The sequence below is a fragment of the Rattus rattus genome, chromosome 11, assembly GCF_011064425.1.
Source record: "Rattus rattus isolate New Zealand chromosome 11, Rrattus_CSIRO_v1, whole genome shotgun sequence".
Lineage (NCBI taxonomy): Eukaryota > Metazoa > Chordata > Mammalia > Rodentia > Muridae > Rattus > Rattus rattus.
This window is the reverse complement of record NC_046164.1, coordinates 93,902,521-94,046,699: the sequence shown is the minus strand read 5'-3', so window position 1 is coordinate 94,046,699 and position 144,179 is coordinate 93,902,521. Positions and strand designations below refer to the sequence as shown.

Sequence of the window (144,179 nt, the reverse complement as noted above, 5' to 3'; positions counted from 1 at the left end):
TGGAGGCGAATGCCTAGGAGTGAGTGTTAATACCAAGGCCGAGCCGTTAAGTGTCAGGTTCATGGATAGGCCACGGTGTGACTGAAGCAATCTGGGATGTGGGCAGGAATCAGGAGCTCAATTTCTCAGAGTACTGCCCTGGAGATCAGATGGGGAGCACCAGAAAGGGGAAGGGAATATGGCTGGATGTCAGTCTTCTCAAGGGAGTATGTGCAGGAGGCAAAGGATAGTGATGACATCACGTAGAAGGTTCATCCAGCCCCTGGGCCTTTGGAGAACCTGGGTGAGAGCCAGCGGCATCACCTCCCAGTCCTGCTGGAGAAGCAAAAATAGATGTTTGTGATTGTGAGTGGCAGTTACCGTTGGGGATGGGTGCCTGGTCTCAGGCACAGACCAGGGCTTGGACTGATGAGACAGCCTTTTATTCACTTCCCTTGCTGAAGCCTGCAGTTTCCCAGGGACCATGCGGAAGGATGTGAGCTCAGCTACTCAGTAGGAGGGATAAGTCAGGCACAGGAAGAGCGGAGCACATCATGACCCAACCGCTGGAGTGATAAGTAATCCTTGAAGGAATGGAGAGAACAAGAGGCACAGTGGGTTCTGTCTCCGTTGTTTCTTTTTGAATCTCTGCAAACAGGACCATGTCCCTGTTACTTTCTTTTCCTTTCCAAGGTTTTCCATCAGGGCAAGATATCTGTGAGCCTCCTCCTCCAGATAAACCTCTGTGGGCTCTATATTGCACAGAACCTTGAATACTGAGCTTATCCTACAATCTGTCACCTCTCTTCCAGACACGTTAACTGCTTGGTCTTTGTTTCAGTCTATGAAACGGAGCTGTTAAAATGCACCTGTCTCTGGTTACAAGAAACAGCTCACAAGCAAGCGCTTTCCAAATTTTGAAACTTTGTATACATGTGAAGAGTTTCCTTGTTCATATCCCCCAATCTGCCTCCAGATACACCCACAGCTCTCTCATAGCCTTTTAAAGGACTGAGTCTCTGCCCCAGAGGAGGTTATAATTTTGCTTCAGAGACAGACAAACACGTCCAAAACAATTAGAGAGGAATGCGCAGCTGGGCCCGATTAAGTGCTAAATTGTTAGGTGCTTACAATAGGAACGCAGAGAGCAGAAAAGGAGCAATTAGCCAGGGTTGGGGGAGCCTGGGAGGCTTCCTGGAGAGGATAGTGCAGAAGATGCTCAGGTTGCTTACTTAGCCTGAAGAGAACACTTACAGATAAGGCCTGTTCCATCTGTGTGGCCACACTGTGACAAGGGTCTGGGAAAAGACTTTAGGTCCTAAGTTTCATTCTTTAGACCCTATTTGTTCAGCCTATTGCTACTTTGTGGATCCCTGGCTCCTCTGGGGACTTACGGCTTGGCCCAGAGTAAACTGACACATCATACACTGAGCCTCTCATATTTGGCTCTTGTGTCAGTCAGGTGTTGGTAAGGAAACCAAAGATGATTTTGCACACAGTTCCTGTGCACTCTAGTGACCACTTAGTAGTTTTGACTGTACAGACCAAACACCCCTGAGCAAGTAGGTCCAGATGTCTCTCTCCCTAGTTTTTGAGCTCTGCGTTTTGCCTCAGTACCTGTGGCTAGCCTACAGCATACCTACAGAACCAACGCCCTGGGCTGCATATACCTCCTTTCCTCTTGACTGCCCTTGCCTCACTAGCCAGGACCCCCCACAAACCGACCAGCTCAGAGCCGCTTTCTACTTCCTTGATTGTGTCAGACCTAGCTCATGTGATCCTTTGTGTAATGAAGACCTCCTTCCTCAGTGGCTTGCCTCATATCCCTGTGGCCTGGTTGGTATGCCTCCTTAACATCTGCAGGCATATCAAGGGGCCCAGCATGACTAAGGGACACACATAGCCAGCATCAATACTACAAATTCCCAAACTCGCATATGCTGTGAATTTAGGTGGTTTTAGATCAGTGGTTCTCTGGGGGGTTGAATGACCTTTTCACAGGGTCTTAGGGTCACTAAGGCCACTGGAAAACACAGATATTTACATCCCAATTCATAATGGTAGTAAAATTATAGTTATGAAGTAGCAACAAAAATAATTTTTGACAAGAAAAAACAATGGCAAAAAAAAAAAAAAACAATGACAAAAATAATTTTATGCTTGGGGGGTCACCCGAGCATGAGGAACTGTGTTAAAGGATTCGGCATCAGTAAGGCTCAGAGATGCTGTTGTAGAAGGATAGCAGTGTTTCTAAAGTCTGTTACTCAGTCTGGGGGCAGGGCACTGTAGGCACACTCGTATCGGGTTCAGTAATCACTGATTGAACCTGTAGAATCTTGACGGTGGAATTCTGGGAAATCTATTTCAAGTCCTTTGAAAGTGGCAAGTGAGGAAAAGTACCCTCTAAAGGTGGGACTTTTCAGGGACCATAAACCTTAGCCCCACAGATGCTATCTTGAATGGCGGAAAAGCAAGTCACCGGGGCTCTAAAAAAGATGACTTTGTTCCCGGGGTGACTTGCAGAAGAGGAAAACAGAGTCTCATCACCAGGGGCAGATGCTGGAAACAAATGCAACGACCCCCAGGGGACCCCAGAGCGCACAGTTCTGGCGGCGTGATAACTCAAAATCCCCAGGTCTGTGAAGTCTAGCCTGCACACGATATCGTGACCTTGGTGCACAAGGTCAGCCATGGGAAGGGGCATGACCAACTGGCTGCCCCTATTAAGAACATCGTATTTGGGAAAGGGAACACTCAGTAGGAAGAGGTCTTAATTATCATCCAGCCGAAACATTATGTTCAAGGGGAGAGGCCTAAATTGCAGTGTGGAGCATGAGACGGCACCGTTAATGTGATTATCGGAGCACAAGCCTATTAGAGAGCTTAATGCCTGATTCTGGCATCATCTCATGCAAAGCTCCCAGGGTCTAGAAACCATTTCAATTGTAAACACAACTGTTACAAAACCTCCATTTCCAAGGGGGATAGCAAAAAATCTGCTAACCTTCACCCAAGGCCAAAGCTGCCTGGCTAAGAGGAAAGAAAGTGCTTTAGGAAAGATACCAGCTGGTCAGCAACTCTAGTCGGCCCCTTTCGGAGAAAGTTCGTCTGGCTGCAAATCTTACATAACAGAAGAACAATACGTCTGTGGATTGAGGTCTAACCATCATATGCGTGAAATGACTCAGTTGCTATTGGCAAAAAGTTGTGATTCCAAGCTCAGATCCCAAGTTGGGGAGTTGAGTATGTTTCTAATGATGACTTATCTCAAAGAGTTCCTAGGAAGGAGAGACGTTATTTACAACTAAGCCTCACTGGGGCTTAGTGAGCATTTCTCTCCGTTGCCTCTGGCCGTGGGACCGTCCTCGAAGGGTGAAGAACGGACCAAATCTTCCAATCAAGTGAGAAGCAGTCTCAACATCCCTAAGAGGAACTGCACATCCGTCATCAGGATCCCATGACTCATGAAATTCACATGGCAGGTTCGTCTCACAGCAAACCGTCACAGGGGGCAGGGCAGAGATCCCTCAAACACGACAGTGGTCAGGGGAGGAGAAAGCGGCGGACCCTCAGACAGTCTTCAAGGAGGTAGGATTATGCACACGTTCAAGTCACAGAGTGACACAGTGAGAGAAGCCAAACAGAAGAATCCCACTGAGTTCAAGAACAGGTACAGTCCCTCTGTGTTGGTAGGGAATCGGAACACTAGTTGCCTCTGGAATAAGGACAGAATTAGCTGGAAAGAAGCCAAGGGCAGTGTTCTCCCCACCGCACCGGACAACGGTTGCCACGTTTTACACACAGGCTTCCTAGTCATGCTTTTGTATTTCTCATTAATAACAGTGGCCCTTTAAATTAGTTAACTGCGTGCATGACAACACATTTCGCTGTTTGTAAACTACACTTCAGAATTGGAAAAGGAAAAAAAAAAGTAGTGTTTAGGGGGATGGGACAGGGGAGGGGGTGACCCTCACCCACTGATCCCACATGTCTGTTTAGGTGATTTAGTGCCAAATCCAGGCAACCACGGACTAACAGGCCAAAATCAGCTGTGCGTAGGAGGGCACAGACATTCTATCTGTGCCAAACAGTTAAACTTGAGCCCCCATTCCTCTACGTGCAGAAAACCTTCATCACCATTGCCTTCCTCGCCTAAGTTCATCTTGGGAAATGGGTTTTCAGAGTCTGTCCCTCCCAGCCAGCTCAGTATGTGCGTTTATTGTGCAAGTTTGGGTCTTCAGACTCCATACCATAATTTTATAGAAAAGGAAGAAAAAAAACAGGAAAGGAGAGTTTGGGTCCTCAGGAAACATAACAGAAAGTCACTGGCAGGCTTTCAGGGGGACAGAAAACAAGGCTGGAGCTAGAACATGGGTTACAAACCGTAGCGGAAATTCCATCTTAAGTATTTGTGTGGCGAATCACTTCTGCACTGTCTAGAGGACTTTATCCCACAGGACTGAAGCTCACGGGCAGGGTAGGCCCTGGCCTGGCATTTGGTGGCTTCAGTTCAGTTTCTAGGCAGTTCCCTTAGCTTCGTTTTCTGCCCACACTGCTTGCTTCCTGCAGCCTACCTCAGGTATGTCCTTCAGAGCCAACGCCCAGCAGAATAGGGTGTCCTTCTTCCTGAACTTTCTTATAATATAAGAAACCTATCCACAGTTCCTTATCGTTTCTTCCCATGTCTTTGGCTGGCGTGGAATCATATGACTCTCCTACGACCATCTCCGCCACAAGGGACGAGAAGGAAGAGCCTACCTCTGCAAACACAGCCAGAGTTCTGCTGACCCAGAAAACTGGAGCCTTGCAAGTAAATTCCCGGCACACAGCAAGCCGAAATAGGTAGAGAGAAACTGGACTTCAGTGCTGTGGTGGCCGTGGCCTTAGCAGATCTTCCAGAGAGCTCTGGGACTGGGATGGTTCAGAGTTGGTCCAAGTTGGATGAGGGAATAAGCCCTTTTTAATCCTACACCAGCCAGCTATTAGATATGGCTGCCCTTGGTAATGCACGCCTGACCTTAAGCAAATTGGCTCTCTTCAAGAAAAGAAGATTTGTCTCAGAGAGTGGCTTAGATGACAGTTGTGGCCACCAACCCTGAAGAATGATGGGGAAATAGAACTCTATTAACGCCATACCCTGCCCCAACTTCCTAAGAAAACACGTACCTCCAGATGTCAGCTGTTACTCTGGCTTTAAAGGACGGAGGGGAGGTGGCTGTGTCAATTGAGTTTGGAACAGAATTCAAACCCGCAGACACAGGGGCAGGATGCCCACAAGAATGAAAATCTACCGTATTAGCCTTGAGCGAGCTTAGGGTTTGCTAAGTCCTGGCCTCCGCTGTACCTTCTAAATCACACACATCCGACTGCTCAGTTCTGCATCTCCAGGGTATGCGTCCTGCAAGCTTCCCAACGCAGCTGACAGGGCAGGAGACCCAAAGCAGTTAAAGTCAAAGACGCTTTACCTCCGGTTGCTGACTTCACCAACAAGGCTATAATCCAAGACTTAAACTGGAACAAAGAATTCACAAGACAAAAGGGAAAACATTTACATGGAATTTTTTTTTTCTGTATCACTGGAAAGCCTAAAATAGCATGTTACCCAGCCTCTCTTGGCTGCCTTGACCCCTGACTCCCATACACCACTTATATTCAAGCCCATGAATATTCCAGTTCTATTAAAACACTGGCTTCAGGGCCAGCTCAGACAGTGTTATACTAGAGTGTGAGTGGTCGGCCTTGAAGGGAACCAGAGAAATCGGTTTTGTACACTAATGTTTCCTTCACTGAATACCTGAGTACCTTTTTAACACCACACAAGAGTTTGTGTGCACGTGCGGGAACACAGATTATGTGTTGCTGAAACCTCACATGTTTCTTTCATGAGTTCGTTTGCCGATTTTTTTTTTTCTTTTTACCTCAAACATCTCAATCATATTGTGGTGTAGGACTTCGATCCTTGGAAATCCAGCTGTGCCCACATGCAAAAAGGCTCCCATCCCTGCTGGGTTCCTTGTCTGTTGACCTCTTGGAACAAAAGGTGGGTGGGTGGGGAAGGGTTCCCAGGACCCTCACCTGAGCATTCAGTCTCTCCATATAGTTGTATGCAATTCTGCGATGATTGCAGAAGGCCTCTGAGAGGGGCTAGAACATGTAGGTGGGGGGTAAGGGGTGTGTGTGAACTCCATCTATGGCTGTGGGAAAACCTGCTGGGTAAAGACTTTGCAGCATAGCCTTTAGGTGTGGGGAACACGCCTACTCCTGTAAGTAACCCATCATCTGTGCAAACCCAATAAACTCATTGGCATCCAGTAGGAACTTTGGTGACACACTATCTCGGCTAGTGGTTGGGACCTTAGGGAGGCAGGAAGGTGTTATTTATGTCCTCCCAGGGAAGGGACTGTAGCCACACATGTGACTTGGTAACTGGAGGGGCTTGAATTCAGTACTCCAGCTGCTATGCCACCAGGGGTGCTAGATCAGAAGTTCTCAACTGGAAATTATATCCCCTTCACGGGTCGCCCAAGACCATCAAAAAAACAAGTATTTTCATTATGATTCATAACAGTAGAAAATTAGTTATGAAGTAGCCACAAAAATAACTTTATGGTTGTTGGCGGGGGGAGGGGGGGTCACCACAACATAAGGAACCGTATAAAGGATTACAGCATTAGGGAAGCTGAACCACTGGTCACGACCTTCATTCTTGCATTTGGTTTACTTTCTTCTTTGTGGTGTTGGGGATGGAACCGGGGGCCTCCGGTATATTTAGGCAAGTGTCGGACCCCACAGGACCTCAGCTGGGGTTCCAGTGCTGTTTGCTCAGGAAAAGCTACTTTTGACACCGTGATCTAGCAATAAGGACGCAGGGTCTCCTCAGAAGGGAGAGGCAAAGGCCCTCTGATGTGTAGCCTAACAATTTATTGCTCAAGAAAAAAAAAAATGGGGTTGGGGATTTAGCTCAGTGGTAGAGCGCTTGCCTAGGAAGCGCAAGGCCCTGGGTTCGGTCCCGCTGCAAAAAAAAAGAACCAAAAAAAAAAAAAAAAAAAAAAAAAAAGAAAAAATGAAAAATGGTCATTTCCTTCCTTCCTTCCTTCCTTCCTTCCTTCCTTCCTTCCTTCTTCTTTTCCAGCTCTAGCCTGACAGAGATCCACCCTAGTCCATACAAATCCAGAACCGTCTCTGTAAGGTTTTTTGGCTGCTTCTTGCTGTCGTCATCATCGTCGTCGTCATTGTCGTTGTTGTCATCGTCGTCTTCCTTCGAAGCCCAGGCTGTCCTCAAACCATGATCCTCTGGCCTCCGTCTCCAGAGCGCTGGACTTGCAAGTGTGCACCACCATATTCAGGTCCTCTATGCAATTCTTCTTATTTCCACTCTAACGTCCACATTCCTGCAGATCCGACGGGAGGGTCCTTGCACGTGACCCATGAGCCTGCTCTTAGCATTGAGCTGCATTCCAAGCCCTCTTGTGATTCTAAAGTCCACAGAACACTGGAATATTACATTTTTTTTCACAAGATGAAATTTGCTACAAAATTCCACAGTTATCTATGGACTGGTAGCTATGGTTTATCAACCCCATTTTATTTCCACCGTGTTCCATTACATATGCGTTATGTGTTTGATCAAAGGCATTTGCCGAAATACATTAATATAACTATAGTAAAAACTGAGAGCGTTAGAGTAGTATATGACTACTTCTCTAAAACTGGGGACACTGTAAATCTTGAATGAGGATTATGGACCAGCATTGGAATCCAAGGGAAGGAGATATAACCCCAGTTGAGGTCAGAATCGTAGGTCTTCTGGAAGGGAAAAGCATTTACACCTCCTACTATGAGCAGTGAATGCATAATGGGGAACCACCTCACATCCAGCCCCTGCATGTAGGGCCTAAAAAAATAAATCAATCAAAATAAAAACTCAGAGCCCCAACCTGTCGAATCTTTTGGTGGCCAGAAGATTCTGTTTTGTGTGTATATGTACATATACACAATACATATCCACATGCATATACACATATGTATTTATGATGAGAGCACAGAGCCCTTGGAAATTAAACCCAGTTAGTGAACGGGTCAAGAAGGCAAATCTAGCAAAAAGAAGAAGGAAGAAACCTTAGAGTGTGGCTAACAGCTGTCAGAGAGCTCACCTCACAGAGGGAGATGAGCGAGAAGCAAAGAGAGTTCAGAGAGGCCTGGGGACGTGCTGAAGTCCATTTTACCTTTTTAAAGCAAAACAGAAAAGGGAGCGTCCAGTGTGGGTTCCCAATAAAGGCACCTTCATTTGCTGCATCAGTGACAGCCATTAGAGGAGGGGCGGACTGGGTGGCGAAAAGCTGGGAGAGCAACAGGAAGCACACTAGGGGGGGATTTGCTTGCTCCCTGACTAGTTGTAAAGAACTTCCTGCCAAATGGAAGAGTGAGAGGTCTGGGTACTGGGACCAGGGGAAGCCAGTGAGCTGGGCGGAAAGAGGAAGGGCGTGGCAGACGAGAAAGGAGATTAACGGAACGAACTCTTATCCCGGCTTTATAGATAAACCGATTTATAGAATTTCAAAAATAAGAGAAAGAAGAGAAGGCGGAGCCATCAACGAGAGAATCTCTTCAGAGAACAGCTCAGTACTAGCAAAGCTGGGACTCACACCGAGGCCGAGGGTCAGTCCCAGTCTGGTGCCGTTTCCACTATAAATATAACCGTTCGCTACTGACCTCTTCCTCATTTCCTTCCTTGTATGAGAATGAGAATTGGCAGCTGTCGCCATGTGCGTGTGAACTCACAGCTGCTGAGACTGAAACCTTCTCCTTGGCCAACGGTGCCTGAAGCGGGTGGGGGATCAAGGTCGAGGGTTTCCTCACACTCTGCGGGGGAAGGGCAGACAGTGTCCGACAGCGCGTTGGTGGAGTGTAATGGTTGAGAGGACAGTGTGCTCCGTTTTCCAAACGGTAATTATTATTTTCATAATCAGCGTTTATTGTTTTTAAATGACAGCATGGGCAGCTGAGAATAATGATTAAAGAGAAACAAGCTCTGTCCGTGGGACCAGAAATCAGCAGGATGTGCCACTGGAAAACCAGGCAAGGCTCCACAAGGAACCTGCTTCTGTTTCCTTCAGGCCTGGCTCTGTCTGAGGGTAAATTTCTGAATAAGGCCATAACTTGGTGAAGGAAGACACTGCACTAACCAAGGATAAAAAATAGACCCTAGAAGATGGCATGGAGTCCACATCTGCAATCCTAGCGTTTCAAGAGGCTGAGGCAGGGGGACCAAGACTCTGAGGACAGCTGGGGCTGCATGGTGAGGATGAGGCCGTTTACTATCCAGAGAAAGACCCTGTCTGGAGACAGAAAAGCATTTGAGAACGAGCGGAAGCTGCATTCCTTTGGGGTAACGCTCAATGAAATAGCGCCCGGTTACTTCATATGAGCAAGAAGAATGAAGCTGGTCCTTTCCCTTCACACATGGCGTTGTTTGGTCTCTGCTCTATTCTTCTGCCGTAGACGTGCCACTTGATAAACAGTAAGACAATGGGATGTCCGGCCTTTTGAGATACGGCGCATCCTTCCCCCAGACATCTTCAGATATATTAGTCTCAGTGGGTGCTCTGTATTCCAAGATGTCACAGCTCATGTGTTGAAAGCCACCCTTCCTTCAGCCAGCGCTGCACAGTTGACATTACAGAGACCAGGCACACGTAGTCATCAGTGGAGCAACCATTTGCCTCCGGACTGGGCTCTAGACTGGGGAGTTCTCGGGCCTGAAGTTAAAGTGTGCTGCTCTGGATAGATAGGGACCTCAGCTACAGTTTCTCCCTTATTCCGTGGGAAGTGCCTTGCTACTATGTTATGTCAGAAGCAGGGAGCTACTATAATTTGTTTCCAAAAGGCACTTTTAGGTCTCAAAAAGGAACATACAATGTCTATAGCTTAGAAGGCACTTCTCGGTAGCTAAAGTGAATGGCCTTGGGAAGGTCTCAGCTATGAGTTCAAACCCCTCCCTTCCCGCAAGGGTCTGAAAGGAAGCTTCCACTGCGCGTCCTGCTGAAGCTCTTAGAGAATGACTCATCCTAGAACTTCAGCTTTGGCTTGGGAAACTGTCGTGTTGAAAGTGCCAACGGTCCTACTGGGAAAGTGATCTTTTCTGCTTTAGAAAGTAAGCCACAATTGTAGGACACCCAGAGGTATTTCTGCTGGAAGCTTTTCCTACAGGCCATAGCTCCAGTTTACATCAACGGAAGTCTGTCCCAGGTCAACCCAGGAAGAACCTCTCTGGCATGCAGCCGGGAAGCATTCGGCTCACCACCAGGAGAGCTGGCTTGCTCTGAGCAGACTCCATGGTGTCCGTGGTGTCCATTCCCTCCATCCAGTGTCAATAAACTCATGTCACTGTCACAAAATCAGAGTCCCCATAGCACTGTGACTACTTCTTAGGTCACGGAATTGAAACCAGCCCTGGTTCAGCTCCCAAGTGCTACGAGGCACTTCAGGAAACAGGGAGCCATTGTGGCCAAGAGGATGCACAACTGGATAGCCTGTCCCATCAGCCTGTGTGTAGATCAATGACGTCCTCAACAAATGCCAAAGAGCCTTGTATTTTAAGTGATTCTTATGAATAATTGTGCTGAGGTATCTAATTGTAATATAGGAGGAATTTCATTCAGTCTTATTCAATAAGTATTCCCTGGGTGGCTGGCTGTTGTGCTATTCACTATTATTATACTATTAGACCAGAGCCCGGGCATGTAAGCCATGGTCCTGCCGTGTCTTATAACCCATGTTCTAGGCAGTGACTATCTGTTTTTCCTGTGTTCTAATACCTTCTGTTCAACTCCATCAGCCAGTGTTCATCACTTCACAGGCAAGTTGGAAGGACATTTTCACAAACTGGCCTACTAGGAGTTGAGGGTGAGGGGAATTACTTCCTCAAAGCCAACATTGTGGTCCACACCAGGAACCCAGGAAGAGTCCAATTCAAGGCCAACTGGAACTGCCTAGTTAGTCCAAGCCTGCTCGTGCCTGATGTCATGCACACGAGTGTGCGTGCCTACACACACACACACACACACACACACACACAAACACACAAACACACACACACACACACCCCAAAAGCCAATAAGTCAATAAATGCATCGCATAAGAGCTAAGTGAGGAAAGTTTAACTTGGGGGCTTTCTTCCTCAGAATGAAAGTCCGGCTCCAACTGGTTTTAGGCAAGGTAGCTTTCCATCTGAAATAAAACTAGTTTCTTCGGGTACCAAGGCATTATTTTCAGTGTTTTCTTACATAATCACGAAATACTGATCTAAAAGTTTCTCTGGGTAAGGAGTCCTTGGCCTGATCTAACCACCAGCAATTTACTGGAATTAGCGTGGCCTCTGCCGGACAGGAGAATGGCCTTCCTTCCATTCCATTTTCTCTTTTTAATGCTGATGAGCTCTCAGACCCAGGCTGTGGGTACATCACGCTGTGCCCTTCAGCCCTGGTGTGATGCTGAGGAGTAAATGAACGCAGCAGGATGGTTTTACAGTGCTTTGCCCTCTCTGAACTAATGGGAAGAAGCACATTTTAGATCCGCCGAGAAGGCCAGTAAGTGGTCTCAGACGGTCCCAAGCTTTCTGCCTCCCGGGGTAAAACCTTTTCTCGGCAATGTGGGCCATATTATCTGGCTTGCCTGAGACTCTGCCAGGCAGATCCCTCTCTATGACAGAAACACCAGATTCCCTACCTACAAGATGGGAAAAGACAAAGCCTGGATTCACGGGTGCTCTCCTTTCTCAACGCCGCCATGATAGCGTTCACAAAGACTCTGTTTCTTTAGTCCTGGCTTCTGACAGCAACCATTTAAAGAAAGAGACATCCAGCAATTATTAATTTTGCATGGGATCAACTCAGCTATCATTGGAGATGCAGTTACATGAAAACAGCCTGTGTTAATTTCATCCCTCTGGGGTTGCCTGGCAACAAGGCCTCGTTCCAGACCAGCTCTTCTTGGCCTAGGGTGATCTCTTTGGGGTGTCACTCAAGCTAAGGCAATCATCACCCTATTGCTGCCACTTTTGAATGCGTCTCTGTGGGTCAGGTAGTCCAGGGCACCGGAAGCTCGGCTTCAGTCATGCTGGCTGAAGTCTGCGTAAGTCCTGGCTGTGTCAGTACAGAGAGTGAACTGGGCCTGGGGCATTTGGAATCTCTGCAGTGCCCATTGGATAGGAAAGTGACAGAGAGCCTGAGGAACGGCAAAGGGAAATGGGGCTTATAAGAAATAAAATTAGAATAAAATAAGATACATTGCTACTTTCTTATGTGAACGTGCTTTAAGTAAGTGCTATGTTTCCAGCAGGATATACTTCTAAATAATCAACAGAAAGTCCAGTAGGCACAACACACAAGATGCTGGCTTCCAAATGTGTGCAGGAAGGGGATTAAAACTTAACAAACAAACAAACAAACAAACACCAAAACTGGATGTGGTGGTGCATGCCTTGAGCCACATAGTGACTCAGGGGTCAGGGCAGGCAGATCTCTGGGAGTTCAAACCCAGTCCCGGCTACGTACCTAAGGCTGGGAGCAGCTTAGAGCACTCGTTGCCCTGGCAGAAGACCCTGGTTCAAATCTCACCACCCACATTATCGCTCACAACCCTCTGTAACTCCAGTTCCGGGGGATCCGATGCCCTCCTCTGAACTTGATGGGCCCTGGGCACACACGTAGTGCACATATACACACGCAGGCAAAACATTCCTACACATAAAAATAAAAACTTTTTTAAAAATCTGTTTTAAAATAAGACCAAAATGTTTTGTTTATGTTTATATAAAGTCCAGGTGGCCAGCTGTGACTGTGAGGACAGAGGGCAGAGGCTAGAACAAGAACTGTTTTGTCTTATAAGGCAATAGAAAAGTTACATAATATGAAGACGTTTAAAATAGACATTAAAAAAGTTTGCAAGCCAATGCAAGTTCTTAGCATTTGGGGGTTAACAAAGCTCACCTGAAGACCACACAGGAGCTCTTTGTTCTCGCTTCACTCTTCCCCCACACTCAGTTCCTCTGTGTATCCCTGGCAGTCCTGGACTCAGTCTGTAGACCAGGCTGGTCTTGAACTCACAGAGATCTGACTGCCTTGGCTTCTGCCTTCAGAGTGCTGGCACTAAAGACGTGCCATGCCTGGCCTCACTAGTTTCACTCTTTTTTTTTTTCCTTTTTCTTTTTTTTTGAGCTGAGGACCTAACCCAGGGCCTTGCGCTTGCTAGGCAAGTGCTCTACCACTGAGCTAAATCCCCAACCCTACTAGTTTCACTCTTGATGGTGTTGTTATTGTTGTTGTTGTTGGTGGTGGTGGTGGTGGTGGTGGTGGTAGGTGTGTGTGTGTGTGTGTGTGTGTGTGTGTGTGTGTGTGCATGTGCACACACATTCACACATATGTTGAATTATTACAAAATTAAAAGTTAAAAAAAAAAGATAGTTTCAGTATTAACAACCCAAATGGTGTTTGTACAAATTCCCCGTGCTGTTTAAACCTTCCTGCCATTGTTGGTGAAGGAGGTCAGTTTGGCTGTTTTGAACGTTTCTAGTGACTGGATAAATGAACTTCAGAGAAAGCCTTGGGCTAAGAATGTTTTTCTATGGAACTAAAGTGTGGTTTCGTTCTGTCCCACACAGCTTCAGCTGTGATTCCCAAAGATAAAAAGTAAGTGGCAGCCTCCCCAGGGAACACCGTGAGTGTAGAACTCTGATAAAAGCAGCGCCACTTCTGATAAGCCTGGCTGTGCCTTTCTGGTCATCTCAGTGCCCTTCAGTCCCTGACGCACGGTTCTTCCTCTTTAGACTTAGCTCCGGGAGAGTCGCTATCACCACATACGGCTCCTCTGGTACACTCTTTGTTCTTAGGTCTTATTTGAAAATAATTGTATATACACACCTAGCTGCAAACAAATGTTCTTGGGTCACATTGTGCATTCCAGACTTTGAATTTGCATCTATTGAGATTTTCTTAACTGAGCATGGTCATGAAAGCCTTTAAACCCAGCACTTGGGAGGCAGAGGCAGGCAGATCTCTGTGAGTTCAAGGCCAGCCTGGTCTACATAGCAAGAGCCAAATGCTTGCAAAGTATAAGGACTCACGTGAGAGAAGAGACTCCCCAGAGTTTATGGGCCAGCTAGCATAGTGGTTGGTGTACGCTGTGGGGAGCGAGACCCTGCCTACAACAACATGGAAAGGAAGACACACACTTGAGGCTGACCCTCTCTCTCTCTCTCTCCCTCTCTCTCTCTTTCTCTGTCTGTCTGTCTGTCTGTCTGTCTGTCTCTCTCTCTCTCTCTCTCTCTCTCTCTCTCACACACACACACACACACACACACAAATACACGTTTTTCAAAAATACTTTTAAAAAGAAGGTATTTTTTGACTGGGCATGGTGATGGATGCCTTTATTCCCAGAATTTGAAACCCTGTCTCAAAAAAATAAAAATAAAAACTAACAAAAATTTAAAAATAAAAAAAAAATCTAAAAATCTGCATATACATATAATATGACTTTGAGAACGACTTAACATGTTAACCTTAAAATTAAAACTGTATTCTAAGATTATTTTAAATTCAAAGAAACAAATCCTTGTGAGGCCAGAAGAACCTACAAGCTATGAAGTTGGTTTATCCCTGTTTTGTTTAAGCAAATGCTTGCCACAATGTTTCAATAAGAAAGGCGAGTACCGTGAATGTGAGAACTGGCGTTTGCATGGAACCATTTACAATGAATGAATTTGACAGAAGTGGCAGTCATTCTAGTTAAACCACCAGCTAGCCAACATCTTGACAAGTTGGTTTGCAGCCTCGAAAATGGTGGGGGTTTGTTTTGTTTCCTGTTTTGGATTTTTTTTTTTTCTGTTTTGTTTTATTTTTGTCCTTCAAGACAGGGTTTCTCTGTGTAGCCCTGGCTATCCTAGAACTCATTCCGTAGACCAGGTTAGCCCCTCAAGCTCAGAGATCTCTGAGTGCCTCTGCTTCTCTGAGTACTAAGATTCGAGGCGTCTACCGCTGCTGTCACCAGGAACACCCAGCTCTCTGTCCTGTTTTGTGAATGACAGCCTTGGCACCTCCAACCACTGCAGTGCACATCTCTTACTCTGGAGGCCTCTGTTGGGGGTATATGCTGCACTGTTCTTCCTGTATGTGATGGTTTTCCACAGTGGTTCCTGTGATGATCTCCAAGAGAATTTTGCGTCAGCTGAATAGCAGGCAGCACTGTCCCAGCTGCAGCAGTGTGGTACCTGGTCGCAGTATGGCTGGACGGATCCTCACTTTCAAGGCCTGTGCACTAAGCACCAAGCGTAAACAGGCACATGAGACTTACAGTAGAAGTAACCTAGGGACACCATCTCTGGGTTGCTGCCTTTGAACTTTACCTTTTCTTTTTCTCCCTCCCTGAGATCCATCTGCGTCATTTTCTGCAGCCTTCATTTTCCCCTTGTTACAGAAGTTTATGATGTGTGAGCACCAGAATTTATGTATCCGTTCTCTTATAGGAAAGACACTTGGGCTGTTTCTTCATTTTAGCAACTATGGAAGGGAACACAGCTATAAAATTCATATGCAAGTTTTTGTCTAAGTACAGGGTTTTAGGAGTGCAATCGCTTGGTCGTATATGGTAGTGAATGTTTAGGTTTGTAAGAAATTAGTTTGCAGAGTAGCCATAACTTGTGGAACACTCAGCTTAAGTGATACAGTTTTGTTTATCCTGCCTACTACGTGGGTTCATCACCAATTCTGTTTTTACTTCCTTTCTGGAAACCTATGCACATTTTAAAAGCAATGGAGACCTGTTATGTTAATTTGAGTTTTATTTAAGTAAATCTGCTTCAACAAGGAAAGCCAAGGCCAGGAATTAAAGAGCCAGAGACAATTATCTCAAAGAGAGACATTAGAGCAGAAGCCACTGCAAGGTAAAATGGCTCACCTAGAGGCCAGACATCAAAAGAGAGGAAGAGGAGGCCAGCCCCCCCCCACTCCCACCCCCGGACCTAAAGCTTCCCAGTAGGCTCTACTGCTTATGAGTTTCAACTCCCTCCTTAGACCTCCAACACACAGGCCTTCTGAGAGGTCGGGAGAGCAAAACATGTGTAAAGTACAGAAAACCAGTAACTGCTTGCATCTACTAGACACTTGGCCAAATTCTGCTCTTAGAATGTGGGGGAGCCTCTCTCCTGCTTACGAAGGACTGGGGAGGCAAGCATGTGACAGAAAGCCAGTTCTTCCAGTGTCAGCCCCAGAACTCTAATTTAAACTCACCAGCAGTGGTGTGAATTGGATGAGCCCTCAATACCCAACAGGAGCTTATATCAGGGACAACTTTGGCATGGACGACCCAGCTCAGAGGAGGAACTGGACCCTCTGAAAAGGTAAAGAAGGAAACTGGCCTTCTGGATCAGCTGTTCTGAGGGAAACAGAACAACATTTGTTTACTGTTTGAGTCTCCAATAAGTTCATACCAGACCTGTGTTTCACAAATGAGGCTGCAGGAGTTCTGCCCAAGGGGGCAAAACTAGATTGAGTTTGAACCTTCAAAAGTGCCTTACTGCTTCCTAGTCAATTCTGGTAACAGAGACCCCTGAGTTACACAGCCCAGTTCAACTATAGCCTCATGTTTCCTGTATCTCGGTCTATTTTAAGTCTAGGGTGAAAAGTTCCATTTGCTGACAGTTGTGAATATGGGAAAAATTACATTTCTGTGAAATTAATGGGAATGCATTTCCATCTCTAAGGAGCAGAAGGGCTCAAAAGAATTCAGCTTTAAAAAAAAAGTAAAGAAAAGAAAAGAAAAACCTCAACTCTTTCCACAGAGGTCAGTTTTGTCTGGAGCAGCACAGAACCCTTCTCAGGACTTCACAGAGCAACTTGCTCTCAGGGAACTCTCTGTCCTCCAAATACTCTTCTCCGCCCAGCTCTTCCTGACCTTCATCCCAGGGGATAACTATTGTCCTTATTCCAATTGGACTTTTAAAAAGTATTTATTTATACCGCAGCCTACTTTGAAAAAGCTTTGAAGAAATTTAAAAACTCAAATATCTTCCTTGTTAAGCAGGACAACAAGACCAAAGAGTTGTTTAAAAGAAACAGAAAAATAGACGGGCGGGAATAAACATCTGCCCTCAGGAGTGCTTCCAGCAAGCATACAGAAAGACACAATGTGGCAACATTTGACTTTTCCCACGTGACGTTGTCAAAGCTCAGTGAGGACTCCTGTGTTTCCGGTTCACTTGAAATTACTGGCTTATCCACTTAACAAATATTTGAAAAGGGCCTTTCCAGTCAGTCGTCTGGCTCCAAGTGGGCTGGACTTTATCTGAGGTGAAGCTCTAATCCACAGTATGGTGGTGTTTGAAGGTGGGGCCCATGGAAAGTAATGTTGAGAAGAGGGAGGGACAGAGGAACCCCTCCTCCCAAGTGAGGAACCTGCAAACCAGGAAGAGCCTTCCCAGAATTGAAAAGCTGATACTTTCTAGATAACAAAACTGTGAGAAATAAATATGTACTGGGTAAGCTACTTAGTTTATGGCACATGGTTGCAACATCTGCAGCTAAGATGGCAGGACCCATTAAGGAATAGACATACTTTGAATCGCTCTTGTTAACACTGTCTGGGGGCTTTGTCTCTTGTGGGCTGCCATGGCGATATAGTGGAGGCTGAAATATTGACCTATCTTTGCTGTGTGTTGTGCGTTTGACCACATAGGCTCATATATCTGAGTGCTTAGTCATCAGGGAGTGAGTGGAACCCTTGACAGGATTAGAAGGATTTGGAGGGGTGGCCTTGTTGGAGGAAGTGTGTCCTGAAGGGCTGGGGGCACTTTGAGGTTTCAAAAGCACATGTCAGGCCCAGCTTCTGTCTCTGTCTCTCCTCTCCTCTCCCTCTCTCTCTCCCCACAGATCAGGATGTAGCAGCTCTCAGCTACTGTTCCAGCACCACGCACAATGCCATGATCCTATCCATAATGATAATGGACTAAACTTCTGAAAACTGTAAGCCAGCCCTCAATAAAGAATTGCCTTGGTCATGGTGTCTCCTCATATCAGCAGAACAGTGATCAAGACAAAAGACCTGACCATGCTACCTGTTGGCAGAATGTAGATTTGGGGACTTTGGACTAGAAACGCAGTTCAGTGCTTGAAGTGGAGCTTAATGGGCTCTCCTAGCAGAAGCTTGGAAGCCAGGGGTGTGGAGAGTATACAGATTATGACTTCCTGGCTTGAGAGGTTTAGAGGGGAAGAACACCAGTAAGTGGCTTGGAGACTGTTCTTGTGATATTTTAGTAAAAATTGTGGCTACTTTCTGCCCTTGTCCAGAAAAATATGCCTAAGGCTAAATTGAAGAAATTTTTTTTGGATTAATGGTGTTGGCAGAGAGATTTCAAGACAGCCTAGTGTTGGTCGAATTATGTGATTATCAATAATTACTTTTCTTCTTAACAGATTTGGATTTTATTTATTTGGGGTGAGGAGCACATGTCCAGTGGTACTCTTGTGGAGATTAGAAGACAACTTAGAGAGAGCCGTTTCTTTCCTTCTACCAAAAGAGTCCTAGGGATGGAACTCAAGTTGTTAGGCTTAGTGGCAAACACCTTTACCTGCTGAATCATCTCCCTAGCCCAGTAATCACTCCTATGCAGATCTATAATGAAAAGGAGAAAGCCAGACAAAGAAATACAAAAATGTACATCTTGAGAAGAAAAGGAGCATCAAGAATATAATTCCTGGTGACCTAAGGGCAAGACCCCAACCAGCTAAACTTCTAACTGTGAAGAAGATTTAAAGGACAGTTTAAGCAATGAAGGAACCCAACAATAGAAAGCTGATGCAGATGTAACTGAACGAGAAGGCCATGTTCCAGCCCCAGCAGACAGCAGAACTTGGCAACTTCAGCTTTGTCTTTCTGACTTTAGAGTTAAGGATAGAAGAAAAGAGTTGTGGAATCTCCCCCTGCAGCCAAGGAAAGCCCCTGTCCCTGCATGGGAGCACTGTGTGAAGCTGTGAAGGTGAAGCCTGGATTTTCTCCCAAGATGCTGGAGATGCCAGAGTCATTGGATACCTGATATGGAGAACTGCTAACAGGTTATAGAACCAGTCCAAGAGAGAGAAGTATGTTGTAGTCAACAAAGCTGAAACAAGTTGACAATCTGAACAGAGCTTTGACATCAAACATGGAGATGCAGAGTTTGGAGTTTGTCCTATTGGGGTTTGGTCTTGCTTTCCCCAGTATTTTCTCACTATGCTTCCTTTCTTCCCTTTTGGAACCATGATGTATCTATCCTGTGCCTTTATACACCGGGAGTCTGCGCTTTCATTTTACAAGAGTTGTGGTTATGCCCTGAGTCACAGAGACTTTGAGCTTTGGACTTTTTTTCTTTTTCTTTTTTCTTTTTTTCGGAGTTGGGGACCGAACCCAGGGCCTTGCGCTTGCTAGGCAAGCGCTCTACCACTGAGCTAAATCCCCAACCCCGAGCTTTGGACTTTTAAACAGTGTTAAGACTGTGATAAACTATGGGGACTTTTCAGATGGACTTAATGAATTTCTGCATTATGGGATGGCTACAACCCATGAAAGCCAGAGAATGTAGAATCCCTGTAGAATGTGTGGTTTGAATGGGAATGTCTCCACAGTCTCATAGATTTGAACGCTTAGTCATCAGGGAGTGGAACTCTTTGATAGGGTGAGATGGTGATTCTTGGTGGTCAATTTGACTACATCTGGAATGAACTATAAACCAGATATGGAGGGCACACCTGTGAGAGATTATTTTTGCTTGGTTTGAAGAGAGTGAGCCCACTTCTAGTCCAGACCTTTGAGGTAGGAAGACATACACTTTTGACTCAGGAAGAACCTGAGTCAGGAAGACAACCCTTTAACCTGCACCAGGAAGCCCATATAAGAACACGGAAGAAGGAAGGTTTCGCTCTTTGCCTGCTTGTCCCTGATTTGCTAGCACATCCACTCCTTCCCTGCATCAGAGCCTACTTCTTTGAGATTCCATCATATACAGAAGAGCAACTGAGACGCCACCGAGCCCGTGGACTGAGCCACCACTGGATGCTTGGCCTTTCTGTTCACAGCTGCCCATTGGTGGAGTAGCTGGCCTGCAGCCTGTAGTCATTCCAATAAACCCCATATATAACACATGTATATACACATGGGGTGTATATATATATATATATATATATATATATATGTGTGTGTGTGTGTGTGTACACACACACACACACACACACACACACACACACACACACACACATAAGTTCACAGTCCATGGTCCTTCAGCTGGGTTGCTGTTAGGCCTATGACAAGGCAGTTGTATGAGGAGTGTCTGCAGAGGAAACTGCTTACTTCATAGTGACTGGAAAGTAAAAGGGGGCAAAGTGCAGAGGTCAAAGACCAATGACCTACTTCCTCTAAGTAGGCCTATCTCATAAGGTTCCTGCTGTCTCCCAGAAGCGCTGTCAGCTGATGAGCCTTGTGGGGACATTTCAAATTATAACGCCAAGTCATATGGGAATAAAGTAGTCAGCCCTTCATCCAGCCTGCCTGGTGTCCTTATGCAGCAGTGATTCTCACCCTTCCTAATGCCCGTGGCCCTTTAATACAGTTCTTCAGGCTGTGGTGACTCCAGCCGTAAAATTACTTCCGTTAGGACTTCATAATTGTGATTTTGCTACTGTTGAGAATCAGAATGTAAACATCTGACGTGCAACCCCTGTGAGAGGTTCATTCCTCCCCAAAGGGGTCCCAACTGCTGTATGAAGGGCCAGAGAATTCCTCGTAGAGATGGGGAGGGGGAGCGGGTGTCAGAGTTCCACCACTGTGTGCTGAGAAACGTCAAGTTGGCAACACCAAAAGCTCAGAGTTCTCCCCCAAACTTTGCAGATAGCGTGGCCCTCCCCACAGCCTGATAATTATGAGACAACGAATGTCTGTCGTCTCAAGGTGCCAATTCGAGGTCGTCTGTTGCGGCAGCCCAAGCGAAATAGAACACAAAGATGCCAGACTCAAGAGGCGGTAGCTTGTAAGCGGCATCTCCACCAGAGGCAGAGCGGGAACAGCAGGGGGTACCTGCAGCAGGAGGAGGAAGATTCGGGTCCTGTAGCCTGTACCGGGAGGGGCTGGCTGTGGAGACGCAGCTGGCTGTGATAACCACTTATAAAATCAGACTCACATGATCGAGGCCTGGCTTCAATCCCTAACACTAGCCAAGGCTATGAATAAATAGATAAGCTGACAAAGGGTGGAGTTTTATTCTATATAGATTATATGTCAGGAAATCTGGTCCTTCTTCCAAATCCAAAAAGCAAAACCAAAGACATGCTCTCTTACTTAACATCCAGACGCAAAGGCAGCTGACCTCACACCGTTTGCTTAAATGTACACTGTACATAAGCGACTATGACTGGGTCACTTAAAATAATTTGTAGACATCAGGGCAGTTTAACGCCTAAGCATTTCAATATGCATCTCTTAAGAATAATATCTTATGGACTTGAGAGGTATCTTAGCAGTTGGGAGCACTGGCTGCTCTTCCAGAGGTCCTGAGTTCAATTCCAGCAACCACATGGTGACTCACAACCGTCTGTAATGGGATCTGATGTCCTTTTTGGCATGCAGACATGAGCAGGCAGAGCACTCACGCATAAAAAATATTTTTCTTCATGTCTAAGAAAAGCAGTAATAATACCAATTATTAATTCTACCTTTTCAGTTAAAATCAAAATGTTTTGGGTTTGCTTTTTTTTTTTTTTTTTTTTTTTAGCCTCTTTCTAATCAGGTTTTAGTCAAGGATCGTAAGATGCATTTGAATCTGGCAGTGGTGTTTGACTTGACTTGGAAGGTGACGGTGATTATAATGAGTCTGTGTAGGGAGACATTATCTCAGAACCACAAAAGCAAGTAAAAAACATATTTGGTCGTTAGGTCTCTTCAGTCTCTTATTCTAGAGCAGTGGTTCTCAACCTTCCTAAGGCTGCAACCCTTTAATACAGTGCCTCATGTTGTGCTGACCCCCAGCCATAAAATTATTCTCTTTGCTGCTCCATAACTGTCATTTTGCTCGTGTTATGAATCACAATGTAAATATCTGTGCTTTCTGATCATCTTAGGTGAGCGCTGTGAAAGGCTCGTGACCCACAGGTTAAGAACTGCTGATCTAGAAAGATCGTTGTATTTTCTTTTCTTTATATCATGGTTGGTCTAAAACAGTTGTTTTAATGCCCATCTACCCTTGTCTGAAGTTCTTCCTGGTGTTATCAAATGTTTTCTTCTACCCTTGGGTTCCCTATAAGATAAGTTTTAGGACTAAAGGCTTGATTAAATTCAAGGTAAACTTTGGGCAAGAATTATTCACAAGTACTAGAGACTTTTTTGTAGTCTAATATCATCATTATTATTACCACCACCATCACCATCACCACCACCACCTCCACCATCACCATCACCACCAACATCATCACCATCACCACCACCACCACCACCATCATCACCATCTTTTGCCTTCCTAAGAACAATTTTCCCACCCTTTCTTCTCTCATTGCATAAAGGCTTTATCTGTGCAAAAAAGCCTTATAGGCAGCCTGGTATATCACCTAGAGACGGAGGCCTTAAACATCAGTATGATAGCTCCTGCCCTAGAGAAGGTGGGTGGATAAAATCCTACCTTTCATCTCCCAATAAACACTCAGCGACTGCTATAAGGAGTCAGTCAAGACAAAATGGCCCTGCAGTCAGTGAATTTAGACACAGTCATTAAAATAAGAACGTCTAGAAATGTGGTACGTTGACCTAGTTACTTTCATACCAACGTGACACAAGCTAGAGTCACCTGAGAGGAGGGAACTCAACTGAGAAATTGCCTCAGTAAGACCCAGTATAGGCAAACCTGTAGGACATTTTGTTAATTAGTAATTAATGTGGAAAAGCCTCTGAGTTCTGGGTTCTATAAGCCAGCAGGCTGAGCAAGCCACGAAGAACAAGCCGGTAAGCAGCACCCTCCATGGCTTCTACATCAGCTCTTGCCTCCAAGTTCCTGTTTGGTTTGTGATCCTGCCTTGGCTGCCCGAGGTGGATTCATGATCACCCTTTCTCCCCAGGTTGTTTTTGGTCTTGGTGTTTCATCACAGCAAAACAGTAACCTAAACTAAGACATGCTTGTTATTTAAAAAAAGAAAAATAGCTTGACTGATTGCGTACAGGGAAGCCAGAACTGAAGGCTTTGCTTTGAGGACTGAACTGTGGGCGGGGCGGGGCGGGGCGGGCGGGGCGGGCGGGGCGGGGTCATAGACTAAAAGCTGACCGGAAGAGCAGTGGAAGACAGAGCAGTTGGAGAGTGGGACCCAGGAGGAAGCAGCCCTGTGGGCTGGGCCTGGAAGGGGAGAGAGGCCCCTTCCCTGAGAACCATGGCAAAGCAGAAGACTAAGGAGTGATCAAACCAGCGGGGGTGGACTCAGGGAGGGTGGGGACACCCACAGCCAAGGAGAGAGTTGCCAGAATTAAATCAGTGTAGGAATTATGTCTGATAAAACGATGACATGTTCTTGACAGCAATTTTAATAGCACATCTAGTTCTGGTTTCCTGAGGATAGAGGAATTTTAAATCATTCTGAAATGATGAAGAGCCAACTGCCAGAGGCTCACAATATATAGCTCAAAGGGAGAGTACTTGCCTGGCGTGCAAAGGCCCTGGGGCTTGGCACACGATCCCAAGCTCCACTAGAGAATTTGCTGAGAAGTATTGTCTGCCAAAATCAGGGGCCAGGCATGGAGGTACATGCTGTTAATCTCAGGTAGGCAGAGGCAAGAGGATTCCAGGGAGTTCAAGGCCCATTAGGTTTACATAGCAAGTTCCAGGACAGCCAGGAGTACATATAGAGACCTCTCTCAACTCCCTCTCCTGCCCCCAACCCCCTAAAAAAAGAACTATGGGTCCTTAAGAAAAGTGTCTCTCTGTCCCACTTTCCCAAATATTCAGGTTAGACTAAGTGGTTCAAACCATTTTCCACTAAAATAAATAGTCAGATCATTTGTTACTTGTAAGAGTCATTATTAGAATAAAAGACAAAACAAACAAACAAAAAAACCTTTCCCTAAGCCTTAAGAGACAGAGTCAGAACCAGTCCCAACTTTCTGACTTGGAGGAATAACTGTAGGTCACAGCACAGTCAAGTGAGTTCCACCCCAACAGCCATGGTGGTGCTGTGCAGTCAAAAGAAGAAACAATATTTGGTAACGAAGTCAAAAGGAGAAACAGCATATTCTTTAATCTCAGTAAGGCACAAAGAGAGGCGACCCAGGAGGCTAACTGCCCGAGTCTGAGTGGTCTGGTTATTTTTAGATACTTAAAGAAGGCCTTAGTGGCCACAGTGTTTCCAACTTTGTCTGGAAAATGGTTGCTCTAGAGGCAAGAAACCTAGGACCTCTGAGAGAAGGCACGGGGCAGGGAGCACAAGAGAAAGGGTCCATGGGACAGAGAGCTTGAGAGGAGGCAGGAGAGGTTTGTGGGAGGTTGTTGGCCAAAGATTGGTGATTGTGGTTAGTGCCATGGCCTCCATCCTGGTTGCACGTGACCTTGAGGCTGAAGAGCTTAGAGAGCTATCAAATGTCTAGGGGTGGTTGGACATTTGGTGTCCAGGGGTGATTAGAACGCTTCCAAGGTTCTGATTTTCAATAGCTAGCTGGGAGCTAGTGTTGTTAAAAACTGTTCCCTGGTGGACTTCCAGCACCTTCTATTAAAGACAAGCACGTTACAAGCGGCTCTGGGAAATACATTATCTCTAATCCTCTCAACAACCCCCAGAATGAGGTCATTGAGGGTTTGGGAGGTGTCCACTGGGATCACAGAGCTAACAAACCAAGGCTAAGAGATCAACTTTGGCACACTGAAATTTTAAAGGGTTTGTGTGAACACAAAACTCACAGAGTTTGGAAAGCTTTCTAAAATGGCCACAGAAGCAAGACAAAACCCTAGTTAGGGTTATCTGGCAGTTTCTGGCTGCTGGGTCTCTACGTAGGCCCAGTTACTGGGTTTTAAGTTTTGATGTTTTTTTACAGAGTGAGGTGTCCTCCCTTCGGTCTCAGACTACCTTTCTGTTATTCTAAACACTGTTTTCCTTTGTTCCCTGTTGTCCTGATACAGCAAAGTCAACACAACACTTGTCAGACCCTGTGAAGGATGCTTTGTAATTTCCATTCTATCGCAGATTGGTAACTTTGTAAATTACAAGATGAAGTGAAAGACACAGAGAATCCAAGTTAGCATTCTGAGTTATTCAACCTTTCTTCTAAATGTGGATGCTTGTAGGAATCTTATACCCAGCACTAGAGCTCACATGCTAGTCAGGAAGGGAGCTTCATCTGACTCATTTCCACATTTTTTCCTCCAAACTTATGTGCCTGCCTTTTGCCCCGGATGACTCAGCGGGATTACAGACTATCCTCAGGGGGTTCTGGTATCCACCCATGGTTAAGAACCGCTTGCTCACTGGGTGCTGAAGACGTGGATCGGCAGCTAAGGACACGTGGGCTCCCAGCAATCACTCTGGGTGGCTCCAGCTCTGAAGGGATCCGGCACCTCTGCCTCTGTGGGCCCTGCATTCACATACACACACATGCACAGACACAAGGACACACGTACACACCATTAAAGTCTTTAAAAAGAACTATTCCTATCACAAATAAAAGTATACCACTTAAAAAAAAAAAAAAGAACTATTCGCTGCTCTACCACGTTTCCAAAGCTCTTGTTTCCATCTTGGTGTCCGAAGACTCTAGGACTTCCTTAAAGTCAGTAATGGACAAAGGAGGGGAACCAGGAGGCTGGGGCAGAACTGCTAGGGAATTGGGGGGTTTTGAAGTCATTCTCCCTCACCTCTGCACTATTGCCTGGTGCTATTGTAATATCTTTTCAGCTTAAACGTTTCTGATGTCTGGGGCTCAGCAGGTAAAGGTGCACTGACCTGAGTTGGATCCCTAGGACCCACAGAGCGGGAGCCAAAACCAAACTCCTGCAAGTTGTCCCCTGACTTACACATGTGCACACACCAACACGAGTGAGTGTTACAAAAATTCCATGTATATGTGAATGTATGTATGTATGTATGTATGTATGCATGTATATATGTACATATGCATGCATGTATGTATGTATGTATCTGGAAAGGTTCTAGGAACAGTCGATGCCACAGAAAAAAATCCACAACTCCTCCTAAAAGATGACAGGTGGACTCGGCAGCTGGTCCTGTTCAGAAAGCGACAGCTTGGAGAAGCAGCACTCCACCCTTTCAGAGCAGGGCCAGCAAAGCAAGGATCTCAGGATGTGGGCTGGAGACAGGTCAATGATACAGCACTTGCCTGGCTGGACCTACCAACCTCGGATGTGTCCCCCAAGAAAAAGATCTGAGGTGATCTGAGTCACCCCAACAGATGAAGAGGACTTTGGTTTAAAAAGAGAGAGAAATATACTGTCTGAACCAAAACACTCCCTGTTCTCTTCACTGCTTCCAGTCATGACCTCTTTATTGGTGTCAGCACTGGTGGCTGAGTTCGGCTCACCCTGTCATGTTAGATGAGTGCTATGCACACAGTATGCCCTTTTCTCTTTCTCTACCAGGGTTTTTTCTCTTGGTTTGAGATGGGGTCTCAGGCCACCAAACCTTGTATGTAGCAGAGGACAATCTTACGTAAGATCCTCTAAAGGTGACAAGCCCCGGCTGCCACAGCTAGTTCGATTTATTCCCTGTCCTCTCCTCTCCTCACTTTTTCAGAGTAAAGGTTTCTCTCACTTTTTTTTTTTCCAGGCAAGGTATAGTACACACACCTTTAGCCCCAGCACTTGAGAGGCACAAACAGGCTGATCTCTGAGTTCAAGGCCACCCTAATCTATACAGTGAGTTCCAGGACAGCCAGAATTGCACAGAAATCCTGTCTCAAAAACAATAAAACAAAACAAAACCATTTTTATTTATTATTTTATGTGTATGAGTGTTTTGCCTGAATTGGTGTTTCTGCACCAGGAATCTGCCTGGTGAGTGCAAAGGCCAGAAGAAGGCAAAAGAGGGTGTCAGGTGCCCTGAACCAGGAGTTATCGCTTGGGTGCTGGGAATCGAACCAGGGGCCTCTGAAGAGCAGCCAGGGCTGTTAAATGCTGAGCCATCTCTGAAACCCTAGTTCAAGACTTCGTGATGAACAACTGTCTCCAGGCTACAACAAAAGGAAAGGGCAAGTTTGCAAAGAAGAAATAGAAAAACTGAACAGATATCCAACACCACTGACTGGAGAAACACAAAGAAACTTTTGCCTCAAAATGGCAAAAAATGTGCATGATCAGACACTGTCAGGAGTAAAGGGGAACCCTATTAACTACTTCTGAAAGTATGAACTGACGGGTTATTTTGTAGTGCTTTAGGTGGTCTCTGTCTGCACCTCCGGTTGCAGGGTTCCTGTGCACTTGTTTCTGATTCCTGACTTTACATCGATGTCACATGTGCAGCTTGCAGTCAGCCGTGGAGGAAGAGCTTCACACCAAGGTGATTAACAAGAGCTACAGCCTCCCCCACTGATTTGCGGAAGACAGGTGTTAGCATCTGTCAGCATCTCGGGGCAGGAAAAGTTCGTAATCCATGCTCTACTCTGTCTCTGAGATATCATCTAAAGTTTCATGCATTCAAACTTGGTCCACAGCTGGCTGGGCACCCCAGGAAGGGGGTAGAACCTTTAAGGGGCCCCTGGGAAAGTGCTCCTAAAGTGGATTGTGCGACCCCAGAGTACTCGCCAGCTTCCTGTCACTGCGACAAAATGCCCAAGACAATCAACACGTAAGGAGGAGAGGCTTAGCTTAGCTTGTGGTTCCACAAGCTGATAGCTGCTTGGTTCTGTTGCCCGTTGTGAGGAAGCCAGACGTGGAGGGGGTTATTTACTTCATAGAATCGGAGGAGCAGAGAGAGAGGAAGGGGCCAGGGTCCAATATCACAGGCATGTTCTGTCACAGTTAGCCTCCTCATGAAGCACTTAGAACCGTGCACAGTTAATTGGCTAGACTTCCAGGTGCAAAATAGGTGTGGCATTTGAGCCACAAGGAATGGCACAGCTGTGGTTCGCGTGGTAACCACTTCTCTCTGAGGGCTTACTCAAGGCAACAGGGACTTGCTGGGTCTTGCCTATCCACAGGTTCCTGTGTTTCACCCCAAGGGATTGAAAGTTGATTCTCTAAGGATTGGGTTGAAGACTTCTCCAGCTCTTGAGGGATCTTAGAACCGAATCCCTTGGCTTTTTGCTCACTTCTTCTCGGCGTGTGCAGGGAAAGAAGGTGCTGTTTGCTGGCGCTTGCACTCCCTCTCCTCGTTTTGAAATGGTGTACACAAGCATTGCTCAAAGGGTAGCATCCTGAATCTCTGGAAGGGACGGAATGGCCCTGCAGGCTTTCTCAGGTGGCCAGATTAGCTGGCGGTCTTTAACTCCTGATACTGCAGAAGGCGTTCTCCCTAAATTTCCTCTTCATCTCAGGTGTGGTACAACATTCAGAAAATAGCCACATCTGTGGTTTAGATTGATCCTAGATTAACCTGTGAGACGGTTGGCTCATAGGGGTCAAAGGGTATTCAGGAAAGATCTCCCCTTTGCTTTCCCTCCATAGCCACTGAGCTAAATCCCCACCTGCTTCAGTGACCTTCTTGGTCGGTGTGGGCCATCTGCTCTGGGAAAGTTTGGGGGCTTCATCTGACCCAAAAGCCGGAGTCAGTTAGCTCCAGGGAAAGAAGCAATGTTACACAGCCTGATTGCCTCTCTGTACCGTTACTGCTGCTATTGGTAAGTGTCAACCGACTGAGGGAAGGTCCGTTTTACACGGAGTGGCGACCTTCACAACTGAGTTCCACTTTGAGGCAAGGATCAGGAAGGAGTTTGTCTTTGGAGTCAGGGTCTCCCATGAACCCAGGCTGGCCCGGAACTTCCTACAGAGCTGTAGAACGTTTGGACGTCAGACTCTCCCACCTAAACATCCTGATTGTAATTCGATAACAGTGTGAGCCACCATGACTCATGGACGTGGGTTTTTTTGTTTTTTAAGATCAATTACTCCTTCCAGAAATTGGCATGAGAGTTTTAGACACGAATCCCTCACCAGCTAGCATTAGTTCCATTCTGTGCGATCCCTCCTTTTGGAGGCAGGCCTTGGCAGTTCTCTTCAGGAAGGAGGTAAGAACTTACTGGAAGAATACCTTCCTTGCCAGGCAGGCTGAAAAGATCACATAGCTCCATGAAGGCAGCCATAGAGTTGCCTCAGGTCTCCTCCCCAGAGAGGACTCAAGCCCCGGGGGTTCACTCAGGTGCGTAGCTCCACTGTTAGCGGCTGCGTATTCTCTTAGCCCGTTCTGTTTAGCTTTGTTTGGCTTCCATGGGAACACAACTTTTTCTTTTCTCAGACCTCCCCTTATAACAGCTTGTCCCCGACCCCCGAGCCTCATGCTGAGCTGAATTTGATGCACACAGATCTGTAAACATCCATCAGGGGCAAAGGAGCCCTTTTCATGAAGATGGTGACCCCACTCACTGCAGGGAATGCACGCCTTTCTCACCTCAAGACCCAAAGACATCATTTCCACTTGAAGTCGGCTTCTTCGCCCCAGCTGTCCTCAGATGTCCTACTGTTAAAACTTTGGTTAAAGTCTTTCCTGAAGACTGGATAAGGGTGTGGCTAGCTCTTCATTAGGGTTGCCTAACCTAGGTATGCGCAAGCTCTTAGCTCTGATTCCCAGAACAGAAAAACAGTCAAGCCATCCATCAGTCATCAGTCAGCCTGTCTACCTCCCTGGCTTCTGAATCAAGCGTGATGGTGTGTGCTTGTTTTCCCAGACTTGGGAGGCAGATGGCCAGCCCAAGACCCGGGTTACGTAGTGAGACCCTTTCGAAATCCATTACAGCCTCTCCGGGTGTCGTCTCTGAAGCTCGAGCAGCGGCTGTAGCTTTCACTACACGGTCCACCATGTCTGTGAATGCTTCATGTTACGGTTCAGCTCCCCGAAGACGGTTCCTACCAGGCCCAGCAGCAGCAGCAGCAAACACACGTACTGACTCAGAGAGAGAGAGAGAGAGAGAGAGAGAGAGAGGAGAGAGAGAGAGAGAGAGAGAGAGAGAGAGAGAGAGAGAGAGAGAGATAGCGCAGAGAGAGAGAGAGATTGCTCAAGAACGGAAGTATGTTCCCTCACGGAGACCTCAGTACACGTAAGGGGGGCCCCGCTGTGTAACCACTTGATTTTCTTATTCTTTATTTTTTTATTTTTCACGAATGAAGCAAAGGAGTCACGGGGCCGTTGAGCTGACCAAAGTCATGTAGCAGTGAGTAAGAAGCCAGAACTTGACTCAGTTAATCCGCCCTTGATTCTCTATATGATATGTCCTTTCAGTTGTTGACATTTTCCTTTTTTGAGACTGGGTCCCCCAGCTCCCACTCATGCCACATTGCCTGTAAATCAATCTTGTCATCCCACCTCAGATGAACAGGGTGACCTTGCCTGAGAAGCCTGTACGGTGCCGTGACAGATCCAGGTCTACTGGATGCTGGGCTTTCTTTGCCTTACCGAATAGAAACCATGGATTTAGTTAATGCTCGACTCAGCTAGTCGATCTCCTGAGGAGTATGTTTGCAGATCCTCTCAGGATTTTAGTATGCGTACAGGGAATTCTGGTGCTCAGTGCATGGGGAGAAGGTTTTTAATATCAAGATATGTAAGAAGTGTTCCCTGCCCTTATGACTCTAGGGTAAACATGTGACCAGAAAGAGGTGCATTGATGTTGGGAGAGTTCGGCAAGCAAAGGGATGAAGTTGTATTTCAACGTTGCTTCACACGATCCACACATGAAAACTCAGAGAGAGACTCAACATTCAGAGAGCTGGGGAGAGGGCTCAGCACGTTGGCATGAGAACTGGTCTTCCAGAAAAACACCCCCGTCAGGTGGTTCACAACCGCCTGTAGCTCTAACCCTAGAGGAGGCCAACGCTTCTGGCCTCTTCAGGAGCCAGCAAACACCTCCACACACCCACACATGGATGCACACATATTCACAGAACTAAAAATAATAAACCCTTTATAAATGTATATAGCTTAGCTTGTGTGTGTGTGTGTGTGTGTGTGTGTGTGTGTGTGTGTGTGTGGTATATGAGTCCATGTGTGTAGGTGTGCACACCTGTGCATGTATACATAGAACACAGACTCGGGGTGCTCTGGTCTATTACTCTTCTCCCTTACGCTTATTTCTCCCAGACAGGGTTTCTCAGTGAACCTAGAGCTGGGCTGGTGTCGAGCAAACTCCACTGACGTCTTATCTCTCTCCTCCAGGCATACATGGGCACACTCAGCTTTTTATACAGTTGTTCAGAACCAAGCCCAGGGCCTCAGTGCTTACATTAATTTGTGAAGGTTAATGTGTGTGTGTGTGGGGGGTAATGTGTGTATGCTGGGGGGTAATGTGTGTGTGGGGTTAATGTGTGTGTGGGGGTTTAATGTGTGTGTGGGGGGTTAAGGTGTGTGTGTGGGGGGTTAGTGTGTGTGTGGGGGGGTTTAATGTGTGTGTGGGGGTTAAGGTGTGTGTGGGGGTTTAATGTGTGTGTGTGTGTGGGGTTAATGTGTGTGGGGGGTTAATGTGTGTGTGGGGGTTTAATGTGTGTGTGTGGGGGTTAATGTGTGTGTGGGGGTTAATGTGTGTGTGGGGTTTAATGTGTGTGTGTGTGTGTGGTTGGTGTGTGTGTGGGGTTAATGTGTGTGTGTGGGGGGTTAATGTGTGTGGGGGGTTAATGTGTGTGTGGGGGTTAATGTGTGTGTGTGGGTAATGTGTGTGTGTGTGGGGCTAATGTGTGTGTGGGGTTAATGTGTGTGTGTGGGTTAATGTGTGTGTGTGGGGTAATGTGTGTGTGTGGGGTTAATGTGTGTGTAGGGGTTTAATGTGTGTGTGTGGGGGTTAATGTGTGTGTGGGGTTAATGTGTGTGTGGGGGGTTAATGTGTGTGTGTGGGGTTAATGTGTGTGTGTGGGTTTCCATAGAAGAGAATTTGTAGGTTTCACCACATTTTTTAGAAATTTAAAACTGCCTATCTGCCTGCCTGCCTGCCTGTCTGTCTCTCTCTCTGTCTGTCTGTCTATGTATCCATCTGTCCATCCATATATGTATGTATGTATGTATGTATCTATCTATCTATCCTTCTATCCATCCATCCATCTATCCTTCTATCCACCTCACCATCTATTTATCTGTCTATTGTGTGCATGTGGAAGTTGGAGGATAAGTCTTGGAGTTGGTGATTCTCCTTCCATCCTGTGGGTCCTGGCGGCAAGCACCTTTATCCGCTGAGCCTTCTCCCTGGATCTTACTGGATTCTTAGATTTCAATTGCATCTGTAAGTTAAGAACCACTAAAGTAATGCCTTGGAACTGTATCCACACATATAGCTATATAAATGTAACTGCAAACTAAAATATGTACACACATATTCCGAAAGACACACACACACACACACACACACACACACACACACACACACACACACACACACACACACGTTATGTTCTCATGGACACAGCTCTCACATGGACCAGAAGTATTCAGGAGGAAGCTTACCAGTTGTTAAGAATAACTACTGGGGGAAAAACTTTCTTTTAACCTAAAAATATTTGTCTTTATTTTATGTGGATATGTACCTGCACATATGTATGCGTACCATGTACATACTGAGGCCAGAGGAGGGTGTTAGGGAACTGGTGTTACCAACAGTTGTAGGCTACCATGTGGGTGCTGGGAACTGAACCTAGGCCCTCTGGAAGAGCATCCAGTGCTCTTAGCAGCTGGGCAATCTTTATAACACCACCCCCCTTTTTTTTAATAAAAGAAATTTTGTTTTTGCTCCATACAATTCTGTGCTGACTTAAAACTTTAAATCCTGTTGTTTGAGGAACATGTTCAACTTGATAATTAAAGCTTCAGAAAACCTGGTCATTCTACTTCCTCACAGGTAAGTAAGTCTCTCTCTAAGATGCTGCTAGGAGAGTTAAACTCTGCTGGGAAGCCTGGGAGGACAAGGACAACCCACTCGCCTGGTACCATGGAAGATCCGTTCATGCTGTACATTCTCCTCAGAGATGAGCTGTGGGTCTCCCTTCTCCCGGGGGTCATTGGCCCACGAAGATGAAGGGTGTATTGGTGAATAACAGGGTGCAGACGGCCCATTAGCACCAACGGTAATAACGACACACCAGAAGCCGCTTCAGGGAGACACATCAACTTTACTTGGGGTGATTCACGGGTTATATAGTTTTGGGGAAGGGGAATAGAAATATCCCCTTGGGTAAAGATCGTTGGCTGAAAGCTATGGCTGAAAGCTAAGATCTCGGGGTGCTTGCGGTACCTCATTAGCATGGGGAAGCATTTCAGGACTCCCAGGTGCTAGCTGAACCGGTTCTTATTGGGAGAAAGGAAGCTGACTCTGTAATGTAACCAAGGCCAGGGGACATTCTGCAGGTGTAGGTGTTGGGCCTGGGGTCCTCCAGGGTGAGAAGAGGAAAGCCCACTGCCAAAGGGAGTCCACCTCAGCTCCAAGCTCAGGAGGCTATCTGGACAGTGGATCAGCAGCAGCAGGGTAACCGTGGGTGACTGAGTGGGAAGTAAGACCCAGGCCATCACAAATAGAACCAGGCTGTGTACAAATCAAAGAGCCTCAAGCACAGTCAGATCTGATATGGACACAGCATGCAAATGCAGTGGGCTCATGCCAGGCCCTGGGTGTCAGGAGACATGTTGTGCTCACATGGGAATTTGCAGGTCCCTGGCAACAGTTGGTTTTTTGACTGGTCAATAAAGAGCCAGTGGCTGCCCAGGGGGACACAAGCAGGACTTGGAGGATTCCCAGAGAGGAAATGCAGGACAGGGAGAAAGAGAATCACCAGGGCAGAAGGAAGGAAGAAAATACAAACATGAGAGTTGTGGAAGACAGAGAAGCAACCGTGTAAAAATCAAGGAAGAGCAGCCCCAGGGGCCACTCCCTCAATTGGGTCTGGGGTAGCAGAGATAAAGTATAGATTTTAGAAACTCTCAATTAGTATAAGTATAATAATAGATATATATATAAGTATAGATATATATAAGTATAGATATATATATAAGTATATAAGTATAAGTATAGATTTTAGAAACTCAGGAATACCAGAGGGGAATGTGTGCTAGCCTCAGGAGGTTTGGAAGTGTTCAGTCATTGAGCTAGTTAAGATGTGTGTGTGTGTGTGTGTGTGTGTGTTTGTTTGTGAGTGTATGTATGTGAGTGTGAATGTGTGAGTGTGTGTGTGTGAATGTGTGTGTGTGAATGTGTATGTGTGAGTGTGAGTGTGCGTGTGTGTGTGTGAGTGTGTGTGAGTGTGTGTGAGTGTGAGTATGTGTGTGTGAGTGTGAGTATGTGTGAGTGTGTGTGAGTGTGTGAGTATGAGTATGTGTGTGTGTTTGTGAGTGTATGTATGTGAGTGTGAGTGTGTGAATGTGTGTGATGTGTGTGAGTGTGTGTGTATGAGAGTGTGTGAATGTGTGTATGAGTGTGTGTGTGAGTGTGTGTGTGAGTGTGAGTATGTGTGAGTGTGAGTGTGTGAGTATGAGTATGTGTGTGTGTGTGTGTGTGTGTGTGTGTGTGTGTGTGTGTGTGTGCCTTCCATTGGAGAATCCAGAGCTCTTGGGTGGGAACAGAGATATGAGTGCATCCACTGGGAGCACAGTATCTGGACACAGTGAGCAAGGACACGGTTTTGTTTTATAATCACGTTTTTGCCAAGGCCCTGACACAGAAAGAGACGGAAGGCAGCAGCCGTGAATGCCTTCCTGGTCACCCTGCGTGCCCTTGTACAAGTCTGTTGCCCTGTCTATCCAGATGTTTCCTCATTTTTGACAGGATGTTAAAATAGCTTCTGTCGGTTTCAACATCAGTCACTCTGAGATCTGTGCCAATTCATAGCCCTGGCTATAGATAGAATACAAATCACACAAAACCTTCTGATGTCTTTAATATAAAAGCAGTTGCCTGATAGTGGTGTACACCTTTAGTCCCAGCGATCAGGAGGCAGAGGCAGGCAGATATGAATTTGAGGCCACTTTGGTCTACAGAGCGAGTTCCAGAACAGCCAGGGCTACACAGAGAACCCTTGAAGGAGGAGGAGGAGGAGGAGGAGGAGGAAGTGATAGCTATATAGCATGGAGGACCTGAGTTTGGTTCTGAACAACTGCATAAAAAGTTGAGTATACACATATAGCTGGAGGGTAGAAACAAGAAGGTCAGTGGAGTTTGCTCACCACCAGCCCAGCTCTAGGTTCACTGAGAAACCCTGTCTGGGAGAAATAAGCGTTAGGGAGAAGAGTAATAGACCAGAGCAGTCCGAGTCTGTGTTCTATGTATACATGCACAGGTGTGCACACGTACACACATGGACTCATATATCACACACACACACACACACACAATAAATTATAAAGATTTATTAATTATGTGTAAGTTTCATATTTAATCATCTGGTCATGCGCTGCCTTGTAACTTATTCTGATACTTCTGTGCCGGGCTTGTAAACAGTGTCAGTTGGCACCCTTATCTTACAGGAAACAGACGAGGGCGGTTCCTTTGCACAAAAGCTAGCTTGGAGTTTCATACAGCTGTGATGCAGTTAGGGACAACAATGGCACCTCCATATGAGCGGGAATCAGTTAAACTCTGAGGAAACGGCTATTTCTCAAATTCGGGGGTTGACTAGAGTCAGCGTAAGCTAGCAGTTAGTTCTGTTTAGATTCACGTTTCTGTTGCAAAACCCCATCTAAAACTTCTCGTCTGTAGTGATGGGCAGCTAAGACTTAAGGTGGCACCCATCCTGCCTTAAGGCACAGCATCCCTTGGGAGGGGTCCGACTATTCCTCAGCTAACCCTGGGTCCCTTCTCACTAGTCCAGATATTAACTATGCACGCCACAAGACATTTTCTCTCTGTCAACATTCGTGTTCCATTAACTTCTATTTATATTCCATTCTCCATCTTCCAGCCCGTTCTAAAGAAAGAACTCAAGGATGAACAGCTTGACATGATGTCAGCTGTTTAAGGCTGTAGGTGCTCACACCAAGCCTCTGAGACAGTTTTTAAAAGGCGGCTGCGATTTTAAGAGACATTAGAGAAAGGGAAGGCTACAGTGACGGAATTTGGTCCTTAGCTGATAAAACTGGTATGAACCAGAGCTTCCAAGAACAGTCAGACCTGTAAGGGTAGGGTCCCACAAGCCTTCATTCACCTCCATACGGAACTACCAAAGCCTTGCAAGACAGGGCTTTCTGACTTGATTCTGGAGGCTAACTGCCTGGGATTCTAATAGATAGGTGTTCCGATGACTATTATCAAAGCGGGGATGATTCCACGAACTCTGGTTCTGGCTACAGTCATTTTTATTTTATCTCCCAGGTCCTAATCTCCAGATGGTTTTAGAATTTCTGGTGTAGAAAACCTAGTAGGCTCTCTGAGACCTCCTGCTACTGTTCTTGGCCTGTTCCTCATTGGGAATGAGTGCCCCTTACAAAACAACCGTTCTAGAAAATACACAAAGAGGATAATAAGCAGTTATCCAGAAGGGAGTGGATCCCTTATGCTGTCTGGAGAAAGCTGCAGGCTGCCTTTCAAAAAGGCTCTAGCAAAGCCCTACAACTACACACTGTGCTTCCAAAAAATGAAGAATCACATTTTCTGGATTCTTCTTGCTATCCTTGTATGTTTGGCTGACAGGTCATTTAACTGTTTTTTGTTTGTTTGTTTAGTATGCATCTATATTTTTATAGAATTTTATAAAATAATATAGTTTATGATGGCTTATGTTTAAAAATCAGTAATTATAAGATATACCTTATCCAAAACATTTTTATTCAGAAATAAATGTAATATGAGATATGGAGACCATCTTCACAAACCAGTTTTCTTTCCTAAAAAATGGATTTTAGAAAACTCGATATGCATTAACAGCAGTTTTCCTGACGACCCAGAGTTTGGAGAACTCATTTTTAAAAGCCCACACCGCTTGCATGGTTCTTACTTGCAATGGCGTGACTCAGCAAAACAGTACGCAGGTGTGAACGGTTCTTTCTTGCTTCCACAGACCTTCATGGCCTGCGAGTCAGCACTAGTGAGGCAGCTATGGTCCTGCCTCAGCCCAGCCTCGAGCAACATTCTTACCCTCCTTTCACAGCAGGACACATTGTCCAAATTCTCGACCATGAGGGAGTGCCTAGGAAGAGAAGGTGCCTCCATAGCTTTCTCTTCCAAACCACTCCCTTTATCTGGATGTACTCCATGATTTCAGGATGTTTTCTGGGGGGGGCTCTTGGGGGCTTCATCTAAAGTCTTCTGGACGTTGTTTCCAAAAAGCCAGTGTTTTTAGATGGGCTGTCGGAAGCTTTGAAAGCATCTCCAAGTTGATTTAGAAGGAAGAATTTCCAGAAGACCTGGGGTAGACTCACGAGAGCCGGAGTGCTATTACCACAGGCAAGAGAACAGCATTTCAAAAGCATAACGCAAAGGAAACTAAGATCTCATTAGGATCACATGACAAACACATTTGACAAGGACTAAAGCCTTCTGCTGCAATATCCTTGCCGTGTGGTAACTGCCTGCACTGGTGGTCCTAGATATGCCCCCAAAAGGCTGTGGGTTGAAGGTTTGATCTTCTGCCTGTGGTGCTGATGGGAGACAGTACTGTTAGGAAGTGGCAGAAGGAATTTAGGTCAGTAGGGACACACCCTTGAAGGAGCCAGGAAGTCTGTTTCTTTCCAATCTCTCGGAACTTCCTGCCTGCAGGAGGTGTGTAATTTGGATTCACTGCTCTGCCTCTCCTTGGGGTCCAAAACAAGGGAACCAAGTAACCATGGACTGAACCCTCCAAAAACGGTGAGCCAAGATGAACCTTTCTCCTGAACTAGTGATGCCTCAAGCATTTTGCCTCAATAAAGGAAAGTCCATTAAGATACTCCTACTAGAACAGTGGTCGGCATAATAGTCCCTTTCTTTCTCTGAATATACATGCACATTTGCAAGTTCTTGGGTGCATCTATGGTCTAGTATGTGTGCACACACATGTGGAGGCCAGGAGTTGATGTTGGGTGTCTTTCTCGTGTGTGTGTGTGTGTGTATGCCCTGTGAGAAAGGCACTTGCTGCCATGTATGACAGTCTGAGTTCAAACCCTAGAATCCACAGTATGGAAGGAGAGAACTAAATTTCCTTGTTTTCTGCCCTCTACAGGTATTCTGCAGCATGTGCTTTAACACACACACACACACACACACACACACACACACAGAATATGAATGTAATTTTTAAAAAGCGGTGTATCCCTACTTAGATCAACCCCAACCTCTAGATTTACACCACACCTATCCGACTACATCAGTCAGCCCCAGAAGAGTCTCACTAGGTTCACGTTTAATCATGTCCAGGTAGACAGGTTCAACTTCACTGAAGCTTAGAACACACACTGGCGAGCACCACCTGCACGACTGGAATGCTCCCCTCATTTTCTGAGGGGAGATATCAAGTACATTATATAATACACCACGTGTCATGTGTGGATTACTAACAGCTCTCCCACAAACAAACAGCAGACAGCAGTTGGAAAGAATGCCAAAGTGTCAATTCTATTGACTCTGAGGTAACCCCGCCCCACCTCTTCGCACACTAAATGAGTGCTTTACCAAAGAGCTGTGTGTGAAGGACCCTAGGGGGCTTTCGCCAGCCTTATACCCACCCACCTCAGGTCAAGGCTAGGCCAAGTTCCACTCTTCACCCACAGGAACCCTCTTGAGTAGAAAGTTCTCAGAATGTATTGACTGACGCTTGCTAGACAATAGATTCAAAGGTCAATATGCTTAGTCGAAGTTTAAACTGTAACCTTGTTGGTGTAACCTGTACCCCCTAAAAAAATATAAAAACTGCTTGTTATAGCCATTCAGGGTTGCCTTCTACTCACTCTCCTCGAGGGACTGATTGAGGGTTGACCCCGATGCACCAGAAAATAAAGCTCTTGTGTTTGCATCGAACTCTGTTCTCATGTCTCACTTGGGGGGTCTCCCGGTAGTTAAGACTCACTTCGAGTCTTACATTTGATGCATTGGCCAGGAAGCCAGACCCCTTATGAGGTGGCTGGGAATGGTGGTCGGTCTGAGGAACAGCTTGAGCTTGATGGCAGGTACCATGGTTGTCAGTATCTGTGTTGTCTGTAGCCATGCTGTCTGTCTTGCTTTCAGCTTGCTTGAGAGCATCTGTGAGGCTTAGATAGCCTCTGGTCTGGTGCAGTCACTTGCAACAGGCAGACAGCAGATGTGCCTTAATGTTGTGACCTCTGGGAATCTGGAGGACTCTTCAGGTCCCATGGAGGGAGTCAGGAGGACTCTGCTTCTTTTGGAACCTGTTAGACTCAATACTGGTGGGAGCCGGTTGAGTCACCCGATTACCTGGTTTCTGTTGTCTTCCTCTGTGTTCTTGGACTTAGAAGTCAACTGACTGCTATTTTTGGACATGGGACAGACTGAATCTACCCAGTTAAACATCCTAGTGAACCACTGGAGGGAAGTTAGGGAAAGAGGAGAAAACTTGTCAGTAGTAGTAAAGAAGGGCAGGTTAGTTACTCTCTGCTCCTCCGAATGGCCCACCTTTGGAGTAGGGTGGCCACCCTTAGGGACCCTTGATTTGCAGGTGATCAAGGCAGTTAAGGAAAGAGTCTTTAGGCCAGGATCCCTCAGGCACCCAGACCAAGTTCCCTATATAGTTACCTGGAAGGGTCTAGTGGAAGACTCCCCTCTACTGCCTTGGATAAAAGACTTTTTGTCTCTGAGACTCTCGTAGGTCCTGGCTATGAAGGAGAAGAACCCTGTATAGACCAATGAGTCTGTAAAGAACATCCTCCAGGACCTCCACAGCAGATCTGATACTGATGGACCCTCTACCTCCTTATCCCCTTACCATGGCCCCAGTTCCCATGGCCTCTCCTCAATGATCTCCCTTGAGCCTTGTCCAGTGTCCCTATACCCGCCACCCGCTTCCTCCAGCCCCAGCAAGGGTGAGGGTAGAGAGGGACCCTGTGAACCAGGACTGACTATGGGGACCTGAAGCAAAAGGGCCACTTCACCTGATACAACAGTGGTTGTTCTCCCCCTCCGAGCCTGCAGGCCCATAGATGAGGATGGCAATCAGGTTATGCAATATTGACCTTTCTCTCCGGCCCAACACCACCCTCTTCAGGTAACCCCAAGGGGCTGACTAATCTCTTTGAGACTGTTTCATTTACTCAACATCCCACCTGGGGTGATATCCAACAATTCACGTGCTCTTTATGACCAAAGAGCAAGAGAGGATAATTCAGGAAGAATGTTCCCTCAGACACAGGGGCACCATCGATTGACCAGGATGTCATGGACAGTGGATTTCCCCTGACTAGACCTGACTGGGACTTTACTATGGCAGGAGGTAAGGAGTCTATCACCAAGTTCCATTGGCAGGTCTCTAGGGGACTGCACAATGACCCACCAATTTGACCAAGGTAGGTGAAGTTAATCAGGTACCAGATGAGTCACCTTCAGCCTTTCTAGAGTGGCTCGTGGTGGCATTCTGCCAATATACACACTATGACCCCAGCAGTGAGGAGCACAGAGCTACTGTGACTTTGGCTTTTATAGACCAGGTCAGTAGAGACATCGGGAAAAAGCTTCAGAGGGTAGAGGGATGACAGGATAAGTTGTTGAGGGATTTAGTGCAGGTTGCTGAGAAAGTCTACTATAACAGGGAGACAGAGGAAGAGAAGGGGCAGAGAAAGAGAAAGGAAGATGAAAGGGAGATGAAAAAGAAAAGCAATAGGAAAGGAATTTGCAGAGAACCTTGGCTACAGCAGTTAGGGAAAGCAGAGAGCAGAGACTCCAACTGAAGAAAGAGAGAGAGAAAAAAAAAAAAACCCTTCGAAAAGGAGCAGTGCCCATTTTGCAAGCAGAGGGGTCACTGGGCCTGAGAGTGCCTCAACGAATGGAAGCCGGGGTGGGAAATCCCAGGCCATGGGAAAAGCACCCCCAAATGGTGAAGGTGTTAGCCCTGGGGAGGAAGACAGCATTTCCTCTATCTCCTAGGGAGGACGAGGTTCAGACCCCCTCCTGGAGCCCAAGGTAACCTTGAAAGTGGAGGGGAAACCCAACCAATCCTTGGTGGATACTAGGGCCCAACACTCGGTCTTCCTCCAAGCTGATAGGTCATTCTTCAGCAAATAATAATAATAATAATAATAATAATAATAATAATAAATTAAAAAAATGTGGGTCCAAGGGGCCACTGGGACTAAACAATATTCATGGACTACCCGAAGAATTGTGGACCTGGGCATGGGCCGGGTGTCATGGTCATCCCTGACTGCCCTTATCCCTTTCTCAGGAGATATTTGCTCTCCAAGATGGGGGCTCAGATCCACTTCCTTCCCAAGGGCCCTCAATTGAGGGGGCCTGCTGAAGAACCTGTACAGGTCCTTACTATTAGGCTGGAGGACAAATACAAACTGTTTGAGACCAATATCCAAAAGACAAAGGATATTGCTTGGTGCCTGGAAACGTTTCCTTTTGCTTGGGCTGAAACAGCTGGGTTAGGTCATGTGCGTCTGCAGGCTGTGTATGTGGAGCTTAAGACCCAGGCTGATCCTGTCATGGTGCGCTAGTACAGTATCAGGAGAGGCACGAGAAGGAATTAAGCCACACATCTCCCGGCTCCTCCAGCTTGGGGTGTTGTTTAGTGCTGTTCGGCCTGAAACACACCACTCCTGCCAGTTAAGAAGCCGGGCACTAACGATTATCACCCAGTCCAGGACTTAAGAGAGGTAAACCGTGGTGGAGTGGCTCAATCCACCCTACTGTGCCTAACCCCTACACTCTGTTGAGTTCTTTGCCACCTTTCAGAATTTGGTACACGGTCTTAGACTTGAAAGATGCTTTCTTCTGCTTGAACTTGGCACCCCAAAGTCAAGAATGCACCTTTGAATGGAAAGACCCAGGGGATGGGACCACCGGTTGGATGACATGGAATAGATTCTCCACCGGTTGGGCTCAATCCAGTTACCTTGCTGCCCAATTCCAGCCTGGAGCCACTACAGCACAAGTGCCAAATACTGGCTGAAGCCCATGGGTAGAGGAAAGACCTCTCTGACAGGCGCCTGCCGGGAGCCGAGGCTACCTGGTTTACAGGCAAGAACGGTTTTCTCCATGAAGGTCAGAGATGAGCAGGTGCTGCCATGGTGGATGGCACAAATGTCATCTAGGCGGAACCTCTATTCCCCGGCACGCTGGCACAGAAAGCAGAGCTAAATGCTCTCACCAAAGCCTTGGAACAAGAAAATTAACATCTACACATATAGCAGGTGTGCCTTTGCCACAGCCCACGTACACAGGGCTATATATAAAGAGAGGGGACTGCTCGTATAAGAGGGAAAAGAAATAAATTAAAAAAAAAAAAAAAAAAACAGGAAATCTTGGATATTTTGGATGCCCTGATGAAGCCAGTAACTATATTACTCATTGCCCAGGACATCAGATGGGAAGAGACTCAGTGACTGGGGGCAATAACCAGGCAGATCAAGTGGCTTGAGAAGTGGCTATGCAAGGGCCTACCCGGTTATGGGCCTGCAAGAGACACCTGCTGGGAAATGGGATTGGATTAAGGGATGGCCTCACTTAGAATATACAGCAGAAGAAAGGACTCAGATTGTTAGCCACCCCACCAACTGTTAGAGGTGGGAGGACAATGGTGGCACTCAAGAGGGGAAAACTATACTCCCCAGACAATAAGCAAAAGACTCACTTGGCCAAATGCACACAAATGGACTCATTTAGAGGATAAGAAGCTCATCCAAGCAGTCAAGGTGTATGTAATGGACCTTAGGTTTTTAGCCAGAGAGACAGTAGAACAGTGTAAGGTATGTCAGCAAGTGAGTGCTTATGCAGCCAAGAGCAAACAGGACAAGAGACCTAGGGGAGTGCGGCCTGGGGTTTATGGGGAGGTCGATTTCACAGAAGTCAAGTCAGGAAAATATGGTTACAAATACCTCCTAGTGTTTGTAGATACTTTCTCTGGATGGGTTGAGGCTTTCCTCACCAAGCAGGAAACAGCTACCATGGTAGCCAAGAAGATATTAGAAGAAATCTTCCCAAGGTCTGGAGTGCCCAAGGTAATTGGTTCAGACAACAGTCTTGCTTTTATTTCTAAGGTAAGTCAGGGATTTGCAAAGATATTGGGGACTAATTGGAAGCTCCATTGTGCATACCGTCCCCAGAGCTCAGGGCAGGCAGAGAGAATGAACAGAACCCTAAAATAGACCTTAACTAAATTGACCTTGGAGACTGGCGCTGACTGGGTAGTGCCCCTTCCCCCTAGCCCTGTTCCGAGCCTGGAACACCCCCTACCATTTTAACCTGACTCCTTTTGAGATCCTGTTTGGTTCCCCAACTCCCTTGGTGTCCACTGGGCCCTCCCTGGAGGTATCCAACTCACTGATAGGAACCTCTTCTTGAGACTCTAAGCCCTTCTTCAGTCAGTACAATGTGAGATTTGGCCCAAACTGTCTGCCTTATGCTCCAAGAACACCAGAGACCCCCTTACCATTTCCAGATTGGTGACTGGGTCTACAGTGGAGTCCCCGGGCACAGTTGCTGGGACCCTGGTGGAAGGGACCCTTCCTGGTACTGTTAACTGCTCCCACAGTCCTCAAGGTGGACAGTATTGCTGCCTGTGTGCCTGTGTCCCATGTGAAACCTGCAAATGCTGCCCCACTCCCTGGAGACCCCCGCTGCCCCCAGGTGCCCGTCCACCAAACCTGAACTGTGGTTTCCACTGGAACTGGAGATGATATTGCCTCCCTGACGGCCTCCAAACCCCTCAACTCCTGGTGGCCCGACCTCTCTTTTGACCTGTGCCAGCTGGCGGCAGGACTTGACTCGTGGGACATCCCCACCCATGACGGGAGCACTGGCGGAAGCAAACTGCCCATATGGAAGAAAGAAGGCTCTGGGCTGGGGTGGGGCAGTAGGATGTGCATTTCCTGCATGGAGGTATCACCTGTGGGAGACGCCCATTTATGTTTGCCCCCGAGTGGAAGAAACAGGGCAGAAGTTCACAGATGCAGGGATCGAGACCAGTTTTATGGAGTTGTCTGGGGATGCAAGACTACAAGACATACCTACTAGAACCCCTCTTCCTCTTGGGACTTGATCACAGTAAATGGGCCCTAGCAGGGGGACCAAGGGACCAAGGGACACCCCCTGCACAAATGCTACCTATATATAATCAGATTCACTCAGAAAGACAAAGAACCAATGGGATAGCTAAAGAGAAAAACTTGGAGACTCAGGTTGTACAAATTGGGGTCTGATGATGGCCAAGGTGAACTCCTCCCCTCGACTAACCACCCTCAGATCCACCTTGTTAGGACCCCTAATTGCTCTCCTGCTATTGTTGACCTTTGGACCCTGCATACTGAACAAGCTTAGAGCCTTCATAAAAGAGAGAATATGTGCAGTACAGCTGACGGTCCTGTGCCAACAATGAGACCCTTCAGGACAGGACCTGAAGAATACGAGTTAGTTACCCAAGACCCCTGAGGGTAGCTCCAAGATTGGAGCTTGTACAAGAAAAAGGGGGAATGAAGGACCCTAGGGGCTTTCGCCAGCCTTATACCCACCTGCCTCGAGGCAAAGCAATGCCAGGTTCCATTCTCCACCCATAGGAACGTTCTTGTAGAAAATTCTCAGAATGTACTGACTGAGGCTTGATTTAAAGATTTATATGCTTAGCCAATAAGTTTGAACTGTAACCTTGCTGATGTAACCTGTGCCCCTAAGAAGTATTAAAAACTGCTTGTTATAGCCATCCGGGGTCGCGTTCTAGTCACTCACCACGAGGGGCTGCTTGAGGGTTGACCCTGATGCACCAGAAAATAAACCTCTTGGTTTGCATCAGATTCCGTTCTTGTGTCTCACTTGGGGAGGGGGTCTCCAGGTAGTTCAGACTCACTTCCAGTCTTACATTTGTCCTCCAGCCTCCTGTTTAATTTTGCTTTTTGTTTGTTTGTTTTATTCAAGACAAGGTTTCTTTGTGTAGCTCTGGCTGAAGTGGAACTCACAGAGCCCTGCCTGCCTTTGCCTCCCCAGGGCTGGGCTGTGTAAAGCCATGTGCCGCCGCCACCACCCGGCACACTTCAGTGTGTTTTTATACGTGTCCCTCACAGTCTTTATGCGAGCTAAAATATGGGGACCTCTCCAATGGAACAGATGTGAAAGTAAAAGAACTGAGCAAGCAGAGACAGGCAGTATTTGAATTTGAGGGTTTTCCTCTTTTTTACCCACTTTTTAAAATATATTTTTATTTATTCTTGAGGACTTTCATACATGTATACAATGTTTTTTTTTTTTGTAACACCAACCGGCAAGCAGAACTTTAAAAAGGTCAGTGGAGAAAGTCTGTGAGCACTTTCACTTCAACGCTCCTCCCTCCCTCAGTTAGGCTGCCTGCATCAGCCCGCTGATACTCTCTTCCACCTCTGACAGCTTCTTCAAGATCTGCTTGACCTTAGCTTCATCAAACTCCAGACACAGAAACTCAGATTCCTGTAAAACACAAAAGGAAGTCTCAGAAGAAACAGGTAAGAGAACTGTAGTGGTTTGAATGAAAATGGCCTCACAGACACAGCCCTTTGCATACATTTGCATGCTGTAGGGAAGGGTTAGGAGTGGCCTTGTTGGAAGAGGTATGGGGGAGCCTCAGAAAGGGCTCCCCCTCCCCCCCCCCCCCCTCCCTCCCTCCCTCCCCTCCCTCTCCCTCTTCCTCCCTCCTCCCTTCCCCTGTCTGCAGATGAGGATGTAAAGCCCTCAGCTACTGCACCAAGCCTGCCTGCTTCCTGGCTTGATGATTATGGACTAAACATCTAAAAGTGTAATTAAGCCCCCAAATTAAATGCTTTCTTTTATAAGTTGCCTTGGTAATGGTGTCTCCTCACAGTCACAGATAGTGACTAAGACGCTAGCTGAAGCTCTTCATCTGGCATGAGCACTCTGCAGAGGCTCAGGGCCCAGCACAGCACGGCGGACTCCGGGTCTTTAAGCCTATGTGAAGTCTTACCGCACAGCATATCCACAGAGTGTCCACAATGAGACACAAGTGTAAACACAGACGGAAGCCCTTGTTCCCATGGAGAGGCTCTTCTGTCTGGCAACTCAAGTGACAAGGCACAGTTTAAGGTAGGTACTCAGTACTGCTGCTTTGTGGACAAGAACTCTAAGGGCAGGAAAGGTTAACTTCCATCTAAAAATGTTTTAAATGACACAAGTCAGATATTGAATTCCCAGCTCCGGCTGACTTCAAAGCCTGAGCTGTCTCCGCCTTATATAATAATGAAAGAATTGTGGTTTGTTCTGAATTAGCCGGGGCCAACTGCAACTCTGGCTGAAAAGGAATTGTGATAGGTTCACTGGGAAGTCTTAGCTAGACAGCTAAAACGGATGGCCAGATTTCGAAATCGTAACGGATATTCTCAGGTCCTTCTCCACGCGATAAGACTTCCCTCACAAGAGCTCCCTCCAATACAGTCCCTCAGTCACTCAGGATTGGTGGCAATCTAGATAGTATCAAAAAAAAAAAAGGTCTTTGACGTGTGTGGTGGAAATCTCGCATGGCCCAGGTAACCCTAACTCTTCATGGTCTTGAACGAGAGGGGCAGGTTACAGGTATCCAAGAGTATCAGTCTTTCCTACCTCATGGACAGTAACTTTAGACTAGTATACATGATTGCAGGTTATACACTCCAACTGTCTTGCTTTCTAGAATATGAAATTGAGGTTCTAGATATATCAAGGGACATGCCTAATGGCCTTGTCCGTTCCGGGCACAACCACAGGGTTAATACTCTTTTTTTTTTTTTTTTTTTGTTCTTTTTTTTTTTTCGGAGCTGGGGACCGAACAGGGCCTTAAGCTTCCTAGGCAGCGCTCTACCACTGAGCTAAATCCCCAACCCCAGGGTTAATACTCTTATCTGTACATTTTTCTCTCTAAACTTAATTAAAAGGGATCAAAGTATCCTACCCCAAGAGTCTACTCTGACGAACAGATTGTTCTGAATTGAAGGTGACTGAGAATCATCGGATCCCTTCTTGGAGCTCCTTCCATCTGATTGAAACCTTCTGAGAAACAAGGACGGTGGGAGAAGACAAAGGCTAGTCTAAGGCTCACTGGTTAACAGTGTCTAGCACCGTTCTTCCTGTCACCAGCTGCCCCTGGGAACCTCGTTTATTAGCCTTTTAGTAACTTTCCAAGTCTGTGAGTTTTCAGGGGTTTGTTTTGTTTTGTTTTGGGGGCTACATGTACATACACATGTGGAAGCCAGAGGTCAACCTCTCCTGTTGGTCCTCAGACTTTCACCTTGGCTTTTGAGACATTAATCTCTTAGTGGCGAGAGCTCACTGAGAGCGTGGTGGGCCATCTGTCTCTCCAGCCCTGTGATCACAAGCTCATGCCACACACTTGGCTTTCTCAATTCCTCAGGTGGGTCCTTCCCATTGAACTCAAGTCTTCCCATGTACTACTGGCTAAACCATCCCCTAAGCCCGTAACTGTGACCTTTTTTTCAGACAGGGCTTCACTGTAAGGCTCTGGCTCACCCAGAACGTGTCATATAGACTAGGCTAGCCTCAGACTTACAAGAGATCTGAGTGCCTCTGCCTCCTGAATGATGGGGGGAGGTGTACATCACCACATCTGGTCTTCAAACGACTTTAACTGACAATGGAGACACTAAAAAGTTTATATTTATAGAGTACCATGGGATATTTTGAAACTTGTATTCACTGTGTAATGAATCAAGTCAAACATTTCTATCTCATCTTTAAGTGGTGAAAACACCAGGTCTTCCTTCTAGCCTTTGGGAATATAGACATTCAATTGTGGGACATCTCACTCCTACCTGTAACTTGAGACCCATCATTAAACTCTCCGTCACCTCCTTTCTTCCAGCCTCTCCAGCCTCTGGGTCACCGACACCCTGCTCTCACTTTCTGTGAAATCAACTGTTTGGGTGCTAAGGACTGAATCCAGGGCCTTGTGCGAGCCAAGCAGTACTACCACTGAGCTTCAGCGACAGTGAGATGGATGTGTGCGTGTGCGTGTGCGTGTGTGTGTGTGTGTGTGTTGCACATGCCATGTCACATGTGTGGAGGACAGAGAGTAACCTCTCCCGTCAGTCCTCCTCCCCTTGTTTTAAATATGTTTTACATGTTTGGGGTGGGGGACAGGGCACATGCTACATTGGGCCTTGAACTCAAGTCCCCAGGCTGGAGCCATCTCCACAGCCTGAGCATTAGCAGCTAACAGGGACTGAACTAGGGCCTTAGAGCCCACGACCTCCATCTTGTTTTGCGATGGTGTCTCTCTGCTATTTTCCTGACTGTGTATGCCAGGCTGGCTGGCCTGAAAGCTTCCAGGGATTCTTCTGTGCTTTCCAGGGATGCTGGGGGTACAAATGCTCATGCTACGTGTCTGGCTTTTACGTGGGTTCTGGGGATTTGAACTCGAGTCCTCATACTTGCATAGCATGCACTTTTACTCACTGAACCATTTCCCTAGCCTGAGATGAATGTTCTGGGTTTCGTTTCATTTTGAGACACAGGGTTTCTTCTCTGTGTAGCCCTGGCTGACCTGGAACTCACAGATCTGCCTGCCTGCCTCTGTCTCCTGAGCACGAGGGTCAGACGTGTGGGTCCCCAGGCCTCACTGAGATGGACGTTTTCATAAAGCACTGAGTGACAGGCAGTGTCTTCTCCCAGTCCTGACTTGCTCTACCTAATTAGCATTGTGCACCCAGGCCTGGGGATGCCTCAGTGCTAGGCCTCTGCTCTTCTTCTCTTTACGGCTGCCTCACAGTCCACGGGGATGTGTATCTCCCTCAGCCACTCCTCTGTCAAAGAGTCCTTAGGTTGCTTCCACACTTGGCTATGGTGACTAACCCTGCAGTAAACTCGGGAGCACAGGCGTCTCGCTGACAAACTGATGTCATTTCCTTTGGATCACATGGTAGAGCTGCTTACTTTTTTTTTTTAAAGTGGGTACATCAGAAATCGTTATTTTGAGGTACAGGATGGGCTTAAATACAGAATTTGGAGGGAGCACAATTTAGTTAATAACAATGTCCAGTGATAAGAGGTCTAGGCTTATCCAGGGTCTGTTATTTGTGGACAGTATGATAATGTCAACAACCTCATACTTAATTCTTAGTTTCCTGAACACACTATGCAAACAAGAACTTCTAGTAGTTAAACCAAGAATAAGAAAACAAGCTCAGAACACACACATGCACGCACACACAGTGACTGGCCGGTCTACCACAGTCTTCCTGACCTTTATTTTGAAACGTTATTTACTGTGAGTCCTGTCAGAATAAAAGCTCCAGGAAGAAGATTAGAAAAAGGCACAGAAGGGTTCTCTACCCCACGCTTCCATCTTGTTAAGCCTTGCGAGCGTGCTGTGTCCCTAGTCTAGACTCACATTCTTGCATGCCATTCTGAGAGAAAATGTGAGTGTGAGGGAAGGAGAGGGAGGTCCGACGGTTCGCCAGCTCTGCCTGTGGCAAGCGTTTGGAGGCAGTGGGTGGAAGGTGGGCAGAGAGGAAATGGTATCTCTGTTTAAGGGTGTGCTCTGACATCAGCTGGTACTGGGCCTCTGTTCAATGATCAGCTCTCACACTGATGTGATATTTATAGACTGGAAACCCTTTCACATGCATGGTCTCACTTGATCCTTTAACAGTCCCTGGGAGGAGACAAAGTCAGAAGCAAGCTACTCTGAACAATTGTAGAATTAGCAGAATCTCCCCCTCTAACACAAAGCAGATGGTTTGAGCCAAGTCTAGCAAGCTTTGTCAGAAAATACAATGGATTTTATGAGTTTGATATTATAATCCCAATGATAGAAAATGGAAACAAGACTAAGCAACCAAATGCTGTAAACCTTACTTGTCCCGTTTCACAGCTGTCCTAAGGTTAACTGGGTTGCGGCTTCTGAGCCTGTAAATCAGGACGTTAACTAGATCTAAGGTTTCTGAGCCTCCACAGTGACTCCTACAGTGACTCAGCTCCCGAGAAGTACGTATGGGCCTCACACCTGCCTTATTTTTCCATAGCAGCTCTTACCCAGCAAGGTAAAAATTATATCAGGTACTGGCACACTGTTTCTGATTTGTCAAAGGAAGAAGCTAAGTACTTTATGCTGGCACGCATGGCCTCTCTGATAGATATACTCTGGCCATGGCCTTTGGGGCAGCCTGAAGTCAGCCTCATCTGGTACCCTACCCTGGGGCTGCCAGTCAGGAAGCACACATCCATCATCCAGTGGAAGAATACAGAGGTGCAGCAGCTGGCTGTGACAGTAGCTAGGGCAGCGCAGGACAGGAGCCTGACAGGGCAGAAACAAAGGAGGCTCCAGGCTAGGGTTGCCAATGACCTGCTAATGGAACTCAGGTCCTAATTCTGTTCTTGTCTGCCCATCACTGCCAGTCCCTAGAAAGGGAAGAACCCCAATCTAAGCATTTTCCTTATAATCAAATTGGGAAATAGTTCTAATACCCAACAGTCCACAGAAAGACCAGGCGTGATGGGCTAGAGGGCATTCACCCTCCTCACCTGAGCAGGCGTGCACAGCCACCTCAATCCCTTGCCCTGCCATGAAGTTATCCAGTTCACGCTAGATCGTCCTCTGTGTCCTTTGTCTCTGCCTTTTAATCTAGGCTAACAGGATGCTGTCACGCCTGCCCAGCCTTCATGTGGGACAAGCCAATGCCCAGGCATCGGTATCATTACCCTGTATGAGAGCCTCTGCCCTTTAAAAGAGGCTCTCTGCTCTTAATAGTGAGAAATAGTCACGTGAAAGCCTCCTGCAGCTAGACTGTCATCCATAACAACAGAAACAGACAAACAAAAAGCTGTTCTCACTGAGGAGAGGCACCGGCTACTGTGTCGTTCGGCAACAGCAGAGGCCAAACAACAAACTCCTTTGTTTTTACAGATCTAATTCCCAAGAGCATGTGGAGCTTGTAATAGTCGTTCTCCCTGCAAGGATCAGACATACTGTGTGCTCTCTTTTCCCACCATAATAGAGGTGTTTATTTAATTAGACCACCCACCGGATTAAAATATTAAGAAGTGGGAAAGGCCAGATTCAACCATAAGGACACTGGCAAGGTCTCAGGACTAAACAGTAAGACCTTCTTACCCTTGGGAACCTGTATTTCCATGTTTTCTGTTCTGAAAAGGAGCAAAATGTGGTGGTTTGAATAACACAGGTCCCCGACAGGTCCACAAGGTGTGGCCTTGTTGGAGGAAGTGTGTTTCGGTTCCCTTCCTGCTGCCTGCTGATCCCGATGTAGAACTCTTAGCTCTTCTCCCTCACCATGTCTCCCTGAACACTGCCATGCTTCCCGTCAGGACAATAAGGGACTGCACCGCTGAAGTGTAAGCCAGCCCCAGGTAAATGCTTTCCGTTAGGAGAGTTGCCGTGGTCACGGTGTCTCTTCACAGCAGTAGAAACTCTAAGACAGAGTTTCTATTTACAACTTAATTCCCTCACTTCTGTCTTCTTACCACGTAGAAGACATAACGGAAGTCCGCAGCCGCAGCCAGTTATTACAAGTTAGTAAGGGAGCACTCCCACCGGCGGCACAGGCTGACCCGGTACCTCTGTAAGGCTCTGAGCTAAAGAGAATTGAGAGCAAAGGTACTACTGCGGGGCCGTGCACTATGCCACCCCCTAACTGACGGTAAGGCCCAGCGTATGACATTCCCGCATGGCCTGTACCTGCCGGCCCTGAAAGATGATGCTTTTATGAGAACAGTTTATATTTACAAAGGAAATCTCTTTTTGTGAGGATGGAAGGACAATGATAAAATCACCACAGATCTCGGTTTAAATCTGCATAGTAAATCTAACATTTGCTCTATGTACTTTTCCTTGGCTGCATTTACAAAGACCTTTTCCCACTTCCTCCTTTGCTTCTGAGAATAAAATGGGTTTTAGACCTTGTTAAGATCAGGCTGTGCCCTGCCCTAAGTTACTCCATAAAACTGACTTTTCTTTTAAGATTGTGCCTTGTTGTAAGAGACTCCATTTTATAAGCAGCGTTTTGAATTGATTCTGAATTCAAAAGCACCTTGATGAACAGGTATCCAGGACCACCCATAAGGCCCTGACATAAATAACTCATTCATAACAATACAGCACAAGGGATGCCACTCTATAAATTTACTGATGTAAACTGGGTCCACAGGAGAACACGGGCATAGGAAATCCTATCAGGAAACAGGCCTGAGAACGTCTGGACACCAAGGAAAGGGTGCAATTCCTCCCTTGGACCCCACAGAGAAGAGGACGAATACCACTGCAGTGCAGTGTTCCCAGAACGCAGTCCTGCCATCTGACCACCCCAGTGTGTGTCAAAGGACTGAGGATGTGGCCTGCCTAAATGTTGTCTGTCCGTCCACCCACTTAACCTTTGCATCTAGCCAGCTCTGCCCTTTGTTTCTGAAGCCGCCAACATTTTTAACTCAATTCCAACTCTTCAGCCTGACTCTGAGGTGGCAACCTCCTGCCTCTACCTAGCGCTCCAAGGGGTGGGGTTGTAAGCATGTGCACTCTGCCTGCTTTTGCACGGTGCTGAGGAACCAGCCCACCATCTGGACATGCTAGGCAAGCATCCTACAAGGGGGGTACAGGCTGGGGTACAGTCCTGGCCCAGACATGGGCATTTTACCGATTGCTTTCTTTTCATATTTTTCTTAAGTTCTTTAAAAATGAGACTTGGTGCCTATGGAGGCCAGAGGAGTTAACAGATGGTTGTTGCTTTCGTATGTGTACACAACCCAGGTCCTCTGCAAGGGCAGACACAGAATTTAGCTCCTGATCCCTAGCCCCCTTCCTACTTCTTTTCAATCTGTTCTGTTACACAACTTCCTCGTCCTCCTCCTCCTTGTTAAAATAATGACCAGAGTAAGACTTCTGACCTTCAGTGGAGACATGGTATTCTAAACTCCACCCCTCCCCAAAGTACAAGATCAATATTACAAGGCTAAATGTTACTGCCCTTTCCTGCAACTTAATCTAGGGCCTGTCGGCCGCCTGGACAGGAAACCAATGCCCACAATTTTTAAGAAGTAGCATCATGCCTTAAAAAGAAAAAGGAAAGAAAAGAGAAGAAAAGAAAAAGAAAGTAAATCAGGCCAATGGCATCTTCGTCCAGTGCACATCTTCACCTCTGAGAGTATCCCAGGTTTTAGTCTGTCTTCTACACTGCACACTAATTCACGTGACAGAACACAAGGACTAAGGGGCCAAGAGGAGAGCCTAGAGCAGATCGGAAAGATCTCTGCAGAAGGGGGACAGCAGAGCCACGCTCATCAGTACAAGTCATGCTATGCTCTCAGCTCCTTCAGAATGGCTGTCGTTCTACAGACTCGGCGGCTGAGGAGGAAGAGGTCCTCCCATAAGGTGCCATGGGCCAGTCAACGGCTCAGCTCCACACAGCCAGGGCCGCTGCTCACACACTCTTTGAAGACCGATTATTCCTACAGCCCTAAAGAGAAAGCAGACCCCAGACAGGCCTCAACATTCGACCTGGGGCCGTCACTCTGAATGTTAGGACCACAAAACCCCAAGTCAGCTGGGAAAGGGGACATAATCTATGGCAATCTGCTCCAGACACTGGAGAGTCAGCTTTAAACAAGGCCGTCTCTGTCCTTTTCCCACTTTAATGGGGGGAAGAAAACAAGAAGACTTTAAAAGCAGTTTGAATGCACCACGTTCAGATTGTTCATCAACAGTAGAACACTTTTTTTTATTTCATGAGGAAACTGTTAGCCCCCTCCTATGTAGTTTACTTAGGGAGTAAAGGAGGTTGACTGAATTACATTACAGCGAGAAGCTGACCCAGATACGAAATTCACATCACTGTCTATCCTCCAGAGTCAGCGTCCTTTGCTAACACACAAAAGCAAGATGACATCATTTGTTGGGAGATAATAAAGACCCAGTATAAAATTACACGACACAAGACAAGAAACCAGAGATCCAGGCTCTGTGTCCAGCTCTCCCTCTTAATCACACTCACGGGAACTCAGGGGTCACTTCAACTTTTTGGAGCCTGACATTCTTCATCTATCACATTTCAAAGGCTTTTTTTTTTTTTTTTAGAAAGTTTTAATGGAACAATAAAAGAACATGAAAATATTTAAGACACCGACAAAGGTAACTGTGATACCCATAATCAAATGTTGACAAGAAGACTCAACGAGCAAATACAGGGTAAGTCACTACATACATACCCCGTCTCCCAAAGCTTACCTTTTGGAGGAAACAAACCCCTTCAAAGAGCCCTTTCTAGTGATAACCCTCTACATTGCTGAGCCCAAACCTCACTTTTTGACAAATATTTTATTGGGATTAAGGAGATTGTTCAGCCAGGAAAGTGCTCGATGCTCAAACATGAAGACCTTTGTTCCCCAGCAGCCCAGTAAAACCCAGGTGTGGCCAGGTGGTGGCACCCAGGGCTACACAGAGAAGAGACCCTGTCCTGGGGTTGGGGCTGGGGATGTGGGAAAGCCAGATGTGATGTCAACTTCTACTTACATATACACATGCATACATAATACATACATACATACATACATACATACATACATACATACATACATACACAACTTAAAAACAAACAAAATGTTTCCTCTTGTTGTAAAACTATATGCTATGAAGTTTCGTACACGTGTGTGACATTCTGTCACGTGTATACTCTCTCCCTCTCTCTCCCTCTCTCATTCCTCCAACCACTCCCTGGCTCCTCCCCCGACCAAGTCCTTATCCCACTTTGAAATCTTTTTTTGGTTTTTAAAATCTTTCATCTTAAAAATAAAATTCTTTATTGACATTCCATGCCACAATTAAAAATCCTTACTTTAGGAGTTACTCCTGATGATTTGTATCTGTGAGGGAGAAGTCAGTGGAAGGCCCCTTAACTACTGAGAAGCTGATTACCAAGCACATAGATAATGTCTCTTCTTACAAGTCGGCCCCTGTCTTCTTGGAGGTCTCTACAGCCGCCATCTTTAATGCCTGTGGGTCAGGAGTGCCCAGGAGTATTACGGTTGGGCAGTGAGGGAGAAGGCAATGGCGCACTGAGGGAGGGAATGAGCAGTCGTATTTAAAGGGATGGCCATGTTTCACTTCATCTGATAATTTATAGAAAAGTGAGCTTGATGAGGAATGAGAGCCGGGAGACAGGGGTTTCTGCTGCTAGCTGTTTGCCATGACCACTTAGGGCGTATGAGCACCTCGGCCCATGGCCAGGACCATCCCTTCCAGGTCGGACAGAGGCAGCTGTCGTGCCACAGACCCCTTAGGGCTGTATGAGCACCAGTGTGCTGACAGTCTCTGGTTCGACTGTGTGGCTGATGGTCTGTGCCGCTCTTAACCACTTGGTCAGTGTCTGGTAACATCCTCTGATGGAGACAGAAGGTACTCGTCTTGCATAAACAAGTCTAGGCCTTCCTGGGATTTACAAACCCAGATCCATCGGCCTGAAGCCAGAAGAACGGAACACACATGGCTCCATATAAGGGAGTGGGTGAGAATAGGAGTCACTCGTTTAACCAGATGGGCACTTAAATGCCCCAGAAACCTCTCATCTGCAGACCTCTCCAGCCAGGCCTGTCGGAACATGGCTTTCCTCTCCCTCCCCTGCTCGCTGACCGCCTGTCTGGGCAGACACACGCTGAGACTCTCAGCCCACTGCCCAACTCCTCCTCCGCAGTGTTGCCGTGCTCTCTGAAGATGCTCACACAGGGCCAGCAGCTGGCACTTGTACTGATGAGCTCGTTCCTTCTTCCAGAGAGGCGGGAACGCAACTCTCCTTCACTTTTCCTGGCTGATCCTAAGAACTCCAGCTTATCTGGCCTGTGGCGCTCTTGTAAACCCCAATAAGACTGTCTCTGGAATTTCCTTCTTTTAAAAAACATCTTTTGTTAATGAGATTGCAAAAGGGGACTAGGAGACCGATCAGTAGTTAGAGCACTTGCTGCTCTTCACTCTTGTGGAGGACCCCGGGTTGGTTCTCAGCACACTCACGGCAGCTCACAACTGCGTGCAACACCAGTTCCAGGGGGACAGCGCTCTCTTCTGGCTTCCCTGGGTGTTACACACACACACACACACACACACACACACACACACACACACCCACACACACACACACTCACACACACACACTCAGGCAAAACCCTAATACACAGAGGAAGGCTGAATTGCTTATTTTAAAGGATACTTATTGACACTGACACATAATTTGTCAGTTTGTGCTATGGGAAGTAAGTATTAACCTGGGCCTTGCAACCTAGAGATGGGAAATAGGACACATTAGGCTGAATAATGAACAAGGAACTGGAGTAGAACGACGCCTGGTGCTGGTCTCAGGAACCAGCTTTATGGTTACGGTTGCCTCTGAATCCAGTGATGACGATGATATCACCCACAGGCAACAGGGACCCATGCACCTGTTGCCATGGCAATTGCCGTACATTCCCAGCATCCACCTGGCTTACCTCCCATCTTAGGCAGACCCTCCTGACCTTGTTCTCCCTTCTCTCTCTTTAACCCCTTCATCTCCATTGCCCCCTTGGCCCCTTTCCCCACAGCCCTCTCACATGGACCTGTACTGACCTGGTGCGGTCTGTTGGGACATGAGCTGCACTTCTAACACGACACCTGAAAAGTTGTGGGGAGGAAGCAGGGTAGGCACCCTAATTTACTGAAAGACTAGATCCATTAAGAGAAGTGGACCATAGATGGGAGAACTGTCAAAGACAATGAATTCTAGTGAGAAGCTTGTGATTTTCTTTAATCCCTCTCCCTCTCCCGCATGTGTGCATGCGTGTGTGTGTGTGTGTGTGTGTGTGTGTGTGTGTGCGCGCGTGCGTGCACAAATACTCATGCACTCATATCAAGGACAACCTCAGCTCTGACTGCTTATTTTGTTGGTTATATTCTTTGCATTTTGGGCATGGCTACACGTTAAGCACAGAGCTCTGTGAGTCCCCCATTGAATGCTAGTTTAAGCAAACACAAAGTCAATCCTGCTGGCTCCCTGGTAGTTAAGGCTTTCAAAGCAAATGTTAAATAAATTCTACGAGGTTATTTCATGCCCATCAATTCACACACAGAATGGCCCATTGTCAGGCTGGCTGCCACGTGGCAAGAGGTTGACTGGGGAAGGCTAAGCTCAAACAGTCTACAGGCAGAAGAAAATCCCAGAATCCCCTCCATCGTATTTATCGAGACATGCTCCTGTGACTCGTGTTTCAACCCCGAAGTCATTTCCATTGTCTTCTGCAACACAGGATTCCAAAGCGACCAGGCTTTGATAATAGAGACGTTCCTGGAGACAAGCGGCATGGTGAACGGAGGTAGGGACGATTCCCTAAGACCAACAAAACCTAGTTATTAAATTAACCAGAGTTTACTTTTCAGAGAAAATATCCTCGAGAACAAAGTTAAAGAGCCCTGTATGCATCACTAAAAAATTTACAGCTCGTTATAAGGCAGTGAGGTAACGCTAAGTGGCTAAGTAAATAGCATGATCACGGCAGAATTAAGGGAGCAGTAACTTGGTGGTAATATTCATGGTGGTTTAGTCGGGGAAAGACCAGAAGTAGGAGACTGAAACAAACACAGAGCGGGCGCGAGCGCAGGCCATCTGCAGGCGAGGACCGGGGGCTCCGCAGCCTAGGAGACCATCAAAGCCTGTTGCTATGCCTAGGCATCTTTCTCACACATGAGCAAGCACAGTTCCCAGAGCCTCTGCATCCTCTCTGCCGTCCAGAACGCTTCTGCGGCCGTTTCCTGCTACTGCTGGGGCGCAGCCTTGTTGGGATAGGTGGAGCCTTGTTGGAGGAAGTGTCATGGGCGGGGGGCTTTGAGGGCTCCTGGTGCTCAAGTCCTGACCCTGAGACACACAGTCTCTCCTAGCTGCAGTGGGACAAAGATATCAAACGTTTAGCTCCCTCTCCAGCACCGTCCGCCTGGATGCTGCCATGCTTCCCGCCATGATGATAATGGACTAAACTTCTAAAACTGTAAGCCAACCCCAGTTAGACATTGTCCTTTAAAAAAGTTGCTGTGGTCTCAGCTCACAGCAGTGAAGCCCTAACTTAGGCAACTTGCGTAACACACAAATGGCTAATGGTTACCACCTGAGCCAAACTCTCAGTTTTTACAGCTTTCTTCACCATTTTACAGCTTTCTTGTACTATTAACTCAAATTCTAAGCCTTTTATCACTTAAAAGCTAAAGCTATTCACGGGAGGCTCGCACCTATGAACCCAGCGCTTGGGAGGTAGAAGCCGAAAGATTAGGAGTCAAAGGCCAGCTACAGTCACATAGTGAGTTTGAGGTCAGAGTGGATTAACATTGAGACCCTGTCCAAAAAAGCAAACAATCCAAAATTCAAAATAAAAGTTATTAACTCTTTTTAAGCAATGCGTCTTACACTAAGCGGTGTCACAAACACCTGTCTGGCGTGTGGCTAGGCCTCCGTCGTTCATCAAACAAGCTGAGCAGAGTCGCAAAGCTGGCACAGTTTGGGAGTCACGCAGCAGGAGCACAGGGAAAGCACGGGCTGCGCACAGTAGGTTCAGGGCTGCTATAAGAAAATATTGTAGACGTGGTAATGTACACACAAAAGAGACTCGCTTCTTACAACTCCATGAACTAGCAAGTCTGACGCTTAGGGCGTCAACCTCTGGCACCATCACATGGCATACGGGAAAGTCAAGATTTCTTCAAAGGTAGAGGGAACTAAAATCTTTTATAAAAGGGGCTAATCCCTTCCAGAGAACGGACCCTCGCGATCTAAAACTTCTTCAGGTGCTGCTACACTGGAGATAAGTTTCCAGTACGTGGTCTGGCCCTGCATTCACACTCAAGCCATAGCAGCACCAGGCAGGCCACGACGTGTCTGCTACAGCTAAGAGCGGGAAGTAAAGCTACCTTGAGAGCTGGTAGAGTTGATGGCCACTTACGAGTCACATCACGGAAGGCTAATTGGTGAGAAGTACACTGAATATTTGCCAAACTGGTATGCACCCCTTGATCTAAGAAAACCGCCTTGGTTTGAGAACAGTGGGACCCTTGATGGTTTCTCTTCTCAGGGAGCTCGTGTTCTTTTAAATACAATCTCGTTAGAGCTGGGAGAGTGTTTGTACAGCATACTTGGGCCTGTGTTTGATTCCTAGTACAAGAAGAGAGTAAATATAACCTCTTCTATCAAGAAACTAAAGCTTTAGAGACTCGATGTTTGATTTTTTCCAGGAAGCTGTGATTTTATGATGATGTCCCTTCAGTAAGTCATGTTTAAATCTAATAAATCCTATTCAGTTTTAATTTCTATATGATATAATATAGTCTGTAAATTCAGCAAGGAAGGTGAAAGACAAGCAAGGTTTCAGTTTTGACCTAAATTTGAACGTGCAGCTCAGCCAAGACTATGAGAATCAAGTGATTCCTTAGTGATTTGAACAAGTCATACTGTCCTGTGGTCGGTATGGCTGCTTTCTTCCCATGACCACTTCCTGATCCCAGATCTCCCTGCAGGACTTGCAGACAGATTATTCTCCTGCAGGCAGCTTCTGACTTGTCCGTGCTGGGGTGGGCTTTCTAGCGATGGAGCTGCCTTTGAGCTAGCCGTGTTCCCATGGGAAACCCTGGTGAACGCATCCATTCGCTGAGCACATCCATTCTTGTGGTGGTGTTACTTTGGTCTGTTGGTAGTGACCCACAGGAGGTGAGCAGGGTTTGCTAGTGTTTCCTAGGAAATTTGAACACAACCAACTACCGGTCTCTAATAAGATTGAGACTTAAGATGATACAATTGGCTACTTGTAGAACATGACTTAAGAAAACACCCTCGCATTAGATTGCTGGTTTACATATAGAAATACCTCCTTATTCAAAAGTTAACACTCTAAGCAGCCAGTATCTCAACTAGGTTTGGCTCCAAGGTGTACTGTCCACTGGGAACACTTAGCAAGGTGTCATTCACAGTGAGGCCACCTGGGTGCTGATGCAGCCTGTGGTGTTTGTGTAAAGCCTTAAATGGCTCTGGAGCACCCTCACTGACTAGGCACCCATCACAAATGTTTAGCTGGGCGTGAAACACACAGAATTTCCTTTAGAAATTTTCGAGCTCTGCACGGCAGCCGTACCACAGCCAGTGAAGTCCACCAAGTGCAGTTATTGCTAACTGGAAACTTTTCCCAGCAGGGAAGAAAGTCCCATGTTTTTAATCTTCTGACTTGAAAAGGTTACAGCTACAGTATAATAAACCCATGGTTCTATTAAAAACACTGTGGACCTGAAAAGATCTAGAAAGACGGACACACTTTTCATAAGCCATCCCCACCTTTGCTTTTAACTCGGGGTGAAGCTCATCTCTCATCTCTTAAAGACCACAACTGCCTCTGTAAATTGGGGTAATGGTGTTTGCCTCACCACTTCAGAGGCAGTTTGGGAATTATGAAACGATATTCTCGAAGCTCTTTGAAAGGTCTTAATTATCATCGAGCAGCACAATTATTCTGACACCAGTTTTCCTACTCAGTTTTCTAAATTTATGCTTAGAAAAAGCAACCAACACAAACAAAAAAATTAAAATATAAATCAGCTTATCTATCCTAGATACGGGCCAATCACAAACCAGAGACGGGAAAACACCCGTGCAGTGAGATGCTATCAAACAATGGCTCCCGGTAAGCAGCTGAAAACCGCTCACTGCAAAGGGTCTGAAGACGGCATCGTGTCATCATCAGATTATCCAAAAATCAAACACAACCTTCTGTTGTGTTTTGTTTTGAGGCAAAGTCTGAAGCTTACAGTCATCCTTCTGCCTCAGCTTCCTAGGTGCCAGGCTTACAGGTGCAGGTAGGTGTGAGCCACCATGCCTGGCAACAGAGCCACTTTGGGGAGGATGATGTGGGGGTTGAGACAGGGTCTTTCTATGTAGCCCAGGCTGGCCTCAAACTCAGGACGTAAGAACTGCCTGCCTCTGCCTCTTAAGAGCTGAGATTAAAGGTATGGACCACCTCAATCGGCCAGAAGAGCCTTCCCTGCCCCCAACCCCCTGAGGTTTAAAAAAAAAAAAAGGAATGGAAAAATTTTTTTTCAATTATTTTTATTTTCTGTCTGAGTATTTTGCCTGTGTGTGTGTCTGTACATCACTTGTGTGGCTCGGTGACTATGAAGACTAGAATCGGGCTTTGTATCCCCTGGGACAGGAATTAGAGATGATTCGCCATGTGGGTGCTGGGAACGGAATCCAGATCGTCGTGAAGAGCAACCACTGCTCTTGACTGTGTAGCCATCTCTCCAGCCCCTGAATATTTTTTTTTTTTCTTTTCTATTTTTCGGAGCTGGGGACCGAACCCAGGGCCTTGCGCTTGCTAGGCAAGCGCTCTACCACTGAGCTAAATCCCCAACCCCCCCTGAATATTTTAAAATTGAAGCCTTCTACTTCCCCAACTTATGACAATGGAAATACAGTTATCAAGGGGGAAAAAAGAACCTATAAGTCAATGTTTTATTTACATATAAATTTATATCTTTATTTTTATTGTATGGCTGTTTCACCTGCTTATGTGTCTGCTCACCATGTGTGCCCGGGCCCTGTGGAGGTCAGAAGAGGGCATCAGACCCCCTGGAACAGGAGGTTCAGGTGGGTATAAGCCACTATTTGGGCGTTGGGAATCCAACCTGTGCCCGGTCCCCGTGGAGGTCAGAAGAGGGCATCAGACCCCCTGGGACAGGAGCTTCAGGTGGGTATAAGCCACTATTTGGGCGTTGGGAATCCAACCTGGTCCTCTGCAGGAGAAGCCTCCTCTTAACCTCTGAGCAGCCACCCAGCCCCAGAAGCCAAAGTTTTAAATTTTACTCTACTCAGGAGAAAATAGAAAGACACTAATTAATTAAAAACAAAAACAACATACTTGAGTAACTAGTCAGACTGTGCTGCCCGATGGTTCTGTGACAACAAGTCTTCATCTTCACCTGGGAATACCCTGCCATGGTCCCTCCTCCAGAGGCCACACCCTTTAAAACCCATGGAGCAAAACTTCTGTTTAAAGCATTCGTTTACAAATGTTCTTGCCAAAGAAGTTCAAAGCTGTGCTCCACTTTCCAGGACATGGGACGAGTGTGAGTTAAAGGACTGTCCTTGGTATGCATTGCTCTGATCAAACACTGACCAAAGGCAACCTCAGAAAGAAAAGATCTTTAGAGGCAGACAGTGAGGCAGAGGCCATGGAGGAATGGATGCTGCTTGCTGGCTTACTCCCTCAGGCTTGCTCAGCTAGCCTTTTCATACAGCCCAGCTCCACCGGCAGGGATGCACCTCTCACAGCGAGTGAGTCCTCCACACTAATTAGCAATCAAGAAAATGCACCTCAGGCATACCCATGGGTAATCTGATGCAGGCACTTCTTCACTGTATGTTAAATTAGGACATCAGTAAGAACCCTGGGTTAGACACAGAGACAGCAGGAGAGAGACAGACACAGAGACAGCAGGACAGAGAGACAGAGACAGCAGGAGACAGACAGACATAGAGACAGCAGGAGACAGACAGACACAGAGACAGCAGGACAGAGACAGACACAGAGACAGCAGGAGAGAGACAGACACAGAGACAGGCAGAAGCAGAGACTCAGCCTATGGAGATTAGAATTGTCATCGGGACTGGGGAGGTGGCCCAATGGCCGGGCGCACTGGCTGCTCTTCCAGAGGACCCAGGTTTGACCTCCGGCACCCACAGAGGGGTGCACAGCTATCTGTAACCCAGTCCCAGGGGAGCTGGCATCCTCTTCTGGTCTCTGGGTGTGCACCATGGAGATACACACGCAGGTAAAATACCCATACACACATCACACAGAAGTATTTTAAAAGGAGGGGAACACAGTGGAGGAGCACAAGCTGAAGAGGGAAGAGGAGGGAGAGAGAGGGGGGAGGTGGAGGGAAAAGAGGCAAAGGATGTCCTTTGTCATTGAAAAAGCTAAAGAAGAAACTGGCAGCAGCTCCAACCACTGGATCAAAGCTGGCTCGCACCTGCTCTCTATAAAGTCTGAGAGGATGCGGTCAGGCACATTCATTTTTATGTCACCTATGACTGCTTTCAGGCTGCAGTGGCAGAGAATGCGTGGTCCACTGAGCTTAAGTTATTTAATCCACAGTTCTTTATAGGAAACCTGTTATTCAAAAGTCACACACACACACACACACACACTCTCGCACACGCACACGCACGCACACACGCACACACGCACGCACACACACACAATCTGCACCTCGCTTTTCCACGTCACAGAGAATTGAAAGCCTCAGCACGGGATTGGAGAGATGGCTCGGTGTTTTAGAACATGGACTGCTCTTACAGAGACCTGGATTCTATTTCCAGGACCCACGAGGCCACTCACAACTACCGGTAAGTCCAGTCCCAGGGCACCGATCAGCCGATTCTGGCTTCCACAGGCACCAGGCACACACACGTGCACACATGCACATGTGCACACGTGCAGGCAAAACACCTGTGAAAAGTGAAACCAGAACAGCAGCACAGCGTTTTGAAGTACATAAGCCTTTAGTGTTTGTCCTTTTGTGCACGGAATCCACTTCTCAACGCGCATCCTGGTGACAACTTGTCCTAAAGTGACGGAAACACTTTGAGATCCAAGGATAACTATGTTTCTCTTCCCCCCACCCCACAGAAGGGGAATTGGAGCAGCGGCACAGCACATCCGATAAGGCGTGTGTGCTCACAAGCCTGATAGCCTGAACTCAGTGCTCGAGATCTGCATGAGAAGGAAAAAACTGACTCCTGAAGTCATCCTCCGATCTCCGCGTGTGCCCCCGCAATGTTTTTCTGCACTGTTTGCAGCAGTGCAAACCAAGAGGAAACCTGTGTGTGTGTGTGTGTGCGCGCGTGTGTGTGTGCGTGTGTGTGTGTGTGCGCGTGCGTGCGCACCACAACCATACAGTGTCTTCACCTGAAGAGTGGTGGTGTTGCGCTAGTCTAGAGCATTGGCAAAGCCACGGACGGACACCAGCAATACACAAAAAGTCATTGAAGACGCCCAACCAGGCTACCAAACCCTGTGAGGTTGTATTTTTATCTGAAAGGAAAATGACAGGAAAAAAAATAACATTACTGGTAAGACTCGGAAATCTCATCAACATTTTGTATGTTTTTATAATTTTCAGTCTTTTAAAAAAATAAAATGGATTTTTTTTTTTGAAATTTTGAAGACGAGTCTAATAAATAACATTGACTTAAGATGGGAGTTCTTCAACTTCCGGTGGCCGTGTAAAGAGAACCGCAGTAATAAACCGCCACTAGGAACAGAACCCACTAGGAACAGAACGGCGACCTAAGGCGTCCCCTGCTGCTTTCCGCCCTGGCGCTCTTGGTGGGTTTTCCTGAGCTGGAGATTGAACCGGGACCCTGTTTATGGTAGACGTGCACCGCCACTGCGCTATCCTCTCAGTTCCCTGTGCTCTGCTCTGGTGAAATGGCCTCCGAAAGCACTTAAGGGAGAAAGGGTTTCTTTCTGGTCACAGTTCAAGGTGCCGAGTCTGTGACGGTCTGGATCGGTGAGGCATTACAGGGGGAGTGGCCTTGTAGGGCAGTGCTCTGTCGCTGGAGGAAGTAGGGGGCTCTGAGGTTTCATAAACCCTGTCTCCTCCTACTCCTGCTGATCTAGACCTCTCGGCTACCTCTCCAGTACCACGTCTGCCTACATCCCACCACACCAACAATGGACTAAACTGCTGAACTGCAAGCCGGCCCGAACTCAGTGTTCCTTACAAGAGTTGCTGTGGTATTCATTCACTCCGGACCTGTGGTAGAAACCCTTGTTCATTTTACCTTGACGCTTTGAGTCAGTAATTACAACCAGTAATTTCAGTAAGGTTAACTATGGATAAAAGATCTGCACTCCAAAACAAAACAAAACAACCCCAAAGCATTGGGTGGTCATGGCGTCTCTTCACAATAGAAGCAGTTGGTACCTGTAACTGGGCTACTGCTGTGATAGGCCTGATTGTAGTTGCATTTTTCACTTCTGCACACCAAGCAGAGAAAGATGCAAGTCTTCCCTTGGGGTGTCCAGACGGCCATGCGCATGGGGCAGGAAAGGATGGAAGCGAAGGGTTAAGTTAGCAGGATCCTGGGGCTGCAGTAGATAGGGCTGGGGGTGGGATGGGGGCCACAGGAGGGGACGAGTTCTCCTTCAGAGACCTGAGTGGTGCTGCTCTCATAGAAAACTGCTCTTTTAAGACGATGCTCCACAACACAGCTTGCCTTGTTCAGTTGGTGTGAACAAGGACTATATAAATAAAACCTGGACATTAGGAAGGGATACTTCTTAGGGTGACGTTCCATTGGCTGAGGTGTAAGGTTCTGGGGATACCTCACGGAGAGGTGTTCCAGAGAGTTGAACCTGTAATCCCACCAAGTGACATGCCTCAGGCCGAGTGTGGGGTTGGGTTCCCCAGATAAAGTAGAGAAGAGGAAGCCCCGCCGGAAGGGAGTCCTCCATTTTGCATGGAGCGCGGGGGAGCTGTCCGGACATGGTGGACTTCCACCTTAAGTAGAGGATTTCCCAGCACCTGATCATGGTTTTGTTTGGAGGAATGTGGACTCTGGAACTCTGGATTGGGACAGTAGTGGAATGGTTTTACCGGGGCTTAATGGGCCACCCTAGTAGGAGCATGGGAGACAGTGGTGCTGCGGGAGATTGAAACTCAGGGGGCCCAGCTCTCTAGAGACCATTCTTGTGATATTTCAGTGAAGACTGGGGTTGCTTTCTGCCCCTGTCCAGAACTCTGCCTGAGGTTAACCTGAAGAGCTCTGGATTGACAGCATGGCAGAGGACATTTCCTAACGACCCAGCATGGAGTGTTGGTGTGAATGGCAGTGCCCTGCAGAGCTATACTGATGAGGAATAAGATGAGGAAGGAAATATGAAACGTACAGCTGGAGAAGAGAAGGAGAGGCAGGAGGTGTGAAAAGAAGAGCCGGACGCTGAGAGGAATAAAGGAGGGGTGGTCTCAGGGCGAGACCCCAGCCAGCCAAGCTTCCTACTTACGGAAGGAATTAAAGAAAGGCGTTGGGCCAGTTGTGGTGTTGCACCTCGAATCCCAGCACTCAGGAGACAGAAACAGCAGATTTCAGAGTTTACAGCTAGCCTGGTTTTACAGAGCAAGTTCCAGGACAGCCAACCTTATAGTGAAGGAAACCATGGAAAACACAATGCTGACAAAAATGTATTCGAACAAGGAGCCATGGTCCAGCCCCTGCAGGCAGCAAAACCAGGCAGCTTGGGCCATGTGGTTCTGAGTTTAGAATCAAGGATACAAGAAAGGGGCTATGGGTTCTCCCTGTGCAGCTAAGGAAAGCCCCTGAAGACAGGGATGTGTCAGGGCTGTCCCTGCTCGGAGAGGACCTAGAGAGGTCATTTCATGAGAACTCTCAGCTCCTCTCCAGCACCATGTCTGCCTGCAGGCCACCATTTTCCCACCCTGACCAAAAAAAATGGACTAAACCTCTAAACTGTAAGCCAGTCCCAATTAAATGTTTTCCTTTATAAGACTTACCTGGTCATGGTGTCTTTTCATAGCAATAGAAATCTTAATTAAAACAGTGCCCATCACTGTTGTAGGGAGGTTGTCCCAGTAGACCTTCCTATTGTCATAAACACCATGGCCAAAAATAACTTGGAGAGAAGGGAAGGTTTATTTCAGCTTATACTTACAGGTCACCATCTGTCACCAAGGGAGGTGAAGGCAGGAACCGAAAGCAGGAGCTTGAAGGACAAGCCATGGGGGAATACGCTGCTCCCTGGTTTGCTCCCTGGTTTGCTCCCTCTGGCCTGCACTCAGCCAGTTTTCTTATATAACCCAAGGGTGGGACCACCCTCATGACCACCCTCAAGAGCTGGACACTTACTAACATCAACTAGCAATTCAGAAAGTGCCTCACAGCCATGCCCCCAAGCCAAGCTGATAGATGCAACTCTCCAACTGAGGTTTCCTTTCCTTTGGAACGGCAACCAAGAGTATGAACCACAGAAGTCAAGGTGGGCAGAAGCAAAGCTATGAGCGCATCTCACCCTCCGTGAGGAGACCGAGAGCAACGCCTGCTGCCCAGCTGGTTTCTCCACTTACACAGGCCAGGATTCCAGCCAGGCAATGGTGTGACCCAGAATGAGTGGGTCTTCCCATCTTAATTAACTAAACCAAGATAATCCCAGAGGCCTACTCCCAACAGATTCTTGGTGCTGCCAAGACGACAATTAACACTAGCCTTCTGAATGCTTACCCTAGCATCCTCGTTGGACATTTTTTTGGAAGTATATCATTACTATTTAAAGATTCATTACTCAATTAACACATAAAAACATTTGTAGTGTGATTCCTTCAAACAACATTTCAATTAAATACATTGTTTTGCCATAATGATCCATTGAGGAAAAAAGATACTGTTTATGTATTAAATCTGACCTTAGTTGCTCCTAGATCTATGTTTGAAGACTGTTAGGTCCAAAGTATCCCAAAATGGTGGTGCTGTGGGCACTGTCCTAGTGACTGACTGACCTCTGCTCGGGCTGTGCTGCGTCTGGGTAGACAGAAGGACTCTTAGTGGATAAACAAAACCTAAACTCAGAATTCTTGTGAGGTGGGTTTCGGTCAGGAAAGGCCATAACTCCCCCTATTCTCCCCTTCAACCAACTTCCTCCAGCAAACAAGCGTATAGCAGATCTGAGTCCCCATGCTGGTTCCCAGGCTGCTCAGGCTCCCAACCCCTGCCCCCACCTACCCTCTGCAATGCTACCTTAAAACTCTGGGTTTTTGCTCTTTGTTGTCCGTCAGAAACAGCCTGGCAATTTGAATCTCCAATAAACCCTTCTTCTACCCACAGCGAGGCCTAGTTTGGTGGTTTCACTGTGCCCCTGCTTACAGATTTGAAACTCCAGGTACAGCAGGTAAGCTATAAGAACAAGCAGCAAGAAAAAACATTCTTAAATGTACTGTTTGCTCTTTCTGCTAATCTGAGTATTATTTGCTGACTTTTACAAAGACAATGAAAACTCGGTGTGGTAATGTGCTTGTACATGGGAGGCAAGGCAGGAGGACTGACTGAGTCTAGGAGTTCAAACCTAGATGTGGGTGTGGTGGTGCCTGCCTTTAATCCTGGCACTCAGAATCCCTGGGAGTTCAAAGCTAGTTTGGTCTACACAGCAAGTTCTTGACCAACAGGAGCTACAGAATGAGACCCTTGAAAAATGATAGATAGGAAGGAAGGGAGGAAGGATGGACAGACAGACAGACGTTTTCCTGAGTTCATTTTCCTTGCTGCTTTTCTCCTCTGAAATGGCATCCTTGCCTTTTAGTCCCAGTCTTTCAGAGCACTAGAGCGACTCTTCCTTCCCACCTGTGACAGACGTGCACACAAGCAGACACAGTGAACAAAGATGGCGGAGGGTGCCCACTGGTGGCAGTGTGTCACTTCTCTACCACTGCCAGCTCTCGCTGCTGCTCACTGCTGAGCAATCTCCAGAGTGGGCTTCCGAATGTCAAAACCTGTGACCTTCCCTGAGATTTAGCACATGATTTCTGATCTTGTCATAAAATAACTGCCACCAAGCAAGAGGAAATAGGACCTTTGATTGAATGTTGCCAGTTTTGATTAGTTCTAGAGAACTGCTGTTCCTTAACGAGAGAGAGAACCTCAGGTCTCAGTAGAGGACCTCGAAGACTCATGCCATAAATTTTCACTCTTCTTCTATGGCCCCTTGGCTATGCAACTTCTGGGCTGTGGGAAGGAAGAGCATCTGGACCATTTCCTGCTGCCTGTCTCATCTTCCTATGAGTTATAGGGCACTCATAACCAACCACCAGACCACCAGAGCAGAACACAGAGTGACAGCCATCTCCACAGAAGGAGACGGATCTGAAGGGAATAACTGTATTTCCCAGGAAAGGAACTCTTAAGACTTTCACATTTTGCGTGTATCACTGGTTTTCCCGAGTGAAGATGTGTGCACCATGTTTGTGCCAGGGGCCTGCAGAAGAGAGAAGAGGTCCTTGGACCCCTAGAACTGGAGTCAGAGTATTGTGAACCAGCATGGGGACGTCAGGAACCAAGCTTGGGTCCTCAGCAAGAGCGGCCAACGCTCTTAGCCACCGAGCCGGCTCTCCTGACACGGAGAGTGAATTACTTGGGGTGCTTTCTTAATGACTTTTGGGAAGATTATATCCTGTATGAAGTATTTGGGTTTTAACTGAACTCCAGAGCAATGACAGCAGTGGAAGAAAATATTTAAGAGCTGAGTAAATTGTGCGGCAGCTTCCTGAGGGTCCTTCCAACTGAGACGACAGCTTCTGAGGACAGGATGTCCTCGGTGTAAGCAAGGGCTTGGTGAGACCACCCAACCGGATCACCAGCGAGTAGGAAGAAAGCAGAAAGGTCCCCTGGGGATCCACTGCTGAGGCAGGCGGCGAGGATCCATCAGCAGGGTGAGGGTGGGTGGGGCTGATGGAGGCTGTTAGTCTGACCATGGTGGGGTGGGGTGGGTTAAGGGTAGTTTGTGGTAAACAGAAGCCCAGAAACCTCGAGATCCTGAGGAGTGCTGAATATAGACTTCTATTTAGGACACTGTGACCAGCACTGTGGTGTTGGGGGCCTATTTTGGATCTAACGCCGGGGGAGGTTAAATAATGCATTGAAGCTCAAGTAACAGCTCAGCCTGGAGAGATGGCTCAGTGGTTAAGAGCACTGACTGCTCTTCCAGAGGTCCTGAGTTCAATTCCCAGCAACCACATGGTGGCTCACAGCCATCTGTAATGGGATCCAGTGCTGCCTTCCGGTGTGTCTGAAGACAGCTACAGTGTACTCACGTACATAAAATAAATAGATCTTAAAAAAGAAAAGAAAGAAGTAATAGTTCCAGGAAGGCCTGGAACAGACTGAATTCACTAGGCCCCTCGCTCCCCAAGAGTAAACAGCAAAGCCTGCTGAGAGTCACTCAGCCCATCTCCTCCAAAGAATCAGAGACAAACTCAGCCCGAGCAAAGGCCAGTCACGCCGCCCGGAACAGAGCCAAGCCAAATCGCACACAAGAAGAGAAGACCGACCACCTGCTAGGTGAGGCTGCCGGGCGAGCGAGGCCACCTGAGCACTCGGAGAGGACAGCTGCAGCTTGTTGGCTACTCCATACAGGCTGTGCAGTGAGCTCCAGCTTCCATGAGCTGCTGTCCCTCGTGAGGGCCGGGCTTTGGTGATGTCTTTGAGTCATTTCTGCTCCCAGAAGTAACTCCTTACCTATATTTCCGTAGGTAATCCCAATAAAACTCATTAGTTCGCCAAATTGGACTTGGATGGTATTTATGCTCCAAATGGTCTGCTGGGAGCCCCACCTCTACTCTCTACTCTGAGTAGACATATTGGCTCACATCTCCCCCAGGAAAGTCTGTCACACAAGTAAAAATCTATGCAACCGTTTAAAATGCTGGGACAGGGCTGGGGCAGGGCTGGGGACGTGGCTGGGTCTGTAGAGTCCTTGCTTACCTAGAGTTTCAGCACCACCCACGTACACCATGTTCATGCCTATAACCCCAAACCTCAGAGGTGGAGAGCGGAGAATCAGGAGTTCATGTGCATAATCCTTGGCTACATGGGAGTTTGAAACTGACCTGAGCCATTCCCTCCACAAAACGGTTGGGGTGGGGGAACAAAGCATAAAATGTTGGAACAAGCCCCTCTATTTGGCAATTTTGATGTCTTGACACTGACAGCAGTGACTCATTCTTGCTCAAAGCAAGAGATTTCACTCGGGATTCTAAAGCCAACCTGTTCTCACTGATTGGGCCTTTTGCTATAGTAAGACCGAGGCTTACAGATCCTTGTTCAGCTTTGAAAAACAGCAATCAACCCTTGAAGACAGAAACAAAAAAATGGTGGGGCTGGGGCTGGGAAGCAGGCCACAAGGAGGCAGCTGCCCCCTCCTCTCTGCTCTGGGCTGGCTCCCTTGCCCTCTTCTAACAGAATTCATATGTAGATTTACCACAGACAAGGAAATACTTAGATAAAAAGCAAGCATGTGTGTATTACTTAGGGGTTGTCGACCTTTATCTCAAAGTCAAACCCCTGAAGTCTGCCCCTCATCCACCCTGGTGGAGAAAACTCGAGGAGGGCCTGGCAGAGTGGCAGCCTTGCCAGGGTCCCTGGGTGATGGTCCACGTTGACTGATTGGATTTAGAATCACCATGGAAACACAACTCTGGGCATGACTGTGAGGCACTTTCTAGATCCCGTTTATCGAAGTGGGAGGGTCTACCCTAAATGTGGCTAGTACCATTTCATGGGGAGCAGGAGGAGCAGGCTGGATTTTAAAAAGTGAGCTGATAACTTGTGCCGGCTAGTTTTATGTCAGCTCTACACAGTCACTGAGAGAGGAACTCTCAATTGAAGAAAATGTCCCCTGAGACTGAACAGTGGACAAGTTCTGTAGGACATTTTTTACCTTAGTGATTGGTGGGGAGGGCACAGACCGTTGTGGTGGGGCCATTCCTGGGCTCATGGCCCAGGATACTCAAGGCAAGCAGGCTGGGGACGCCTTGGGGAGCCAGCCAGGCAGGAAGCCCTGCCCCACACGCACACCTCCAACCCTGTGCGAGACCTTTGTTTAGGTTCTTGCTGCCTTGACTTCTCTTCATGAGGGGCTACGATCGGAACATGAGAGGTGAAATAAACCCTTGCTCCCCCGGTAGCTTTTGGTCGTGGCGTTCTATCTGGCGGCAGGAACCTAAGACAGTGAGGACCGCGCGCTCTGCTTTCCCAGTGCAGACACAACGCACCCGGCTGTTCGACCACTGAGGATCTCCTTGCAGTGATGAGCTGAGAGCCAAACTTTCCCATCCTGAACTTCCTTCTGTCTGCTATCCTGCCACAGAACAAGACAGTCACCAATACACTGGGGAATTCAAGGCTAATTAGAGAAAATTTGACTTTGACAAACTACCCTGAGAAGGGAAACGGTGTTTTCTCCACTGGATCTTGGAGCAGCCTGATTTGTAGCACTAGGGCACTCGGGGATCGACTCTTCCCACCAGGGTCCTCGCTCCCCGTGGAGCCCCTAACCTCCCTGCAGGAAATCCTGAGAGATTCAATGTGTGCTCCCGACATAGCAAGACCACATCAAGGACCCTAGCCTCAGACACATGCAAAACTGGCAAACCCCATCCTGCCCTAGCTCAGAAAAGTCCTAAAGCCTTCTGAAGGGTCTGAGTACGGGAAGTGAAGGTGTCTGCAGAAAATGCCCCCAATAGCTCCCCAGATCCTGTATCTATTGCCCAAAGACTTCTCTGAAGAGACTGCTCCTACCACCATGAGCTAAACCTGTCCCCTTGATCCAGATGTACACCATAAACCTTCTTCCTTATTTATGTTAGACCCACCTCCCTTTCTAACTCTATAATAAAACAGAATTTCTGGGATACTGCTTCTCCAACAGAGAGCTCTGGCCACCTACTCCCAGCCTGTCTGTATGTCTGTCTTTTATTTCCTCGCCCCCATCCCTCTCTCCCTGTACAGGCTGCAACAGCGCCCTTAGTGTATCCAGATGGCAAACTGATAACAGAAAAGAGGCCTGTCACACTGGAACCGGCTGGAACCAGCTCTTGCAGCTCACTTTCTACCTTTCCAGCACAAACTGGAAGCCAATGATCCAGATACACAAAACTGAAACAAGTGCCTTTCTGTGATCAGAGTATTTTAAAGCTTTCAGGGGGAGAACTCTTTTTAAATGGTTGGTGGTTTGAATAGGAACAGCCCCCAAAGTGTTTGAACAGCAGGCCCACTGGGAGTGGCACTATTAGAAGTGTGGCCTTGCTAGAGGAAGCGTGTCACTGTGGGGGTGGGCTTCGAGGGCTCATGCTCAAGCTTTCCTCAGCGCAGCACCCAAGCTGCTGCTTGTAGATCAAGATGTAGAACTCTCAGCTCCTCCAACACCATGTCTGCCTGCACGCTGCTAAGACTTAGCCATCTTCCTGCTAAGTTTACTCATTATTCATTCCTTACTTCTCCAAAGAAATTTCTCTCCGTGCAGTCAGCACTCTCAGCTTCTGGGTTCCTCTGACAGCTTTCTTTTCACTGTGACTGACTAACTTAGATCCAATGTGTTTTCCCGAGTCCAACTGCAAGGAAAATGAAATGGCACTCTGTCCACAGGCACTGCACTCAAGCACATGGGACAGAAAGAAGAATTAAGAACATACTCTGCCTTTCAAGGTTACCATCAGCCAGACCCCTCACATAACTGTAACCCCAGCACTGGGAGCAAATGCAGAGGATACTGCTTGAGTTTGAAACTAGTCTGCATTTATAAAGCAAACCCAGTCGAACCTGAACTGTATTGAGGACTGAACAAGACAGAAGGATGTAGATTAGCTATGGAAGGCCCTGAATTCAATCCTCAGAACTGGGAGGGTGGGGGGAGCCAGTGTATTTCTCTTCCAACACGGAAGTCCTGTGACCTGTTCTTTTCTCTCTGCTGTGATAGCCACTGCCCGACGCTCAGCCTACACTGTCTACCGTCGTCTAAATGCTGACCTCTCAGAGAGGTGCTAGCCACTCCTTTCCTTCAAATACAAATGTGTACAAGTCACTTGCTAAGATCACACTGGCCATAATTATTTCAATTCTTCCCTTAATAATCCGCACCCTGCCATTCAGATAAGGTCTAACAACCATCTTTGTTTTAAGACAGGCCAGATTGGTCTTAAATTCCTAAGCTTCCTGCCCCACCTTCCAAGTGCTGGGACTACAGGCGCACACTGCCATGTCTACTTTTAGTCTGACAACTTGTTCACTCCCACCTGCCTGTTAAGGTCCCTCAGATTCCCTACGGAAACCCCACCAACAAACAACTTGATGCTCTTGGTGCGTGCCCGCTCTCTGGATCCTCTTCTTTGCTCTCAGTACTTTGTCATCTGACTCCCATATACCATGTGTACCCGATCTGCAATGCTTGGACCAAAGACATCCTCAGTTATGCGATCCTCTCAGCTGCCGATGCTGTCCTTTTCCTCAGTCTGGTCCCCATCGCTGCTCTATCCGCCCATTTTTGTGGAACCATCTCTTCCCATCAAAGGCTATCACCCCGGGATCACTGACGCACTGACGCAAGGAAGAGTTTGTCAAAGCCAGAGTCAGAGACAGCAAGAGAAGTGGAATCCACTCCTCGGTCCCTGAACGACTGAGACGTGGGAGAGAGACGACCACGACCGCACGAGGTGCTTTCCTCACTGCTGTGACCCTGATACCTGAGCAGCAGCAGCTGGGAGGAGGAGTTGACTCCAGGCTCAGGGTGCAGGAGACACAGCCTATCCTGAAGCAGAAGCAGGGCCAGAGCTGGGGCCGTCCCTGCTCCCGTCTCACAGGTCAGGGGCCGAGGGCAGTGCTGGGGCTCAGTGGGCTTTGCCCCTTTCCTTCTTCATTCAGTTTAGAACCATAGACCATAACTGAAATTTCTACCCTATTCCCCATAATTCTGCAAACAACCTCATAAACACACTTGAAGCCCTGTTTCACTAACGCCCTAATTCTTTCTTTTCCTTTCCCTTTTCTTAAACGACAGGATCTCATATAACTCAAGCTGGCTTTGAACTCATCCTGTAGCCAAGGATGACTCTGAACCTCTGATCTTTCTGTCTTTACCTCTTGAATATTGGGACTACAAGTCTGCCCCATCACTCAGTTCGTGTGGTACCGGAGACCAAACCCAGTGTAGGGAGGAGAGGACCAAGTAAGTCTCAAGGAAATGTGTGCTGTTGATATGAGCACGGCCATGTTGATGACTGTGGCCTCAGACTCATGGGAACACGGCAAAGCCAAGTACGTATGCATGCACACACATGTATGTATGCACACGCATGCATGCACACACACACACACACACACACACACACACACACAGACACACAGAGAGAGAGACAGACAGACAGACAGACACCAGGCTGAAGCTCAGGAGGAAGATGGAAATGTCTTCCCTTCTGGCACAGGCGTGGATGCTGATAACGTGTGCAGAAGATGTACACTCTGGCTCCTCTACCCCGGGATATTACCATCTGAAGACGGCTCCCCTTCAGAGTCAGCTCCTACTGAGATTAGCTAAACCCGCCCCTTGATGCAGATGTACACCATAAACTCTGCCGGTGTTGATCTGGATGTAATAAGCTTGCCTCCTTGCTCAGTGTATACAAAAACCTCACCCTCTACTTAACATGCAGGAAACATGCTGAGCTTCCTGGACGCAGAGAGTTCTCCAGCACAGACCACCAGGTCTCAGCACTTTGTCTGTTGTCCATCTGTCCCGTTTTTTCTCCATTCCTTCACAGTCGCAGTCGGGTGTGGCCCAGGTGCCGTCCATGCTGGTGGGCAGCATCCCGGCTTTGGTACAAGACAGGCAGGCACGCACTCTACCAACTGCTACAACTCTAGCCCCGCCCCCCGACACTTCACAATCCAATTAAATTAACAGCACTGAAGATCACAAGGTCTCTTTTCACTCCCTTTACATTGGCTTTTCCTTGTGGAATTAGAAAGGTAAGTTTCGGGGTTGGGGATTTAGCTCAGTGGTAGAGCGCTTGCCTAGCAAACGCAAGGCCCTGGGTTCGGTCTCCAGCTCAAAAAAAAAAAAAAGAAGAAGAAAAAAAAAAAAAAAAAGAAAGAAAAAAAGTTTCAGAGAATTTTAGCAAGAATAGTCACCGTGAGTCCGAGAGACCATCCAGTTATCAGAACTTGCAAACCGTCGTCTTGGTGTGAGACGACGCACGGTTCGTATGAATCACACATTGATAACTTCACTGCCTCGTTTCACTTCAGCGGACTTCTGTTGCACTAATGCAGGGGGAGGAAGCTGTACTAGACATCTACACATGCATTCTGGGTACCTGAAAATTCAGCTCTCAGATGGACATGCACACAGAGTCCTGGCGACAGGTGAGCAGACCTATCACCAGCGAAAAGAAGAGGTTTGGCCCCATGGTGGTGGTGCATGCCAGGAACCTACACACCGGGAGTCTGCGGGCAGCCTAGGCTCCATCCGTACAGAGTGAGTACCAGGCCAGGCTGGGATACACAGTGAGACCCTGACTGAACACAATAAAGAGGCAGTAAATTTAGTTCTCGGTTTTATTATGAAGCTTTGGAAAATCCACTCGGAAAACTCATTTATCAGGTTTCATTTTCTTCAGACTCAAAATCAAAGTTAAAATAATAACTTCAGATGATTACATAAAGATGGACTGAGGCTTGTCCACCCTACTCTAGACTTTAACAATTTTAGTTTTGTTTTGGAGGGAGTTGTTGTTTGAGTTTGATTTAGGGTGTGTGTGTGTGTGTGTGTGTGTGTGTGTGTGTGTGTGTGTGTGTGTTAGGTGCCATGTATCTCAGGCTGGTCTTGAACTCACAACATTGCCAAAGATGACTTCAGCCTTGTGATCCTCCTGTCCTGAGCACAGCCATGCGCCCAGGCTGGGGCTGGCCTTTCTGATGCTGTAGACTCACGGTTCCCCAGGCTGTACTGGGTAGACCGCTCCTTCGATCGTCTGTCTTGTGTGCACACGTCTCAACACTCAAGTAGAGATGAGAGGGCAGGACTGGAGATAACTCAGTTCTTCCCTTCCACCGTGCTGCTGGGGGCACTGCTCACTGAGACAACCTGCCAGCCCTAGTAACACAGCTCCACATCGCTGAGGTTCAACTGGGAATTATCTTTCCCAGAGTCCGGAAGGCCTACTGCCATGTCCTGGAGGCAAGGAACACAACCACCAAGGCTCCGCCCTCCAGGCACCAGTAGGATCCGTTGCCCTTTAGTCACCCAGCCTGGCCCGTGCAGGCTGCGTTCTTCGCAGTGCAGCACTTGTCGCTGCCATCATCCGAGAACTTTGGGCTCCAGGGCCTTCAGCCTCTGAATGAGGGTTCACACCAGTACCTCTCCAGGGTACAGCCAGGCGCTCAACCTCAGGCTAGAGCTGCAGTACCGGCTTTCATCCTAAGCAGCTAGTAGTTGCTGCCGCTCTCTGACTTGTAGGTGTGCACTGTTGGACGATCCAGCCTCTGCTTGTGGAACCCAGGCTAGTAAATCCCCTTTTATAACTATCCATACTATTGGTTCTGTCCTTCTTTTTTAAGATTTATTTATTTCATGTCATGTGGGTACACTGTCGCTGTCTTCAGACACACGAGAACAGGGCATTGGATGACAGATGGCTGTGAGCCACCATGTGGTTGCTGGGAATTGAACTTAGGACCTCTGGAAGAGCAGTCGGTGCTCCTAACCACTGAGCCATCTCTCCAGCCCTTGGTTCTGTTCTTACAGAGAATCCTGATGTTTACTGCAGGTTTGCAAGTAAAGATAATCATTTTCAGTTGGTAAATATATATCTATGAGTAGAATTATTGAGTCATAAAGTGTGTATTTAGCTCCATAAGCTTACTGCCATAGTCTGTAGGCTGAGAAATACAACCAGTGAAGGTTTGCCCTTCAGACTTGGTCCCCCCAATTCCCACACTTGAGAGACTTGGGAGGTAGACGTAGCAGGATCAGGAGTTTAAGGCTAGCCTGGGCTACAAAGACTGCCTAAGAGAGAGGAAGAGGCTCCAAGTCATTTTTGAAACTCCTGCAGGTCTGAGTTCCCCAGCTCGGCGTCTTCATCAGCACCAGGAGGATCAAAGTCGATGGCTCTTGCCACGCCAATGGGTAGGTGGTGCCATTGCCTAGGCCTGGTGCTGTTGAGGATCTCTGTGCTTTCATTCACGCTTCTTCCTTGCTAAGCTCTGAATCACTGCCCGTTTCTCCCTTTGCTTGCTATTATTGGATTCTAACAGCTCCTTACGCAGTTTAAATATAAATAATTTATTAGCACATCCTCTGCAAATACTTTCTCCCCCGTCTTTGGCTTTTTTTTTTTTTTCTAATCCCCATAACGCATAGAGTGGATGTTTTCACTCTGCTGACTCTGTTTCTCATCTTCCCTGTGTTGCTGCTCTAGGAGGATCTGAGAAAGCACATCTTTCCACTAGCAAAAAGCACACTTTTTATGAAAGTAAGAGTTCCATTTCTTCTTTCATGGCTCGTCTCTCTCTCTCTTTCTCTCTCTCTCTCTCTCACACACACACACACACACACACACACACACACACACACACACACCCCGCACCTATTTCTTTTTTTGCTCTGCCAGAGACACCATTAAGAGAAGGAGAGGACAAGCCCAGAAACTGGGTAAACATTTAGGAGGCGTCATAATTTATGACCACTTTGAACTGGCTGTTTTATGTGGTAAATGTTCATTTTCTTGTTATCACACACATGGATAGCAAATTGTCTCACCTCCACTTCTTGAAAAGAATAACCATTTTCCATTGAGTCGTCTTTGTGGAAAATCAATTGACCATGCATTCGTGGATTCAATTTTATATTCTAACCTCTCCCTTCCTCCTCCCCTCCCTCTCTCCTCCCTTTCTTTCTCCTTTTAATTTTCATATTACATTTACTTATCTGTGTGTGGAGCACCCTACAGTACATAGGAGTCAGAAGACAACTTTCGAGTGTCAGGGTCACTTAGTGGGACCCAGAGAACTCAGGCCCTCAGACCTAGCAGCAGGTGCCTTCAGCTGCTAAGACATCTTGATGGCCCTCTTCTTTACTGAAACAGGGTATCAGGCCAGCCTTGAACTCACTGTGTAGTCTAGGTTTGCCTGAAACTCACAGCAATCACTGTAAGCATCAGATACAGAGACTGTAGACAGGCATGGGCCACCATGTGTAGCATTATGTGCTATATATGGACCCAGCTGTTTATCCTGTCTCATTAACTGGATCGTGATGCCTCTGGTATGGTGACACACCGTTGGTATATTTCTTCACTAACTAGGATTTGAGAAAATAACCAACAATCTACTTATCATTCTCTCCCCCACACACATGATACATATGCTTATGTATGGGTATTGTATACAAAATATTACTGTTAGACTCCAGATCTTTCAGATGCTGCTCCAAGGGTCTTACCAACATGACCACACTCTCCCAGGCTCCTCTCTCTGGGTGTCAGTGAGAAGCAAACAGGCTGTACCCAGACACAGCCTTTCTGTTCTCATAGCTCTCACAAGAGCCAAGTCCGCCTCAACTGCACTATGACCAGGCCCTTACAGAGAGCAGAGCCCCAAACAGACCAGTGCTGTCGTCCCTCCACAGCCCTGACCTCTCAGCCCTGACCTCTCAGCCCTGACCTTGGAAGGTCCTTGAGACTTTACCTGGTTTCTAGGTCTGCCTTGGACCATCCCTCCTGTGCACAGCCCCTGGCCCTCACCCCTCTGCTTGGGCAGGCTCAGCTTTAATGAAGACCCTGTCTTGCCAACTCTAATGAACCTTTTGTCTGATGGTCAATCTAATTTCCTGACTATGTGTCTGTCTGTCTGTCTCTCTCAAATGGGTCTCTCCAGCCCTAGAATCTAATGAGCATTACATTCTAGCACAAGCTCTATACCACTGACTACCCTGTCTAGCTCAGACCTGGGAAACCTGGCCCAGGCCTGCACTTTAAGGGAGGAAGTCGAACGGCTCCACAGCAGACCATTCCCTGACCCTGTCAGTCAGCAGGAGTCCTCCCCTGAAGCCAGGAGGAAGAGGGCCACAGCAGACCATTCCCTGACCCTGTCAGTCAGCAGGTGTCCTCCCCAAGTCAGGCTGGGCAGGTTCTGCCTCTCCCCCCACTTTTGTCTAAGTGAACATGCGTAAGCCCCGTGCTCAGCAACTGTAAATGTAGCATACAGTTTTCTCTCAGCTTTAGGTCTTCATTTCTGAATATATTTTATGGTTTCCTGTTGCTAGTCTGTCTTCTTTTTAATATTTTTTTTAACTTTTATTGGAGTATCAGCCATTCTGCCTTTTCTTCTCAGAAGCCACACCCTCCCAAGGCTGTCTGGGAAGTGGGGCTAACAAGGGCTGTGGAGGGGGAGAAGGAGAACCTTGAGTGAGCTACAAAAGTAGCTCTTTCTTTTTCTTCTTCACTTTGGAAACTTGATTGTTAATATTAGTTCATTTGTAGTTCCATTTAGAAAGCAAGTGCTGTTGTTACTCAGTTCACGGCTGAGACAGCAGTGGGCGTGCAGTGGCGGGGCCTAGGGACTGATTTTATGTTCGGCCTCCTCCGCATCAGATACTGAGCTAGGACTGCTGCAAAAACAAACCCTCACCAAATCTGTAGAGATTTCATCTTGATTTGCATCCCTAGTCAGTCATTGTGTAAGGAAAGCACCTGTAGTCAAACTTCCCCTCCCCAGCCCCGGCTTAGGCATTTTCATGCCCGCTTTCCTGGGGGTGTAGTCCTTCCTGCTCCTTCCACTGCACAGATATGTAAATGCGAGACAAAGCTCTCGGAAGTGTCAGAGCCTGGGGAGGAGCCTTACAAGTCATTTTAGGAAATAACTGTGAGATCAGAAATGATAAATAATTCAAGAATCTACTGTGTTCTCTCCAATTTTATCTTTCAAAAGAAGTAAGGACAAGCACCCTCAGTCAATTCAAATTAAACCGAAGTGATGTCAGTTTCGTCACCTATACTCAGCCACAGTGAGTGGGAAACTCTGTAGCTCTCCCGTGGGTGGCAGGCATCGGCCTCCTTATACTGCAGCTAGCTGCTTCCTCTTCCTGTGTCTCTCCTTTTCTCTATCTTCTTTGCAGCTTCTAAATCGACTTTAGTAATTAGAGAGCACAGCAGAATCCAAATCGCTACCCAGTTGTTTAGTTACAGCTACTGTTTCTCCTCAGTTGTTCTGGGAGAGGAAGGTAACTGCTGCCTTCAGTTACTCTGTCACAGCTTTACCCATGAGACTTTAAAAAAAAAGAAAAAGATTATACTAAGTATCATTCCATCATTTAAATGCTGGAACAAAAGGTGCGAGCTGCAGGTTCCCTTTCGTGGTAATGTGTTCAGAGGGCCTTCTCTGCACTTCTCCTGGGCATGGTGCCTGGAGAGGTAATTAGCTTTGATTCAGAATCCTGCCGTTCTATTAATTAAAATTATCATATACTTGCCAGGTGAAAACAGAAAAATATTTTGCAACGGGAAGAACTTCAAAAATGAATAGATAGACAGATAGACAGACAGACAGATCAGCCAGGTGTGGTGGCACAGGCCTGTAATCCTCACAGTTGGGAACGGAGGTAGATAGGAGCTACATAGAAAGGCTATTCTGGAATTACATAACCCCATCTTAAAAGTAAAAGCATTTATACAAAAAGCATGATATTCATTTTATATATGTGTAGCCATCCATTCAGAATAATAGGTTTAATAATATTATCTTTGTTAAAGTAACTACTCATTAGTTTCTGAAATCATAATTATTAACATCTCCTGAAACATACCACTTAGAAATGTTGGATGAATAATTTTTGGATTTTTAGATAACTTTTTTTAAATAAATGGAGAATACACACACACACACACACACACACACACACACACACACACACACACACACACGCACACACACGCACAGCGCAAGCCTAGAAGGAGGGGCCTGAAAAATCAACAAGAGTTCGTGCTCACACAGCAGAAGACAAAGCCTGCACAGGATGGGAGATGGAGTCGCCTGCAGCCCACAGAGAGCGCTCTCCTCACAAGAGGACTTAAAGTAAAGGTCAATCCAAAATCAAAAGTGCAGGAAGCAAAAATGTAGCTATGAGTGAGATTAAGGAGAGACAACAACTTAGCTCTCCATGCTCCACAAAAGGATCATCAGCCAAACACTGAAGAACACCATGTATTCCAGAGAGACTGAAAGACCCAAACACAATTCACAGAACGAAATATAATCACTAAAGTCAGGTGGCTGCTCTAATCTCAAAGAAAAATGCTACAAACGCCCACACTGAAGTGGGAGTTTATACCAAAGAGATTCTTCATTTAATCTGTGGATAGAAAATCCGAACAAGCACACAGCCCAAATGTTTCAGCAGACAGTGTTCCTAGCAGCAAGGCTGCGTTCAGGAATACAGCTGTGAGTGCCTGGACTTGGTAGTTAGACTCCGAGAAACGCCATCTTGGTCACTTCTTCAGTGGTTTAAGAAGCATCCACTCTGTACCTACTATCCTCTAGGCACATCCTTTATCCTCTGTCAGTATTAAATTGAGCTGGTAATACTTGATTGAAAAGACTAATTCAGGGCTGGAGAGGTAGCTCAGTGGTTAGGAGCACTAACTGCTCTTCCAGAGGTCCTGAGTTCAAATCCCAGCAACCACATGGTGCCTCACAACCATCTGTAATGGAATCTGATGTTTTCTTCTGGTGTGTCTGAAGACAGCTGTAATGTACTTATATATAATAAATAAATATATCTTTAAAAAAAGAAAAAAATAACTCAATATTTTGTATTAAGCTTCAAATAGATCAAATGACCACAAAATGTAAGAATATATGAAAATGTATTAGTTCTACAAAAAGCTAAGTAGAAATCAGAAAATATTATGTAGCTAAGGAACTGTGTCTCAATTTCTCATCTACAAAATGGTAACACCATCTTTTCTTCCCTCTTCGTGCAAAGCATGAGGGAATTACCAGGAAACAAAACAAAACAAAACAGGTGAACTTAAATGTGCTACAGAGATATAAGGAATTGGCCAAGTAACATTTTTAAAGAAAGCAGAATACAAACATAAATCAAAAGGAAAACTAAGTTTATATGGTATGTCCTGGGCTGGCTGGCTATGAAAGATTCTATTCAAAGAACACACTGCAGTCCAGCACTGAGAGTTAAGTGTGCACGGGCGCCTTGCATTTCTGCGGTGCTTGTGAGTAGAAGCCAGGCTACTTCTCTGTTACTCTGTCTTTGGGAATGAATAGGTTTGGGAGACAGCGGTGTCAACTTTCAGGACAGAGGTCAGATCTATGTGCTGTTAGTGCAGTGCTGTTCCTGCCTGGACTCAGAGTTCCCCTCCTGATAACAGCACCCAAGTGTGAGCTTGCCCTCTCTATATCACTCTAGTATAAGCAGGCTTGGCCAAACGGCACAGACGCAAACCAGCTGCTACCGGGACTGATACCTCGCTGTCCTGGAACTCATTTTGTAGACTTGGCTTGCCTTGAACTCACAGAGATCTGCCTGCCTCTGTCTCCTGGGCACTGGGACTATGAGTGTGTGCCACCACACCCAGCTAAAGTCACTCATTTTATTTTGCTCCTAAATTGTCTCTGCTGGCCTTCCAGCTCACCTATATACCTGTCTGAGACCACCATCAAGATCAACTCTGAGGAAAATATATAGATCTCAAAAATTAGGTCTCAGGTTTAAGCTTATAAAATATGATTTATGATAACAGAGAAGAAAACAACATCATGATGTAAGTAAAATGTGCCAGGTTCTGAAACATTTAAGTATGATTTTCCCTCACAAACACATTCTACCAGAGACTAAAACCTAGAGAGTCATAGGTGTGTTCCCTATGTTGGAAAAACAACACAAAAGTACAGTTCTCAATTTAGGAAGCCATGGTCCAGGGGTAGTCCAGGTGTTTCACTTTGACTCAACAGATGTCAAAACAGGTGTGTCTGTTACGGTCCGCTGCTGCCTAATAATGTGAGCGCAGCTGGTGGCCATCGATTTACTGCACTACGGAAGCCCTGCCCCTCCCTGTTTTCTGGTAATTCCCTCATATTCTACCTTTGACGAAACTCAAGTAACTTGGGCCTAAAAGTTGACTTGACTACAGAGAAATAAATTAATAATGGCCACCTGGTTGGGTGCACGCGTACTCTGGAAGGGTGAGACTGCAGTACCCACAATCCTGCTGTCTCTACTTCCCAGGAAGCACTACCTCTCGCTTTTCACTGAGCTATATGGTTTGTTCTTCTATTGTTGCAACTGAAATTCTATGGATTTATCAAAAGGGTGTTTCAATGTTAACACAAAAGGCCACAAGAGGGGTTGGGAATTTGGCTCAGTGGTAGAGCACTTGCATAGCAAGCACAAGGCCCTGGGTTCGGTCCCCAGCTCCGAAAAAAAAGTAAAAAAAAAAAAAAAAGGCCACAAGAGGTTTAATAATAAAGTTCCCAGCACCACGAAACAAGTGGAAATTAACATTAATGTAATCTAACATTTAAAAGAAACACACCACAATGCTAGCAGGTACATAGGTAAAGCCATATGACAATTCTGCTAAAATTTACAGTTCGAACGAACATGCACATTTCTAGAGTTTTAGATGAAAGTAAAAAGTTAAATGGACCTAGAAATTACAAAAGCCACTTGGTTGGCATAAGAGCTGATGACAGTTTAGATCTCTCCAGACATGCTCAGGCTCCCTGGAATACGCTGCATCCCACTCTACTTTCTAACATTATCTGTGTCTAGATTTGACCAAAAGACACTGTGCCTCTCTAGAGATCTAGCTTATCTCCCACAAGGAAAGAACTACAGACTCAGCATGGACTGGACCTACTTACCAACGTCATCCAATGAGCATCTGCAAAACACTAGCTCCACGAGTCCACAAATCTACCAAAGCTGTCCCTTAGTCTCCATGGGAGATTCGTTCAGAGTTCCACCAAGTGCATAGGTGTTCCAAGTCTCTGTAAAATAGCACTGTGCTTGCACATAATCTGCGCACTTCCTCTCCTGTAGATGTTTAAATAGTCTCTGGAGTTTTAAAAGATTTATGTATTTTGTGCACATGGGTGTTTTATCTGCATGTACACCTGCACCCCAGAAGAGGTCTACATGAGGCTGACTACATGTAGTCTATGGGACTACAGCTATAGATGGTCGTTGAGACACTGTGTTAGTACTGGGAATGAACTCAGGACCTCTGGAAGGTCAGCCAGTGCTCTTAACTGCTGAGCCATCTATCCAGCCCTTAAAGACTATTTAAGACTGAGAGAAAAAGGGAGGGGGGGGACCAAGAAAGACAGAGAGAGAGAGAGAGAAAAGACACGCGTGAGTGCAGACGCTGTAGACATTGGAGCTGAAGTTACAGGCAGTTAGTTGTAAGCAGCCTAACACAAGTGCTGACATCAAGAGCAGACATGCTCTCAGCCACTTTGCACACTTTCCAGTCTGTCTCTGGACTCCTTAGCAGACATAAGATGATGTACATCACATGTAAATAGTTCTTATATCTTATTGCTTAGGGAATAATACGTAGGGAGGGAAAACCTGAGCATATTTAATACTGTCTTTAAAAAGGTCCATTTTATATGTAAGCGTTTTGCTTACATATATGCATAGACACCACATGACTGCAGAGGTCAGAAGAAGGCATCAGATCCCCAGGAACCGTATTTACAACCGCATTCTGGGAATGAGTTGCCACACGGGTGCTAGGACTTAAACCCAGGCCCTCAGCAAGCAGAGGGCTTTAAGCTGCTTGGACCATCTCCCTCGTGGTCTCAAGCTCTTGAGTCTCTGTCTCTACCTCCCAAGTACGAGGTTTAAGAGTGTACGCCAACATGCCAGGATTCGTGTACACTAAGGCTGGCTATGTGGTGTATGAACTGATTTACAGGACAGTCAACCACCCAGAGAATGGACCACTGAGTTACAGTATGTTCTTATAATCAAATACCAAGTAACGCCACGAACAGAGGACTACAAAGTCCTCCTCTACCTGGTTTTGCTTTCTGAGGTTTCAGTTTCCTGCAACCCCCAAGTATTGAAAACTCCAAAAATTAGCAACTCATATGCTCTTAGAGTAGCACATGACAGCATCTCCTACCATCCCTCCCTCTTGCCAGGGACAGAGGCTGCACTTCTAGTCAGCATGTTCATATATAATAGTGTATATGTAATACATACATTAGTCACCTATATTTGACTGACTAATCAACCATTGCAGGACTGCAGCTGTTTTATTCAGTAATGATTTTTAAATTTATTTATTTCATATATATAAGTACACTGTAGCTGTCTTCAGATGCACACCAGAAGAGAGCATCAGATCCCATTACAGATGGTTGTGAGCCACCAGGTGGTTGCTGGGAATGAACTCAGGACCTCTGGAAGAGCAGTCGGTGCTCTTAACCACTGAGCCATCTCTCCAGCCTTGTTCAGTAACTCTATTTTGCTTAACACTGCCCAAAAGTAAAAAGTAACAGCTGACAATTTTAATATGGTACATTAACTGTTCTGTAACTGTTATTATTGATCTCTTACTGTCCCCTAATTTGTGATAGGTTTTTATGTATAGACAACATATATACAGTGCGGTATTATCCATGTTTTAGATGTGGGTCATGGACTACATTCTTAATAGATACTGGTGTACTGACAAATACAATATACTTGAACCTCAAAACATGCTGAGATAAGTTTTCCCTAAACAACACAACTGTGCAAGTTTCTAAGGTATGAAATGTTCTGTGTCTTATAAATATAAGGGTATATCCAACATATCCCTTTCCCAAGACACATCTAAGGCTTGAGCCCTTAGCTGAGCATGGTGGTACATATACCTTTAATCCCAGTACTTGGAAGACAGAGGCAGTCGATCTCTGTGAGTTCAAGGCCAGGCAGGTCTACAGAGTGAGCTCCTGGACAGCCAGGGTTTCACAGTGAAACCCTGTCTTGAAAAGCAAAACAAACAAAAGAGATGTGAGGGCTTTACTGCCTATAAATTTTACCTTTAGAATCATAAAGAGATACGGTTACAAAACATATGCCAGGCGGGCACACAGCTCAGCAGTAATGTGCTTGCCTACCGTGGGAAGAGCCCACAGCACTACAAACGAAATCATTTATTAAGTAAACGATGGAATGGGGTTGGGGAGAGGAATAGGAGGGGAAGATTTCAGAGGAGAAATATAATGGTGTCTGCACACTATCTTTAAAATGTAAGAAAGCAGTAAAAAGTGTTGTTGGGTGAACAGACAGATGGGAAGATAGTAATTAGAAAATAATAAAACAGCAACTACAGTCACATACATGGCAGGAATATATTAGTTACAGCACAACTATTCCCTGCATTTGAAATTTTTTACAATAAAATATAGTATGGAAATTATTATTTTTTTAAATCAAGGGGCTGGAGAGATGGCTCAATGATTAAGAGCATCGGCTGCTTTCCAGAGGACCTGGATTCAATTCCCAGCAACCACATGGCAGCAGCTCGCAGCCGTCTGTAACTCCAGCTCCAGGAATCAGATGCTTTCTGCCACCTCTGCATGCACCACGCACACAAGAGGCATAGGCAGAAAACCTGCTACTCACCCATTCTCCCACCCACTCACCCACCCACCCACCCCCCCCCCCACCCGCCCCCCACCCACCCCCCCCCCCCCCCCCCCCCCCCTCACCCCCCCCCCCACCCCCCCCCCCCCCCCCCCCACCCACCCACTCACTCACCCCCCCCCCCACCCACTCCCTCCCCCACTCCCCCACCCACCCACTCACCCACTCACCCACCCACTCACCCACCCACTCACCCACCCACTCACTCACCCACTCACCCACCCACTCACCCACCCACTCACTGACTCATTCACTCATCCACCCACTCATCCACCCTCCCACCCATTCACTCACCCACTCACCCATCCACTCACCTGCCCCACTCATCCACCCACCCACTCACCTATCACTCACTCATCTACCCACTCACTCACCCACCCACTCACTCACCCACTCCACCCACTCACCTCACTCACTCACCCACTCACTCACCCACACTCACCCACACACCCACACCACTCACTCACTCACCCACCCACTCACTCACTCACCAACCACTCATCCACCCACTCACTCACCCACTCACCCACCCACTCACCCACTCACTATTCCATCTTGGATCTCCTTTTAGTCAACTGCAGAAAGCCTAAACAGAACCAGTGTCTAGATGTAAAAACCCTGGGTTCAATCCTGAGCAACACAAACCTTAGTGACTGGCGAGTTGTCAGGTGCTGTGTGCACCCACCGAGAAGCAGGGTTGTGCTATCCCCAACCCCATTTCAACCCCAAACATGTGTTTCCAGTCCTTAAGTGCCATTGTCCAGAGATGAACTGCTCCCTAACTGACGGGGATAAGACAGTCCAGGCGTAAACACACTGCTATGACTCATCCCATGATGAAGGAGAGGCTGCAAGTTCGTCAACAGAGAGAAAGCTCAGTCAGGACTTGACTTCCCCTGTCATTTTCTGCGGATGCTTCTTTGAGTGCCTGGTTGGATGGTGTTGTCTTTCTCTGCTATCATTTGTTTTCCTCGGAAGCCTGACCCAAGGGAACGTAACCCACTGGTCTGTCAGTACTGGCAAATCCCAGCCACTCGTCTCAACTGAGTTTCTCAACTGGTTTCTGCACCCGATTTAAGATGTTCTGTTGTCTATTCCTCTCTCCACCCATCTATCTCTGATATTTAGTCTTTTACTTTGACTTGTTACATACTTAATAAACTCACACATTTAAAACCCAAAGTATGATTACGACCTAAGCAAAGCTACTATATAAAAAGGGTCCTTTCCGTGTATAATATGAAAAACATGATCACTTTTTTATAAATTTTGTGTGAATGTTTGTGTGTGTGTGTGCACACACATATGTGTGTATGTGTGTATGTACATGGGCACATGTGGTTCAGGAGAGCAAACCCAAGGACCTCATGCATATGAAACATGCACTATACCAGAGTCCTGAAATATGCCAATCTAAGGGAACTTTAAAAGTCCTTGAAAAGTTAAAGTGACGCGTCAGACAAAAGGCAAAGACAGGTAAAAATTGCAAGGGAAGATGTGTGGGCAGAGGGATCCGTTGATGAGATGATGCTTCCATGATGAGGTATTTTCTGTGCTTTGCTTCGTTTCAGACTGAAGGGCAGATATGAGGGGACAGGGACATGAACAAGGTTTATGACGTAAAACTTACGTTAAACTTAAAATCAATAGAATGTTTTTTTAAAAAAATTCCTGTGGAGTTGAACTGTTTGTCAGGCTAAAAGCCTACCAGGGACTGTGTCTAACCAAGGTGAACAGGGGATGGGGCTCTCTGCATTAAGTAAAGAGGGGTCAATTTCTGCTGGGCTTGATTCACAGGGGATGGGGCGGAGTCCGGTTTCCGGTGGTTACCTCACAGGTTTTGAGTAATTTCACGGAAGGTGGACCTGCACTTTAACTTTACAGTTGCCACTGAGCATCCAAGACAGGAACGCACAGGAGTCAAATAGCTATGGCGTGCTCCTTGACGAGGTCAAGTTCTACAAGGGCAGCCAGCCATCTGCAAGGACAAACTTAAAGACCACTCCCTTTTCTGCATCTCCTCTTCTCTTCCTGAGGCCCTGAGACCGAGCCCCGGCTCCCGCACATGCCAGGCCACGTTAGTTTTAAGTGTAGTTCGCTGCCTCATTACGAATCTTACAAAGTCAACCCTGTATAGAAAGTCATGGGGTCCTGGACCTCTCTCAAACGGCCTCTTCCTGAGTGAAAACTTCTTTGCTAAAGTGAATTATTTCAAAGCTAAGGGAAAATAATAATATACGAGTGAGAAAAAGTAAATATTTTCCTCCCTTTCTCACCCTAACAACATAAATATAAAATTGTACAATGTATACAACGTTCTGAGAGGTTTCTTTGATAAAATAACCAAGATGAGATGCACAGAGTGCCAGCAGCTGCACTGGGGGCCATGCGCTGCCATGCGAGTGGAACTAAACCCGGCCCTCGGGAGGGCAGCCTGTGCCCTTCGCTGCTGAGACAGCGCCAGCCCCCACTCTTATTAGAGAATGAAGTCATAGGGAAGAAGGCAGGAACGGCCTTTAACATATCTGCTTTGTGTTTAAAGGGGTAACACAAGTTATACCTACTTTGTGCAATGCCATCTAGACTGGATATTTTTCCTTTTGGTTTTTCTTTTTGGTTTTTTTTCCCCCGGAGCTGAGGACCGAACCCAGGGCCTTGTGCTTGATAGGCAAGCGCTCTACCACTGAGCTAAATCCCCAACCCCACTTTTGGAAAAACTTAAAGCTGGGTGGCAGGGAGGAGGACAGGATCTGGAAGGACTTGGGAGAAGGAATATGGTCCAAGTATATTTAAATTTTAAAATTGTCTTAAAAAATAAAATTATGAAGTACCTATATATCATTTTACCATGTACAAGGATTTTGTGAACCTTATAAAATGGATTAATGGATTAGTGGGCTTGCTCATTTTACATAATAATTTACACTTTACTATCTATAACGTAAAATTCAGAAATTAATTTTTAGAATTTAGTTTCTCATTCAAATCAACTTAAAATTATATGGCTTTTTGTCCATCAACTGGGATGCTTGTATGGCGATTCTGAGATGCTCTTGAAATACAGAATATTTTCTAAGAGTTTACTAATTGTAAAGCACAGGAACACGTACCTACATTACATGAAAGTTTACATTATGATTCCAACACTTCTGGTGTGCGGCGAAGCTGAGCACATATTCCTGACTTTCCTTTTTACAGAAGGATCCTTTTTACAGAAGGCTGTGCCTTGTTTCTGGGGCTGAGGGCAGAGGTGGAGGTAGCCACTTCTTATCTGTGTCCAAAGACAACAGAGATTAAACTTCTTCCTTCATAAGAACTTCGCTTGCTTGGCCCCGCCCTCAGCCTTGGTCAGTTTCCTCTTTTGCCTACTCGGATACTGCAGCTTCTAGAAGGAGCTAACCGGCTACAACTGACTGCTCTGTAAATCATGAGTTGGAGGAAGGGGGAAAAAGCCACTGGTTTAGTGGGTTGATCTGCTAGTCCTCTGAATTATATTGTCAAAATCTATTATAAAGAAAAGAACATCAATGGATGGAAAATGAACAATATTTGGATTAAGACAGCAAAAACAAGTAAAGCTCAAAAGCTAAAATCAATAGAAGGCAAAAGTAACAAGTCAACCAGGGGCTTGGGGTGTAAACGCCCTGCCTGGCACGCAGCCCTGGGCGTGATGCAGGCCGCCATGCAGGAGGGGAGGAAGAAAGGGTCGAGAAAATGGTTATTAATGAATGAGCAGGCCCTAGTTCAGAAAGTTATCAGACATATCTGATCCTTCAAGATGACAGCCCTACCCCAGGACGCGGTTACAGAGACAAGCTAAACAGCAGGAGATCTAGGGTACACACACGCCAGAGCGCAAGGCTGAGCACCATGGTACACATCTGTAACCTGCAACCCGCACCAGGGGCTGAGGCAGAATGATCACCCGTTTGAGCAAGCCAAAACAAGAGCTGAGTTTTAAATAAGCAAAATTAAGGAAAAGGGTACACACAGCCTTCAAATTTGCTGACAAACTTAACATAGGAAGCCTAAGGCAGAGCAGTGCCTGGAGAGAGACCAGCCGTGCAACAGCAACAAAACGTGGCTTACGTTTAGAAAATGTTTGGACTCCCCTAGTGCTCACAAAGAAACAAAAATATATTAGATGTAGCAGATATTTCTCAATGCTACAGTCAATTGTACAGAACCATCATCACAATAATGTTTATCGGATCATAAAACATGACTTAAAGAATCCATAGGGAAACAAAAGGAGTTTAAAACTTCCCTCACAGCCAATGCAAGCGACAAGAGAAAACTGTATCAGTTATTAAATCAAATTTTACATGGACGGCACAGAAGCCCTCGGAAATGAAGGAACGACCCAGGCTGAGCTTTGTGCGCCTGAGCATCGCGAGGAAGAGCGGACGCCTCACTGTGTGACTGAGCGGTGCGCTGCGGCCTCTGCTCGCTCTTCTCCACACATCATTCTTTCCTGAGACACTGGGCAGGATTCCTCTACAATGAAGGCAGAGGAGGAAGGGAACGCCTTGCTTTGAAGGACGAGAGTTCTATTTCTATTTATCCACAACAATGAAAAGAGATTCAGATAGAGAGTGAGACAGGAAGATGGGAAAGGTTAAAAATAAAAGACTTTGGAAAATCAGACAGAAACATTCTTGCTTCTGTCTCAACACTTCAGAGACAAAGGCAGAAGGAACTTAAGTTCTGGGCTACACTGTGAGATTCTGCCCCCAGGAATAAGAAAAAGACCTGGTCTAAGGTCTTTTCCATTCCCTCTAATTCAATGTACCCAATGTGCTCTGGGCACGAGAGGCTATTCATATAATTTCCATCTTCCTTCTGTTCCTCAGGCTGTGCCCACACACAGACATAGACACTCTGCTGGTTACTGTGATGGCAGTCTGCATTTCAGTAATCTCCTTGATAAATCTAAGAATGCTTATAAAAATCACAAGCTGACACAACCATCAAGAAGAAAGTGGTAGAAGGCCTAGTTTGGACAGCTATAGTGGCATCTGCCTAAAATCCCATCGTGTGGGAGGGAGCAATAGAAGGACCAGGAATTTATGGTCATTCTTGGAAGTTCTAGGCCAGGCTGGGCTACGTAGATATGTGAGACCCTGTCTCAAACAAAACATAAAATGCAAAAGCCTAAATCTGTAAAAACTAGAACAAAAATACAAATAACCAAAACAAAACATAGCATAACTAATTTGGAAACAAGTAATCTGATGTTCCTATGGTTATCAAAAAGAAAATGGCCGCCCATGCTATAAGCGCATGTACAATCCTAGTTTATAACTGGCACCAAGAACCCTGATACTGCCATTAGCATTCACGATTTCAAGAAGTAATAAGATATTCAAACATAGTACCTACTTTTATGTCCTTTAATATCATTTAAGACAGATACTGAACAGGCAGATAGACCAGTTAAAGAGACCTGTTGCAGAGGACCTGAATTTGGTTCCAAGCAACCATACTTAGCAGCAACTCACAACTGACTGTAATTCCAGCTCAAGGGGGATCCTCTGGTCTCCACAGGCATCTGCACTCCTGTGTACACACCCAGGCGTGCGCGCACACAACATACATACACACACACACACACACACACACACACACACACACACACTCAAAAACAAAATAAAGCTTTAAAAAACCACAGTCAATTACAAATATTGTAGGCATTGTGAAAAAGAAAAAGGAGATGCTATGATAAATTGTATAACAAAGGGAAATTACAAAAACTGACCAACCAAGAAAATACGCAGGAAGGAGAAAAAGAACTGGGTGTTCCTTTCCCTTCCCAGGACATTCATAGGAAGAATATTACTATTCCCTGACATTCTTTCATAACGGTTTGCCACCTTCATTTCAAGTTCACTATACATCAAACCTTACCAGATTCTGAAATTTAATCGCTTGCATCTGGACAAGCAAGAGAAAATTATAACAGGGTCTGTCTTCTTCCACAATGGCCATACATTTGGTCAGTAAATTTAGTTAGACCTAACTTCCAAAAGTTAAACTCAAGTAATTAAAATTTAAAGTGGAGAAAGAGAAAATAGGGCAAACTTTCCATATATAGGGCATTACTAACTAAGAACACAAAACATTTTAAAATTCTTTATAATGACATTGAAAATTCCCAAACACGTTTGGTTACAAGAAGTAAAAAATAAAGAAATTAAAGGAAAACCAGGTGTGATGGCGAATGCCTTTGACCCCAACACCCGGGAGACACAGGCAGGCAGCTCCCTGTGATTTTGAAGCTGACCTGGTCTACATAGAGACTGGACATCCAGGGCTACACAGAGAGACCTTATCTCAAAATGGGGGGGAGACAGGGAGTGGGGGGGAGAGGACAGCTAACAAAACAGTATGAGATGTGGACATGAACTTGCAAACCATTTAAAAAGAGACATCCCTAGATCTCGCCATATAACAGACTAAAGCGGCTTCTTGAGAGAACGGCAAATTCTTAATCTCTAGCTCACCAAAATATAAGCTATTCTCTGTGCCCAAGGCTCTCCCCTACCACCAGCTAGAACGGAGCTGGAGAGATAGCTCAGTTGTTGAGTGGTTACTGCTCTCCCAGATCCCACACCAGGTAACTCACTACTGCCTGTTAACTCCGGCTTCAGGGAATCCAACACCCTTTTCTGGATTCTTTGAATATCAAATTTACACACATAAACACACACGTGGACACATAATTAAAAATAAAATTAAATATAAAAAATTAGACCTGGAAATTTTTTACCCAGAGTATAAACAGATTCATCTAAAATAAACTATAATCATGAATAAAGAAATTTCTAGGTGAATCTTATCGTATGTTAGCGTGGCGGTTCTGAACCTGTCGGTTACAACCCCTTTTACGGTTGAATGACCCTTTCACAAGGATTGCCTAAGATCATTGAAAAACACAGATATTTACATTACAATTCATAACAGTAGCAAGATTAGTTATAAAGTAGCAACAAAATAAATGTATGGTTGGGGGTAACTGCGCATTAGGAAGGCTGAGACCCACTGTGTTAGGTAATGGAATCTACTGACTTAAACCAATTATTCCACCCCAAAACGGACTGGTCTGAGGGAAAGGCCACTCTAACGATGCTCCCTTGGGTGAGGAGGAAGAACACAAGCTTGCACTCTTTAAAGCTCCGAGAGTTACTTCTATTTCTCTGAGTACCAACTTTGTTATTGAGTTTGTAAGCTGTGCAATTTAAATACATAGATAGGGATGGTTGCCTGAGAAGAGTTCACTACTCAAAGGTGTAAAAATATCCTCATCAGAGGTTATCCTCCTGGCTTATTTCCCAAGGAAATCCATGAAATTCCAACCCAAACATAAATAAGGCTAAAAATCAATAAAATGACCACTTCCACAGCTACTGTTTCTGAGGCTTTCATAGTGGATGGTGGAAATAAAGTTACAGGCTGCACAGGGCAGGGAGGATGGAAATAAAGTTACAGGCTGCACAGGGCAGTGAGGATAGAAATAAAGTTACAGGCTGCACAGGGCAGTGAGGATGGAAATAAAGTTACAGGCTGCACAGGGCAGTGAGGATGGAAATAAAGTTACAGGCTGCACAGGGCAGGGAGGATGGAAATAAAGTTACAGGCTGCACAGGGCAGTGAGGATGGAAATAAAGTTACAGGCTGCACAGGGCAGCGGATGGAAATAAAGTTACAGGCTGCACAGGGCAGGGAGGATGGAAATAAAGTTACAGGCTGCACAGGGCAGGGAGGATGGAAATAAAGTTACAGGCTGCACAGGGCAGGGAGGATGGAAATAAAGTTACAGGCTGCACAGGGCAGGGAGGATGGAAATAAAGTTACAGGCTGTACAGGGCAGGGAGGATGGAAATAAAGTTACAGGCTGCATGAGCGCAGGGAGGATGGGAATAAAGTTACAGGCTGCATGAGCGCAGGGAGGATGGGAATAAAGTTACAGGCTGCATGAGCGCAGTGAGGATGGGAATAAAGTTACAGGCTGCATGAGGGCAGTGAGGATGGGAATAAAGTTACAGGCTGCACAGGGCAGTGAGGATGGGAATAAAGTTACAGGCTGCATGAGCACAGTGAGTAGGGCTTTTAGGCACTGCATGGTAGGGGTGGCAATACTGTCATCTCACTGACAGCTCTACCCTTAAATTGCAATCTAGTCCATTTATTTCCAAGGTTAATTACAGGTCCAGTCTTCAACTGGGCACTGTAGATCAGGCAGCGCACAAATTATTCTCATTAAATGGGGGAGAGGAAGTGGTGGTTTGAATAAGATCGGCCCCCACAAGCTCATACTTCTGAAGCTTACTCATCAGGGAGTGGCAGCGCTTGAAAGGGATTAGGAGGTGTGGCCTTGCTGGGTGGATTGAGTCATTGGGGAGGGGTGGCCCAAGCCAGCCCAGTGATTCTCTCTCCCCTGCTGCCTGAGACCTGGATGTAGAACTCGGCCTCTCCAGCACCATGTCTGTCTGTGTGCTCCCATGCTTCCAGCTATGCCGACAATGGACGGCCTCAGAAACAGGAAGGCAGTCCCACTTAAATGCTTCCTTTATAAGAGTTGCCAGAGTCGTGGTGTCTGCTCACAGCTGAGAGCAGTGACTAGGACACCTCTACAAAGCCCAGTGCTCTGAAATGTTAGACTGGGGACACAGCTGGCAAAAGTTAAAGTTTATTCTTGAAATGCAAATGGAGAATAGCAAAAATGCTAATGGGCCAGCATCAGAAGCAGACAAACAGGCAAATCCAGGTTTACACACAAGCAAATGGACTCCAAGGCAGTGCAGAGCATAGACTTCCTGTCCATCACCATCTCACATATGGCCCAGAAAAATAAAGTATTATTCTAAAAAATCTTACGTCAGACTTTCCAGGATTTAAACAGAAGACTGAGTTTATTAGTCCAGATGACAAACAGAAGCAAATCTCGAGTATTTTTGCAAGTAGACTTTAAATTAAAAAGTCTGGCGGAGGTAACCCACAGTCGACATTTAGAACCTGTAGAATGCGAGGCCACATTCTATAGGCTACAGTTGTCAAAGAGCACTAGGAAAACTTAGAACTCGCATCTAAGTCTAACCAGTGTGGGACTAGGAAGTCTCTGCCACACACAAATGGCCACAGGCCAGCTCCGGCGAAGCCACTGTCACCTCCACTTTAAAGAGTTACTTGTTCAGGTGCGGTGGCACAGGCCTTTGATCTGAGCACACGGGAGGCAGATGGCGGCAGACATCTGTAAGTTTGAGTCCCTAGTGTACAGAGCAAGCTCCAGGACAACGCAGGGCTACACGGAGAAACCCTATCTCAAAGAGAACAAAAGCAACAGAACCTGTTTTCTTTATGTGTGTGTGTCCTCCGTGTCTGAGCATGCACGGTGTGTGCAGTGCCCGCAGGAGCCAGCAGAGGGCATCAGAGCTCCTGGAGCTGGAGTTACAGACGCTCGCAGATGCCTGCCCACCTAGGTGCTGGGGCTGGCCTGGGTCCTGTGCAAGAGCAGCAAGTGCGCTCAGCTGCCGAGCCGTCTCTCCATCTCCCTCCACAAGTTTATCCTGAAGTTGTAACAGACAATACTTTAAGACAATGTGACCTTCAGAAAAAGTCAATGAACTGGAACATCTGTTGTCTTTTAACTTGAGCAAACAATTACTTATGTGATCTACAGAACAACTAATTTTTTTATCCTCTTCATTTATTAAAAAGAAATCCTAATGCCTACCTTACACGACACTGTTGCAGGGACAATAACGTATATAAAGCAGGATTTAAAGCACAGTGCTAAATATCATCAACTTATGACCGATTGCAGCAGGTAAGATTCATCTGTGCAGCTAACTGAATGTGAATGAAAATATGAATATGAGTCCCTACACCTTTATGGTAAGAAACCATGCTATCTGGACAGTTACACAGTGTCCATAACTCTGGCTCTTTTAACCTAACAGCTGGAGAACCGAGACTCCTCACCCACCACAGGTCACTGTGAGTAACATGTACGTGCACAGGGAGAAAGCCCATGAGCACCCATGCAGCACGTGATGTGAAGTGATGAGCTGGGTCCTGGCCAATGAGAAGCACTCAGAGAGCGCTAATGACTTGTCAGTGGTTAGAAGTTAAACTGCGGCACTGCAACAGAGAAAAGGGCTGGTGTGGAAGAAGTCAGTCCAAGGGGAAGGAGGACCAGCACGCAGAGTTGTTCAAAGTGACCATGCAGAAAAGGAAGGACAGCAAGAGACGGGAGCTGAAATGGGGCTGGGGCTTAATCCCAGCCTCCTCTTCCTGTCCTCCATTCCCAAACATAATTACACTGTGACCCTTAATAGAAAAAACATCTCTTCCACCCCAACAAGCTGACCTCCAGCTTGGCAGTTGCTCTGGATACATTTTCTAACTTGAAGCTGTGTCACAAGCACAGAGTACCAACCGGGCCATCACATCCTTTGTGGCTGGGTTCCACTCTGCAGCATGCTGACACACGTGCTAACTGCAAAGTTTTCAATGGAAGCAATGAGCCAGCAATTCACGTAAATACCCATTCCTACACAGTGTAAGGCAGTTCGTAATCCTTTCACGGGAGCTACTTTATGGTTTCCCCTCCAAAGCTTGCTTATTAATTCAATGGTTTTCCCAAAGTCTGTGCCTGTGTCCATTAGCTAAGGAAAAAGTGAGAGGAAGTATGAGCACAGCCCCTTATCAGCGATCACTTAGGACTTTGTTTCCTCATTCACTTCTGCAGGGTATTATCCCTTAAACTGGGCATTCGAGAAAAGGGGAGATATATCTGATCCTGTAAAACTCCTATCTTGTGACCGAAAAGATAAATCAGATGCAAACGTACTTCCTGAGCAATTGTGAGAGAGAACGTGAGTTCAATCCTTAAAAACCACATCAAAATGATGGACGCACTGGGGCACGCTGAGATCTCAGCACTGGAGCAGCAGAGGCAGGCGGATCCCAGAGTCTGTCCTACTTGGTGAAATGCAGACCACTGACAGCCCCTTTTTAGAAAGACAAGGTGTATGGAACCAAAGGAACAACAACCAAGGTTAGCCTTAGGCTCACACATACTCATTCTCATATTCTCTCTCTCTCTCTCTCTCTCACACACACACACACACACACACACACACACACACACATGCACACACCCTTTCAGTTAATAAAATATAATGGCCAAATATATAGTATACAGGAGTCATAAATGACCAGGAATCTAAAAATAAGATTAAAGGTAACATATGTTTACTTTTACCTTGTTTTAAAGAAGCTAAGTCAATACAAAAAGTTGCCAAGATGGTGGCAAGATGGCTCAGCCAGTAAAGGCAAGTGCCACCAAGACTGGTGACCTGAATTCTGACTCTGAGACCCACAAGGTCTCAGCAAGCTGTCCTCTGATCTTCACATTCGAACCCTGGCACATACCCTAACCCCAACTGAATAAATGAATGCAATTTTAAAATGTAAAAAACGTTCCAAAGAGTAGTGCAGGGAAGTATAGATGAGGATACTGGGTTTCACTTAAATAAAGAACTCTTCATTTCAAAGAACACACAGGGCTTTGTTCAGCAAATACATGCTTTCCTCTGGAGACGTTAGTAAGACCTCATACGCTCTGGCCAATCTTTGCATAGCAATGCAGCACAGGTGCAGTCTGAGTCTCCTCCACTGTAGGCTCAAGGCAAAGCACTGCACGCACCTCGTGTGCTCAAAAAAATTAAACTAGAGAAGTAAAACGTATGCATGTATGGGCGGTCTGGAGAGATGGCCCGGAAGTTAATAGTGGTAGCTGCTCTTCCAGAGGTCCTGAGTTCGATTCCCAGGCAATCACATGGTGGCTCACAACCATCTCTAATGGGATCTGTGCTTTTTCTGACGTGCAGGTGTACATGCAGGGTGGAGGAGAACCTTATTGTGGTCATCTGTCTGCACAGATGACACAGCAACAGTGCTCACAGGAGCTTGAACAGAGCTCTCCTAAGGAGACGACACAGGACAGGGCAACGTCTCAGCTCTGAACTTACACAGGTCCCAGGAAGCAAGATCTTCAGGAGGATCTCTAAACAAAAAACCCCGAAGTTCTTCTTGACTGAACCAATGCAAAATATCTGCGTAACTTCCCAGGGACACAACTGTGAACTATGGGATAGGCCAGGGCTGTCGATCACTGGTTGAGAACTTGCCTAGCATTTGGGAGACTTGGGACTTAGCTGCAGTACTGCAAATGAAACACAGCAAAGTGCACTGTACAGTATATTTAGGTGTAGGCTATCATCATGTTATAAAAATTCATTGGGGTAGTCACAACACTATTAATCTTGTAGGCATTCTGTTTAGATGAAAAAGGTCTTAGGTCTAGCTTCGCTTTTAGCAGAATACAAGAAAATTAAAGTAGTGGCTCTAGCAGATTTAAGTTCGAATATAAACTTCATCCCAGACTGGTAGGATGGCTCAGCAGGAAAGGGGGCTTGCTGCCAAGTCTGATGACCTGAGTTTGAGTCTCAGGATCCACATGGTAGGAAAAGAGCACTGACTTTGCATATCTGTCCTCTGACCTCCACATGCACACTGTGATGCAAGGCTAACTTCTTAGCCTGGCTGTAAGTTCTGTCTCCAAGACCTTCCTGAGGTTGGCACCTTCCTGCCATTCGATATTCAGATCAGCCTTTCCTACCCAACCTAAAGCAGCAGCCCTTGTCTGAGATGGAGTTCAGCAGCCGTGAGTCTCAGGGCCCTCAGGTGAGCCTGATACACAGAGGCAAGGAGGATCCCAGCCCTCGCCTGCCCGCTTCTGCTTGTCTTGGCTCTTCTGCCTACCTCCGACTGCCTGACGTTGGGAATGGGAGAAATAACACGCACATCGATGAGAAGGGATGGGCTCCCTCCAGAGCCTTTCCTCCGTCACTGGCAAAAGTGAGGAGGAGCACGGTAAATGCAGGGGATTTAGTACATGCTCAGAGAGCTGACTCTGTCTATAGTGACTCCTTCGTTTGTAAGTGTGCACTCTGGATCAGAAGGTTGAAGTTATCAGAAAAAAAATCAGATGCAAATGAGTCTTGAAGCCCACAGCATAATATGCAAATCACTTGCCAGGAAGCCAAGTGGGAGGAGACCTGAGGCTCTGCTTCACCAAGGATGGAATTACAGGCTGTACACCTGAGAAGCCACTGTTTTTCATGTTTATTTTATGTGTATGAGTATTTTGCACTCATGTACATCTGTGCACCACGTGTGCGCCTGGTGCTCTCCGAGGCAAGAAGATGATCCCCTAGAGCTGGAGTTACCGACAGTTGTGAGCCACCATCTGGGGACTGGAAATCAAACCTGAGTCCTCTGGAAGAGCATCAGTACCTTAACCACTAGCCTGTCTCTCTAGCCCTAAGAGGCCACACTGAAAAGACCCTGCTAAGTCGGCGGCAGTGAAATCTAGAGGCAAGCCCCTCCCCTCTGTAACTTATCAAATATATTTTCAGTTTACTCTGGAAATCCACAGCAAGTGTCACAGGGCTGGGGACTGCACAGAGAGAGGCCTCACACCTGTTCCCAAAAGAGAGGCTACATGTGCACACCATACTACATTTGTTTCTCTGCTCCTTCGAAACTTATTCTAATTGAAGAGGTGACTGTTTTAATTGGCTTATGCTATCGTCATAGTGACCTATCCAAGTAGCCTATAACAACAGCTGCTTGGAAGCAGAGGGAGGGCCACAAGTTCAAGGCCCATCCGAGCTCACAGAAGGTTAAGGCAAGCCTAGGCAGCTTTCTGACATTCTAGCTCAAAAACAGAAAGGACAAAAGAAGGGATGGCTGGGTGGCTGGGTGGCTGGGTGGCTGGGTGCTTGCCTAGCATGTATGTCCTGGGTTCAGTTCCCGATATCACAAAAGCAGATATAAAGTATGAGATTTATGAGAAACAATGAAAAGACAGAGAAGAGGAGAAGTTATTTAAGTTAGAGGTACAGAAAATATATTTGACAAAATTACAAGAGACATTTCCCAGATATGGGGAAGAGATGACTACCCAGATACAGAAGTATTCAGAAACCAAGCCAAACCACATGTGCTACAGTTCAACATCACACTTACAGAAAAAAGAGCAATGAGAATCATACGGGGAAATGTCAGATCATATACAACAGCAAATCCATCAGAATAACAGCAGATTTTCTCTGACAAATCTAGAGGCTGGGGGAGTGATGGCCCATTTCAAGCTCTGAGAACCAATGGCCAGTCTAGATTGCTGTATTCAGAAGTATTCTTCACAATTGCAGAGGGAGAAAATTCCCTGATAAATACAAGCTGTGGAATTCATTACCACTGATCCACAAGTACAGAAGCCACTGGAAGGAATCCTACACACTGAAGAAGACACAATGGCGTTCAGGAGACCTGGGGGACAATGAGCTGTACTGAAGCAGCAAGCAAGCGACTGTGAGAAAACACCAAACATAAATCAACAAAACGGCCAGGTGCTGGTGGTGCATGCCTTTAATCCCAGCGCTCAGGAGAGAGAGGCAGGCAGATCTCTGGGTCTGAGGCTAGCCTGGTCTAGAGAGCCAGTTCCAGGACAACCAGGGCTTCGCAGAAACCCTGTCTTGGAAAACAAAAGCAAAAACAAAACAAAAGGGCGCCTCGGAGAAAGGCAAGGAGAGTTTTGTTGACAAGTGCGCCCGGGGCCATACCGCCGGGAGGGTGGCAGCACACTGGACAAGTCCCCACGCTCTGCTGGAAGGCAGGCTCCTCTGGCCAAGCTCTCATTTACACAGTTGACAACAAGTACAAAAGGCTCATCTGTTGCTCTATAGGGAACTGGTTACTCAGAAACAAGAAAAGCCTTGTGCTTGAGAAAGTTATTCTCTGAAGTACAACACATTGTAGCACAATCAAAGCAACATATCCCTGGAATTTAAGTTTGTAATACACAGTGTCATCCTTTTCACGTACTTAAATGAAAAACATGTTCGTATCTCACTGTGTGGCCATATTTATAGAATTCTGGAATGTGCTGCTTGAACGTATAAAGTTTTACAAAGAAGTAAAAATATTTGTTGTACTTTATATAAAATTCTATATCAAGTATAAATTTATTTTTATTAGATAAATATTTTTAGTATGAAAAGGGAAAGAAACGCCTAGAACCAAGTGGAAAGACAGCATACTGAAGCATCGGGATGTAACACAGGTAGCTCGGAAGTGTGGCCGCGAGAGCCGGCGCACTGACATCAGGTTGGTCCTCAGAATGACATCACTGACACGCTCCAAACTGATGTAAAGAGTCAGATGTAAATCATGTGATTTACTGAACACGGTAAATAACTTCAGATTCGACTATGCTGGTCTGTGTGTGGAGGCTTCCTGCCTTTGACTGCACGGCTTATAAACTATTGTAATAAAATCAGAAAGGCACATTATAATCCTAGTTTGAGAAGTATCAGGGAAATACTAGGTTAAAGAACTGCTATAATAATTTCCTAAGATTCTTACAACAGATGGGCGTGTTCTCATATCCTGAGCACATGCTAAGTACTTAAAGACAACATGAAATACAGTAGATTCCTCCCGACAGGCTCCACGACTGAAGATCTAACCAACCACAACACAGGATACTCACACAAATATCTATACCTAGCATGTACTGACTTTTTTTGTCATTATTCAGCATAATAGTGTACATAGAATTTACACTGCTTTAGGAAGTATAAGTAATCTAGAATTATTGAAAATAAAGGAGGGTATATGTAAACTACATGCAAATCTACAGTTTTACGAAAAGGATTAGGCCTGGGTTTTGGTATCTGTGAAGGGCATGGTGTCCTAAAACCAACCTTCTGAGAGACACAGAAGGATGTGTACACTCACCATTGCCAGACTAAAAAGTGAACGGCCTGTGTGTATACCACACAGACTCCAAGTCTAACGGCTAATCCTTTCCTCACTCTCCTCACTGCCCTGTGTTGACTTTGTACCGGGGGAAGGGCAGGCACATTTCTGTAGACCATAAGGATTGACTGACCTGACTTCACTATCAAATAAACCCAAACCCATTAACGCTACAATTAACACTGTTCTAAACTAAACAAATAAAAGGCATTCTAATTTTCTTAATTAACAAAAAGCCTTACATTAAAGTCAATATTAAAGGGGGGGAAACCCTAAAGAATAGCATCTGTGAAGAAACCAGCCAGCGAAAGAGACTGTGCTTATCATGAGAAAGGAAATACATTTCCGGTAGAGGGTATAATAAAAGCCCTTATTTGATTATTTATCAAAAACAAATGTGATTAACTCAGTGGTCTGGACAGTCTCTAATTACCAGTTTCTTACCCCTTTTCCCTGCTCCAAAAAACGTAAGCCAGGTCACCGGAAGTGGACTTTAGCAGGTGCCTGCAGCAGGAGTTGGATTGCTTTAGGAAAAGCCGCACGGACACTAAACCACCTGTTCTAAGCACGGGAGACTTCGAGATCCGGGTGAAAAATATCTGAGAGCCCAAGGCCAGAGGTGGTGCACGCAGTCTTCAGGAACAACGCGTTGATATTAAGAGATTAGGATTTATCTCTCCCATCCCGGAACACTACCCAGATAACAGGACAGGAAGGCTCTCTTCTGCACTGACTAACCTTAGCGTCTGCTCTCGGTCTCTTTCTCATGCCTGGGAGACTACGGTCACAACTGTCCCACCCTGCCCTTTGGAGACAACTGCAAGGCTGCTTTCTAGACTCTGTAACCGAAAACACCAACAGGATTCTACCTCTGAAAGTGATTCTAGGATTACCTCTGCAAACACAGTTAAATAAAAGTAAACTAAGTGTGTGGATCAATAATGAGTAATATAAACACAGTTTACAAAAGGAGATTGACGTTAGACTCACCCGTCCACTTCTCCCAAATTCCAGCTCTATTATGGCGACAGGGCTGTGTATTTGAGTTGAGTGCCGTGACTGGGACTTGCCGTCCACCCTCCAGCGCAGGCCCCGAAGCCCGTTGTCCCAGCGGCTCTGGCTCATGAGGCTCTCTCGGATTTTTGTCTTATGGCTCTTCCAAAACTTGGAGATGACTGCAGCTTGTTCACTGGTGATGCCGCCTTGCTTCTTGGTTTGAGCGGTCAGGAATGCCTCTAACTGGTTGAAATCCATGTCTGCAGATGCAATAGACTATAAAGATAACAGAAAAAACAATATATCTGAACTTGGTACATAACTACGCAAAGCAGCCGCCTAGCTACAGAATATATTTTGATTGAACTTAATCACTGACTACGCTCTCAAAAAGGCCACCAAGTGCTGTGGGATTAGAATAGGTATGGTCCCCATAGATTCATGTGTTTGAATGTTTGGCCCATGGGAAGGGGCACTAAGGAGGTGTGGCCTTGTTAGAGGAAGTTATGTCACTGTGGGGGGGGGCTTTGAGGTCTCCGATGCTCAAGCTGCGCCCAGTGTGGTACACAGTCTCTTGCTGTGGATCAAGATGTAGAACTCTTGGCTCCTCCAGCACCATGCTTCCTGCCATGATGATAATGGACTGAACAACGAGTCTGTGAGCCAGCCCCAATTAAATGTTGTCCTTTATAAGAGCTGCTTTGGTCACAGTGTGTCTTCACAGCCATGGAACCCTAGTGAAGACAAGTGACAAGAACCCTAGTGAAGACAAGTGAGCGATGATTATAATACAAATGCAAAAAATACTCCCCTTCCAAATACTGGAAATTCTCTATCAAAAGCTGGAATATAACTTTAGATATCCATCTTCAGGGACTTAAAGAGACGGCTTAAAGATCAACAGCACTTGCTGTTCTTGCCAAGGTTCAGGTTCAGCTCCCAGCATGCACATGGCAGCTCCTAACTGTCCATAACTCCAGTTCAGGGGACCTGGGGCCCTCTTCTGACCTCCACAGACACCAAACATGCACAGGATGCACATAAATACACACGGGCAAAATATTCATACATATTAAATAAATAAATCCATTTTTTTTATTTTAAACTTTTTTTAAGATTTATTCATTTATTATATGTAAGTACACTGTAGCTGTCTTCAGACACACCAGAAAAGGGCATCGGATCTCTTTACAGATGGTTGTGAGCCACCACGAGGTTGCTGGGAATTGAACTCAGGACCTCTGGAAGAGCAGTCAGTGCTCTAAACCGCTGAGCCATCTCTCCAGCCACCAATAAATCCAATTCTTAAAATATCCAGCTTCATATGGAGAAATAAAAATTATTCTAAACAATGAAACAAAAAGTTAAAAAAAAAAACCAAACAGTTCTCTGATAAAACCTTACACCACTCCTCGTCAACAGGCCTGGTCTGACATGCTACTAGGGTACCATGAGTGATCCATTGGAGCGCTAAGTAATGTTGTTAAATGGGTATGGCACTTGAACTCTGCAGCCTGTTTCAATCATGCAGGGAACCACTACTACTCTGACACTGTGTGCTAACTTACACTTTACCTAACTGCCATTTAAGGTAGGCTCCACGCTAGCATTCGAGCTAACACAGTAACTAAATGTATCAGTTTGATATTTTCTCAACATTGACACAATCTCCAGTCATCTGAGAGGGACCACAACTGAGTGGAGAAAGTGTCTCCATCAGGCTGGCTAGTGTGCAGCCTGTGGGACAGTTTCTAGACTGATGACAGATGTGGGCGGGGTGGGCGCCACCTACTTGTGGGGTTCAACCCCTGGGTTATCTAAGAAAGCAGCTGGGTTTGCTGAGGAGGAGCCAGTAAGCAGCTTTCTCCAGGGTCTGTGTCCAGGTTCGTGGTCGGCTTTCCTCAGTCCACTGACGATGGGCTGGAACCCGTGAGCCAATAAACCCTTTCCTCCCCAGGTTCCTTATAGCCATGGTGTTTTGCCATAGCAACAGAAGCCAAACTAAGACGCTAAATATATTAATTATAAAATAAAGGATCTTAAGTTTGCAGAACACTCCATGTTCAAAGAATTTTCACATCTATCAGGATTATTTTTTAAGATTTATTTATTTCATGTATGTGGACACACTGTCGCTGTCTTCAGATGCACCAGAAGAGGCCATCGGATCCCACTGCAGATGGGAACTTAGGACCTCTGGAAGAGCAGTCAGTGCTCTTAACTGCTGAGCCACCTCTCCAGCCCCCTATCATTTGATTCTTTTATTGATTCTTTGTGGATTTCACATCATGCACCCCAACTGCACTCATTTCCCAGCCTTCCGTATCTACCCCTCCGCCCTAGCAAGCTTCCCCACAAAGCACCTCGCCATGGAAGCTGCAGTGTGTCGTGGTGTGTCACACAGTCACACACTCTTTATCCAAACAGCTCTACTTGCAAACGCTCTTTACAATGAGTCATTGGCCTTGGCCTGGTTTGAGGCCTCTGGTTTCTGCTATACAAACACTAGAATGTCACCAAGACTCCTCTGGGATAGTCTACTTTTGCCCTGAGTCATGGAGGTCCTGCAGCTTTGTTTCTGCAGGGCCAGGTCCTTCACACATTCCAGCAGCTCATAGATAGGGTAGATGCTGGGGTGGACCAGCTCAAAGCCCTGGATCTGGGCCTAAGTGGTAGCTAAATTGATCAGCCTGTCAGCTCTCCCACACCCACACCAGCAGAGCTGACTCTCCTGCTGGCCGGGCAAGGCTCAGGGCCAGCTCTCCCCTGGTTGGTGGGGCCAGCTCTCCCGTGCATGTCGGCAGGGCGCCACTGTGTGGTGGCAGATCAGCATGGCCTCTGATGGTAGCACAGGCCCCTGCTGTGGCAGGACCCAGACGCAGATGTGGCCCTGAGGAGCACAGGCCCAGAGGTCATCATGGTCTCAGGTGGCAGTGCAGGCCTCTCTCACATCAGGCTGTTCCTCACCACCAGCCTGTTTCCAGTTCTCTTCATTGTGTACTAACTTCTTACCTTCTCTGCCGCCCCCATCTCTCCAATGATACATACTTGCTCATTGCAATGGCGCCCACTGGGCCCACACTGCCCAGGATTGGAGGGGTGTGGCTGTCTGCCATGCCGCACAGCCTGGACATCTTTTACTTCTCCTGAAACTCATATTCTATTTCCCATTTCACAGACAAGGTAGTCAGAAGCAGTAAGAAGTACTGACCACAGAAAGCCACCGACTTTCCATAAAGCCCAGCGGCCAGAACGCCCTAACTGTGGAGCCTAAACTGTTTCATGCTTCTCTGGTTGGTTGTCATAGTAACTGCACACAGATATGGATACAGACATCATCGCTGCTGCTGATTAAAAAGCCAAACTGATTCTTCCTACCATCAGTGATATAAAAATGCCGCCACCTAAGGATTAGCTACAAAGCTTTGTTCATATTCCATGGAAAGTAATTTTCATCTTTTAAATATTTAGCTGTTTCAAGTGAGAAATAGGTATTGTTAGAAGTCAGCCAGACTAGTTTAGTTTAACAACCTGGAGGAGAGTTGAGAAGGTGGTGTAGGTCAAACCACGGTGTGCCAAAACTCACAACACTGTTACCTATAGGCCACAAGGAGCCACCAAAGGCTGGACACGTGGAGAATTAGGACACAAAGCTGAGTTTGAGGAGGGATAGCTGAGAAGAAGTGGGAGTCACTGAAGCTTCCTTCCGTGCACTGTTGTGCTCCCTTGGCCAGAGGCAACTGGTGTATGCACCAAACTAGACAAGTGAGAGCACCCTCTTCTCTCCGAGCTGGGGTGGTCCCAGCCAACGTCCCACTTACAACAGGGGATAAACAGCCTTGACTTTGCAGATCACCGTGTCAGAACGACGTGAGACTGGGAATGTGGACAGCCGATTTCCTCAACTTTTTTGGCATAAAGTTAAAAGGGGAGGGGGAGTGAAGGTAGATGGAAGGAAGAGAAGGGGTAAGGAGAAGAACATGAATGGGCAGACATGACAGGCGCTCTCGGGATTGACAGCTCTGCTCTGTAATAGTCCCCAGGGCCCTGGTTCCTGTAGGTCCTCTTATCTCAGCCACCTTCCAACTACATGCACCAAAAATTCCATTAATTTTCTGTTGCTTTGACAAAACACCGTGACCAAAAGCCAGTTATAAAGGAAAAGTTTGTTCCGGCGTACAGCTTTATAGAATGGTCGGCTGTGGCCAGGAGACACACCGGCAGGAGCAGCAGCATCTGTAAGCACAAGGTGGAGCGGGCGAGGCAGGTGTCTATGCAGACAGAGCATTCATACACTAAAAAAAAAAAAAAAAAAAAAAAAAAAAAAAAGTTTAAAAAAAAAAAACAAAACAAAATGATAAAATAAATTAAAAATTCCCTTTAAGGTGTTGGGGATTTAGCTCAGTGGTAGAGCACTTGCTTAGCAAGCGCAAGGCCCTGGGTTCGGTCCCCAGCTCCGAAAAAAAGAAAAAAAAAAGAAAGACACATTTGAAAAATTCCCTTTAAGAAAATTGTGTGGCAAACATCCAAACTTCCTGACAGATTATATGTCACGTTACAGATGCACACATTCACTGCCTATTTGCCATATAACACATCCAAAATCTCTAGCTGTGACTCCCAACAGAAATGTTACTTTAAAGTCCACAGCTAACGACTATAATCCCAGCACTCAGGACGTAAAGTCAGGAGAACAGCCACGAGTAAACGTGGGCTGTTACACAAGTTCTAGGACAGGTAGAGCTACACGGCAAGCCCCCAGGGGAGCTACTGAACATATTATACTAGAACTGACTTACCTATTCCCATTAGCATCTTGTTTCCCAACACAGAAGCTCTGTACTGTCTCCTCCTCACTCCAGAAGACTTTATTCTGGGATGTGTGTGGTGATGCACCCCTGTACGGACAGCCCTGGAGCAGCAGGGCCTGCATCCTCAGCTACCCAACGAGTTCCAGGACTGCGTGTCGTATTCCTACATAGCTCTGTCCCGAACATAAAAGCTATTTTGGTTGAGTTTCAATCAGTGTCTTGAACTGGGGTCAATCCATCCATATCTTAACACGATTCAAAAATAAAAGATCCACTGACTTAGGATTGAATTCAAAGTCACGAATTCTCACTTAATATCAGTTTTTAATTCAAGAAAGGCCTTCATCAGCTTCATTCCGGTTTTCTTCTCATTATTAAACAAGCAAAAATGTAGAAAGCATTCTCATATGCCTTTGTCCCAGCACTCAAGAGGCAGAGACGGGAAGAGACAGCTTAGTCTACAGAGTGAGTTCCAGGCAGCCAGGGCTACACAGAGAAACCCTGTCTCGAAAAAGAAACAAACAAACAGCAAAAACCTTAAACAGAAATAATTCTCAGCTTATGGACAAGGACAGGAAATATGGCCAAGCCCTGCTCAAGAACATACCACAGAACAGGCTGACCCAAGTCTCACGTGACTGCAGTACCCCATCTGATACTATACGAGGAAACCAGTTTATAATGACCAGAGCCTAGAAACCAACTTTGTTTACATAAGAAAGTACCTTTGAACAGTTTATTAAACACTAAATTTTTCAGAGATGTAACTAAAATAACTTGTACTTTGGTTAGGTCTCAACTTTATAAACAGGATACTGACCGTTTGGAAGAAGCGTTGCTGAGTTTAAAGTATATGAGCTGCCAAGGCCACACGGCTGTACATTAAGTACATTTGTTGCTGTATGTTCACAGTGATTCCACATGTAGGTGCAACATGAACATATACATACAATAGTGCTTGAATAGCTACATCTTGCAACATCTCAGATTCCTGTAGTTCCCTTTAGTTTCATTTATTTATGCCATGCTGATTTATTTTAAAAAATACAAATTATATTTTGTGTGTACATGTGTTTGGTATATGTGTGTGCATACGTGGTGTGTCTGTGTGTGAATACGTGGTGTGTGTATTTGTGCATATGTGTGGTGTGGTGTGGTGTGTATGGGCACATATGTGTTGTGTGTGTGGGTACATGTGTTGTGTGTATGCGTCTATGTGTGTGTGCGCCTATGTGTGTGTGCATATGTGTGGTGTATGCGTATGTGTGGTGTGTGTGTGCATATGAGTGGTATGTGTGTGCGTATGTATGGTGTGTGTATATATGTGGTATGCATATATAGTGTGTATGTGCACATGTGTGCTCTGTGTGTATATGTGTATGTTTGATGTGGTAGAGAGCGATCCTTGCATGTCTGTGCAGGTAAATGTGGAGGCCAGAGGTCAGTGTCGGGGTCTTCCTTAATCACTTTCCACCTTCCTTTTGAGACACAATGTCTCCCTAACCCTGGAGCTCACTGACTAGGTCTGTGTGTCACCATTACCACTTCCACAGTGACGTTACACATGCATGCTGTTGTGCTGGGAAACCAAATTCAGCTCCTGGTGCTTCACTATCAGGCATTTTACAGCTGAGTCATTGCCCCAGCTCCAAACTTACATAAGAATGTTATAAGGATATAGAACCAGTCTTAGGAAAAATGTTTACTACAAAGAGTAAACAGGGGGCTGGACAGATGGCTCAGAGGTTAGGAGCCCTGGCTGCCCTTGCAGAGGACCTGGGGTTCAAGTCCCAGCCACCCACATAGCGGTTCACTGGGACTTCAGTCTCAGGGGATCCAATGCCCTTCACCGGCCTTCCTGGGCACCAGACATGCAAATGGCACACAGACATTACATTCAGCCAAAACACACACATACATAAAAGAATTAATGACAATAAATTTTTAAAGAATACAAACATGGCCTCAGAACCACTATTCATAAGTGAGTGTTCAGAGCTATGCTCTCCAGGCCCCTGTTTACTTTGCAAACATTTTCCTAAGTTCTGAGCATCAAGCAGAAGCTCACGAAACCAGGCATACTCGATTGTCAGTGCTTATTTGACAACTTCCTGCCTCGCGCACTGAAACCGGACAGCAGTAACCTGTCCCCAGGTCCCACGTCTGCATCCCCAAAGGCGGTTCCTTTCTGGGTGCCTCTGTGCTACTGTGGCTGCTGAAAGTGTCCTTCAATCACCGCCCTGCCTCGTTAGCCTCGTTCTGCTCATTCAGAGTACTGTTCTAACGTGTCTTCCCTGGTGTCTTCTCCCCTAATAAGGTAACTGCCCCTTTCAGCTCTCCAAATGCCCTGCTGCCCGTCACTGTCCTTGCCTCAGCGGAGTGAAGGGACCCGCTTACAAGTCTCTTCAACCCACTGAGGTACTCTGTGAGACTAGCACGTCTAACACAGTCCTCTGACAGGATCCAAATTGTAACAGGCGACCTGTCTGGATGACAAGGCACAAGAACAAGGTAGACCTGTACTTAAAAAGCCTCTCAAACTGTAAACCCCCAGCTTTTATTAAATTTAAAATGAAACACAAACTCATATACAAATGTATAACCATGACTCTTAGACATGTACACATAAATAAGAAAATCTTTGGGATCTAAGACTATGCAAAGTGTCTCTTGACAAGACAACAGAAGACACAAAAAGAAAACTGACCTATCTGCCCATAAAGTCAGCTCTTCTCTGAGAAGGGCTGAGCTTGCCTCAGCAGCACACCTACAAACCGTGAAGAACGAATGTGTGCCCTGTGAGACTCAGCCAAGGGCCAGTGTCCAAGATGTGAAGGCCCTTAAGGACTTTTGACCTCCACATTTAGGATCCTCAAGATGGTGGAAAGGTCAGCAAGGCTCTCCTCCCCACTTCTATTTCCCGTCATCTCGCCGCTCTTTTCATGACCTCCCTCCCATTCACTATGCTTGCCTCCTTTACTAAACCCCCCCCCGCTTTTTTGCCACTGTTTAAAAAAAGTTAAATAATTATTGCACATAATTAAGTAGTCTCTAGGACTCTAAGAAACAAGTCACCAAATTAAAACTTAAGACCAATTCACATGCTACCGGGCCAGAATTCTTAACAGGGTCCATAAAAACTGAGGTTGTGAGGCCATGAAATTACCTTTGGGAAAGCAGCACAGCTGCTCTGGAAGACGGTGTGGCAGCTTCGCACAGAGCCGAATGCTCTGACCACCCGTCAAACCGATGCTTCCCTTTGCATTCACCCAAATTCACTGAAACTTCTCCACACACCACCTGCACCGGCATGCTCACAGAAGCTTTAATAATAGCTACCAAGACTTGCAAGGAACCAAGATGTCTTACCTCCAAAGAGTGGAATGTGTTTGTTCATTTGTTTGTTTAGTTTTTGTTCTTATTATATGCATCCAGGCTTTCTAAATCCCCAGCTCTCAAACAATGTAATACTATCCAGTGCTAAAAAGAAATGGGTTATCGTTGCATTAAAGACTACAAGGTGTCTATTACTAATTGGAAGAAAACAGTCTGAAAAGACTACGTACTGCATGATTCCAACTAATAGAACATTCTGGGACAGGTAAAAGCAGGGAGACAAAAAAGAGACTAATGGCTGCCAGAGGGTGTGTGTGTGTGTGTGTGTGTGTGTGTGTGTGTGTGTGTGTGTGTGTGTGTGTGACAGTACAACTGATTGTGAAAGTTGTGAAGCTACTCTGCATATATATCAAAATCCACAGAATATATAGCACCAAGTGTAAATCTTAAAGTGAACATTTTCTTGGCCAACGATCTTAGTTTCACCTGTTTTAATAAATGTACCTCTGGTGTGAGGTGTGGATAGTGAAAAGGGTCTACACTGCCAGTAAAGAAGTCTAGCCAGGCATGGTGGTCCACGTCATTAACACTAGCACTCAACTGGCAAAAGCAGGCAGATCTCTCAGGTTTAGTTAGTTCTAGTACAGCCAGGGCTACATAATGAGGCCTTTGTTTTCTAAGTCTATTTACTGTTTTTAATAAGTAACAGCAATGTATTTCTGTGATCTTATTATGAAGAAAGAGAATCCATCAGTTTTCATACTAAGAAACATTGAGTCACATACACAGGCACAAGTTCTAGTCTTATTTTTAAGGTGAACAAGGTACCGGTTACTTCCCTAGGATCTGACCTCTGTGGTGGAGCCAAAGTAAACAGGCGTGAGCCAGGAGCACAGCTAAGCACAGCCGCCGTGGCCGTGCTGTTTGCTGTTCCTTCTGTACGAAGGACAGTGCAGACTCGGAATGAGACGTCAGCCCTCACACGAGAGCACCCAGTGCATTCTGCTTATCTGGAAAACGTCAGCCTCGTGCACTGGGAGCATCTGGGAGCAGTGATACACACCTGAGAACACAGCATTCAGGCCAACCTGTGCTACACAGCAAGTTCCAGGCTAGCCTAAGCCACACAGCTAGACCCTATCTCAAAAAAGTAAAGTAAGTAAGATCTGAGGGGTGAGGATAAAGTACCTCAGAGGTAGTGTGCTTGTCTAATAAGTGCAAAGCTCTGGGTCTGTTCTCTAGCAGTAAAGAGAAAAGGAGGGGGATTCTGATGGTTAATTTCAACAGTAAGCATAACGATTCGTTTCTTCTTCAAACCTGTGCTATTCAAACAAGGCACGGGGGAAAAGGGACCCTAGTGCATTACAAATGGATCCATATGTCCCCCTCACGTCCAAATTCCTAACTTGAGGGTTTGGAGATGGGGCCTGAGAGGTGATCAGTGTTAGAAGTTATGCAGACAGGAGCTCCCCTGTGGTATTAAAACTCTCAGAAGTGTGTGCGTCTTCTCCACTGCATCACACACAGAGCCCACAGATCCCTCAGAAGTATGAGTACTAAGGTCTACTGTTTAGGCCAAGCAGTCCATAGCATTTTGTTACAAAAGTGGGAGAAAACTCAGATACAGCAGAAACGAAAAGCAATTACAGCCTACCTCAGTTAAACCCAGATCGAAACAGACTCATCGGACCAAGGCTTCCAAAGACACACCCATTCGTTTTTAATTAAGTGAATTTGCCATCAAAGAGTATAAATGCATAATGGGAGAGGGAGAAAAAGCAGCAATAACAAGGAACAGTAAGAAGCTCATGAAACATATTTTTAAAAAAAAATTAAAAAAGGGGACTGGAGAGATGGCTCAGTGGTTAAGAGCACTGGCTGCTCTTCCAGAGGTCCTGAGTTCAAATCCCAGCAACCACATGGTGGCTCACAACCATCTGTAATGAAACCTGATGCCCTCTTCTGGTGTGTCTGAAGCTACAGTGTACTCACATACATAAGATAAATAAATATATTTAAAAAAAAAAAAGAAGAAGCTCATGATTTGGGGCTGTGAGGAAAATCATCTTCGCAGCTCAGGCTGAGCCTTTCAAGTGCAGCTCTGCTGCCTCCCACTGCGATCACATGGCCAGCTCACTGGAGACCCACCCCACTGGAGACCCCACTGGAGACCCACCCCACTGGAGACCCCACTGGAGGCCCACCCCACTGGAGACCCCACTGGAGGCCCACCCCACTGGAGACCGACCGCACTGGAGACCTCAGTAAACTTATGCTGATGCCTTCAGATGCCTGCAGGCCACTCTATTTTTAAATTATTATTGTTGTTGTTGTTGTTGTTGTTGTTGTGGGGGAGGGGCATATGCCAGAGTGTATCTATGGAGGTCAGAAGACACCTTTTAGGGATTGGTCCTCTCTTTCCACCTTGCTGAAAAGGAAGCATCTCTCTCGTCTCTGCTTTGTTGGATACCCCAGGCCAGCTGGTCCAGGGTTCTAGGAGACTCTTGTCTCCGTCTCCACCTTGCTCTGGCAGCCCTGGTATTACAGAAGCACAGCAGCACGCTTTCTGGCTTCTTACATGGGTTTTGGGGATAGAACGTAGGATATCAAAGCTTACACGGCAGGTACGTTTGTTTACCTGCTGAGCTATCTCAGTAGCTCTACTATTTTAATTTTTTTTTTAATGTCATTACAGAGAAGTGGAGAGGCAACTCAGCGATTGAGAGTGCTTTCTGCACTCAGTTCGCAACAGCCACACCAGGGAGCTCACATCGCCTGTTACTCCAGTTTAAGAACTCTGACGCCCTGTGGCCTGCATGGGCACCAGCACAAATGAGGTGCACATACTCTCTTGCACATATAATTAAATAATAAACGCTAACTAAGACAGTCACTATGTGGCATGAGTGGCAGCAGACTCTTAATCCCAGCACAGAAGGTAGTAGGGTCAGGAGGATCTTTGTGAGTCTCTATAACCTGCTTCCTTGCCACTTCCCCCTGTGACAGCCATGTGAGCTGGTGAGGAGGGCAGCCATGCAGCAAAAAAGCTTCGCAGGTAGAAGAGGTGGTGCTCGAAAGGGCCAAGCTAGCACCGCATCCTTTGCCACTCGTCAACATTTCTCCCAACCAGACACTCCTAAGGTTGGCTAAGAAAGCTGGGAATTAAAGCCAACCGCACAAAGAAGAGGTCATTAGGTCAACCTGTCTCCCAGCAGGAAATAAACCCACCTGAAACACCATGGCTTGGGAACTACACTCAAAACGGTTCGTGTTACACATTATTAAACTTGTCCCAGGCTCCTTCCTCCCCAGACGGTAGAGGATCCTTGATAGTCAGACCCCTTTTAGCAGCTGCACCTCACTTTCTGTATTATGACCTTGATGTCCCTGAGCTCATCACATATTCCATCCTCAGCTCTTAACGTGTTGACTCTCCCATCCAGGTAGAGCCTACTTGTCAAAATCTGACCATCTGGAACCAGCAAGAGAGCTCGGCAAGTAAAAGCACTTGCTACCCACACCTGATGACCTGCTCAGAACCCATGTAAGGGTGGAAGGAGAGAATCCACTGCACAAAGTCCTCTGATCTCTACTCCTTCATGGCATATGACTGCCCCAGAATTTCATCTTCAAGGATGTATAGAGAGAAGGTGGGTAAAGTGCTTGCCACAGAGGTGTAAAACCAGGTTCAACCTTGGTTTCGGTGAGAGAGGAGGCAGAGGAAGAGAAAGCCTGGAAGCGCATAGGACTGAGCCTGGCTCAAACAAGGCAAAAGGCCAGGACCACAGCTGAGGCTGTCACACAGCACACACGCGCACACACACACACGCACACACACACACACGCACGCACGCACGCACGCACGCACACACACACACACACACACACACACACACACGCGACGCAGACGCGACGCGACGCTGCACACGCACACGCCTACACACACACGCACGCACGCGACGCACGCTGCGAGCACACACACACACGCACGCACGCACGCGCGCACACACACGCGCACACACACACACACACACACACACGCGCGCGCGCGCGCTCGCGTGCACACAAACATATAAACACATATACAATATACATGCAAAGATAAAAATTTTAAAAGACCAGGGCCAGCAAGAAAGCCAAAAAGAGGCTCTGCCAGAGCCTGACAAACACAGAGGCGGATGCTCACAGCCAACCACTGGACTGAGAATGGGGTCCCCAGTGGAGGAGCTAGAGAAAGAACTGATGTAAGTGAAGGGGTTTGCAACCCCACAGGAAGAATAAAACTATCAACCAGGCAGGCCCCCCAGAGCTACCAGGGACTAAACCGCACTCCAAAGAGTACACACGGAGGGGCCCTTAGCTCCAGCCAGGCATACATAGCAGAGGATGCCATTGTTGGACATCAGTGGGATGAGAGGCCCTTGGGAAGGCTCAATGCCCCAGTGTAGGGGAATGCCAGGGCCGAGAGGCAGGAGGCAGTGGGTAGGTGAGTAGGGGAGCATCCTCTTAGAAACAGGGGGAGGGGAATGGGATAGGGGATTCCAAAGGGGAAATCAGGAAAGGGGATAAATAAGAAAATATCCAGTAAGAAAAGAAAGCCAAGAAGATAATTTTTATATTTAGTGTATGTGCACTCATGCATGTGTTGTCAGAGAATAACTTACAAGGGTCAGTTCTCTCCTTACACTATGTGAGTCTCAGGGATCAAACTTGGGTCATCAGGTTGGTGGCAGGCACCATTACCTGATGGCCCATCTCACTACCCACGGACCCAGCTGAAATGTTGCTATAATCTACAACTCATTATTAGGCTCTTTATTTTGCTTTCAATCTTATCATTTGAATACACTTTCATCTCGTCTAGTACAGTATGGGCTCTTTATTCAGTACACGCGACCACACTTGTCTTTATATACCCAGACACAGATTGTTGCAGTTTACATGTGAAGTGTCCCAACAAAATTTTGTTTGTCGAAGGCTTGTGTCCCAGCTGTAGGGAGCTGGGCAGTGGTGGCAGCGGCTCATGCCTTTAATCCCAGCACTTGGAAAGCAGAGGCAGGAAATCTCTGTGAGCTCCAGGCCAGCCTGGTCTACAGAGTGAGTTCCAAGACAGCCAAGGCTATACAAAGAAACTCTGTCTCTGGGGGCAGAAAGATGGCTGAGTGGTTAAGAGCATGTACTGCTCTTCCTGAAAACCCGACTTCAGTCCCCAGTTCATGCCAGCCAGCTCACAACCTGTAAGCCCAGCTCCGGGTGACCTAATGCCTCTAGCCTGTGGGCGCTTGCACACACATGTGCAAATCCACACACAACAGACACATATATGCACAGAATAAAAGTTATTTTAAAAGGGAATAAATCCTAAGGACACTAATCTCATCAAGTATTTCATGAGCTCATAGCTAAATAGGCTACTATGAGGGGCAGGGTTAAAGGAAGTGGTCACTTGGGCCATTCCTCTGAGGAGTGTATCTTGTGTGTCTCTCTCTCTCTCTCTCTCTCTCTCTCTCTCTCTCTCTCTCTCTCTCTCTTTCTCTCTCTCTCTCTGCTTCCTTCCCACCTCAAGATGAGCTATTATGCTGTACCACACGTTCCCATTCCTGTGACATTCACTCCAACAGTGGAGATCTAACACACTTAGCATAGCACTTTGCATACAAGAGTGCATGAGCTGCCCCCACCTGTACTGTTCATTAAACACCCAGTTCATCGGTTCTGTACCCCACACATTCATTCACATTATGAATTCACACCCAAGGAATTAATGACTACATCTAACCGAAAAGAATGAACTTTCAGTTTAACAGTGAAAAAAGTGGACGCTTCTGTCTTCAACTCCACGGATCAGCCAGCTTCCCAACATTAATATTCTGAACATCTAAAAGCTTAGTATCTGCTTCTGCGAATCCCAAGGCTAGGTCTCTTGAAAGCAATTGCTCGCTGTCTTCTACATTACCTACCTAATTACAGAACATTATATTAGGATTGTATTAAATTACTGTTATTCAACAAAATGATTTATAATTTTAGTCATTCTAAAACTAATTCACAGTTAACCTAGCTATCACACAAAACAAATTGTAATTCTATAAATTTGATTCTAACTTTTCTCCTCCAAACAAATGTTTGTCCTCAGGTTACCTCACCCACACCAGTAATGTGCTGTCTCTAGACAACTGCTAAGATAACTTTGTTGTTTTGTTACTTGATTTTGCTGTTGCTTGAATCAAGGCCTCATGTAGCCCAAGCTAGCCCTGAATTAGCTATGTAGCTGAGGGTCCTCAGAACTGCTGATCCTGTGTTTCCATCCCCCAACTGTTAGAATTATAACTGTAGGCTACCCCACTCAAATATAAGATAGTTTATTCTTTTTACTCGTGCTGAATTTTGTTTGTGTATGTACACAGCATATAGGGGTCAGAGGACAGCTTACAGGATTGGGTTGTATGGATTCACTCAGGTCAGCAAGCTTTGTAGCAAATGCCTTTCTTGCTCAGCCATCTTGCCAGCCCCGATGTTTTCTGAACTAGGGTTTCCCGGGAGAGCCATGACCTTGCTATGAAGCGGAACATGACCTTGAACTTTACCTGACATCCCCTCCTGAGCGCTTTGACTCCGAGGTGCATTGGGAGCCACTGAGCAAGAGCTAAGCCCAAAGGCCATGTTCTTACCAAGTAGGATATTTGAGGGTAAGAAAGTCTCCAAAAATAGCAACAAAGTAAGAAAAAGAATCCTTTCCCTCCCAGCTTCATTTCTAGAACTACTGCTGTACTGTTACAGCGTCTAGGCTTCTTGGGGAGACAGTATTTGATTCGTGCAGCCTACAACTCAAGAACAGTTAGTATTATGTCTTATATTATAGTCTTATGTGTGTGTGTGTATGTATATGTGTGTGTATGTATATGTATGTATGTATATGTGTATATATGTATGTGCGTGTGTGTATGTGTGTGTATGTATGTGTGTGTGTGTGTGTGTGTGTGTGTGTGTGTGTGTGTGTGTGTGTGTGTGTGTTGAGAACAGAAGCTGGGCCTGGTGGCTCATGCCTTCTGACATTCACAAGGCTGAGGCGGGGAGATTGCAATTTGAAGATTAGCCTGGGCTACATAAGCAAGACCTTGTCTTAAAATGATAATAATAACAATACACTTTAAATAAAAAAAACAAAAGAAAAGCTACTAAATTGTGACAAGCAGGTACTGGGGTGTTTTTGCTCTGGGGGTGAAGCACAACCTCTAGCACTAAAAACAGACAGACAGACAAACAGACTGACTGACAGACAGACAAGGGGCCTCTAAAATGTGACACGGATAGTAAGGAATAAAGCCTGGAGGTCTGGGAGTTCTGAGGTATCCCTCAGAAGCAGAGTATGTATCTCACATGCAGGAGACCCTGGGGTTAGGTTCCCAGCATCACGGAAAAATCTCACTTTAGGGAAAATATGTAAACTTACCTAATTATCTATTTTGCAGCTGCTAAGAAAACTACTACTTCTTTACTAAAAAACAAAAAGTCCAAAAGAAACAGCGCAGTGCCCAAGTGTTACCTTACAGTCTAATATCAGTTTTGCAGTCTAACGGCAAAATGAGGCCACATTTAGTTGTATAGAAACCTGTAAGAACCCTCCTGTGAACAGATCAAAAAGGTTCTGTACTCAAGAAAAGACACATGGAAACAACAGCTGAAATTAGAGAATACAAACCAGTGTCCTGAGGAGGGTGGCAATGTGGCCACAGCCCAGCCTCAAAGCCGATGCTCATCCTGTGAGTTACACTAGGTGACAGAGCAAGAACAAGGCCAGCCTGGGAGAGGGCTGCCTCAGGAAAAAGTAGGGTCCTCTCTAATAGGTGAAACAGGGTGCCCAGCAGGAGCAGAGCTGATAAAGATATCAAGGGATATTCAGTCAGATTCTCGAAGCTCTAGAAATTATTTCTATAAAAAGGTCAGGCAGTGAATATTTTAGGCTTTGGCATGCAATCTGTTCTAAGTGCCTAATTCTGTCCTTGAAGGGCAAATAGGAAATAACTTATCACACTGACATCTGATGTTCACATCACTACAGAGCTGGAGGAATGAACGGCTCAGTGGTTAAAGGACTGTTCTTCTAGAGGACGTGAGTTTGATTCCTGCTCCTGCATGGTGGCTCACAACCATCTGTAACTCTAGTTCTATGGGATGTGACACCCTCTTCTGGCTTCTGTGGGCACACATGTGCTTCGCATGTAAACAGTCAGGCAAACACATAAAATAAATCTTTTTTACAAAATAGGACTTTAGAGGGTCAGTCTTTCATCCCACCAGGATAGCCAGGACTACATAGAGAGACACATCTCAAAAAAAAACAAAAATAAGGGGCTGGAGAGATGGCTCAACGATTAAGAGCACTGACTGCTCTTCCAGAGATCCCGAGTTCAAGTCCCAGCATCTACACAGTGGCTCACAACCATCTGTTAATGGGATCCGATGCCCTCTTCTGGGGTGTTTGAAAACAGCTACACTGTTCTCAAATAAATATAATAAAAAATAAATCTTTTTAGCTTCTTCTTATTGTCTGGCTTCTGCTGCCTCTGCTGACCTGCACTGAACGGCTCATGAACAAGTTCAGCTCCACTGCACTGCACTCACCGCGCTGACTCCCAGCTGATGCCGGCCTAAGCTTCTCTGAAATAGCTCTGCCCAGTGTGTTCTCATGAGAGTGGGGCGTATCCTATCTCCGACTCATTATTCCAATCTTTCTCTGATTCGTCACTTTGTCTGCCCCTCAATTAGACATCACTTTCAAACATGACTGCTTCCTCCTACACACTAATCTTACTTACCCTGTTTGGGATTAAAGGTATCTAAGATGTCTGCATTCCAGCCAGAGCACACGGACAGATGGACCTAGGTCTTTGGATGTTATGGCTTACCAGAGCAGCCATGCTGCTGGGTTAAAACTCCTCTACAGGAGGTGAAGAAAGCTGTAAAAAGGCGAATTTATGTTTCTGCTTTCATATCTTTATGTGATTATTCATCCTCGCCGTCAGGATGCTCCCATGTCCAGCCTCTCCTTGACTATCCCGGTCCAAGGCGCAAGGAAAGAGTCTTTGTCACTGACGCTCGAAAAGCCCACAGAGGTATACGATGATGCTGATTTGAATGCATGACTGTATTTAAAATAAACTAATGATTTGTTCTGAAAAGTGCACAATGTGCTCTGGATAAAGAAAAGGCGAATTCAAAGGCTTTATACATGGCGGGTTCTCTGTTAAGAAATAGGTGTAGGGGCTACAGAAGATGGCTCGGTGTGTAAGGGCAAGGCTGTTCTTACAGAAGAACCAGGTTCAGTTCCCAGCACCCACATGGTGCCTCACAACCATCCAGATCCACGGCAACTGAAGCTCTCTTTGGGCACCAGGCATGGTCATGTTTGTCTATACATGCAGGCAAGACACTCATACACATCAAGCAATGAAAATGATTCTAAAGCAGAGGTGCTGCACGCCTCTCAGCAAAGCACTGGGGAAGCAGAGGCAGGCAGATCACTGTGAATTCCAGGTCAGCCGGCACTACACAGAGAAACCCTGTCTTCAAGAGGAAAAAAAAAACAAACAAACAGATAGACAGGTAAGTAGGTAGACAGACAGTCTGACAGACAGACAGACAAAGCAAGCCCAGGCTGTTTGATCTCCCAATCCTCCTGCTTCTTCCTCCCCAGTTCTGGGACTATAGACATGAATAGGCACTGTGCCTGGCTATACAAAATTCCGTGTAATTTGATTTTTTTTTAACTGAAGAATTAGTTGAAACGATTGCTCTTTTTTATTTTAAATTTGTATATGAATGTTTTGCCTGAATAGGAGGCCAGAAAGACCTCTGATCCCCTAAAACTACAGTAACATTGGGTTGTGGGCCACCATTCGAGTGCTGGGAACTGACCCTGGATCTTCTAGAAGAGCAACAGTGCTCTTTTCCTTTTTTTCTCTTTTCTGTTTTTTCTGTTTTTGTAGACCAGGCTGGCTTTGAACTCAAAAGATCCACCTGCCTCTGCCTCTCAAGTGCCAGGATTAAAGGCGTGTGCCATCACCATCCAGCTCTGATTCCTTTTAATTATAATAATAAAGACTCTGCTCCTTTAATTTATCCATCTGTATGCTGGCATGTACTTGCCACCCATGCACTTGTGAAGCTGGTGCCACCACTGCCCAGCTTGCAATTAAGAGCTCTTAACCACTCAGACATCTCTCCAGTCCCATTAAAACAAATTTTTTATTAAACATAATTGTAATTTCAAAATGCCAAACCAAATGTTTAGATTTTTTTATACACAAAATTATTACTGTTGAATAGCCAGCAAAAGCATTTTCTGCCTTGAACATTCCAGAAAAAGAAAATATTTAAACATCTTTGTGCAGTCCTGCAGCTATTAGCAAACCGATATTCTATTGCCACCTACAGTAGAAAAATAAAACTACAGCTAAAACCTAAAAGTATGCGCTCTATTTATGAGCCCAGATTTGGCTCAGGACCTGTGTCATGCCAACCCTCAAGAGACTCATGCAAGATAGCTGCTGCAAGTTCATGGCCTACCCGGGCTACCCAGTGAGTCCCAGGCCAGCCTGTGTTAAAGCATGAGACTGTATCCCAAGTAACTAACTCATGTTTTGTTTTGTTTTGTTTTTAGAGACTGGGATTCTCTGTGTCCTGGCTGTTCTGGAACTCACTCTGTAGACCATGCTGGCCTTGAACTCAGAGATCTGCCTACCTCTGCCTCCTGAGTGCTGGGATTAAAGGTGTTCACCACCACTGCCTAGATTTGTTTTATTTTCTTTGGGAGGGGGAGGGGCTTTTTAAATGTATTTTTACTAATGTTTAATTATATCATCCAAACCATATAGTAACAGTAAAATCTTCCTACTGTAACAGGGCCCAGACCTTAGCATAAATGACTCCATGATGGACATGCCATTCATGCTGTAAAACTCAGCATAGACAGCACTACCTGCCAAAATTAAAACAAATACTTAATCAGTCAAAGCCCACAAACTATGTGAAAGTTTCTACATGAACTAACCTTGCTTCTGGCTAGATCTGCTTCTGGCTAGATATTTTGTTAACTGAAATCTGTCGACCCAGGATATGATTTTAATGCTTAAAAGGTCACCCTGAGAAAGACTCATGCTACACTGGAGTCCCAAACACACAGTGTAGTACCAGCAGCCAAATAAAGATTTTCTGGTTGGGTAACAGCCGTGATTGCAGGCCTTTATTTATTTATTTTTTTCTTTTTCTTTTTTTCGAAGCTGGGGACTGAACCCAGGGCCTTGCGCTTGCTAGGCAAGCGCTCTACCACTGAGCTAAATCCCCAACCCGATTGCAGGCCTTTAATCCCTGCACTCAGGAAGCGGTGTAATGAGCGCAGTATTTTTTTTTTTTAAAGTCTTTAGACATGTAAAAATAGCTTAGTCAGGACCTCCATCCACTATAGCCAACACTGCCTGATAACAAGAACCCAGCAACATCATCCACTCAAAAGAACCTGACACAGGTATAAAACCCCATGAGGCCTACTGCTCTGCAGTGGAATGAGACCACCTAGATGAGCCCTGTGGCTGGACAGTCTCCCCAGGCTCCTGACCCTTGAATCAGAGCCTTCTATTAGGCTAGTCCAGTTAAGATATATCACACAGACTTAGGACCACAGTTAGGACCTCAGCATAAACATAATTTTTGCTATACTAACTAAAATATCTACCTTCTTTCTTGTGACACAGAGGCAGGCAGATCTTTCTTCTGTCTTAGGGTTTTACTGCTGTGAACAGACACCATGACCAAGGCAAGTCTTATAAAGGACAACATTTAATTGGGGCTGGCTTACGGGTTCAGAGGTTCAGTCCAGTATCATCAAGGCAGGAATATGGCAGCATCCAGGCAGGCATGGTACAGGAGGAGCTGAGACTTCTACATCTTCATCTGAAGGCTGCTAGCAGAATACTGACTTCCAGGCAGCTAGGGTGAGGGCTTTAAAGCCTATGTCCACAGTGCCACACCCACTCCAACAGGGCCACACCTTCTAATGTGCCACTCCCTGGGCCAAGGATATACAAACCATCACATTCCACTCCCTGGCCCCCATAGACTTGTTCAAACATATAAGTCTGTGGGAGTCGTACCCAAACATAGCATGATGCAAGGCCAGCCTCTTCTACGGAGCAAGTTCCAGGACAGCCATGGCTACACAGTAAAACCCTTGTCTCAGAAAACAAACAAACAAAAAGAAAAGATTTTCTCTTGGCTTAAACCCTTGTCTGATCAGTCTTCTCTGCTGAATACCCCCACAAAACTACATTACACAACAAATGAAAAGGACGTTTTGCAAAGAACAAAACACATTCAATATTAAAAAAAAAAAATCCTGACTTTCCACAAGAGTGAGGAACTGGAGCCAGAAGGACGGTCTAGTTGGTAAAGTCCTTGCCAAACAAATATGAGAGCTTAATTTCTATCCCCAGCCCCCATATAAAGGAGCCAGGCAAGGTGGGCTGCCAGCACCCTAGCAAGAAGCGGTTGCCTGCAGTAAGACAGGTCTGCGCAGGCTCAGGCCGTGCATTCCCACAGGAGGAACGCTCCCTGCAGGGGGCGGAGACAAAAAAAGCCGTAAGAGATGTACTGCGCAGGCCCGCCATTCCCAGAGTAAAGACGTAACTGCAGATAACGGGGTAACTGCGCAGACCAGCCTTACTGCGGATAACTGCAGATACCTGGATAACAGCGCAGGCGGACCATACTGCGGATAACCACCGGTAACTGCACAGGCCAGCTGTACCATGGATAACCCGGTAACTTCGTAGGCTGGCCGTGCTACGGATAACCAGGTAACTGCGCAATCTGGCCGTGCCACGGAGGCTGGTCGTAAAGCGTATAATCTGGTAACTGCAGGCTGGCAGTACCATGGATAACCAACCCAGTAACTACGCAGGCCTATTGTGCCACCGATAATCGGGTAACTACGCAGGCTGGCCGTACTGCGGATGACTGGATATCCGGGTAACTGAGCAGGCAGGTTGTACCGCAGATAACCGGATGACCGGGTAACTGCGCAGACAGGCCATACAGCGGATAACTGGATAATCGGGTAACTGCGCAGGCCGGCCGCACCACGGATAACTGGATAACCGGGTAATAGCGCAGGCTGGCCGCATCACGGATAACTGGATAACCGGGTAACTGCGCAGGCAGGCTGTACCGTGGATAGCCAGGTAACTGCGCAGCTGGCCACACCACGGATAACTGGATAAACGGGTAACTGCGCAGGCAGGCTGTAAAGCAGATAACCAGGCGACTGCGCAGGTCAGCCTTACGTGCCGCGGATAACCGGGCAATTGCGCAGGTCAGCCTTACATATTGTGGATAACCGGGTAACTGCGCAGGCAGGCCGTACTGCGGATAACCGGGCAACTGCGCAGGCTGGCCTTACATATTGTGGATAACCGGGCAACTGCGCAGGCTGGCCTTACATATTGTGGATAACCGGGCAACTGCGCAGGCTGGCCTTACATATTGTGGATAACCGGGCAACTGCGCAGGCCGGCTGTGCTGCGGATAACCGGGCAACTGCGCAGGCCGGCCTTACATATTGTGGATAACCGGGCAACTGCGCAGGCAGGCCTTACATATTGTGGATAACCAGGCAACTGCGCAGGCCGGCCTTACATATTGTGGATAACCGGGCAACTGCGCAGGCAGGCTGTGCTGCGGATTACCGGGCAACTGCGCAGGCAGGCCTTACATATTGTGGATAACGGGGCAACTGCGCAGGCCGGCCTTACATATTGTGGATAACCGGGCAACTGCGCAGGCCGGCCTTACATTTTGTGGATAACCCGGCAACTGCGCAGGCAGGCCTTACATATTGTGGATAACCGGGCAACTGCGCAGGCAGGCTGTGCTGCGGATTACCGGGCAACTGCGCAGGTCAGCCTTACATATTGTGGATAACCGGGCAACTGCGCAGGCTGGCCTTACATATTGTGGATAACCGGGCAACTGCGCAGGCCGGCCTTACGTATTGTGGATAACCGGGCAACTGCGCAGGCGGGCCTTACGTATTGTGGATAACCGGGCAACTGCGCAGGCCGGCCTTACGTATTGTGGATAACCGGGCAACTGCGCAGGTCAGCCTTACGTACTGTGGATAACGGGGCAACTGCGCAGGTCGGCCTTACGTACTGCGGATAACGGGGATAGGCTGGCCTTACATTTTGTGGATAACCGGGCAACTGCGCAGGCTGGCCTTACATTTTGTGGATAACCGGGCAACTGCGCAGGCTGGCCTTATATTTTGTGGATAACCAGGCAACTGCGCAGGCCGGCCTTACATATTGTGGATAACCAGGCAACTGCGCAGGTCGGCCTTACGTACTGCGGATAACCGGGCAACTGCGCAGGTCGGCCTTACGTACTGCGGATAACCGGGCAACTGCGCAGGTCGGCCTTACGTACTGCGGATAACCGGGCAACTGCGCAGGCCGGCCTTACGTACTGCGGATAACCGGGCAACTGCGCAGGCCGGCCTTACGTACTGCGGATAACGGGGCAACTGCGCAGGCCAGCCTTACGTACTGCGGATAACGGGGCAACTGCGCAGGCCGGCCTTACATATTGTGGATAACCGGGCAACTGCGCAGGCCAGCCTTACGTACTGCGGATAACCGGGCAACTGCGTAGGCAGCTAGCGCAGCCCACATTCCAACGCAAACGCTGGACTTTGACTGCGCATGCGCACATGCAAGTACTGGTTGCTGCACTGCGCAAACACACCCGTGACTCAGCTGGTTCAATTCTCTGGGCTGGTAAAAAGGAAAGTCAGCTGGGCTGGATGGTGCCATCCAGTAGTCACTGTTCAGGAACGTAACGAACATTAAACAGCAGAACAACTTAGCAGTGGGCGACACTTTCAATACAGCATCGGAAAGAGAGGTTATCGCGAGATCCAGGAAGGGGCCCCGCGCTCGGAGGTAAAATGGCATCACAGCAGACCGCGTTTCCTGAGAAACTCAGCCGAAAACAATACAAGGCTGCAATGAAGAAGGAGAAACGCAAGAAACGTCGGCAGAAAATGGCTCGCTTGAGAGCTCTGGAAGCCCCACCAGAGGCGGAGGAGGAGGATGTTTCTGCCAATGAAGAACTTGCAGAGAGATTACTGGAGATAGAGAGGCAAAAATTACATGAAGAGTGGCTGCTGAGGGAGGAGAAGGCACAAGAAGAATTCAGAATAAAGAAGAAAAAGGAGGAGGCCGCTAGAAAACAGAAGGAAGAACAGGAGAGACAAATAAAGGCTGAATGGGAAGAACAACAGAAAAAACAGAGAGAGGAGGAGGAGCAGAAGCTACAGGAGAAGAAAGAGAGAGAGGAAGCGGTGCAGAAAATGCTGGACCAGGCTGAAAATGAAGGCACTTGGCAGAACCCAGAACCACCCAAAGATTTAAGGCTGGAGAAATATCGACCCAGTTGTCCCTTCTACAATAAGACGGGAGCCTGCAGATTTGGTAACAGGTGTTCACGGAAGCATGACTTTCCCACGTCAAGTCCCACCCTTCTCGTGAAGAGTATGTTTACGACGTTTGGAATGGAGCAGTGCAGAAGGGATGACTACGACTCTGACGCAAACCTGGAGTACAGTGAGGAGGAGACCTACCAGCAGTTTTTGGATTTCTACCACGACGTGCTGCCCGAGTTCAAGAACGTAGGGAAGGTGATTCAGTTCAAGGTAAGCTGCAACCTGGAACCTCATTTGCGTGGCAATGTGTATGTTCAGTACCAGTCGGAAGAGGAATGCCAAGCAGCCCTCTCTCTCTTTAATGGAAGATGGTACGCAGGACGACAGCTGCAGTGTGAATTCTGTCCAGTGACCCGGTGGAAGGTTGCGATTTGCGGTTTGTTCGAAATGCAAAAGTGTCCGAAAGGAAAGCACTGCAACTTCCTCCATGTGTTCAGAAACCCCAACAACGAGTTCAGAGACGCGAACAGGGATATCTACCTGCCTCCGGCGAGCACTGGCTCCTCTGGTAAAACCTCAGACCGGGGGGACAGGAAGGATCACCGAGAGGAAAGCTACAGCAAGTCAAGAAGCCACCACTCTGGCTCATACCACTCCTCCAAGAGAAGCAGGGAGTCGGAGAGGAAGAGTCCTCACAGGTGGAAGAAATCTCACAAACAGGCCACGAAGAGTCATGAGCGGCACAGCTCAAGAAGAGGAAGAGAAGAGGGCAGCAGTCCAGGTCCGCAAAGCCAGAGCCACAGAACCTGAGCCCGGCTAAGGCGACACCACTTGGACGCGGGATACAAAACTTCCTTACAGAATAAAAACGTAACGCAGTATTCTTCTGATTCCCCCAAGATATCCAAAGGAAACTGATTACAAAGGAAAGGCATGGTGACTCAGTCTAATTCCCAAGGTACAAACGCTTGTGGCTTTAACAGAGACAGAACCAGGTATTACTCTTTGTCTGTTAAAATGCTTACAGTGCTGTTACAATGCTTAGTATCATGTTATTGGTGTTGTTTTCCACAGTTTAAGCTGGCTTCCCATGTTTTCCTGTGATAAGTTTACATTGTGATGCTGTATCATTAATATATTTATTAACATCGTTTTTATATTGTTTGAGTTGGACAAAATTCCCAAATACATATCTCTGTTCTACAAAAAAGAACATATAGGATTACAGAAACAGCAGTTTCCTCTCTTTTTATAGACAGGCTCTCAACTGTGTAGCCCTGGCTGGCTTATCAGCTGCTGGGGTCACAGAAATGTACCACCTCCCAAATCCAATGGTAACTTTGTTACCTCGTGTTTGTGTTTGTGTGTGTGTGTGTGTGTGTCTGCATCTGTGAACATGTGTACACAAGTATGGTAACCTCTGAGCCATCTTTCCAGCTCATATTTTAAATCCTAGATCTCATAAATCTTGAGAACAAGTTAGTGAAAATTTTAGGTTCTCTACCAAGCAACCAACTTAAAGTAATTTACACATATTATTTCCAAATACCAATATTGTAAATTTAAGAATAAATGTTTAAGGTAAGAGCTATCTCTATGTAAATGTTTAGATTTGAAATACTTTAGGCTCTTAACATCAAATACTATCTGTCACAGCCTCTGTAACTATATTGCCAACAACTGCTAAAGATAGGAAGCAGATGATGACCGTGCTCCCATGTTGTGACAAAGCTTTATCCAATCACGGACAGGGAGGAATGTCGCTGGGCTGCAGAGCACTTGCCAGCATTCCCAGGCGCAGTTAAAGACCCAGGAATAGCAAACAATAAAAGCAGTAAGGACGGGAATGAATACAGTGAGGAATGGAATGGGAGCACCGGGCCAGCCCAGCCCTGCAGCCAGTGCCCGCCTCTCACAGCAGGTGACATTTCTGTTCTCCCTCACATCGCCCAAGCTAGCTCTAAACTCCTGTCTGAGATTCCCAACAGCTGGGACACAGGCATATGCCACTGTGCCCAACCTTTTCAATGCAACTGGCACATTTAAGCACTGCCCATTTATTCAAATGTTTTACAAATCTTTACTGAGTGCCTATCACATGCCGGAAAGAAGTATTAAGGGTAGGAAAATAATAAAGTTGGCCTTTTTTACAAATGAACAAGCTAGTAAGTACAGTACCAAAATTCAGGTAGTATTAATTCTTCAAAGCAAATTACAAATGTGAGCTCAAAGAATTATATAAGAAGTAGACAGTATGCTGTGCCTGGTGGTGCATACCTTGGGGGGATCTCTAAATCTGTGGCCAGTTTGATCTCATAGTGAGTCCCCGGCACATAGTGATAATCCATTTCAAAAACCAGTAAATCGAGGCCGGAGAGACGGCTCAGTGCTTAAGAGCACTAGCTACACATACCGTGACTACTTTATGAATTTTACAACTCCTTGGGCACTACCCAGAAATCAAAACTGGAGTGGGGCAGCAGAACAGTCCACTGGATAAAGATGCATGTGCCAAGTCTGAGGACGTGGGTTTGGTCCCCGAGCCTACACGGGAGAAGGAGAGAGCTGACTCCATAATCCTGACTTCCACATGCACACCATGGTGTACTAGTGTTAGTCAATGAATGGGCTGCTTCACGTATCCATGAGCAGATTAACAGGCAATAGAGTGCTGATGTCCCAAACAAGGAAAGTGAAGGACTCTGCTGTCCATAGAAGAGAGCATTCAGTACAAATGTCAGAAAGACATAGCATTTGGAAACAATGTGAAAGTTAGGAACCTGAAACGCCCTGCACAACAAATTGCCAGGTAGTTGGCGATCAGAAAACCGGTACACCTGGGCTCGGGCTCGGGCTTAGCTCAGCACTGCGACCTTACCCAGTAAGCACTAGATCCTGGGTGTGCTCCTCAAGATATCAAAACCAGGAGCCTGTTAATGGAAAGACCCACTGTATCCTCTAGGAGGTCCACATCGTCCCCTCACGTTCGTCCTCTGGCCTTTGTATCTCCCTTTTCCATTTCTATGCAGAACATGATTTTCTAGGTGACAACACAGTCTACTACCGTCCACGTGTAAGCGTGTAGCCTGTGTCAAAGCAGGAGTGCTAGAGGAATAAAGGCTCACACGCATTCCTTACTATGTCCCTCTCACTGTGATCAAGTTGGATGGTTCACCATTCCTTGTGTGTGTGTGTGTGTGTGTGAATGTGTATGCATGCACACATTCATCACACTGTGACTGTAGGAGCTTGTCTGTGCCAGTGTACATACAGAAGTCAGAACAACCTCTGGTGTTTGTCCTTAACTTCTACTGAATTTGAGATGGGGTTTGTCTTTCCACTGTATATGCCAGACTAGCTGGCCCTAAGCTTCTAGAATTTTCCTATTTCCACCTCCCATCTCCTCACAGAAGTGTGTACAAACTGCAGACACACTATATGATCAATTTTTGTTTTTTAATTTATTTTATGGGGCTGAAGAGATGGCTCAGTGGTTAAGAGCACTGGCTGCTCTTCCAGAGGTTCTGAGTTCAATTCCCAGCAACTACATGGTGGCTCACAACCATCTGTAATGGGATCTGATGCCGTCTTCTGGTATGTATTAAGAGTACTCATACACATAAAATAAATACATCTTTTGTAAAAAGCCTTATGTGTGTGAGTATTTTATCTGCATGTGCTCCCTGCATGTGCCTGGTGCCGGAGAAGCCAGAAGAGGGCGGTCTGCTTGCTGTACTTCCGGGAACTGACAGCACAGATGACTGTGACCCAAACCCAGACCCTGTGCATGAACACGTGCTCTGAGCTACCGACCATGGACATGGACCCTGGACATCCAGTTTTCATGTGGGTTTTAGGGATTCAAACTCGGGGCTTTGCACTTAAGCAATGATCACTTTTACTGTCTCCCCAGCCCTCTTTATCCCTCGACCATGCTCTACATTTATACTACCCAACATCTGCCATTTACACTGAATACCACATAAAGCTGCCCCTTATCACCGTCTAAAATAATCTCTTTGTTCAAAAGCGCCAAAGCATCTTCAAGATGCCTGCCAGAGGTGGGGGGGTGCGTGGTGGGGGAGGTGGTGGGGGGTTGTGGTGGGGGAGGTGGTGAGGGGAGTGAACGCCTTTAACCTCAGCACTCAGCAGGCAGAAACAAGCATATTTCTATAAGTTCAAGCCAGCCTGGTCTACACAATGAGACCCTGTAAGAAACGGGGTGGGGGTGGGGGGAGGAGTGGGGGCTGGAATCTGGCAGGGTAGAGGTGGTTGTCTTGTGACTGCTGTGACACACATCTTACCCATGACTCAGTCGGTCAGACACTGCAGTGGTGGGAAACAGGAATGGGAAAGACTGCTTCCAGAAATGGATGCGGCAGGCCAGAGCCTGACTGACAAACAACAGCTTCATTTCAACAAGGAAGACACTCCTGCTGCATTCTCTGTTCCTCCTCCTTAAGGGGCCAAGATCCTACCTGGCCCCAGCCCCCTGGGTGGTCCTCACTCTGGTATGATGCTAGCACAGCATGGGGGAACCTCCCATGATGCCAGTCGTGGCTCCTCCTGGGGACCTGCTCCTACAATAAGGCCACCCATGGGAGACCACGTGCCCTTGGTCAAGTCCAGGCCTCCAGTGATAAGGTGGTACTCACCTAGTGACACATGGCATGACACAGACAGACAGGTGAGGGCAGGGGTCATCAGTTCTGCACTCTGCTGTATATTTTATAATGACAAGCAAGGCTTCTCCCTATATCTAGCATAGGGAATAGCTTTGGTCAGGAGAAGTGGGGTTTCCTTTCAAGTTGTTTCATGTGTATCATGAACTGTGAAAATAAAATTATTAACTTCTAGTTTACAGAAAAAAAAAAAAGATTGGCAGAAAGAATGCCTTTCTGTCCAGTTTCTTTCTTCTGCTATAAATACTATAACACCCTTACATCATATATCTATCTATGTTCCCTTTTACTAAAGATGGATGGGCTGGGGAGATGGCTCGGCAAGAAAGGACACTGCTGCCGAGCCTGACCATCCGGACTTGACTCCCCAAAACCACCCAGTATTGCAGACCACTAATCCCAGCATTCAGGAGGCAGATGCAGTGGATCCTGTGAGTTCTAGACCAGCATGGTCTACATACTGAGTTCCAAGCCAACCAAGACTATATAATGAGATCCTGTCTTAGAAACAAAAGCAACTCCATACGGTGAGAGAAGGGTTCAGAGAGAATCCTCTGACCTATGCACACAATAAATAAGTATGTGTAATAAAAACTTAAATAATAGGCATTCTCCACCTAAAAGCATCTTCATAATTTTATAAGAATTAGAGACATGTGGGGCTCAAGGGATACTTCAGTGGTTGAGAGCATGCATTGTTCTTTCAGAGGACCTGAATTCTGACCCTCGCCACCCACATCGGACAACTTACAACTAACTACTTGTAGCTCCAGTTCCAGGGAGCCCACCACCTCTCGCCTCCACAGGAACCAGCATTCACGTGCACAGGCACACATAAATCCATACGATAAAAAGTAACTTTTACTTCTGAGGTGAACAATGACTTAAAACAGACGTTCCAGCTCTCAACTAATCGAGGCTTTCTCTTGTGGTACTTTAAAGCAATCACTATGCGATACCTGTGCTGTCACACAGACAACTTTAGAAGCATTGCCTATTGTAGGTGCTAAAAGAGTCATTCAAGCCTTCTATCCCAGACTCACTCGGAAAACTCAGATGTCCTGGATCTCACTGAGCAATGTATTTAAAATGAAAATACAAGAGACAGCTTACAAGTGATCTCTTCTCTGTATTACTTGGCAAGTTTTATCTCATAGTGAAACAAAGAATCCCCTAGAGATGAGCAGCAGCACCAACATTAAGTCCTAAGATAACTGCCTGCAGTGTGCAGTTCTTCCTGGCCTGCAGTCCCTTATCCTCGTAGGCCAAGTAAACAGCAAACCAGACACCAGATTCCCTAGGAAACCTTGAACGATTACTTGAAGAATAAGATTTGATAAAATAGCAGGCATCCAATCAGGTATGATTGGATATGATAAAATTGCTCAGAATGTCTACAAGCATACAGGACTTTTCAAATTGTATTTTTTTTAAGATTTATTTATTTATTATACATAAGTACACTGTAACTGTCTTCAGACACATCAGAAGAGGGCATCAGATCCCATTACAGGTGGTTGTGAGCCACCATGTGGTTGCTGGGAATTGAACTCAGGACCCTGGAAGAGCAGTCAGTGCTCTCAACCACTGAGCCATCTCTCCAGCCGTCAAACTGTATTTTGATGATGCTGGCTCAAAGCTAGAGCAGTGACTGAACATGCTAGGCAAGCACCCTACATCCCCAGCCTCTGGCTTGTTGAGCTGTGTAGACCTAAGCTGACCTTCAAGATGCCCTGTCTTTCCCTCCAGGGTGTTGGCACATCAGGCCTGTACCTCTCTGACACTACTTGACCACAAGTGACTCAGACATTACTCCTCCCATTGCATGAGTCAATTTCTGTAAAGTAATTGCATTTATTTTTCTTATATTCAAATACTGTAAGAAAAATTAGGTAGTGGTGCTTGCCTTTGATCCCAGCACTGGGAGCCACAAGTAGGTGGATCTCAAGTTCAAGGCCAGCCTGGTCTACAGAGTTAGCTCCAGGACTGTATAAAGACCTGTCTTGAAAAAAGAGATAAAATAAATGTAATAAAATAAAAGCGTAAGGATTTCTGGTAGCATGTTAAAATTTAACAGGAACTTTAAATAGTGTGGTTTTAGGCTATTTAGGTAGCTTAAACTACACAGTGAAACACTGTCTCAAAAAACAAAAAAATAGACATCTTAAAATTTGCCTTCCCATCTGTGTGCATTTGGATGAAAGAGGTCAACGTCAAGTATCTTCCCCAGTGTCACTCCCATTTGTGTGTAAATGTGTGTGTGGAGGCGAGAAGCTGATTTCAGGGATCCTGCTTTATCACTCTCCAGCTTTTTTTTTTTTTTTTTTTTTTTTTTTTTTTTTTTTTTTTCAGAGCTGGGGACCGAACCCAGGGCCTTGCGCTTCCTAGGTAAGCGCTCTACCACTGAGCTAAATCCCCAGCCCCAGCTTTTTCTTTAAGAACAAACGTGACTGTGTAGGCCAGGGCGTAAGTTCCCACAATCCATTCACCTTCGACCGTGTGGGTTCCAGGAGCTTCACGCAGATTGTCAGGCGGACAGCAAGTGCCTTCACCTGCTAAGCTATCTCCCTGACCCACCACCCTATTTTTAAATTCGAGCCCAAGGCCTCACGGAGCCCAGCGCTCACTGATTGGCTAGGCTGGCCGCCTGGTCAGTGAAGTCTGGGCATCTGCCTTTCTCCACCTCACAAGAGCTGGGTTGGTTACAAACATGCCTGGGGGATAGGGTCCAACTCAGGCATTTTACCCAGTGAGTCCCCGCCCTAGTCCATCCACTTCATCTTTCAAAGAGGTATTGACTTTTATGTGTATGACGGTTCTGCCTGCACATATATGTGCACTGCATGAGTAGCTGGTGCCTGTGAAGACCACAAGGTGCTAGATCTAGATTCAAGTGACAGACTGAAGTAAGCTGCACACAGGTCTAAATCAGAAGTAACAGAGTGGTCACTAGCCACATGTGGCCACTTTAACCACTTGAAACATGGCTAGTTGCAATTAAAATATTTTAAATGTAAGATTCACATCGTACTTTAAAGATTTTGTGAAGGAGCTGGAGAGATGGCTCAGTGGTTAGGGGCACTTGCTACTCTTTCAGAGGACCCAGGTTCAATTCCCAGCATTTCCCATGGCAACTCCAGCATCACAAGTTCCAACACCTTCACAAAGATACACATGCAGGCAAAATGTCAATGCACATAAAATAAAAATAAAGACTTTATGAAAACAATACATTGTATAGTAATTACATAAATGATACATAATGCCTTGAATACACTTTAATTATAACATCTTACCAAAAAAAAAAAAAAATCATAGGAACCAGCTGGGCAGATAGCTCAATTAGGGCCTGGTCTGATTCTCCAGCACCCATGGAAAGGAAGCACTAGCAGAGCAAATACAACCAGATCTCTGGAGTTCCTGGCAGGTCTAGGGGTGTGTGTGTGTGTGTGCGCGCGCGCGCGTGTACGTATAGCAGGGGGTGGTGGTAGATGTTTGTAATTCTAGCATTTGGGAAGTGGAAGAAGGAACACACAGTTCAAGGCCAGTCTGGGCTACAAAAGATTCTATCTCAAAACCCGGGTGGGGTTGAGGGAACTAGAGAGATGGCTTAGAGGTTAAGAGCAAGTAATAAAACTCTTACAGAGGACCTGGGTTTCCAGCACCCTCGTGGTGGCCTATAACGGTTCCAACCACCAGTGCACATGCAGGCACCACACCCATACATGTAAAATAAAGACAAATCTCTTTAGTTAATTTCACCTCTTCTGTTTCCCTCGAATAGTTTTCATGAGACAGTCTGATGTATACCTCGTTCCCTTTGGCAAATATCCTCTTAACCACAGAGTCGACTGCTTTAATGGTGTTTACTCCAGCTAATCAATCCTTTATCTCACCAACGACCTCATTCTAACGCTTCCCAACTTCCACAACCCAGGTAAGCTGGCAAGCATGCCCTCGCTCTCTCTTTAAACAAGGGTCTCACCACATTGCCCTGGCTTGCCTGGTTGTCGTGGAACTCGCTAAGTACAACAGGCTGTTCTTGAACTCACAAAGCTCTCTGCCAGCCTCTGCCTCCCCAGCGCTGAGATTAAAGCCGTGCACCACTGCGGTCTCGGTGCAACCCATCAAAGTCCGGGACGAAGAAAACTCGAAACTTATCTATACTACAGACACAGAGAAGTCTTGAGGGGGTAAAAAGTCAAGGTTTTCACCGGTATGTGTCTCTAAAACAAAGGGCGCAACAGAGCTAGCTCCATGGCTCTGGAGAGGGGCGGAGAAGCTAAAGACCAGCTACGGAGCAGCACCCGAGGCTGGGGGCGGGTCTGAGGCTGCGAGGAGGGCAGGGTTACTCGGCGGAACAACTGTACCTTGAGAATGCCCCTCATCTTCGCCAGGAAGGGGCGGAATTCCTCCAGTGACACTTCCGGGTAGAGCTGGCTGTGCAGCAGCTCCTCAGTGATACCCGAGTGTCCGTGAAAAGTGTTCTGTGCCAGGCCGCTCAGCAGTCCGCTCAGGGACTTGCAGCTCTCCAGCTCGCCCGCCATAGCTAGGGAGGGCCTGCCGCCCAGCGGCTGAGCTCCGGTCCGCTACGGGGGCCGAGAAGGGCCGTAAAAGCTGGCAAAGGCACCCACGGAACACGATGCCCGGTTCCTCTAGTCGATATAAACATCCACTACTTCCACCACACACATCCACTACTTCCACCACAGCCAAATCCACTCAGTTTCCTTTAGGGTCACTATGCTGTTTCCCTTTTCACTCAAAGGAAAGATGGATGCGCACTAAGCTTGCTGGTGAAACCTAGCTGTTACACCGTGAGAACGCCACTTTAACTCTTCGATGGCTGTATCTCATTCTACAGCTTGCAATTAAATGAACAGTGCCTACCACTCATTTCGAAGCTCTTAAATCCTCCCCAACCCCTAAATGTAGCTACCTCCTGAGGACATGATTCCTTTGTCTGCGTTAATTTCTTTTTGTATACTGGTATGCTGTCTTTCTAGCATTATCAGTATGGTCCACTTTCTATAACCAATATTTTTCAATGCCTTCTTTTTGTTCTTGAATTGGAATCGCATTAGTAAATACCTACCTATGTAATTACAAAAAAATACCCTTACTTATATTCACCTATAAGCGTGTAGCATGATACTAGAATATAGGTGGTGAACCTTTAAAGTGTGCTAAATGAGGGCTGAACGGATTCAGAGGCTAAAAAAATGCATACTGCTCTTGTAGAGTTCCCAGCACTCACTTTAGGCGACTTATAACCTCCTGTAACCCCAACCTCAGAAATTTAGAGCTTTAAGCAGCAATGTACTCATGTGCACACACACACGTGCACACACACACACACACACACACATAATTAAAAATAAACCTTCAAAGAACCACACGAAATGAATGAAGCCAGACATGAAAGACAATTGGACAATCTTATTTATATGCAATATCTAAACTAAGCAAATCCATACAAAAATTCATTTGCCAAGGACTGAAGGAGGGAAGAATGGGAAATGAATGAATGGGTACAAGATCTTTTTTCAGATGATGAAAATGCCAGTGAGTAGCCACTGGTAATAATTACACGGCTGGCTTTGTCCTGTGTCCATTTATGTGTACAATAAAAGAAAGTTTCACAATATGTAAATTAGCTCCCAATTTAAAAATTAATATAAGCTAATTGTAATCTACAATTAAGAAATAGCACACTGGGCTTTAATCCCTAGACTTGGAGTCAGGGGCAGGAGGCTCTCTGGGTTTGAGACCAGCTAGGACCACACAGAGAAACCTTGCCTCGAAAGACAAAAAAATTAAAATAAAAGGACATAGAATAATACATTATGAACTCCGGTTGCATTCAAGCACAATTGTGTAGCCTGGTGAGCAGACAACATGTGAAGTAACCAAACGCCTGCATCTTATTTTGAAGGGAATATGTTTGGAACCGTGACTTCTACAAAAGACATGGATCTGAGGGTCAGGGAGAGGTTGTTGTGTACAGCTAGCTGTATCAGCAAGCCAAGCTATCTGTGGAGTCCTGTTTATGCCCTCCAAATATTACGTGTCCTCCACGTGTCTTGCCTCAACCATCCCATTGACTTTCCAAAGAACCCTTAAGTTTTTATTTTCTTCAGTTGTGTTTTGAGAAGATGATAGGCAGAGCTCTGTGTGTTCTAGGCAGGTGCTCTACCACTAAGCAAGATCTCCAGCACCAGAGAATTTGCTTTAATTTTTAAATATCCATATGAAAGACCAAATACTCACTTTGTGGATAACTTATACTGTGTTGAGGACTTAAGAGTACACAAACAATGGCTCAGTTTTTTAATTATGTCTAAAATGTCGATATAAAACTTATTGAGCCAGGTATGGTAACATATGCCTTTATTCCATCCTTCAGGATGTAGAGACAGGTAGTTGTAAGTTAGAAGACAGGCTGGGCTACATAGGGAACTCCAGACCAGGCAGGGTTTTATTATATGCTGGCCTCTACATGCTCGCACTCTGTAGGTACATGAGTCTCAAAAACAAACAAGCATCTGGGGAGAATGACTGAGATAACAAAGTCTGGGGGAGCCAGATGTGCCTCGGCCATGCAGACAGCACAGAGGTCACCAGGCTATTAACCACATCCATTCCCAGCCTTCTGAGCAGAAACATGTTATACATCTCTTTTCTTGTGTTTTACATTCCTGCTTTTCCTGGTACTTACCTGTGAGCACGAGGACCTCTTTGCCTTCAACACAATTGATTGGGAGGTAGAGTTTTATATCCCAGACTTCAAAATGCTAGCTGTGTCTGACAAGCCAGCTCAGTCAGTCAACAGGGTTTCCAGGGAGGGAGCCAGGAATGAAAAGAAGAAGACAATTAGACAACACTAACATGACCCCAGTCTGCTTTTATATCATTCTAGGTACATACATAGAATAGGGTCAGCCCTAAGGCATAAACAAAGCAGTCGAGGGACAAACAAGGCATAAACAAAGATCCCGTGATTACTGCATTCAGGATTCTACTTTATATGAGTACACTGTAGCTGTCTTCAGACACACCAGAAGAGGGCATCAGATCTCATTACAGATGGTTGTGAGCCACCATGTGGTTGCTGGGAATTGAACTCAGGACCTCTGGAGGAGCAGTCTTAACCACTGAGCAATCTCTCCAGCCCCTGTATTCATGGTCTTAAAAAGACCCATCACGATACAAAGAATGCATTCCCCAGCTGTGTTCATCTTAAGCCTACTTTCTTGTCTTAGCCCAATGCCAAAGTCCTGCCAAATTCCTAGAAGGTGGGCCCCAAAAGCTCTCCACATGTGTTCTCTCCTCTGTTATAATCTGTAAAGACCTCACACAGGTGCATGTACTGTTACATGGAATTAAGTTGACACAGGTGTGTAATAGCCCGAACTCCAGGGAAAAGCAGTTGCTACTGTTAGCATGGCGTTTCTAAATGTGGATAAAGATGGGTGGAGGTTACAAAGAGAAAAACATTCTTTCCTCAGTTTGCAGTCACTGCAAGCCAGAGATCTGGTCTGTATATCAAAACCAAGCTAAGAATATGTGCTTGGTTTTGGAAAGACTTCTCATTGGTTAAGAGCACTTGTTGCTCTTTCACAGGACACAGGTTCAGTTCCCAGCACCCGCAAGATGGCCCACAAACCATGTGTAATTCCAGTTTCAGGGAACCCAATGCCATCTTTTGACTTCTTTGGGCACCAAGCACATATGTGACACACATACATGCATCTAGGCAAACACCCACTAAAATAAATAAGTCTTAAAATGTGTGTTTGTATGTAAAATTGGGTTAAATTTAGGCTCTAACAATTCACAAATGGGTTTTCACCTTCATAAATGTCCCCTGCATGGCAGACTGTATCATACTCCTGACTACTCTTTAACCTTGGCTGTTCCTACCCCTCCATTAAGGTGACAACTAATTGATCCTTTCAAGAAAGTACCAACCTAAAGAAAACCACTGGTCTAGACTGGTTCAATTACTGTTTATGTATGGTTTGATTGTATGCAAAAGAAAAATTTCGAGGTATACCTTTCCAAAGAAGTGATTTTTCTAAAAGGCATCTTCAAAAATGTTTTGTGGAGCCAAGAAAAACAACCTTAAAGACAAACTATGCTTTTGCGTTAAATGTGCCTACAGAGCGCAAAGAGCCAAGGCGTGGTGACGCACGTCTTTAGTCCCAGCACCCAGGACGCAGACGCAAGGCCAGCTTGTTCTCCATCGTAGTTCCAAGAAAACCAGGGCTATATAGAGAAAGCCTATCTTAAACAAAACAAATAAAAGAAGGAGGTTGCAAAGAATGGACGGAAGAGAGAGGTGGAAGGTGGAACCAAATGCCACCACTAAGCAGGTAACGTGTAAGTCTCCATCCGGAAGGCCATGACCAAATTATTGTTGTCATGGAACACATAGAAAAAGTTATCTTGTAGTTTTTAACTTATTAAATTTTTATTAAATTCTCTCTCTCTCTCTCTCTCTCTGTGTATGTGTGTGTGTGTGTGTGTGTGTGTGTTCCTGTCTGTACACATGCCACAGCATACATGTAAAGGCTGTAAAACAAATTACAAGAATGGATTCTCTTCCACCATGTGGCTCTCAGAGACTGAACCCAGGAGTCAGGCTTGGTGGCAAGAGCCTTTTCCCAGTGAGCTGCCTCTCTGGCTTCATTTCTCTTTCATGAAAGCTTTGTCTGTTTAGTTTAGTTTATGAGCATGTGCCTGAATGCATGCATGTGCTTCACCTGCAGGCAGGTACCCATGGAAGTCAGGATACTGAACTCCTGGAATCACAGCGGGAACTGTGGACGTGAACCACTGGATGCTGCTCTCTGTAAGAGCAGTAAGCACACGTAAGCCCTGAGCTGTCTCTCCAGCCAGTCCCATCTCTCAGCTTTAGAGTCAATACTCACCGAGTTACAGTTCAGCTGATAGACTTTTGGCACCTACCCTTTCTTGATTGCTTTAAATTAGAAATAATTCTTATGCCAAAGTGGCACTTGGGCGGTGCTATGCTCTGCCAAGTACCCCTGGTCAGAGAACCTTGTGAGCCTGGCCTACCTCAACTCCGAATCACCAGGTTGACCCAGAAAAGAAATTCCTTCTTCTGCCACCAGGGGCTGCTATTGCCATAGCTGCTGCTGCAGCTTGGCGCCAGCTGCGTTTTAGAAATGCTCTTCAAACAAAAGGCTCAAAACACAGTTACCGTTTATTAAATTTCAAATCACAGGTTTTATAGATAACAAACCTGGACAAATGCTAAGAGGATGCTCATTAGAACGTCAGAACAGAGCAGCAACAAGGAAAAGACCCAGAAGCTCAGCCCCAAGGGAAACCGCTTCCACACAGGTTTCCCTCTAATCATGGCCAAACATGCTAGCAAGCAAGTGGTTCCGGGCAGGAAGTGATTTTTTTTTTTTTTTTGGTTCTTTTTTTCCGGAGCTGGGGACCGAACCCAGGGCCTTGCGCTTCCTAGGCAAGCGCTCTACCACTGAGCTAAATCCCCAACCCCCAGTGATATTTTTATAAACGTTAAAAGTGTAGACTGTGCCAGGCGGTGGTGGCGCACACTCAGCGATTTCTTTATTTTATGAGTATTTTTGCCTGCAGGAATGCGTGTGCATCATATATGTGCGGTGTCTGTGGAGGTCAGAAGAGGGTGCTGGATCCTTTGGAGCTGGGCGATAGGTGATTGTAATCCAGCTGTGTGGGTGCTGGGAATCAAACCCGGGTCTTTTGTAAGAGTGACAAATGTCCTAAACTGTGTTTTAAAGCGTCCATCTTTCTAGCTCGGTCCTTTTTTTTTTTTTTACCCTTGAGTCCGGGGGAGCGGGGGTGTAAAAGGCATGCACCATCAACTGCCCATCTTTGGATAGAACTTTTCAACAAAGACAGATAAAACTTTTCAACAAAGACAGATAAATAAAACGTATAAATTTAAGTCTTATCTGACATAAAAGACTTGAGGAGGAAATGAAGAACCAAAAAAAAAAAAAAAAAAAAGTTTGAGTCAGACAATCATATGTTAATGAGAAAAATAATAAAGTGACTTACGACAAAGGGGCTTGCGCTAACTACCCCTCCCCTTGGTCAGAACATAGATGGTTTAAGGTCATGTTTTGCTGTGAAATCAATTCAGCTCACTTGAAGCAGGTGCTGAATGGTGAAAGCCCTCAATCAGTTGCTTTTAGCATGCTTCTTAATTTTTCTGTCCCCCGATTCTGTCTTCTGTACCAGAGTCTGAACAGGTAACCACTTCAGGGGATGTCAGTGATAGATGGGCCATGGAGAAAATGTCAACAAACACAAGAAAGCAAACTATGCAGACAGTCCACCCAAGCCGTTCAGTCAGGAAACCATAGATAAATCCAACTATTGCAGAAAGGAAGAATTCCCTGAAACATCCGTGCATGAGGCAGTGAACTCAGATTTCCAGCATGACTGGCAGAGATTGGCTTGGACCTCTCTCATTCTGCTTCCCTGTCCCTGGGAGGAAGTGTCTTCCTGCAGCACAGTGAAGGCCCCTTTCAGGTGGTAGTTTTGTCTCCCGCTTTTAGGGGCAGGAGAAGTCAGAGTACTTGTGTTAGTTACTTCTCTGTTGCTGTGGTAAAACGCTAAATCACCATGACTATGCCGGGCAGCGGTGACACAGACCTTTTTTTTTTTTTTTTTTTTTTTTTTTTTCGGAGCTGGGGACCGAACCCAGGGCCTTTGCGCTTCCCTAGGTAAGCGCTCTACCACCTGAGCTAAATCCCCAACCCCTGACACAGACCTTTAATCCCAGCACTTGGAAAGCAGAGGCAGGTGGATCGCTGTGAGTTTGAGGTCAGCCTGGTCTACAGAGAGTTAGTTCCAGGACAGTCAAGACTACACAGAGAAACCTTATCTCGAAAACAAAAACAAGCACATGTCGAGGAAGGCAATTTATAGAAGGAAGGTTTTTGGGGGTTGGGGGTGTTATGGTTCCAGGACTTACACTCGAACTGCAGGGAAAACATGGGGCAGGGGCAGCTCACATCTCAAATTGTGAACAGGAAGCAGCTGTCCCCAAAACTGGGAATGGCTGGCAACTTTTGAAACAAATTCTGTCCCCAGTGATACACTTACTCCAGCAAGACTACACCTTCTAAGCTTCTCTGATCAGAGCTACCCACTGGGAACCAAGTATTTGTCTGAAACTGGGGGTGGGGGGGGTCATCTCAAACCACCACAGTACCAGCACCTGTTCTTTTCATATAAACCAGTTGTCTCAACTGCCATAGAATGTTTATGTACTGTGAGGGAGGGGTAAACTAGTCTTTGAAAAAGATGTGTCCCCCGGATGGAGGGGGTGGTGCAGTGGAGGGGAGGACTTGAAAACTTCATCTTAGTCTTAATAGCCTGAGTTCATGTCAAAGCTCCTCGTGATCACAGGACTAAGTCCATAAAACAATTGTTCCTTAACCTACTGCAGGCATCTGGCACCTTATGGGTTCTCAACGA

At 46.3% G+C, this 144,179-nt stretch overlaps 2 protein-coding genes across 4 annotated transcripts; one reads left to right on the top strand and one right to left on the bottom strand.

Annotated features, from left to right (window-relative positions):
- Window positions 1-45,377: 45,377 nt before the first annotated feature.
- Commd1 (copper metabolism domain containing 1) lies at window positions 45,378-137,361 on the bottom strand. 3 transcript variants are annotated; one of them, XM_032917086.1, is made up of 3 exons: window positions 137,048-137,361; window positions 104,365-104,646; window positions 45,378-45,675 (listed from the first exon to the last, which is right to left on the bottom strand). In XM_032917086.1, the coding sequence occupies exons 1-3, from the start codon at window positions 137,222-137,224 to the stop codon at window positions 45,568-45,570; spliced, it is 567 nt and encodes a 188-aa protein (XP_032772977.1). In that variant the 5' UTR covers window positions 137,225-137,361; the 3' UTR covers window positions 45,378-45,567. The 3 variants fall into 3 exon arrangements, with proteins under 3 accessions (XP_032772977.1, XP_032772980.1, XP_032772978.1); XM_032917089.1 differs by lacking the exon at window positions 137,048-137,361 and adding an exon at window positions 124,375-125,089 and having other exon boundaries at window positions 45,381-45,675; XM_032917087.1 differs by lacking the exon at window positions 137,048-137,361 and adding an exon at window positions 124,670-125,089 and having other exon boundaries at window positions 45,498-45,675.
- On the top strand, window positions 126,781-129,226 carry LOC116912867 (U2 small nuclear ribonucleoprotein auxiliary factor 35 kDa subunit-related protein 1). The gene has a single exon (XM_032917085.1). It carries the CDS (start codon window positions 127,519-127,521, stop codon window positions 128,803-128,805), a length of 1,287 nt encoding a protein of 428 aa, XP_032772976.1. The 5' UTR covers window positions 126,781-127,518; the 3' UTR covers window positions 128,806-129,226.
- Window positions 137,362-144,179: the final 6,818 nt, after the last annotated feature.

What these genes read in the sequence shown, in the direction of transcription:
- LOC116912867 (XM_032917085.1), top strand. Translation starts at nt 127,519, where the DNA reads ATGGCATCACAGCAGACCGCGTTTCCTGAGAAACTCAGCCGAAAACAA.
- Commd1 (XM_032917086.1), bottom strand. Translation starts at nt 137,224, where the DNA reads ATGGCGGGCGAGCTGGAGAGCTGCAAGTCCCTGAGCGGACTGCTGAGC. An exon ending in AGATGAGGGGCATTCTCAAG is followed by an intron (nt 104,647 to 137,047) that starts GTACAGTTGTTC and finishes TTATCTTTATAG; the next exon opens with TCTATTGCATCTGCAGACAT. An exon ending in AATTTGGGAGAAGTGGACGG is followed by an intron (nt 45,676 to 104,364) that starts GTGAGTCTAACG and finishes TGTGTTTTACAG; the next exon opens with GAATCTGAGTTTCTGTGTCT.